The sequence below is a fragment of the Colias croceus genome, chromosome 15, assembly GCF_905220415.1.
Source record: "Colias croceus chromosome 15, ilColCroc2.1".
NCBI lineage: Eukaryota > Metazoa > Arthropoda > Insecta > Lepidoptera > Pieridae > Colias > Colias croceus.
Window position 1 is genome coordinate 3,525,149 of NC_059551.1, and position 144,179 is coordinate 3,669,327.

The 144,179-nt window shown below is 31.6% G+C and overlaps 2 protein-coding genes and 1 long non-coding RNA gene across 3 annotated transcripts; all 3 read left to right on the plus strand.

The window, feature by feature from the left end:
• The first annotated feature begins 7,688 nt into the window (after nt 1-7,688).
• On the plus strand, nt 7,689-9,401 carry LOC123698266. The gene is made up of 2 exons (XR_006752391.1): nt 7,689-8,829; nt 8,918-9,401. It is a non-coding gene; the product is annotated as an uncharacterized LOC123698266 (long non-coding RNA).
• Nucleotides 9,402-19,788: 10,387 nt separating this feature from the next.
• LOC123697952 (neuropeptide CCHamide-2 receptor-like) lies at nt 19,789-76,723 on the plus strand. The gene is made up of 8 exons (XM_045644530.1): nt 19,789-20,586; nt 56,605-56,808; nt 59,468-59,687; nt 64,033-64,196; nt 65,202-65,395; nt 69,714-69,834; nt 74,135-74,317; nt 76,545-76,723. Exons 2-8 carry the CDS (start codon nt 56,609-56,611, stop codon nt 76,705-76,707), a joined length of 1,245 nt encoding a protein of 414 aa, XP_045500486.1. The 5' UTR covers nt 19,789-20,586; nt 56,605-56,608; the 3' UTR covers nt 76,708-76,723.
• A 15,798-nt stretch (nt 76,724-92,521) lies between these two features.
• Nucleotides 92,522-93,475, plus strand: LOC123697953. Its single transcript, XM_045644531.1, has 2 exons — nt 92,522-92,611; nt 93,008-93,475. Exon 2 carries the CDS (start codon nt 93,013-93,015, stop codon nt 93,322-93,324), a length of 312 nt encoding a protein of 103 aa, XP_045500487.1. The 5' UTR covers nt 92,522-92,611; nt 93,008-93,012; the 3' UTR covers nt 93,325-93,475.
• Nucleotides 93,476-144,179: the final 50,704 nt, after the last annotated feature.

Sequence of the window (144,179 nt, forward strand, 5' to 3'; positions counted from 1 at the left end):
ATCATACTCCAAATATAATATGGGAGAGAGGAAAAGTTTATCTGTAGTTTAGGTGGAGTGAATAAAATGCATTTTGAAGGATCTTATTTTCGACGGTAAATTAATCGAAAGTTGAATTTGATTTGCTAGAGATTGTGTTCAATTTGATATGCCATAGAAATAAATTTAACCAAATCTAAAATAACAATATTTTTAGGTTTATCTCTTTATTTTCATTTAATATTTAGATAATCTATATTCCATATTATAATACCATGTATTCTTATGTATTAGCACAGATAATACAATACTGTAGGTACTTAAACTTAGTATTAGGTAGGTACTATATACGAATTGGGAATCTACCGTTATTTTTTGGGAATGTATTTATTTTACGAGCTTATTAATTAACTAGCTTCCGCCCGCGACTCCATCCGCGCGGATGTCGGTCTTCGCGTGGATGGTTTATTTATCCATTTTGAGTACCTCTGACAATAACATCTTATAAATATCTATTGGACCCAATTCCCAAATACGGCTAGGCCTATAATAATACGCAACGTGTGTTCGCGGTTCTACGGAACAACGTCTATGGATAAAACTGAAAAATTAAGATTATTTTTTTTCTACGTATTTTTCCAGGATAAAAAGTATCCTATTTTACGCCCAGGATAATAAGGTATAATTATACCAAGTTTCATCGAAATCGAACCGCTAGTTTTCACGTGATGCCTTCACATACAGACAGACAGACAGACAGACAGACAGACAAAATTTTTTTTAATCACATATTTGGGTTTGGTATCGATCCAGTAACACCCCCTGCTATTTATTTTTTCAATATTTTCAATGTACAGAATTGACCCTTCTACAGATTTATTATATGTACCTATAGATAGTAATGTAAAATTTTTTGCATATAAAGTAAAAAATACATCTACTCGCACTTGACCATCGTATTAAGGAGGCTTATAGACGAAACCCATATTTTATTGAAAAAGTAAGTTAATTATTTAAAATCTTATTTAATCCATAATAATCTTTTGTGTAACAAAAGGCACATCATATCTCGGAAATTCCTGAAAGTTCGTTACTTCTCTTTATCTTTATCGTTGCTTTTAAAGCGGCTGTAAATTATACAACTCATACGGGTCCTACATTCACCATTTTGTTTGATCTATAAACAACATTCAACAATTTAAACATAAATAATATTATTAAAATAATATACAAAACATAAATAATATTATTTAAATAATATACAAAATGATTATAATAATACTAATACTGTGGTCTACGATTTGACCTCTATTTCTCTGGTCTATAGCCTTCCCCAAATCTTAATAGACTATCTAACAGTAAAATAATTGTTCAAATCGGACCCTGTAATACCTGGGATTAGCGCCTTCAACAAACAAACCCTTCAGCTTTATAATATTAGTATAGATTAGATTTATTAAATAATTTTGCTTACATTTAAACTCATACGACCACGCATCGGATTTAGAACTTCTATTTATATAACAACAAGAAATACTTAATCACATATTCATAATAATCTAGCTACATCCTTAATAATTAAAGCATAACACAGAGTATGTACCATGCAAATTGCAGAGGCGTTATTGATTACAGCCAAGACATGTTCTTATCTTGTTCTCATATTGTATTTAGTATCTATCTACGTAGAAGCTTGTGTATCTTAGTACTAGGTCTTTCTTGACGAAAAAAATATTGTTATAAAGGTTCCATAGTTTCAATTCTAATAATATAATTTAATTCTAACAAGATAATATCATACTATACTATATCATGTACTGGCTAGTACACTGCTTACATTAAAGTCCTGAAAACTCAATTGATCGCAGGTCAAAAACAATGAAACAGCACATAATCGATTCAAGTCGTTATGCCAAGTGAAAAGGCATGTTTATTGCAAAATCTGTGATCAAGTGCTTTGTCCATACTCGCGATTCTCTCTGCTTTGGTTTCAAAGAATAAATACGTCGATGTAAGGAATTATACATTTAGCATTAGGTAAGAGAGTCTGAACCTTTTATAATTGTTACCTTTACGATTTGGGACAAGAATTAGGTCAATGGATCGAGCAATTAGTAAAAAGTCAATAACACTCAAAAATGCTTTGTAGGAAAAGTATTAGCCGACAGATAATATAATTTCAAAATTGAGAATTTCGCAATTACGGAAAACCTTATGAAATATATTTCAAATAAAGTTCATGATGTTATGATATAACTAAAAACTTGTTAGAACGTTTTTTTATACTACGCAATGTGCAATTTTTTTTAGCACCGTAGGTACTTCTCAAATGTGATTTCAGATCTTATTAAACGTAATTATTTTCCTAGATTGTTAACCCAAAATAAATAAATGAGCGATCAACAATCCCAGCATCTATGCATTTCCAGGCAGCTAAAGAAAATGAATCAATACGCAATACCAAGGTAAGCGATTGTTACGAAGGGTCTACACAATCTGGTCATCGTTTTACGATCGCAAAGCGCATTGTACAACTTGTCACGAAACTAATGGTTCAGAATGCTATTTATATTTTATAGCCGAGAAATTACTCAGGACGAGGATTCCTTTTTAAAATATTCAGTCGACCTCCTTCGTTTCGCAATTTTTCATTTTACGTGCCGATGATGTTTGAGTGGTTCTTGTAATGAAGTTAGTCGTGACCAAGTATGTAATAATTATGTAATAATTATTAACTAGCAAATTTTGTTTTTAAGTAATTACATACATTTAATAAAATTTGTTTCTATAGCTTATATTGCATAATAATTAAAACGTATTTCGAGGGCTTTTTAGCTTAAAATTTTTAAAAATCCTATAAGTATAATAAATATCTAATTGGTCGAATAATTTTTATTCTATAATAAAATCACAACATTCAGAACAAAGCAACCAACAAATATATAATTGAAAACTAGTTAAATTTGTGAAGTGAGCTTTAATAATAGTTTTGTTTGGATTACTTCCAATTAGCAGAAATAATATCTGTTTTGTTGTGATGTTTATTAAACAAATTAGCTTTACCAAACACAATACTCTTAATGTTTACAAATTGACTGTGTACTTGACAAATAATTAATTAAAATAAATATTATTGTAACTGTTGTCTGCGAGAGAAAATGTCATCAAATAGGAAAATGTTACTATAAAAAGAACACAATAGGATTAAGAAAACCATAGGTTACTTTATTTATAGAATAATTTTTAAGACGCATTACAATATTTTTAATATAAACAGACAAGGAGAGAAAAGAGCCTTGTTGTCGAATTATAGTGGCATGTTAGTCTAAAGTTTAGAGATTACATTATAATAGAATTCCCCAAGCTATAACTGTTTATTATGCAAATGTCTGATACTTCATACACGAGTAAATCTATGTACCTATTCGCTGTATATCGATTCTGGGATAGAACTTCCTGTAGATAAGAGTATGGTGACAATGGTTGAACTGGAGTTGCCGCATCCTACTATTTCCTGCTAATCAGAATACTAACACTGAGTATAATACGTAATTGATAGTTTCATAGAAATATATTTCCTAATAAATACGTTTATTTTTTATTTATTTTTTTATATTTGATTTTACGCGAGTATACCTTGATAGGCTTGAGTCTCCCCGCAACCACGCACGCTGTAAAGTATGCGAAACTTCGAGTTAATTATGACGAAAGTCTTTAATTTCTAAATATTTGTTTTGTAAAATTACAAAGAATACTGGAATAATTGTACTTCTTTAAAATAAATATAGATATTTAATCCAGGGGCGAAGGTTGATATATTTTATTGGAAACATTCGAAGGCGTGTTGCTAGTCGAAAATTTAAAGGAATATTGAAAGAAAATTATTTCGTTAGCTCTTTTGCTAATTGTGTAGTTTAATTATTTGAACTAAGAAATACCGTTTCTTATAAGGACTGTTATATTGTCGCCTATTAATTTTAAAAGTTAATAAAGTAAATAATATTTTAAATGTTACGAACGTAATTTAAAGGACGTGTCCATTATTTGAGACGTAAGGTACTTTATAAGAAAATGAACGATAGGCGAGTTGCTAAAGTTCTGATTGATGACTGTAGTATAAGGAAAGTTCTAACAATTGCACTTTGGCCTTCAGAACCACGAGGAAAGAACTGGTTGAATACAGTTTTCTTAGCTTTCCCAACTTAGAGGAACGGAAGAATAATGTGATTTGTTATGGCGCTAAGTGATTTTTTATATAATATAATCAATCTATCTTTGGTTTTTTATTATTAATACCGTAGCACTCATAATTGTTAGTACGTTGCAAATATGTAGTAGTCAATGTTATAATGTTTTGGAAGCAAGGAAGGGTAATGGAAGTGACGTGGAATATTTACGATATTTTCAATTGTCTTATTTTAGAAGACCGCTTTAGTCATACGAAGCAAAAGCGGGAAATTTATTTCTCTCTCTCTCTTTCAACCTGTGTTCGTCCACTGTTGGACGTAGGTCTCACCCATGGCACGCCACTTAGCCCTATGGTTAGTTTCCTGCCGCCAGTTTTTGCCTGCTATCCTACGTAAGTCATCGCTCCATCGTGTCATGGGGCGTCCTACACTACGTTTGCCGGAAATTTATTTAAAAAGCCTAAATAGTTTTGTAAGAAGCAGGTAGGTAATAATAAAACAAGCGAAGTCCTAATAAAATTCAATTCACATCTACTACCTCTACAATTACTACGCTAAAGTTACTAGTTGGTTCTATAAATAACTACGGACTAGATAAGCGTTTTCGGACACGAACAAGTTTTACTAACAGTTTTTCTTAGCAGTTTTTGAACCCAATTCTCCCTAATAAGAAGTAACGTATTAGGACAGCCTCAATTCGATTGTCCAACTTTTTATGTCTAAGCTGAGTGCCTCTTAACAAAGATTGAATTGGCGAATGTTGTACTTGTGTATATTTATCTTATGTTAGCGATTGCTTATCGTGTATCTATAGTGCGTTTGTTCTGTTTTTCAATTGTTTTCTTAATATTACGTAGCCTTTTGCAAACGAAGAGCACTGAAGATGTTATTTTGTTATTTTCTGCTTATACAAGTAAGTAGTATAGATGTAGAAAGGAAAATATTTGCGGATATTTTCACTTTATATTTACGGATTTAAAAATTTTAGAAATTAAAGACTTTTTAACGGATTTTAAACGCGATTTAATCATTATATTATTTTCCCGCGCTTTTATCATTATATTATAGTCTCCCTGTGACCACGCTCGCTGTAAAGTGTTCGAAACGTCGGGAAAATAATATAATGATTAAATCGCGTTTAAAATCCGTTAAAAAGTCTTTTATTTCTAAATGTATAATACTCGCGTAAAATCAAACCCTAGAAAATACTACACGATTTATTTATTCAATTTTGAGAATCGCACGACACGACACGTCATGAGTGATGACAAAAGTTTTGTTTGTGAATCTAATGCACTATAGTTAAATGACGAAATTATAAGTGGTTGATTAATTTCAATTACTATGAAAACACAAAAATTAATTCACGAGACTGAAGTTACGTGCAAACAGCTAATTATTAAATATGATTTACTTCACTATTATATTTTGTCATATTCAACATCCATACAAAAATCCTATTGTGATTATTGGTACCTAAATTTCAATAGAATCACGATTCACGTTCCGCCGTCTTAAATAAATTGACCTAGTCAATGTGACCCTCTGCGGATTAGTCGCCTTAAAATAGTTCAACATGTTTTATACGAAATACATCGAAAATGTATTGAATTAAATCATTTTTAATAGTTTGTTAAAGGCGGAAAAATTTTTGGCCTTGCTATAGAGTGAGACATATTCGTCGTCAGACATATTTGGAAAACTTTCCGCTTTATTTTTTAGACCGACAATGTCAAGTGATATCAGTATCTTTCATCATCATCATCATCATCAGCCCATATACGTTCCCACTGCTGGGACACGGGCCTCCTATGAGGGTACAGGCCATAATCCACCACGCTGGCCAAGTGCGTGTTGGCGGATGACACATGTCGTCGAACTTTTTTAATTCTTTGACATGTCGGTTTCCTCATGATGTTTTCCTTCACCGTTCGAGCAGTGGTGATGTAACACCATGCGCAGATAAATTGAAAAATCAATTTATTTCCTGCACGCTCGCCTGGTCTCGAACCCCGGACTTATCAATTCGAAGTCCGAGGTCTCACCACTGAGCCACCACTGCTTTATCAGTATCTTTATAATATAATAATTAACAAAAAACAAAGCTAAGATAACCTACCTTTTGTCTAATCCCGCGACAATCACAAAGAGTATCAACGCCTTCACATATTTTCTGGTCTTTAATAATTAGTATGCTAAATCTTTAGCAAGTAGTAATTTGGCAACATATTTAGTCATTAGCTTGTCACTTCGTCATGTGGCTAACAAGAACAGAAGTGATTTATGGCTGTAGTTAAATAGGACGTGACGGGGTGTGGTTTCTTTACTAACACAGAGGGTTGAGGAGTTTAGTAATTTTATTATGTTCAGCGATAATGTTCTCTTCCGTACGTGTTTTGTGTTGAAATTTTAAATAGGAGCGTTGAGTTTGTTATAGTAAATTAAGTTTATTCAATTTAAGATTAACGGTATTAGAATTTTGAATATAGGATGTTTAACGGCTTGTGCCGATTATTTTACTACGCGTAAGAATGGACAATGGTGTGAAAGGACGAATAAAGTTCTTTGTGTGATTTCTTAAAATACCAATGAAAAATCACGTTTGTGAAGACCTACAGAAGAAAATTTATTAGATCTATCTGGCTCAAATCAATCAGCTTTTCCGAGTCTTTGAAGTTGGACATTTATTTTTTCAATTCTGTTCAATAAAATGATACTTATTGTTACCAAAAGTTAACACTGAAAATAAATTGAGTCCTATTTTTTTCAGCTTCAATGTGACAGTAGATGAATGCAGCCCAAGTGAGCCATTTGTGTCCAAATATATGGCGTAATCCATTATTCGGATCTTTTATGCTCTATCATGCCCGTTTTATAAGTTTTCATGAATTTCTTTATTTAATGGAATTGATTGGAACTATGAGATATTGGTATTACCTTAAGTTCAAAGTGAATGCTTGCGATAAAAGACAATTCTTGTTGCTTATCGCTCAGATGCAGTAAATAAGTAATTACCTATACCTAGGTTTATAAATTATCTTCATATTCAAAAACCATCAACCGCTACCTTATTTTAATATACTATCTGTACCAATATTTAAAAAAAAATTCAACCTCAACATCAACTACAATTTTTTAACAAGCATAATAATTCAAAGGTACAATTTAAAACAAGCAAGGAAAGAAAGTCGCGCTCAAAGTTCTGACAATTGCACAGACAAAGGTTAATTGTAAACAGCGTGGTGTAACGAAAGGAGACAACTTTCTAGATGTTTCCCTTATTAGTTTAGAGTACGGAGAGGTGAAAATTAAATAAAAATGTTTATTGTAGAAAAATTTTCTTGATGTTTCTTAGAGAAAAATGTAACGATTTTACGAATTGTTGTATCTACGTTATACTTGAATTTTTAATAAATGTTTTTAATTTTAATTACGAATTGTTCTTAATGTTATATGTAAGTATCATGAAAAAAAAAAAACACTTTTATGTAAATACCCAATTTCGGAAGAGGATCCGTCGTAGTCATGTTTTTGGTAGGGCATAACTTATGGGTTTTGCGTCACCGATATGACGAGTTGTGTCGCTGTGGCTGAAATTATAATAATATGGTATTCATATTAACGAAATAGAAAGCAAAAAAACAAAGACTGATAACCACCATAAAAATTTGTTTGTAAGAGCCGTCTTTTGTTGTTGTCACTTTTAACATTCACATAAATTAAACACCTAAAAGAAAATAAGTCTCGCCGTTATAAGCGATTTCCAAATGTCTAATGAGTCAATTATAATGGAGAAAACGTCCTATTCACTTAGTATGATCATTAAAGAACAAAATATTATTTGTAAGGAAACATTCTTCCTACGAACTCCTTTTTACAATCGAGTTCAACATTATATTTATGTTTTGTATCTATTTACAACAGGGAAAAAAATAAAAGAAATCCCGTAGGACTCATTTGCGCAAAATATTTCAAATGTTTACTTCAATAAGCTTCAAGCATTATTATGATAAATATTCATAATGACAGTCCAAATATCTATTCACTTAATAGGGCTGTCGTAAAAGTGGCATAATTTGGTAGGCGGAGTTGAGTAATGAGGTAATTTCCACGACGAAACGCCGACTTGTGAGAAATGACACGACAGCTGAGAAAATATCCAAGATTCTATTGTCTCCCGCCCACCTTACCAAAACAATAGCTGTAGGAAAGTAACCGCTTTCATAACTTTGTGTTCAACTATGGTACGCTATTTGACGAAATTATTTAGGCGGTGAAAGGACATTGTTATTTTTGAAAATTATGACTAGTTACTTAGTTAGTATTGAGGAATAAAATATGATGTCGAATGGCAAAGAATATTTGGATTAATAGCATTAGAATCTTCATGAATAGTTGGAATGTTATTGCTTATAAGGCTATGTGAAGTTATTAATTGTCATTGTACCCTTAGAATACTGGATGTAAGTATAGATATTATATAAACTGTTAAGCGACAATGAGCTTCAGAAGGCTACTCGTGTATAACTTTCTAAAGAAACTAGCTGGGATGGAAACCCAAGGCTTCGTCCGCGAAGTCAAAGAAAAAGAAGGAACGAGATATTTCACCTTCAGAAGTATTAACACGGAAATGCTTTTTCTTAAAACGACATATTTTAATTAGGTTTATTGTTTCGTTGTTCAATTGTTTAGGTTTATATTCATCTTTTTTAATTTAATCAATACTTCAATATATATAATATTTTAATTAGGTTTATTGTTTCGTTGTTCAATTGTTTAGGTTTATATTCATCTTTTTTAATTTAATCAATACTTCAATATATATAACACATGGTAAATTCAAAGTTTAAACTACGTCAAGTTTATTAATGGGGTACTAGCTCAGGTTTAAGGAACTACGAATTATACGAAGTTATGTCATACGTTGCAAATTCTTCATTTGTAAAGCTTCGCATGAATCTATCATTGCACGTAATATTCGCATGCAATTAGTTTGAATGTGGCTTAGTTGTGAAGTTATAAATAGAATATATGAGATTCTATGATACTTCACTTCTGGAACGTTCTAGAAAATAATACTCTACTAACACGTGAATACAACTCGATTCAAGGTCGCATTGTCTTCAGTTTGAATTACTTGGAAGATCTCAGAAGTACTTTCAACCAGGAAGCTATTAATCCTAAAATAGTTTCACTACAATACTATCGTCAGAGAAATAAAACTTTTCCACTACAGTTCGGTTTTCATTATGGATTAATCATAAGTTTGCTTGAAATTCCATGTTATTAATGCATTTAATATGATTTTTATAAATTATTTAACAATATTAGAAACACTATCTTATTCATTGTTTGCGTATGGAGTTCAATACGGTCGATATCTGTATGAAAATGCTACATTCATGTAGATTTTTTATGAGAATAATAACGATATTTGGCGGCAAAAATCAAGTCCATTGAAGGGTCGAGTTCTCTGACAAAAGCAGTATTTGAAGACCTCCTTTGTCAGTGACAAAAATAGCTGCGTCATTTTCAGTCAATCAGTCAAAGTAAAGATGTGAACATTTTGATTATAATAATATGCTTATAATCTCTTATACTATGTTTATTTTTAAACTAGCTGTTGCCCGCGACTTCGTCCGCGATTAGGTCGTTTTTCGTCATTCGTCGTTTAAAAAAAATACGTGACACTTTATTTTAAAATGTTCTTAATTATTGTCTCTTATAAAATTTAACTATATTAAAATTGAACACTCTGATAAGAAAATCTTAAAATCTGAAGAAAACATGAATGAATGTGATTTAAATTCTACATTACTTAGTATCAAATAATAATCTAAATTAAATGTAGATTAACAGTTTGAGCACAACATTATAGAATATGTACCTAAGTATTAAATTACGTTAGTTTACAATATAGTAACTTTACTAAAAACACGATTTCTATGACTATCTTTCGCGCTTGGTACCACAAACTAAGCATGTTTGTGGTAATACTGTGGCCTGGGCGTTATAACACGTCCAGGGAGTTCCTGAGTGCCGATATCACCATCTTGAGGAAAAGCTTCTAATGTCGATTTAAAACTGCATACATACGAATTAACCTGTTCTAAAATTGTGAAATGAGTTCAGTTTTAATAATATAATAAAATTTGAGAAATATTGATTTCTTGTATTCCACTATTCGTTGTAGTCGAATACAAAATATATTTAAACAAACTTAGGTTGGCCTTCAGGCAAAAGGGATCCTATCAAATGGTAAACTTGACCTTGTATCTTAAAAGTAAGCATGAACGGACCTTCTGATAATTATTGAGCACCAAAGGATCATTTGAAACGCACTACTATAAGAGCGAATATTGTCTAATAACAGTTTACATTGCACAGTATGTTCCTCTAAAAGTAGTGATTTCAAAGGTTCCGGTGTATCTTCAAACGAAAGCCGACTCTTTACTACACTTAAAGCATTACTTAAAAGAACATACTACGTTAATATCGCCTATACAGAAGATGATCTGTAATCAATTGTGAGGTTATAAGCAAACCCACTTTTATATTTGTCAGACCACACCACCAAATTCGTAGATTGTTTACCTCAAGTCATTAAGACTATGACAAAATCTGTCTGCAGTAAGACGGGCCTCTCGCTATTCGTACGTTTCCAGAGACCGAATAGTTTCAATTCTTAATCTTTCATTAAACAAACTTATTAATCGTTCTTGTCTCATATAATTGTAATATTCGCGTCCCTACTCTAGTCATTGCTTATGCTCATGTTCATCTTCAAGAGATCGAATAATATTATGATGCACCCTATCATTTGTCAAACGGTCTTAAGTTTCAGATTCTCGAGATAAAATATGACTGTCGTGATCAGTAGTGAGACGTAATTCCCTCTCAGTGAGGGTTTCGGTCTCACGGGATAGTACAATATGCCGTTTGCGATCAGCTGTGAGACGTCATACCCTCTCAGTGAAGGTTTCGGTCTCACGGGATAGTAGGGGAGACCGGGTTTGGTTGTCTCACGGGTTGGTTGTCACAGCGGTCTTAATACAAAACTGAACTATCGAATAAGTCTGTTGACCAGCGCGCGTGGCAAGAGCGATACAGTGACAACGCTGTCACCACTTCGCGTCATACCGTCCCGATCTGCCGTGAGGGCCTCACACGTGTTTATTGTTTTCGCACAGATTTTTTATGATATGAGGACCCAATATGCTCCTCATAACATCACTTTTTGTGAACGAAACGACAGCGCGGTTTAATTCAATGCCAACACCATCATAAAAAAGGATTATTTTTAATTGTGAAAAAATATATTATGATTTACACTATTAACACTATTTTAACATAAAATATAAGTCTGTGAGTGTGTAAAAATAAATCCAGCTAATTACACATCAAACTTATGTTTATAATTTGGTATACGACATGAAAATATATTAATTGTCAAGCAATAATAATACAGATAAATACTGAACATAAACATAATAGATATTAAGAAGTATTAGTTAAAATATACTTTGACTACATTGACTGTTAGTCAAAGTTTATTTTTACTAACAACATGTAAATGAAGAAGAAATAATAATTACCAACGAACTAACCTTTTCTATAATACTTAACACGGCACATTTTTCAAATTATCTTGCTCGACTCTACTCAAAAATTTTAGGGTTTTGTTGGAACTTTAATATGTAAAAACTATGATATATCTAAACTACGATACAACTTGCATACGGAAATGCTCATTACAATTGTGAATCTAAAGAATAACTAACAACATACTATTCAATTTTATTGAGCTGATGAATATCTTTTGCCTGGAAGAAATCACCGTCGCCTAATAAATATAATGTGTTTTCTTATAAAACCGTATATACCATTATATAACCGTATATAATATATATTATGTAAAATGATTAAAAATAAATAAATGAAGCAACTACGATTCAAAGAAAACAACTTTTTCAGTGTGAGAATGCTCTTAGCAATCCTGGATGATGAACTGTATGATACTGTACATGATACTCTGATCCCAGTACGGTCAGTACCTCGATAGCCATAACGATAAATATTATAATCAGATAACCGCAAAGTCAAAATAAAAACATTAGGTACTTGTAAAGTTGTGAGTGCAAAATTTACGTTTCATTTGGCAATAACATTTTTTTCGGTACTAAAACGTAGTAGTTTGATATGTGGTTGGCTGCCCCTCCTCTCCTTCCTGAAAAATATCCTCCAAAATTTCCCGAGACACTTCCAATGATTGAATCATGGGACGTTGGACATTAACTTCAGTCAAAAATTGACCAAGCGGATGATTACTAATTTCCACTTAATCCTCGCTGCTATTTATCATCTAATCATCAATTTTCAAGTGGTGTAGTAAAAATATTAGCATAAATCGTCCTTCAAAGGCGATATAATTTTATCAGCATTGAATCTGTTAAAAAAAAAACAAAAGTTAACTGTAAATCTATAAAAAAGCTACTTACAAATAAAATTTTATCAAAAACTACTGTTCCCAATGCACCTCAAAATAATAAAAGAATTCATTTTATTATTTCATTCTAAAAGTCTAATATAATAGTTACCAACAAAAAACATGAATTGCTATCATTATAAAAAATAAATACCTATAAGTAACAACTTACCTTTTGTGGGAACGCATGATGGTGAAAATTCACAAAACACGAAGATTGCATTTGATATTTTTGGTTTTATGGCATTCAATTGCTTTATAAATATCACTACATAGTATAAAAAAGTTGCTTTCTCTGTCCCTATGTCCCTATGTCCCTTTGTATGCTTAAATCTTTAAAACTTCGCAACAGATTTTAATGCGGTTTTTTTAATAGATAGACTGTTTCAAAAGGAAGGTTATATATAATTTATTAGGTTTTAGACAAAGCGGACGAAGCCGCGGGCGGTAAGCTAGTAAATTTATAAAACACGAAGATTTTTAAAATTGTAACTAATGAACACAATCATTAGATTAACTGTAGATAATGGTGTCTAGTTTTAGTTAAAATAATAAACATCTACCCTCACTTTAAAAAAAATGTAGTATATTTATTATTTACACGAAATATATCTTATAGGGAACGGAAGATATGGGTTAAAGAGTTAAATAAATAAATAACATAATTATATTTAAATTATTAATTTTTAACATTGTGTTCAGTGTGTTAACATGTAAATTGATTTGATTTTTACGAAATCTCATAGATGGCGCTGTTACAAAATTAATATTATACAACTTTCTTTTTAAAACTATGTTTCTCTTCCCAAGTTACTTAAATGGCATAATGTTTATAGTGTCAATCTGGATATTGTCAAACAATATTTATATATGCGTCATTTGATTATTAATTTCCAATAGTTAACGTGTGTTTGATTTTTATAACATTTCATAGATGGCGCTGTTACAAATTTGTCGTAATACTACTAAGATTCATTTAACTGTTTCTCTGCCAAAATTACGTAAATGACGTAGTTTTTATAGTGAAAAGCTAGATAATAGCGTGGCTTACTCAAAAACAACATTTAAACATGAGTCTTTAGATTGTACGCTGTCGTAATACACGGAATACGTAAGAAAAATAAAGGTTCACAGCTCCTCCCCCGTAGGTGATAGCTTAATAATATGTAGCCTATAGCCTCACCCGTCCTGTTAGTAATATTCATGCAAAATTTGAAGTAAATCTATGCAGTACTTTTCGAGATTAGCTCGGACAAACATACAGACAAACAGACAAACAGACAAACAGACAAACAGACAAAAATTCTAAAAACTATGTTTTTGGCTTCTATATCGATTATAGATCACGGCCCAAGTATTCTTTTAAAAAAATATTCAATGTACAGTTTTGACTTTCCTACGATTTTATTATATGTATAGATTATTGATTTTACGTGTGCAATTTTTCAACTTTAGCGTTTTCTTAATAATATGCAAATTAAGTAAGTACGTACGTACGTAATAATTCTAAAGCACACAAAAAAATCCTCATAAATCCGTATAAAAATGTATTAGATCATTAAAAGGAATAAATACTTCCTAACTACTTCCTCAAAATGCCATCGGAGTAACGCTCGAAAAACATTACTATCCTTCTCACACTTGGATAAAGACATTATAATTTTTCTCTGTACTGCATCATTACCCATAACCCCTCATCTATACATATAATAAAATCGTAGGAAAGTCAAAACTGTACATTGAATATTTTTTTAAAAGAATACATAATCCATGATCTATAATCGATATAGAAGCCAAAAACATAGTTTTTAGAATTTTTGTCTGTTTGTCTGTTTGTCTGTTTGTCTGTTTGTCTGTTTGTCTGTATGTATTTCCTTGCTAATCTCAGAAAGTACTGAATAGATTTACTTCAAATTTTGCATGAATATTCCTTAGAGGTCGGGTGAGGATAGTTTATACATATTATCATGATATCACCTTCGGGGGAGGAGCAGTGAACCTTTATTTTTCTTACATATTCCGTGTACTACGACAGCGTACAATCTAAATACTCATGTTTCAATGTTGGTTTCGAGTAAGCCATGCTATTATCTAGCTTTACAAAATAAAAACTATGTCATTTACGTAATTTGGGCAGAGAAACAGTTTAATGAATTTAGTAGTATAAAGACAAATTTGAAACAGCGCCATCTATGAGATTTCGTAAAAATCAAATCAATTTACATGTTAACACTACTGAACATACTGTTGAAAATTAATAATTTAAATATAATCATGTTATTTATTTAACTCTTTAACCCATATCTTCCCTTCCCTATAAGGTGCGCTTATATTTCGTGTGAATATACTACATTTTTAAAAGTGAGCGTAGGTAGATGTTTATTATTTTAAGTCAAACTAGACACCATTACAATTAATCTAACATTGATTGCGTTCATTGGTTACATTTTTAAAATCTTCGAGTTTTATAAATTTATAAAGAATAGAAAAAATTCGATCACGAGGCGGGACTCGAACCCGCATAATTTCGTGATCGAATGTTTCTATTCTTTATAAATTGAATGTCATAAAACCAAAAATATCAAATTCAATCTTCGTGTTTTGTGAATTTTCACCATACAAAAGGTAAGTTATTACTTTTATAGGTATTTATTTTTTATAATATAGCAATTCGTGTATTTTATTGGTTTTATAAAGTATTTTATTACACTTTTAGAATGAAATAATAGAATGATGAATTCTTTTTGACTTTTACAAGATTTTGAGGTGCGTTGGGAACAGTAGTTTGTTGATAAAACTTTATTTGTAAGTAGCTTTTTTTATAGATTTACAATTAACTTTTGATTTTTTTATTTACAGATTCAATATTCATAAAATTATATCGCCTTTGGAAGACTATTTCTGCTGACAATTTTACAACACCACTTGAAAATTGATGATTTGATGATGAAGATAGTGGCAGCGAGGATTAAGTGGAAATTAGTAATCATCCGCTTCGTCAATTTTTGACTGAAGTTAATGTCCAACGTATGGTTCAATCATTGGAAGTATCTCGGGTAATTTTGGAGGATATTTTTCAGGAAGGAGAGAAGGGGCGGCCAACCATATATCAAACTACATACTACGTTTTAGTACCGAAAAAATGTTATTGTCAAATGAAACATAAATTTTGCACTCACAACTGTACAAGTTATGATTTTTATTCTGACTTTGCTGTTATCTGATTATAATATTTATCGTTATGGCTATCGAGGCACCGACCGTACTGGGATGAGAGTACATGACTCATCATCCAGGATTGCTTAGAGCATTTTCACACTGAAAAAGATGTTTTCTTTGAATCGTAGTTGCTTCATTTATTTATTTTTAATCATTTTACACAATATGTTTTATATTTGTCCATTTTCATTATATTTTATAAATAAAATGGAACCAACATAACTTTGTTGTGTATCATTTCTCTATTAATAACCCGTAGGCATATTTTACGAGGCCCCATTTAAGGTGCGGTCCTGAAATTATAAAAAGTTAATGTATACTTTTGCCTAATATAAGCTCAAGCTCATTTTTAGATAAAAAGAATTTAGTTATAAATTTATTAAAATTTAGTAGATAAAAGAAATTAAGTATGTTACGATTTTATAAGAAAACACAGTATATTTATTAGGCGGCGGCCTGGCGGCGGTGATCTCTTCCAGGCAAAAGATATTAATCAGCTCAATAAAATTGAATAGTATGTTGTTAGTTATTCTTTAAATTTACTGATTGTAATGAGCATTTCCGCATGCAAGTTGTATCGTAGTTTAGATATATCATAGTTTTGACACATTAAAGTTCCAACAAAACCCTCAAATTTTTGAGCAGAGTTGAGCAAGATAATTTAAAAAATGTGCTGTGTTAAGTATTATAGAAAAGGTTAGTTCGTTGATAATTATTATTTCTTCATCATTGACATGTTGTTAAATGTTATTACTAAAATAAACTTTGACTGTTAATCATCTCAATTCTTCAATTCTTCAGTATTTACCTGTATGATTATTGCTTGGTAGTTAATATGTATATTTTCATGTCGTATAGCTAATTATAAACATAAGTGTGATGTGAAACTAGCTGGATTTATTTTTACACACTCACAGCCATATATTTTATACTAGCTTCCGCCCGCGACTCCATCCGCGCGGAAAAAATTAAGATTTAGTTTTTTTTCTACGTATTTTTCCGGGATAAAAAGTATCCTATTTTATGCCCAGGATAATAAGGTATAATTATACCAAGTTTCATCGAAATCGAACCGTTAGTTTTCACGTGATGCCTTCACATACAGACAGACAGACAGACAAAAATTTTTTTAATCACATAATATTTGGGTTTGGTATCGATCCAGTAACACCCCCTGCTATTTATTTTTTCAATATTTTCAATGTACAGAATTAACCCTTCAACAGATTTATTATATGTAATATAATATAGATTAAAATAGTGTTAATAGTGTAAATCATAATATTTTTTCACAATTAAAAATATTTCCTTTTTTCTTACGGTGTTGGCATCGAATTAAACCGCGCTGTCGTTTCGTTCACTAAAAGTGATGTTATGAGGACCGAATATGTAACCGCCTCAACTTACCTACGGAAACGAGAGTAACCTGCGTTGTCTGTTAGTTATTGTATAGTCGAATTTAACGTTAGGTACATGGAAATTGGAATCTAAATATACCTATTATGTATACTTATATTAAATCTGTACATGAAATATATTTCCTAAATAACTATCACGGGGTGATTAGGGATCGACACTGATGCTAAAGAAGCAAACAGTAAAATTTTTGTCCGTCTGTCTGTCCGTATAACCGTTACAGAAACAAAAACTACTCGACGGATTTAAACGAAACTTGGTACAATTATTTTTCATACTCCTGAGCAGAGCAGTAACTCCATTTTTAAGCTTTCGTCGCGTGTGCAACCTTTATGGTACACAGAATAAAGCTACACAGAAATCATGTATGAAAGAAATGTTCTCCTTATTATATAAAAAATATCTCCCGACATCATAAATGTCTATCTTTTATGGTTGACTCACAATAACACGGTAACTTCCGATAGCTTAGGAGTTCGAAGCTTTCTGATTATATTTGTCTATAACACTCTGAATCTGAAACTTTTACTCAATATGAAGACCGTTTGACAAATGATAGGGTGCATAGATGTCTATCGGTACTCAGGAACTCCCTGGGCGTGTTATAACGCCTAGGCCACAGTATTACAATTTTTCCTACAGCAGGGCGACGAATGTATTTTCGCATAGCAACGGAGGGGAACTCGCGGGGGGTCAAGTGACGCGGGCCACGTACCATTAACATGCTTAGTTTGTGGTACCGAGCGCGAAAGAAAGTCATCGTGTTTTTGTTTTGTTACTATGTAAACTAACGTAATTTAATACTTAGCTACATATTCTATATCGGTGCGCTCAAACTGTTAATCTACATTTAATTTAGATTATTATATTTTGAAATACTAAGTAATGTAGAATTTAAATCACATTCATTCATGTTTTCCTCAGATTTTCGATTTTCTCCTATTTTAAGATTTTCTTCAATTTTAATGTAGTTAAATTTTAAAAGAGACAATTAAGAACATTTGAAAATAAAGTGTCACGTATTTTTTTTAAACGACGAATGACCTAAAACGACGTAATCGCGGACGAAGTCGCGGGCAACAGCTAGTTATTAATATTATGTCAAGAAGGTTGAATTCGTTATTTGAATAATCTTTAATTTCTAAACTGTACACGAGTATTGTGTAAGCCAAACGAATACACAATTATATTTTAATGAACGATCCTAAGTCACGCCAAATAAAACTGCCTCCGTTATTTTTATTAACATTGTTTGAAAGTTTAAAATATTGTGAAGAGCTCATAAATATAATAATTTAAATTAATTATTTCATATCGTAATTATTATGTCTAGAAATAGGAGGCTAAGGCTCCGTGCAGAGAGAGAGCGTTCTGCGTTCCGCGTTCTGCGTTCTGCGTTCTGCGTTCCGCGTTCTTTGTGATGCGAAGGATCTATAGCGCCGGCGCACACAGAACGCAGTCAGACCGCGGCGCTTCGCTATAGCACAAAGAACGCGGAACGCAGAACGCAGAACGCAGAACGCAGAACGCAGAACGCGGAACGCAGAACGCAGAACGCGGAACGCAGAACGCAGAACGCGGAACGCAGAACGCTCTCTGTCTGCACGGAGCCTAAAGAGTGACATAGGCTACTCGTTAGAGCGGTGAAACATCTCGTTCCCATGGGAATTTCCCTCGTCTGCACGGGTACGTCTGAGTAGTTATGGACGAAAAGCCTTACATGAAATAATATTAAAGATGTTTCTAAAAATATCATAACGAAATTATTCAACAAATAAATGATACAGTAATCGAAATATTACCTGCATTGGCACGATACGCCGATATTGTATGTAGACATAACAGACGAAGTTTCCAATCGCTGTACAAGCAATCTTACTTTGTATTGTTTTATAGACTTTGCAAATCATGAAACCAAACTATCGGCTTACAACTCGTGCAAAATGGCAATAAAGATATAAACTGTTTCACATCGTATTTTCCCTTAATTATACTATGGCTTTGTTTAGAAGCTTTATTTGTTGAAATTACGATTGTGTGCTGAAATCGTGTCGACACAATTTTAGTGAACTAAAATTTGATTTACGTTCTTAGATTAGGATTTTAAAAAGCTGTTGTTTTAGTTCTTTGTTCAAAACCTTACTCAAATCACAGTCTTAAATAATTACATGAAATGAAAAAAGAAAACTTACCACTGTTGTGCCATTGGTGAATGTATGATTATAAAAATTTGTGCAAAAAATACATTGAGATAGGTATACATATGGAGACGACAACGCATACATCACTTATGTTCCGCTCACCATAAGCCATATGGCTTAACGCTCATTTTTTACTTGTTTTAAAGTGAAACGCATCAAATATGCCTTCGTGTGTGTTACGATATTGCACAAATAATACAAATAATACGGAAAAGTGCAAAGGAATAACTTTCATAGGTAAGTACCTAACTGGATAATAATTTTTAAAACTCAGTTAGAGAGATTTTGTTCGTGGTGTCTCCTCCATAATAACTAATATTATCTCAATGAAAAAATACTAAACTGTATTTTTTCAGTAGGTAGCCATAGAGTATAAAATATTTTACTTTTTACTTATACAAAATTATGTTGTCTATGAATTGACATTAAAAACATATATTAATTAATGAAATAAATAATAATTAATTTGCTATATACATATTACGATAAAAATATAAAAGAATAAAATGACATCACAATATTATAATCATCATAGTCATAAAATGTCTGATGGGAAAAGAAAAATACTGGCTGAAATTTATTCAGTTCCGGTTTAAAAAAAAAGAAAAAAAAAAATAACAATAAATAAGAACTGCATTCATAATTCAAACTCACACGTGTTGGTGTCATCTTATTTCCGAACTGTGCGCAGAGATCGCCCTTACTTCGTTCGGGAATCGTGTTCGCCTCCAGTCTATTTTGCGGGATACCATCGCGTGGTCGACTCAGAGCACGCGTCAAAATGCTTCCAACTTTAAACGCAGCGTTCCTAAACGAAGTTTCGCGCCAATTCAATGAGCCGTTTTAAATGACCATTCCTTTTGATATTTGAAATGTTGTATTTGCCAGATTAATGGAACACATAATTATAAAATTAAAAGTGCATATTATTATATTGTAAGATTGTTTAAATAGTAGGTATATGAAGATAATAATTCCTTGACGTTGATACGACGATTGTTGCGTGTGAAAAAAGTAGTTTGAAATTGAAGTTTACTAGTGAATTGTGTAAAACGATTCTACGGAAAAAACTTACACATACCGGTTTAACTTAAAAAACGTGAGTAATATGTTTAATATTTATTATAATAAATATTTACTTATTTTTATTTATTAATCGGTTTAAATGATTATATTTATGTCTATTTATTAGATTAATGCGATCAGTTTATAATACTTATATATTTAAATTACCAAAAACACTTTAAAAATACAACTTCATTACATAATTGTAAATAAAATTAGGTAAGTAATTAAAATAAAAGGTCATAAATAATGTTTAGAGTCACTTAAAATATATTACGCTCATTTGTTTAGATATTAAGTATATAAAAGTAAAATGAAAATTTAATTTTAGAATTTTTGGCAACCAATCGTATATTTTAGATAAAAAATGATTATATGCGTACATTTAATTTTAGTGTGAGTTTAGTTAATAGTCATCATGGGACACATTTAAACTAAAAATGTTTATTGTATTTAAACTAGCTTGCCGCCCGTGATTTCACCCGCTTTGTCTAAAACTTAGTAAATAATATTATATTAAGACCTTCCTCGAGAATCAGTCTACTGAGTATTTACTAAATAAAAATCGCATCAAAATCCGTTGCGTAGTTGTAAATATCTAAAAAAGCAGACAGACACAAGTGACTTTGTTTTAAACTACCTATGTAGTATACTATGCCTCCAGTGATAGTTAATGAGAATTATTAACGAATAACTTATATTAAAAAATTATTCAAGAATCGCGTCAATTAGTAAATTCGAGTCTGTTACATTTTTCCATTGGTGTTAATACTTCGCAATTTAACATTTAAATAAACATATTATTTTACATTTTGATATGAATATGAATCAGAATTGTACACAGGTATTAGTAAAAATTATTGTTGTTTTATAATTTACACATAATGATAAATTATTTTCATAATCGCTCGGACAATTCCCAGTGGAAATGTTAGGTACAATAAACAATTTTTGAGGAATCTTAAGTTTACTTTTATCGGTTTTTAACCGACTTCAAAAAAAGGAGGAGGTTATCAATTCGGCCGGTATATAATTTCTTTTTATAAGTTGTTTTACCTAAAATATCAAGAATTGTACCTAGTTGATTTACGCAATAAAAATTATATAGTTAACTATTGTATAAATTAAAATGAATAACATAGAACTGCTTCATTTTAAGTAGACGTTTCAGGAATTCGGATTTTTTTAAAATAACGGTGATGTATAAATTGTGCTCGATAAAAAGACAGCTGGACCAAATTGTTTCTTCCCTCAATTTATTCAAACCATAAATACCTCCAATATCATTTAGATTCAAAAATTTAATCTACAGAGCATTGGCTCTAATATTCTTTAAGCAATTTTGTGGGACCACGTTTTTATTTCTTTCATAACGGTATTTTATAGCTCAACTCCGATTTTTGTATTAAAAATTATATTGTTTAAAGTTCAATAAAATTAATATCGTTTTAGAAGCCGGGTCATAAACATGAAATTATCCAAGCACCATCTGATATGGCTTTAAATTAGGTTTAAAAGTTGTTTTTTTTGTATTAGCTCCTTTTCTAGCCTGTGAGGAATGAATAATTATAGTGTATGATCCTATGCGTAGTTTAATCGTCGTTGTAAACTGTTTAAGTCGAATATAAAATAATTTGAATATTATGTTTTATTTATTTTGAATATTGCGCATGTATTTGGATGGAAAAGCGTGTATGTGTATCGATAAATTATTTATCTAGCACCCACTAGCAGCTAGCTACTAGTTATTATTCTATGCTATTAGGGGAATATAAACTGATTAATATTTATAGAAACATTATTATGTGGCGATAAAAGATCTACGTAGTACGTAGGTAGAGAAAGCTTTGATATTAAACATATTATGTAAAAGTTGAAGTGATAAACAAAAGCACTCGAATGAATGTGATTGATTATACTATTATTTTAATAAAGAGCCACCTAATAAATATGTACCTATAGTAATTTTAAGAAACTAAGTATTACAACTAAACGTTAACAAAGACACACAAAGACATGGATATAAAAAAAGACGGGTTGCACTCCGGGAGTGCCGGCAGAAGTGAAAACTCGTTCAGCATGTTTGATATTTTGGAATGGTATCCGTCTTACGCATGGAATATAAGGGCTAAAAAAAAAAAACATTTGTCTTACGCTTTTTCGATCAGGCCACGTGTCCTGACGCGAGTTTAAGATTTTATACCCAACGCCGCTAAAGAAGTTTTCATTTCAAACAATACACAGAAATAACTTTATAACAGGTCTACAAATAATGTTTATCCACGAAGCAAACAGTGAAAGCAGCTCGATTTTTGCACGAAACAACTTTTAATGTGTTCAGGATTAATAAAACAACATTTCATAAATCTGTCTGCCTTATATTTATTGCGTGTTGCAGTTAAACAAAACCATTGCGATAAAAATAAACGTTTGCAAAAATACATGTTTACATGGTTTACCTTTACTTCTTTGTACGCGTACATCGAACTCAGATTATTTTTTCTATATTCTATCTATCTCTATCTCTTCTCTATACAATGTCGATGGGCCCTGGAGGGTACTTACTTGAAATACGGGAGATAAAAAATTTTGCTAAAAGAAACAATTCATTTATTTTTAAATAGATATAACTGCATTCAAAGATTTTCCACCCGAAAATCTTTGAATCAACATCTATTTTTCATACCCCGTGACAAGATTAGGTATGGCACAACAACGTTTCCCGGGGCAGCTATTCTTTCTATAACATCTATTTCCACAACACCTCCTTCTAATGCAGAATATTCACCTGTATAGTCTCCCTCAAGATTTGAAATTCACAGATAGTTTTAGCACTTAGTCCTTTGAGCATCGAAGACTGATATTGACCGTTAGGAAATAGTTGAAGAAGAATCCATACAATATAGAGTGATAGACTATCCCTTTATAGCTCTGTATGGTTTTATTAAACTTAGCTTTTATCTAAGACTCAAACTTGTCATTACGTAGGTTGAAGTGACGTAATAGCAATCAGACGTAGGTGATAATATGGGGATAACGATGGCTGTTTTCCAATTACAGAGCATAATGCGACTCAGTGGCGCACAATGCCGAATTATGCTGATGCTTAATTGGAACGTGAAACGCACTAGCAGGTTGCGCTAAGTTCAGTGTTGAAAAAAAAATCATAGAGTTAGCAATAACCTCATTAATGTGTAAATAAAGTGGTATACATAATAATTGGTTGAAAACTATTTACGGTTATTTTAAGTAATTTGGATTTTGATTACCTATTTCATAAACATTTTTTTCAATGTTTGTACCTTCATACATACTTATATTTATTTTTTTAACACAATTTGAATTAACTTTGATTATTTCGAAAAAACTACAATGAAACGAAAGCTTTAATTTTTTTTTCCAACAATTAATAATTACTAACGATAAATCGATTGCTCGCATCAATTCACGCGCATTACTTTGAAGAGTGCTCGATTGTGCGAAGCGTTGCTGTAGTTGGAACATTCAACGTTAAGCATTATGCCGCATAATGCGCTCTAGTGCTGTAATTGGAAAACACGGATAGATAGACACACTATAGATAAAATAAAGTAGGAATTACGAAATTGGTAATGTAAATGTCAAAGTTAGAATTATAATGTATTAGCTACTCGCCCTGGTTCCACCCGTACTCCGTAGGTTTATTTGTTTTTGTAGTTTTGTAATTTTTTAATATTTATCATCTATATTTTAAGCGGACATAAATAAAATTCAACCAATTTTTTGTTTTAGTTAGTACAATGCACCTGTTTTATCCTTGGTCGAAAGCTTGTATAGCTTATTGTGTTATTCTGGTATAAGCTACATCATTGCCAGGTATCATCATAATTTGATGAGTGGTTTTCACGTGAAAGAGGAACAAACATACATACATGCATCCATCATCAACTTTCACGTTTATAATATAAGTAAGATAAGATAAATATAATAAATTTGTACACGTTGTTAAAAAAGTTATTTCATCCAGATTATCAAAGGACAGAACATTCCCTGTATTTATTTTGTTTGATTCACCAAATTTGTAGCTTTTTGCATCAACAAAATATATTCAAACATATATATAAGGACAAAAAGCAATTTTAGAACGAGTAGAGCTAGTACGAAGCGTTGTAAACAGTGTGCCTCGCATTTGATTGGAATTTTTAAATAAATGAATCTAGAAATCACCAGGTATATTCCAGAATAAAAAAGTTTACTTTTTCATAAGGACCTTGACTATATGGTTGAAGAATAACTTCATGAACATATTCAAGTAGCGAAACTAATTGGGAATTCTTGATTCAAACTTCATTGTATAATGCTCTATTTCATTTAGCTCTATGAAATTCAGCCAAAAAAAAAATAAGGTTCATAAACTTCCTGAGCAATTTGCTAACCAAGTAAACAATTCAGAAGTTATCAATACCTGAGCGTGAAACTTAGTTCCTGGATAATTGCATCGTTGCTTGGACTAAGTGAGTGGTTACATTGCTTCTTTAATATTACTATTTTCATCACTACTCACTACAGAGTATAAAGCAAAGCCGCTTCTCGTGCCTGTCCTAGTGTTTGTATACATATATGCTTAGATCTTTAAAACTACACAACGGATTTTGATGCAGTTTTTATAGATAGTAATTCAAGAGGAGGGATTTAGTATATGATTAATTAGGTTTAAAACAAAGCGGGAAAAGCCGTGGGCGGAAAGCTAGTGTACATTATAAGGCAATCAGAACATGATAGATTATATCATATTTAAACCTTTTAGCGGCCACAATAACTAAAATAAATCGTTATTTTGATGAGAAATTACCTTGAAAATGCTCCGAGATAAAATGTAATTGCTTTCAGACCATTAATAATTATGGCAGACGATTGATGGCCGCTTTAAAAAGCGAAGAATACGTCCTTTGCAATACGAGATTAACCCTAACAATAGATTTTATTACAAGCTAATGTAATAGAAATGAATATTACCCAAGGCGTATTCGTATTATCTGTATAAAAAGAATAGGATTTACAAAAGAGGGGATCTAAATACTCCTTTTATGGGTTATACAATATTTTTGGAAATCTTTTGTATTTTAGAAATATTCATGTAGGTATTAACAAATGAAACGCATCAATTATATTAAACACTAGAGGTCCGCCCCGGCTTCACCCGTGGTACATATTTCGCAATAAAAGGTATGTAGCCACCTAGCCTATGTCCTTTCTAGTTTATCAAAATATCTCCATACCAAATTTCATGCAAATTGGTTCAGTAGTTTAGGCGTGATTGTGTAACAGACAGACAGACAGAGTTACTTTCGCATTTATAATATTAGTATGGATTTTTCAGGAAACATATTTTTACATCATTTAAACCACGAGCGCTCTCCATTAAAATTTTCCGGTCTTTTTCTTTTTGCACCTTTAGCATTGCTTCTAATATTTTTTTCCATTTGAATATACTTTTAAAGTTGTAGTAAATTACAAATACTGGGAAAAAGGATTATACTTGTAAGCTGGATGTAAGCTGTATTTTATGGAATAAAATAACTTTTAATTGGAAAACAGTGACACACGAGAAGTGAAATGTTTTGGACAAATCCTGTATTAAAAAGCGAATCGATTTGCATGTTGTTTTACGTCCTGGCTCTGTTTGGTGTTACGCCAAATGGGTTTCTAATCTATAAACAATTGTTTATAGATAGGGAGGCGAGGTAGCTAAATGACGTAATTCAACGGCGTCGTCGAGACTTATCAAAATCGAAAGAGAAAATAATTTCGAAAAGAAAAGCTTCTATGGTAAAAACCATTTTAGCGGTGGGTTTGGCGTGTACGGATTTTCAAAAATGTAAAAAAAAAACAGTTACTTGGGCATTCTCGAGCGCGTCAGATATTCATACTACGTATGCCCCAAGTCCCTCTGATAACAACGGTATACTAATCTGCCGGTTTGCGTGGTGGGGCTAGGCATATAAATTCGTCAAAAATGCACAAAAAAAAAATTTACTCGAGCGCGTCAGATTTTCGGAAGGGGTGTTAAGTAGGCCCCAAGGAAGCTCCCCTTAAAAAAACTGACGATTACGACATGACGATAAGTTATGATGAATTTTTGAAAATGCAGAAAAAAAGAGTCCTTTTGAAATACTCGAGCGCGTCAGATTTTCATAGGGGAGGTTTATCTCGGTATCCTGAAAGAATATTTTCTTAATCTGACAAAAATGTTGGTGGGTTCTCTTAATCTGACCGAAAAAGGTTTGTGGGTTTCTTTTTTTTAATCATCGTTATTTCATATCAATTTTTCTTAACTCCCTCAGTTTTCGAGATATACACAAAAAACCGGGAGTTTGACTTTTTACGACGCTTCAAGTAAAAAAAGTTTTAACTTTGGACAAAAATGAAAAGAGACCTTTTTTTGTAAAATAAAATTACCTTTTTTGTTTATTTAAACTTTTTTTTTGGAAAAAGTAAAGTTCGCGACTTATATGCTGCAACGCGTTTTTCGGAAGATGAAATGGCTCCTCCAGACTTCCGGTCATGCGGAAACCGGCAGATTTTGTATTTTTAGTAAGTTTTAGATTATATTCTTCAAAATAAAAATAAAATCAATCGCGCTCGAGAATGCCGGATTAACGTTTTTTTTTTACAAGTTCGCGACCCTATAACTCGGCGGCGTCAAGGACTTATGGTCAGATTAGTTAAATTTAGTCTTAAAACACTAAAATCAACCCCCAATATCTTAATCTGACGCGCTCGAGTATTTCAGACTATCGATTTTTTTTTACTAATCTGATCGTCTATCCTTGGCGCGCGTCACTACATATAGAGCTAAATAGTTAACAAGGTTGTTCTATTAGGTCTTAGGTATCTCTCATATCTTAAACTGCCACGCTCGAGTATTACAGAAAATTCCCCTCTTCGCCTCCCTATCTATTAAGCTCCTATAGAAATGTCGCTCGACTGTGTTGGTTTAGTTTCTATTGGTAACTAATTGAATAGCTATGAATTTTTTAAAACATTTTAATTTGATTTAACATTGAAATTATTTTGTGTAACAGATTGATTTCCGAGATAGTTATTACGTTGCGTTGTTATCTACTTATATTGAAAAAAATAATAGTGAAAATATTAGGTTTTCTTGGAAATAGATAGATCCGCAATTGTCATGACATAAAGATTACATATAAATTACACAAATAGGTAATAGAAGAAGGCAAAATAGAGGAATAATAATAGATATAAATAAGCAATGGTTTTAAGAGGTAGTAAAATTTACTAATGTATTAATTTTAATTTGAATGGAAAAATAAGGTATAATATAACTGTAATAATGATAAAAAAGAACTTATTAAATACTATTCGTTTTTCAGTAGATAAGTTTCTCCGTAACCTTACTTTTAACTCTCAATGCTCTTTGAGCAATTTTACCCGTTTCCATCTCCGCGGTTTGTCCGTGCTGCTGAATCACCGATAAATTTATCTTTATTGAAAAGTGATCAATCTTGCGCCTTCACTGAGACACTTTCAATCCCTGCAGGAAATAAATCTTAGATGGTTTTATAATTGGCGCATTCCACGTAAGCATTGCTTGTCCACTATTGGACAAAAAGTTTATGGTTGTCAAAAATAACGTTTATGTTACAAGGTATTGGCAATATTGATTGCTGCACTGTTTCCGCGCATTAATAAAATTCTCTATTTTGTAGTATGGTGTAAACAAAAAACTGTAAGGTACTGTAATTTATTATTAGGCTTAAAATTAATCCTTTCGTTATAAATTATAATCATGTGTGATGAGAAATTAAATTGTTTGTTTATGTTATCTCCACGATTGCTCCATAATTGGTTTCGTTACTAGTGGAAATTAGAGGCTTAGCCTCAATGTTCTAAGCAAGCCTACAACGTATGTTGACTAACTGTATAATAATCATATATATTATCTTTTTCATGCATGTCAGTATGATGATAAAAATAAACGTTGGTACATATATGTTTGAATACATTGCAACTACAAAAGATTTGAGAAAGAATTAAAAAAAATATATTCATTTCCACAAAAGCTCTTGGGTACATGTTTAACATTATTTTGTTTCATAAAAATGAGTTTCACAGGTCCGCGCTTTATTATTAAAACGGTAAGAAAATCGTGTTGTTTTAAAAGCAATTTCGGGAGGTGGAATTTGTTGTATACAAGAGCGTTGTTTGTCTTATTGACAGATATATGAAAGGGAAAGTATTTCAGTTCGTTTTTCTAGGTGTTGTTTATTTGTGAGCCGTGTAACTATATCTACATTCTCACTTTGGCCTTGCCGTATAAAACGCGTAAAGTCATTATTTAGAGAAGCACCAGGGACATGATGTTTTAATATCACATAAAAGGTTATGAAGTTTTAATTACAAACTTTCATCTAGTTTTGTTGTGATGAAGGTTACTTTTCCTACCTTCATTTTTTGTTCTACAAAACAAAACACTATTAAATAGAAGCTACCAAATTCGATTAGGTATAGTTATAACTATTAATAATATATGTATCTTAATATATCTTAATAAATTTTAGTTGTCATTTATAAATATTTTTATAACGACAGTAAGTACAATAAAATATTTTAATATCTTCATATTTGGCAGAAAGGTTAGGAAAGGAACAGTCATAAGTTTGACTTAAATTATGAACATTAGAAATCGAGTTTCATGGTTCTTGTTAACATCATTCTCACCTTACATAATCAAACCACGTTTATTTGGTCCGCTTTTAGCTCAGATGGTGCAATTCAAGTGAAGAGGGGTCGTAAGTACATCCCTCTTAGTTCGTTAGCGAACTGACATCATGAACAACTTCTTATTAGTGTCTCATCCATAATACTGGAAAATGAGTACAAGAATTTCACTCGGGGTTTTTTGTACTGGGTAAAAATGTATAGTTTTTATGAATGCATTTTATAATATTGAAGGCTCGTGATCCGGATCCATACAACCTATATAATATAAAAGTAATACATAAAGGTATGAATCAGAAAAGTGTTTGTTAAGTTTGAATATGATATCCATACTATAATATTATAAATGCGAAAGTAACTCTGTCTGTCTGTCTGTTACTCAATTACGCCTAAACAACTGAACTAATTTGCATGAAATTTGGTATGGAGATATTTTGATACCCGAGAAAGGTAAGGAAAGCTACCTTTTATTGCGAAATATGTACAACGGGCGAAGCCGGGGCGGACCACTAGTATTAAATAATCTGCTTAGACCACCCAATATCTAGTGCTTACATAAGAATAGCGGCTTGAATTCGTTTGGAACTAGATGTCGTCTTAAATATGGCAGAGTCCAGATTAGATACTTTGTATAATATTTTGCAATGTAAAACATTGATAAAATATAGTATTTTTTTAACCGACTTCAAAAAAAAGGAGGAGGTTATCAATTCGGCCGGTATATTTTTTTTTTTTTTTTTTTTTTTTTTATGTATGTACACCGATTACTCCGAGGTTTCTGAACCGATTTACGTGATTCTTTTTTTGTTCGATGCGGGATGGTGTCGAATTGGTCCCATAAAAATTTTATTCCGCTAGGCCTAGTAGTTTTTATTTTATGAGCATTTTTGTCTGTACTCGATGACTTAATTTCAATGTAGCAAGTAACTTTGATTCACTTCCCGGTAACCGATTGAGCTGAAATTTTGTATACGAATGTAAATTGGATAGCGATGAAACATTATCATGACATGGAGCTGATCTGATTATGGAATCGGAAGGTGGCCATAGGAACTCAGTAATATATTGACTCAACTTTATCGAGTCTGGGCTCGTTTGATTCGTGTTGAAAAATACACTAAAAAGTATTAAATAAAAATAACTGCGTTAAAAACAACCGACTTCAAAAACGGAAAAGTAAGAAATAAAAAAGATTTGATATTATTAATTACTACATATTATTTTTATGTGCTATTTATTAAATAGGTTTGAAGTCGGTGCCAAACACTAAGCACTTAGTATTAAGCCCATGCACCGACATCAAACCTTTTTAGTAAATAGCACATAAAAATAATATGTAGTAATTAATAATATCAAATCTTTTTTATTTCTTACTTTTCCGTTTTTGAAGTCGGTTGTTTTTAACGCAGTTATTTTTATTTAAATTCTACTAATGCATCTCCCATTCTCATACATTATAATTTATAACACTATGAATGTGTACACTATATTACCTACAGTGTAAATAATAAATACATTTTCCAACCCATTGGTCACCGCAATTAGACATAGAGACATAGAGTTGATTAATGTATAGCCTAGTATAGTATTATATTATTCATGGTATATCTTTTTAGTGCATTGCTAGTTCCTCGTTGAATAATTTTGTACAAATAAATGCTTAGCTTTACGAATGATGAATGTGAAGATCAATTAAAAGCGCCGATATGTTTACAATTATTATTCAATGTTAATCAAAGGTGATGTGAATTTTTGCGAGGCATTTATTTATTTATATTTATTTATTTTTCTTTAAATAAATAAATAAATAAAATATTTTATTTCCAGAGGTATATCCTTGTTCGTCTGTTCTCAGTTTAAATATTGAAACTTCATGTAATTTCGTTGAGCAAAGATTGCAATCGCAATAAAATCTCGATGGGAAATCAATCATTATTTTTCCAATCTATTGCAACGAAGTGGCTATTAGATTCTATTTCTGTAACTAGAACAATTAGTCATAAAGAAAAATCGGTCATGGTATTGCATCAGTTAACAAGTACACAATTAATGTATGACTTTCCTTATAAAATAAGGTGTATTTTCCAATTCAATATATTATTAATAACAGATAAAAAGTCTTATAAAAGTAGTTAATTTACATTACGCAATATTGTCTCGCAGATATTCGTTTATTTTGAATTTCCACCAACGATAGAAGGAAAAATAGAAAGTAATTTCGTGGAATTCCGTATTTGTTTATGAATAAAAATAATGGCTTTTATATTTACCAATAACAATAATAAGACAATTTATTGGTTTTCCAAATCAAAATAGATGTCGAACAACGTAAATGTCACCTCCAGGCATCTTCTATTAATAGAGACAAAACACGAATATTTTGTAGGAATGAGATCTTTGAGATTGATTTGAAATGAATGGTTATGACAGCTGGACTATAGGGTGCCAAATACTAAGCGGAAATAAGCAGGCCATATAATATACTAGCTTTCCACCCGCCGCATCGCCCGCGCAGTCAAAGAAAAACCCACATAGTTCCCGTTCCCGTGGGATTTCCGGAATAAATCTATCCTATGTCCCGGGGTAAAAAGTAGCCTATGTCCTTTCTCGGGTATCAATATATCTCTATACCAAATTTCATGCAAATTGGTTGAGTAGTTAAGGCGTGATTGAGTAACAAACAGACAGAGTTACTTTCGCATTTATAATATTAGTATGGATTACGTTTTCATATTCAAATAAAACTCTACACATTTTTTACTAAGCAATGGGTCTCAACAGAGCGAGCAGCCTCGCGAAGCAGCTCGAAGCATATGTCGAAGCATATGACGGATGCCGTCACTTTTGAGCCATGTCCAAATAAACCCAGCTGCTTCGCCTAGAAATTGTTCGATCTGTTGGAGACCCACCTAATAAAAGAATTGAAAGTAATGAAGAGCTTTCTTTGATTATGACAACAGTTATATATGTGGTATACTCTAATATAAATGTAAAATAATCATTTGTAAATTATATGTTTAATTTGGATGCAGTCCAGGTGAATAGTCACTTTTAACCGAACAATATCATTTCCTCTTTATTTTTATCAGTGGAATTTAAGATCGCTTACATCATTACAGAAAGTAATTTATTCAAAGTTGTAGGTGTATTTTAAGTTTATCTAGTTCTTGTTTATAAAGAGATACTTACGAGTATACTTACGAGTGTATCGGTGAAAACACGCGGCTAAATATTTGTACGATGTTTAAATTGTTGGCTTCATTTAAATAGAAAATAATAATATAAAATGCGATATGCGTTCTCTCTTTCACATTCTCCATTGATTGTTATATACAAGGAGGGCTTATTCAAAACATTGGAGTTACAAATATTCATAATATTATGTACTAGCTTTAATTTATTCGTGAAATAATTAAGCAATTCTCGGCTATTACCTACTTTGAATCAACAGTCCCAAATGGATGGAAAATTATATGCGTATTTAATTAATCATTTCTAAACAACATTCAAAATCTGCGGTATCTATTATAGGGTTAATTTATCCCAAAAAAATATAATAATACCTATCTCAAAATATACAGAATGTTATCAAAATCGAAAGCCTCCTTATTAATTTGCCAACTTGACAAACGGTTGCTTCCCTAATTCCTGCCTTACGATGAAATCATTCCACCATTAATCAAAAATATAAATTAATCATCAAGCGTTTCTCCTTTTTAACAAAATTTAATTATAAGCTAATACACATACAGTATGATTTATTTATCTCGTTAGATACGATGCGTTAACTCTCTATTATCATATGTACTAGGTTCCCGCCCGCGGCTTCGCCCGCGCAGTCAAAGAAAAACCCGCATAGTTCCCGTTCCCTTGGGATTTCCGGGATTGCGTCATTTTCCCGGGATAAAAAGTAGCCTATGTCCTTTCTCGGCTATCAAAATATCTCCATACCAAATTTCATGAAAATAGTAGTTTAGGCGTGATTGAGTAACGGACAGAGAGACAGAGTTACTTTCGCATTTATAATATTAGTATGGATTAACAATTATAATTGACATATATTTATCAACAGGATGTGCACATCATTTGCAATTATTATAATGCAAATATTATCTACAGGATGTGATATTGTATTGAAAACATTAGACTGAGTATGAATATCGAAGAGGGGAGATTAGGCAGCCTCGACTGAAGTGCCAGTGTAATCCATTATTGAAAGTCCACGTTTCCCTAATTATTACTACTATACTATACACTATACAAGGTGTAATCGTTAAGTATGCACAGGCGGAATAGTTTAGTATGCACAGGCGATTATTCAGTAACTATTGTAGATATCAAAAAAATTTCATCAACTGACATTGAAAGTGTAATGAGCAAAATAACGATAAAATTTTTAAAAATTCAACGAGAAATCAAAATTCACTCTAAAAATTGTTATTATCATTTTGCTCAGTTAGTTTCAATATTAGTCTTAAATTATCTGATATCTGTAATAGTTATGGAATAATAACATATATGCACACTTAACGATTACAGCCTGTATACTGTATATAAATAAATTTAACGGCGAATTAGGTCTAGTTTATTTTCGAGTGCGAGTAATAGAAGCATGACATGGGCCAATTTAAATTGGACCTCGAAAAGCTTTTGACAGTTATTGGGTTGCTCTTTGCTATATTTGTAGGCCGACGATCGGTGATTCAATGATACCATACATGTTATGTTATTTTAATAGATGAGAGTGCCGGATCTTTGAATTGGTTCACCTTTAACCCCACAAAAATAGAGCTTTTTATGCAATAAACTGTTTTATGGTAATATTGTGGAAGCTGTGTTATTATTATTCTTATGTTATGTATGCTTGTTTTTTCTTTTTTGTTAGCTTAAATAAATTTCCACTGAATGAAGTTTACTTCAAATTTTGGTAATTTTGATGTTTAAAACCTGTGGTATGCTATGAGAGTAACGTTGTTACAAGGAAGGGAACTTTAGCTATAGTTCAAAAAGCTAAGGCTCAGTAAGAAAGGATAACAGATTACAGAACTGCCAAACTTATAAATTTTGACCACACTGTATTCAAAAGAAAACAGTAAAGCTTAAAGCTTATATGTACAATTAACATTGCAAAATTACCAACATTTGTTACCAACAGCTACAGTATACTATGCTATATAAAAAACAATAAGATTTTTTAAACACACTAAATTCGTACCAAGATTCGTTAAAAATTTCCGGCCCTAAAAACAACAAAATCACTACTAAAATTGTTCATTGCATGTAATAGTGCAATAGTTTTAGAATTAAAGTGAAAAGAAAAAACAAGAAGTTAGTTGCACGGTTTCGTATAACGACATGTTAAAAGTTGGCAAGCCTTTGTCACTATTTTTTGGTTCAAAGTTGCCAGTTTCCAACTGTTATTAGATAAAGTTTTGCTCGATTTTGTTTGCTTTTATGGTTGGGTTTCCTATTTATTTTATACTTTGTTAACTAACGTCAATAAAACAACTACAAAGAACAAACTATTGAGTTTACAAAGGATTTAAAGTTGAACGTTAATGCAGGTGTTTAATCTATTGATGTAACAGAAACAGATACAAGTTAGAACTAAAGTGAAGCAGGATAACGCTATATCAAAAATATTGTGAAAAAATGTAAGAGAATATTGTAAGACGATATAAGACGAACAATATGTTACATGTTCGTCTTTTCTACTCTAACTTTTTACATCACTATATACCTAGGTATATTTTTAGTACATGCAAGGGCACTTAAAATATGAAATTATTTCATTATACTTACAGTTTTATTTAATAAATAGCTACACAATTACATTTCGTTATCGCAATACAGAATGTAGCCGACTATCAGTATTCAGTGTAAAATTTGATATGAAATAAACTAGTTTTCAATCATAGTAATGGATGACATGACCGATGAACTTCTAATTTCCCCATAGAATGAAATTAAAACCACAGCAAGCCAAAGCGTGAAAAACGGAAGAAGTTTTCATTTAGGTAAGTTACGCACAATATGCATACGTACACTCGGCAAAAAATATAAGATTATTGTGACCTCAAACTGCAAACTTGGTCATAAAGCATTATACATAACATTTTAACGCAATCATGTTTCCAGTACGAACTTTTTTTAGGAAAATTTTGCCCAAAAACGATACATTGGGTACCTATTTAAATATTACAAAGGGGGCAGATAAACAAAGTACGTGTGTCACGTGTCACAGATAAAATACCCGCATTTCATTGAGTTGTATAAATCAGGGATGTGGGAGCAGTGAGCACAAGTGGCTTGAAACACGATATTGAATAATGAAATAGAAATGTATCAGTATGGTAAATACTAAATAGAATGCGCGGGAAAGGTCTCATCTAATGGAATAAAACTGTCGAGTATAAGTAATCCCTCTCGACGAAGAGGGGACGATAATAATGAATGTGCGGTTTCCGTCATTTTGAATACGATTCTGTAGGCATCTATTGTTTGCATGAAAGGATTTTATAATTTAGCGGTTGGACTCACAGCCTTGTACGTGAAAGGCCTCATTTATGCATGTTTTGATATCACATACGAAATTTAAGCAATGCATGTATATAGAACTCCCTTTAACGATTATGCATAGTTTTCAGTGTATTAATTCAATATACTGTTTTATGTTTTGATTTGATTAGATAAAAATATGTAAATGGGAAATAGCAGAACAGTTTTTCTGGTAATTTTAAGCCGATAAATGAATTTAAATATTTTTACGTATTTGAAGATCCTGAAGATATCGATTAAAAATCAGTATTCCCTTTTCTAACGATATACCTACATGGTTGAACGAAACTATCCAATACATTTATGTTTTATACTCTATCTCTGTTCACTCGTAATTTTGTGGCACTACACACTAAAACCGCATATTTATTTCGTCAATACATTAAAGTTTTTACGTCTACACATAAAATAGAAGTACGTCAGAATAAATCGTTTGTCTGTGAAATATTGAGTATCGTAAAGAGGTATTGGTTAAGATTATTGAACTTAAGTTATGAAATGTTACATGTTTGTAAATGTTACATGTTTGTAAAAAAAAATTCATGTAGACTTTTGGTTAACGATAATTTTGGTTAATAACGTTTTAAGTAAAGGACATCCAGAAAGATATTTTGGTACGCTAAATAAATGTATAGGCATAATTATATATAATATTGCAGATAAGCATGATATAGATACACAGTAACACACACACATCTTAAATTAACATTAATTAAAAAATGAATACATTATTTCGGACCACAAAATTAAGCGTGAAACAAGCAGTGCTTTTATTCGGTAAGATATTACCTATACGTATATCAAAATACTTTTTCACAATAAAAAATGGTATCTACAGATGTTATGTTAGTTTAGGTTCGCAATCACTCATGGGATTTTGCATCTACTATCATAAGCTAACTAAAATTGTATTCAAATGTCTTCCGTGTACTTTAGGGAAATAGCTCTACATTCTTATCTGAAATTGCATGTCTGTGCTTACTTGAAAAGGGTACTTATATTGTTTATTTAATACCCACGCGTAGGACGTTATACTTGTATATATATTATATTGAAATATTTAATGAATTGAAATAATAAAAAAACTAATAAAAATTTATAATAATAATCGATCATTGATAGTACTTATACAAAGTTCCAATTAAAGCTGTCCGTTTAAACTATTTCAAAATCGACTCTAAAGGAATCGTCGGATACATAAAGATGAAGCTAACACAATATTATAAGCCTGTTAAAAATAACGAGAAATTAAAAAAAATTAACGGAGGAAGTTATTAACCTAATAGGTCTGGCAACCCAATTAATCAGGAAATTAATTATAGCCATGGTGGCGCTTCATAAATTATAATAAAAGTTAACTAGGTACTTGTTTAAAATAAACAATACTTAATAGTTAATATGTATTATGTACCCAATGTCAACCTAGTAACGAGTAATTAAGATGGCCTACGAATATTATTAGGATAATTATAATTATAATTTTAATTTAATTTCAAATGTATAGCATACAAGAACTTTATAAATTGTGCTTATTTATGCATAAAAAATTACACTTTACAGTGAATTAGAATTTAAAAAATCCTCTTTTTTGTGTGTAAGGAAATAATCTTTTAATGGTTTGGTAAATCTATGTAAATAACAAAATAATGTCAGTCAGGATAAACATTTAAGATTCAAGTACAGGCGATGAAACAGTGAATTTGTGGCCCTTACCGTCTCGAACTTGGAAAGTATTTACATATCTTAAGAAATTCAAGCTGATAAAAGGTTATATTATTTTGAACCATTTACTGAGTATTCAAAAATAACAACGACGTTAAACTTGCTTAGCTAACATATCTATATACATATAATAAATCTGTAGAAGGGTCAATTCTGTACATTGAAAATATTGAAAAAATAAATACCAGGGGGTGTTACTGGATCGATACCAAACCCAAATATGTGATTAAAAAAATTTTTGTCTGTCTGTCTGTCTGTCTGTCTGTCTGTATGTGAAGGCATCACGTGAAAACTAGCGGTTCGATTTCGATGAAACTTGGTATAATTATACCTTATTGTCCTGGGCGTAAAATAGGATACTTTTTATCCTGGAAAAATACGTAGAAAAAAATTAATCTTAATTTTTCAGTTTTATCCATAGACGTTGTTCCGTAGAACCGCGAACACACGTTGCGTATTATTACAGGCCTAGCCGTATTTGGGAATTGGGTCCAATAGATATTTATAAGATGTTATTGTCAGAGGTAGGTACCTACTCTAAATGGAGAAATAAACCATCCACGCGAAGACCGACATCCGCGCGGACGGAGTCGCGGGCGGAAGCTAGTCTGCAATATAACTATTATTGTGCAATTCTGCTATATTCTAAAAAATAACTGCATAGGTACGTATTCTAAGTATGGGTAAAAAGTAAGATCCCAGACCGATAGAACTGCAGAAAATATTATTATCTATATACCTATTATATCTATTTTATCCGAATGCCATTAGAAAAAGCATCAGCGACTGTAAATACATATAATTATAAGATATAATATAGAATAAGTTGGTAAAGTAGCTGCGTACTTAAAGAAGAACAATTTATCATGAAAAGTAGACACAATCTAAATTGCTTGCGCTTTTGGGATCGCTGAAAAATATCGTTAATTAATTCTTGTTCACGTAATTGAATCTCAAGTCCCATAGCTATTGACATGTCGGAATTCGATTAACAAGAATTTAATTCTTCCTTAATTTTCAGTAATAGACGCAAAATGATTAAGTTGTAAGATAATTTTAATGAATTTTTGAGTTGACAATAACTTAATTACGTATTGACATTACGGATTTTTTTTTATATTTAAAAATTGACAGAAATAACGTTTTCTTAGTGAAAGTAGTAACTATAAGGACTCGTTTCCCACAAATCAAGTTTAATAAAAAACCGATTATATTGGCCGATTAAGAACTAGATTATAATTACACCAATTATTTAATGTCCATACTCGACAAATTCCTACAATATTTCATTGTTGTTTAAATTCGTTAATGTTAATAATTCTAGGGTCCATTTAATGTAAGCTAAATCCAAAATACCTCACCTCGCATTTAATTGAAACAGTCGTCATTTTTTGAAGATGAGTCACATGAAAATGAAATTGTTCACTTCCGTGAAAATATTAATAAATTTTCCGCCATCACATTGCTCTCAAAATAGACAGTTATATTTATTTTCGGGTAAACAAAGCGATTTTGATGTATTCTTTAGAACAGTCTGTTGCCAAGGACCAACGCATTAAGCGCGTCACACACGGTGAAGATACTATAATATTTTATGTTAAGATTCTCTAATATAAAACGTTATAGTATCTTAAGGTATCCGGTATCAGCGTTCTGACCATCATTTTTCTTTTTGTCATTGCGTACTAAGACCCCTGTAGAACCGCCATCCTGTTACAAATGACCCACAAAATTTCGGGTCATTTAATATCTTCTAATCTTTTAGAATCTTCACCGTGTGTGACGCGCTTTATTGTATTGTAATTTATGGTGCAGATGATTCTGTAATATGAATATTAATTTCTTTTTGAAATAGATATTTAGGTGAGTTGCACCCGAATAGCATCCTAAAAAATTCATAAAATGCAATAGATTTATTCGCTTAATCCCGTGTCTAATTGAAATTTCTATTTAAGTAAAAAGTTATAAAATAATAATATAATTATTATGTAATTATAAAAAATTAACGAGAAAAAACAATTCACTATACTTTTTCGTTGAAAGACACTTCATGGAATACGAGAGTAATTTTCAGTTCAATGTTGTTTATCGTCTTTCATGTATAACATTTATGATCGATAAGGATTCTCGTATGATATTCAACATTTAACACCATAATGTTGCATGGACTAATTTCTATTTAGATAAGTAGATGCACTCTTCTTACTTTTGCTCACACGTTTTTGTTATTGCATTATTATCTGGATACAAGAAAGATTTTTTTTAACTAAGGTTTTCTTTTATCCAGGTGACTACTTATTGTGGATTATCTCGACTCAGGCAGGTTAGATTTTGATTAAAAAATAAATGGAGTTTTATCTAGAGGTATGTCACCCTACGTGAAACGTGATGTTTGCTGAAAACATAGTAGTTTTATAAAGAAAGGTGCAAGCTTAATTCTTTACTTAACCTCTCTTCTCAACAAGGAAAAAGCCTTTTTGGTTACGTATTATTTCACACACACACACTCATTAATTGGTTTTAGTTTTAATAAAAAACTGTAGTTCGAAATATTATGCTCTAGCCGCTAGCCTCTATGGAAACTTTGGCACATATCGTTTAAATAAGAAGTCAGACGTAAGAAATACATTACGTTCATTTCGTTAATCGAACCCACATATTGCAATTTGCAGCGGTAAAAATCAGTAACCGCTGCACTACTTTATTGGCTTTCAGTAAAAACTGCAGATTTTTCATGATACAATATGACATGTTAGCAGTGCCCCGCGTTTTTACCCGCATTGCTCCGCTCCTATTGGTCTGCGTGATGATATATTATATAGCCAGCTAAATAAATAAATTGCCAGATAAATTGACAATCTACCAGTAAAATGATTCAAATCGAATCCGTCTCATCAGAGATTAGCATGTTCAAGCAAACAGACAAACAAACTCTTAAGATTTATAAGATTAGTATAGATAGGATGTATTTCCCAAAAATCTTCGTACTACGTAAGTAGTTCTAATATTTAATTCGTAAAAGCGCTGCCTTAACTGAGCTGTCCAAACAAACTACGAAGTAATATTTCAGGAAATAAATCTTTCTTATGACCCAAAAAAGTTTTAGGTACTTTTTTCTTATTAAAAAAGTAAGTAGAATGACATTACAAAAATTGAAAAAGATGTATCTATTTGAAACTTTATCAAAGTTTTTTGATTCACGATTTCCATAAATTTTTAACTTTTAACATAGTATTGATAGTTTTGCCATACTAAATAATCTAATTTAAAGAGTATTCAAAAACATTTTTTTAAACGAAATAAACTATATGTTATTTATTTGTATACAAGCAATAGAATTCAGTTATTATCTGTAGAAATTATTGTGTATTTTATTTAGATAGAATTATGAATGTGAATGAAAGCTATCAAATTTGAGATAAAACTAAATTGCTCGTAAGTACACTAAAATTTTGTTATTTTATGGAGCAAATTGTCTCTTTTAAGTATTTAATTTACACTCAAGTGTGCGACGAGGGACGCGTTATTACCATTTTATTTTCTTTTATTGTATCAATGCAATTTTAATTTAAAATTGCTTTTCGGATTTTGTGAAGTTAATTACATTAAAAATATCAGTGCTTTGGGATCTGTTGCCAGTCTTTTAAACAATTCTGGTATTATTGCCCTTCTTGTATTGTATTTTATTAAAAAGCTCGTTAAAAACAAATGAAACAAACATACAATACAACAAACATAAATTCTGTTTTACATTGGTTAGATAAAAATGTGCTGACCTTAAATGTCAAAAAGACAAAATTAGTAAATTTTGCAATACGCAATGACAAATCTGATATTAATCACCTCCAAATTTTAGTTCCTTCTATCATGAATCCATCGAGTCCAGCTGTTATCGAAAGAGTATCATCTATCAAATATCTCGGCATCATTGTTGACTCTTCGCTAGCTTTTAAGGAGCATATAGAAACTGTTGGTAATAGGATACGAAAACTTATGTACATTTTTAAGCAACTACGCTCATCAGCTGACATTTCAATTATGAAAATGGTATATATAGCGCTGTGCCAGTCTGTTATATTGTATGGAATTGAATCTTGGGGTGGTACATATAAATCTTATCTAATTCAGCTTGAACGTGCCCAAAGGGCAGCTTTAAAGGTTTGCTTTCATAAGCCTCGATTATATCCAACAGCAGAATTATACAAACTATCTCAAGTACTAACAGTTCGCCAATTATTTATTCTTAAAATCGCGTTAAAACAACACAGTTCTACTCCTTACAATCCCCTTACTGAGCGTCGCAATTATTTATTAGCTCCGACAATTAGACTAAATACTTCTTTCAGTCACAGATTCTTTTTATTTCTTGGCCCTTACATTTATAATAAACTCCAAAATATTCTATCTGTACATTCTTTAAACTATCACAAACTGAAAATGTTACTTGATAACTGGCTACAGGGACTTTCATACGCTGAGACTGAGACCTTTTTAGACTCATTTATCTAATTCGTTCAAATTAAGATTTCAGATGTTTACCACACGCATTCAAACTCACTCACACTTACTCACACTACACACTCACTCACTCGTCACAATCACTCACACTTCATCCGGGTAGACTTTTGCATGTTTAATTTAATTATTATTATTTTTTTTTTTTTGTATTATTTTTTTTTTATATTTTTTTTGCTAATGTAACTAAAGTAATTTAATTTTTAAGCTACATAGTTTCTTTCTTTGGCTTAATTATAATGTTCTGTTCATCCGAGTGGTGGAGACCTGGTGACCTGTATTACAGGTTTTACACCTACCACAGGCACCAGCTTTCTACACCTTGTATATGTTGTCTGTATGTATAATATGTATTGTAAAAGGAAGAAATAAATAAAGATTATTATATTATTATTATTATTATACAAAATATATTAATTCGATATGTAATGTATATCGTTGACTGAAACCCCGAAACGCGATATCCTTTCGTTCTTTGAAATGAATATTTTAGTAACTTGTTTATAATCATTATTTAACCTCAATTACAATTAAACCTATATTGTGTGGCGAAGTAATAGTTTGTGGTGAACAATGCAAATATTCGCGACATATTCATTCTGTTATTTTTTGATAATAGAATGGATTTGTCGCTGACCGCTGACATCAAGCTTGACAATAAAAAAGCTTTAACAGGACCACAAAAACTCTTAAACCCAACAATATAATTATCAGATGTGAAATTTATTTACTACTACATGTTATTGTTTATGCTTACTATTATTTTTATAACAGTGTATATAAATGTAAGGTCATTATAAAAAGTTCCGTGCTTCTGAATTCATATAAAAATCTCTAAATGTCGTCACGAGCTAAACAAAGAATACGCAGTTCTATTTATTATTATATTACAAACGTGTAAGATTTCTTTAGCATAGGGAACGAATGAGGCGTATAGCAATTTGCATCCAATTTAAAATGTCTTTGGAGCGTGTACTCTGATACAAAATTGGCTTCACAAAGCCGTAAGTGTGTTAAGTAGGTATTGACAAACTACAATTTCAATTATGAGATGGTGTCTCGCTTTGATATAAAAAAGCGAAAGTCTGTGAATTAAAAACAATTTCATAAAGTCAGTTAAAAAACTCTATGATTGTTATTAAATTAAGATTCCTCCTCCTCCTCTATTATATTATAACTAGTTGTCCGCCCCGGCTTCGCCCTTGGTACATATTTACGTTTTCTTTACATAAGAACCATCCTCGCGTAGGTACTTCAAGGAATACAGGACAATATTAATTTATGTACAATCTCAATTAGCCGCAGGCATACTAAGATACAGTCTGTCTAAATGAAAAATTTTCAATTGTAGAGAAACAGTAAATATTCTTCTCATGCCCGTAGTAAATGCTTTTCAAAGGTATTAAATCCAATTCAACATAATGTAACACAAGAGAAGACACAGGTTTTGAATTACAGAATTCATCCCTTAAATTTCCAGGCACGAAGCATTGTTTGTTTAGGATCTAAGTGTTTTGTAAAGTTTTCAAGTCAAATAGTTGGATTTTTGGCAAAAGTTTTATAAAGCTGATGTTTTCCAGTTTCCACACTTCTTTGCTTTTAGCCTTGAGACATTTTATGACACGTATGCCTACGAACAATTAATTAAAATTAAAATTGTTAAACTTACTACAACTATAAAACAATTAGTTCTTTAGTTGTGTTGTTAAAATTGTTTATACATTCTTATAAAATTAATTTCAGTGGTTGACGTAAATGCGTAACTGATATAAGAGCCATACATAGCCCATAAATAATGTTTGGACGATATAAACCATATAAAACTTATTATGCTTAGTGCTTACGTACTATCAAGATAATCTAATCTAAATGACAAATTTCAAGCGAAAGAGCCATTGCTACGTTATAAATAACGTAGTTAATAAATTAATTCCTACCTTCTTTACAATTGAGTTAGTTTGAATGCTTTGAACTTGGATCAGCAACTACTACAGCTGGGATAATTTGCTTGGCCTCTTAAAGAGGAGGTCAACGGAAGCAATTTGTTATTTAGTTTCTCTTAAGCATTGACCCAATGGACCAGGTAGTTTATAACCTGTTTAAAATAATATCATTTAGGACACGTAACTAGTCAGAACCATTCCATAGTTTGTTAACCTTTTTAACAAAGTAAACCTTTAATTTCACCATTCCCTGTAACACCAACGTATTTTATCCGAAATTGCTGAAAGAGGAGGAAATTCCGAAACACGTGTAAAGGGAAATTGGTAACAATTTTTCTTTGTGATTATTGGATACATTTAGAATGGAGGGTGTTATAAAAAATTCCTGGTATCGCAAGATTCATTTTTTGTATGTAACACACACATAAAAAGCATAGTAGGTACACCATAATCTCAAATATAGTAATTCATTTTATGTCCAACTATTGACAGTTTTATCACAGAAAAAAAAAACAAGCATATATTCATACCATATTCATACCCTAAAAATAAATTACAACTTCCCAAAAATATATATTGCAAGCCTGTATTATTGGCATTTTAAGCTTTCATTTATTTTACTTATTGCTCAATAAAAAACATATATCGTCAGCGGGGTGGTGTTTGTTTAAATTGCGAAGCCATTAATTTTATATTATTAACACACAATCATGAATTTTAATGCCTAAATACAATCCAAATAGGTTTCGTGTTCTTCTCGATCATCCATCAACGTCATACTTTATTAACTGTAATGCATTCAAAACCTCAAATCTTAAATGAACCTCTATTTAGACGGTTGACTTGTTGATACTCATTCACTTTTCACTATCATCGGACCCTTGTCATAAAGGTTATTTGACATAACAAAACAAAATAAATAAGCTCAGAGATTGGAATAGGTAGAAAGGTTGGTAAGAAGTCTCTAGAGGGATCCGACATTCTGCTGTCTCTAACATAAGCTCTCCTAATACTAATAAACAACGTATCAGGAGGGAAGTAAATTAGACTTAATGTTAACGGAATTTATTTGATTAGTAGTATAGACTGCAGTATATGTTTCCTGCAACCGACGTTGTTTTGGACATAATAATTATTTATTATTAGAATATGAGCCTTTCTCATTTTTCCATTATAAAGTTCTCTTTGTATACATAGTATAGTAAATAAAAGAGCCACCAGAAGAAAGGCAAGTTATAACTGAAAAGGAAGCACCGCAACATTTTTAATTTCAACACGCTTGAAAGTCAATACATTGATTAAATTGAAACCTGGAAATATAATCAAGTTCTAAAGCGATGAAGAATATTGCAAGAACAATGAATTGGAAGAAATTAATTTACCTCGCTTTTGAAAGTTTGCAGTATATTGTCTGTGGGTAAAGACAGTTGGTTGTTTTAATAATTTTGAAAAAACATTTTTCAGTGACATACTTTGCACCAGCTTCTATAGATACAAAGAACTTTGTATCTACAGAAGCCCGTGCAAAGTATTGGTTCAATTATAGCTAATTGAGAAAAGGAAAAGATTGCCAAGTTCCAGCAAAATTTTAATGAAATTTACAGTTACTACCTTTTTACTGTTTTTTACCGTTTTAAGTGAAAAACAGGGTAACGCTGAAAATGCTTGGCATTAATCCAATTATCTTTTCAACTGGAAATAGGAAATACAATTAACATAGCAGGAAACTGTAATAATACATATTAAGAGATACTTGTTTTCTAAAAGTGTGTTTTTATAAATGTGTAAATTTTGTTACTGCCCCTACTACTGCTCATACTGTTAATTGTAACATATTTTTACTTAATTGCTTTTTTTTTCAAGTAAAATGACTTAAATATAGAATTTTGAAAGTACCAATTCACCAGACCACTAAGTCCAGAATATTCCCGCTTTCAAAACGTCCACAACAGCTTCAGCAAACGATTGCGAATTTCAATATATGCTAAACCATAGGTATTTCATTTGAAAACATTTCATCTTCTCTAGCGCATTGCACTCTATAAATAAACTACAAAACAGTCCCAGTATACCCTCGTGGGTTTACCTTTGCCCGAAGGTTTCCTTTCAGGTTTGATCCAAATGTGACGGATAACAGTATTGTTTTATCATCTTGAATATATCGCACTTTTACATTTCAAAGGACAGCTTCACTTTGTTACCGCATGATACATTTTGTTGTCAAATATATTCACATCTGAAAACAATGATATGAATTGATGTTATTATCTTTTTGATACACTACTTTTATAGACTGATGGGGGTGTCGAATAAATTATGGCACAAGACTAGTATATTGAGAAATATGGGTAAGAAGTTGGTTAGAAAGTGAAGCTATCAATCTATAGGCATAATGAAAAAGGTTTTGCTTTTGTATTGATGAATTGCGTCACCCGATTCTATCTTCAAACGTCAATTAAAAATGAAACTGCAGAGATAGAGATTGCATGCAAAGTGTTGACGTAAATTGGTTTCTAGTTGTCACACATTCTAACATCTCGTTCAAACGTGTGGTGTATAAAATCCAATTGATATCATTTATAAAGATAAAAAACATCTTGGCACGTTACACATTTATGTAATGATGCCTTCGCTACGTAAAACGAAACAGCCGCGTTTTTCTCGCGTTTGCTATCTTTATCAAAGCGACTGAGCGGTATCACATTTTCGTTATATTATAGGTTACCGTTAAATCTTTCAGATGAACACGTAATCTCGAGAAATGCCAGTCATATTAAAGCGTAAAATAAACTTTATTGCATTTTGACGAGCGAGCTTCCACCGGATCTAAATCCATCAACCGCTGACTGCTTATTACGCCAGAAATATAATAAATAAAGTTTTGCTAACTTTTATCTTTCGATTATGTAAATTTGCCGATAAAAGAAAAAGCATTGACTGGAAGAGTTGAAGTCTTCAAGAAAATCTCATAGAGCATAAAATTAACACTTTTATACATTTAATAATATATTGTTAAACATTTTATATACAACTAGCTGTGCCCGCGACTTCGTCCGCGTGGAATAGCGACTGCATAGTAGTTACTACTTTACATACAATTATTTAGTAAACACGTACTACCATAAACAATTCATAGAATTGTTAATAGAATTTATTACTAATCTAAGCTAAAAAAACTTACGTACTTTAGAAATACCCGGAAAATATCCGGAAAATGCGTGAAAATGTTCGGGAAAAGCGTGGAAAATGCCTGGAAAATCTCCGGAAAATGCCAGGGAAATGTCTGGAAAATATCCGGGAAAAGCGTGGAAAATGCCTGGAAAATCCCCGGAAAATGCCTGAGAGATGCCCAGAAAATGCCCGGAAAATATTCAAAAAATGCGTGAAAATGTCCGGAAAAGGCGTGGAAAATGCCTGGAAAATTCCCGGAAAATGTCAGGAAAATGCCTGGAAAATCTCCGGAAAATGTCAGGGAAATGTCAGGGAAATGTTCAGAAAATGCCTGGAAAATATCTACAAAATATCCGGAAAATGCGTGAAAATGTCCGGAAAAAGCGTGGAAAATGCCTGGATAATCTCCGGAAAATGTCAGGGAAATGTCAGGAAAATGCCTGGGAAATGCCTGGAAAATATCTGGAAAATATCCGGAAAATGCGTGAAATGGTCCGGAAAAGGCGTGAAATGGTCCGGAAAAGGCGTGGAAAATGCCTGGAAAATCCCCGGAAAATGCGTGAGGAATTGCCCGGAAAATGCCCGGAAAATATCCGGAAAATGCGTGAAAATGTCCGGAAAAAGCGTGGAAAATGCCACTTTAAATTTGCGAAGTAATTAAAGCAGACAACCAAAATAAGAAAAAGAAAGCTAAAATCTTTCATATTAAATGTATACGGGATATTCATATTTCATATTATGTACTTGTATGGGAGGGTTTAAAGATATTTTTTTTGATATTTCTCGATTTATTTAAAAAAAATGATTACGGCCATTATTAGGTTAAGTACTTTCGATATCAGTTTAAAGTTTTTTGTTATGTGTAATACTTACAAAAAAAAATCGCCTGTGCACACTGAACAATTACACCTTGTACATGAATGCCTTAGCAAATGTTCGCCGTGATTATTTAAATGATCATAATTTTTTTTATTAATGAACCAATTGACATGAATTAAACACTAAATGACAAAAAAAAATTAACTACAGTTTTGGGTTCGGGATCAATTTAATAATTACACCTGCTAATATTTTTTTACATATTTTCATTGTATAAAATCGTAACATAATTTCCTTTTAAATGTTTTGTCTAATAATACATAGATAATATCTTCCCAAGGTACTAAATTTTAATAAAAAAGTTGTTTTTGTTATTTATATCTAAAAAAGAGTATTTATATTAGACAGAAATAAACATAAAATTTTTATAAGTTTTATGGAAGCTGAATGTAATGCAAATGGGCAAATATAAAAGTAAAATTAGGTATTTAAAATAAATAAATGAAACAACTACCAATTATAGAAAAACTTCTTTTTCGGTTGAAAATTGCTGGATCATGAGTATAATTCTTTATCACTTACCTTGGGCAGTCTGGAAGAGATCGCTAGTAAGCGATAAGACCGCCTTATGTACATACCGTGTTAATGCATTTGGTATGATTGTAAATATTTTACTTGGTGTGGTACGTATATTACCACACCAATTGATAAATAATATGTACTCTGATCCCAGTACGATCTGTACCGCGATAGCCATAACGATAATAAAACAATCAGATGACAGTAAAGCAGGATTAAAAATCATACTTGTACAGTAGTTGTGAGTGCAATATTTACGTTTCAAAATAACATTTTTTTTGGAACTAAAACGTAGGTAGATTCTCACGCACGCACGCTGATACGTGGTTGGCTGCCCCTTTTCTCATTCCCGAAAAATATCCTCTAAAATTACCCAAGATTCTTCCAATGATTGTACCATACGTTGGAAATTAACTTTAGTCAACAATTGACCACGCGCCAGGATACTTATTTCTACTACATCCTCATGCAAATCGTTAATTTTTATGAACATTGAATCTGTAAATAAAAAAAAAATGAAAACATTACTTTACCTAATTTTATTAAAAAGCTACTAACAAATAAAATTCTATCAAGAACAAAAGTGACATTCTTTGGGCGTTTAATATAGTCTTGTAAAAGTTATATGTACATAAAAATAAAATTTCATCATATTCTTATTTTGTCGTAACTTCAATTCTAATTAAAAACATGAGTCTAACTATATAATTAATTAATAAAGAATAAATATAAAAGCTACAACTTACCTTTTGTGGGAACGCAAGAAGGATTTTTTAAAATGTCACAATTAACTGTTAATAGTGTCTTGTTTGACATGAAATAATAAACATCTACCCTCACTTGTAAAATTTTATTTAGTATATTCACATAAAATATAAGCACCTGAAGTGGACTCTGGGAAGACATGGGTTAAAAAGTTAAATAAATAAGTACAATTAAAAACCCCACCAACATCATATTATTTAATTTTTAATTATAAATTTGCAAGAAGCGTTAAACATGTAAATTGATTTGATTTTAATGAAGTCTCATAGATGGCGCTGTTTCAAATTTGTCTTTATACTACTAAGATTCATTAAACTGTTTCTCTGCCAAAATTACGTAAATGACGTAGTTTTTATTTTATAGTGTAAAGCTAGATAATAGCGTGGCTTACCCAAAAACAACATTTAAACATGAGTCTTTAGATTGTACGCTGTGTAATACACGGAATACGTTAGAAAAATAAAGGTTCACAGCTCCTCCCCCGGAGGTGATAGCATAATAATGTATATATAAAAGCCTCACCCGACCTGTTAGTAATATCCATGCAAAATTTGAAGTCAATCTATGCGGTACTTTTCGAGATTAGCTCGGACAAATATACAGACAAACAGACAAACAGACAAACCGACAAACAGACAAACAGACAAAAATTCTAAAAACTATGTTTTTGGCTTCTATATCGATTATAGATCATGGATTATGTATTCTTTTAAAAAAATATTCAATGTACAGTTTTGACTTTCCTACGATTTTATTATATGTATAGATAGGTACTAAACAGTATTGAAAATAGAAAGATGTTGATGTTCCTTAATTGAGATTATCAATGTGTATTATATAAGTAGTTAATATAATTCTATACTTCGACATTTGATTCAAAATAAAGGCGAAAATGTTACGAAGACTACCGTCTGGGTATAATATATTCAGTGTGATTTCAATAATCAAAACAAACACTGAATGCAAATTAAAGTTATATCTGTCCTCTGAAGATAAACCCCGAATAACTACGGTCAAGGACATTTTGTAAATTATTCATCACACTAATGTTTTATTTAAATTTCGTAGGGTTTTATTTTTATAACAGTACATTAAATTACATTGTTTTTATTGTATTGATCTGAGTGTGAGAAAATAGAGTTGTTAGCTTTTTGGAGGCATTTTTAAGTCGTAAGCATAAGTGTTCGCTCGTGAAAGGTCATTACAAAGTTTTATAAAGCTTTCACTCAACAAAGAATGAATACGATTTCTTATTTTATTCTTCATCTTTTTAAACAAGATGTGCTGAAAGTTATATCTACCTTTAAAATCAGTTAATGGATTTCTGGTATATTAACGCTTATCCATAATGGGAAATGAATGAGGTAAGCATAATTTTATTAATATTATACATGCGAAAATTTGTGAGTATGTATATGTATGGATGTTTGCTACTTTTTATCCCGGAAATGCCACAAGAACGATAACTATGTGGGTTTTCCTTTGAAAACGTGGACGAAGCCGCGGGCGGAAAGCTAGTGATTAATATAGTTAGCTCATGATACTCTTTTAGAGAATGCAAATTAATCTAAATTGAAATTATATTTATTCACGAAGCAAATAAGCAATACACAATGAAATTTATCTCTATTCATGAAGCGAGCTGTGTGAATTAACATAAAACATGTCCATAGAACTAATGCTCTCATTTATTTTGAAAATACGTGACTGCACTTTAAAGGATTTCTAGTTGTGCATATAAACCTAAATTTGGATAATAAAAATTAAATGTTGTAAAGTCAAAATATTACGTTGTTACTCTGAAATGAAAAATCATCATGATCAATGTATATTACAATTATTTGCAAGCTTTTAATGTTCACAACTAGTTCATTATAGCGATGTAACTAATGGAATCGAGTAAAACATTGAAGACTATATGGAGATATAAGTTCAAAATTATAAAATACTGAAGTAGAAGAACGAACTGAAACGACTATGATTACCTATCTAATAATTTAATGACAGTACAGGTTACATAAAAAAAAACGACGTGTGGCACTCGGGGACTGCCGCGGTAAAGCTATTGCATGCTATGCCTTCAAGCCACTCCGCCCGTCGGAGTGGGGAGCGTAAGGTTTTTCGTTACGGAATCGATTCGGTCCCCGCGCTCAAGGCCCGCGATAGAAGATATGCAATAGCTTAACAAGAAATAAAACAGGTTTAAAAATCGTTTATGGATAATAAAGATAGGTTCCCTTTTAAATAATAACAATATTACATATTATTATAAACCATTTTAAATGCTGTCTTTCAACGTAGCAGTCTATAAAATAATTGTTCATTTTCGAAGAAATTGATCAATATCGTCAAGTAATAAACTATATTTCTGTTATGAAATTGAATCCTGAAATGATGAATGAGTGAAAATTTAAAATCAAAATATTTAATAGTAGCGTTTCAATTTATTATTTATAAATGTTAACAGAGAGCACTAACATTTATCATTGACGTCGAAACAACATTCTGTGGATTCAAGAGCTTGGAACGGACCCAGAAATTGTAAAAAAGCGCAATATTTTTACTATATTCGAAGCTATTTATTGATTTTATATCGTGTACTAAAAGTTACCGATAGTCTTAATGACTTTTTGATTTAACTTTCCATACTCGGGAAATTTTTATATTATTATCACATAGTATAAAACAAAGTCGCTTTCTCTGTCCCTATGTCTGTCCCTATTTCCCTATGTATGCTTAAATCTTTAAAACTACGCCATAGATTTTGATGCGGTTTTTTAAATAGATAGAGTGATTCAAGAGGAAGGTTTTAGTAAATAATCTATTAGGTTTTAGACAAAGCGGGCGAAGCCGCGGACGGAAAGCTAGTTAAATAAAATGGTCTGAAAATATTTTTTAAGCAATAGTATTTTTTACCTTCGTCTATAAATACGCTCGATTTTGAAACTTCGACTTTCACTTTTTAGGTACAATTACGTGTTTCTTTGAACAATTAAGGAAGTTTGTGACATTTTTTCTCGTTGAATTTTATTCAAACAAGAACAAACGAAACAAATATAATAATAGAAGAAAAGAAAAATATAAAGTACTTATGTCTTATGTCTTATTTGTATAAGAAACTCTAAGATAAAAAACTGTGCAATACCTACTAAAGTTAGATTTCTAATTTTATCTAAGCCAAGATTAGCTATATTGGGTAACTCTTATCAGTACAAAGTCACTGCTACGTATTTTGAAAAAAAGTTCGCAACGCTATTCGTGTTTCTTTTAGATCTTTTACCTATGTATGACGTATGTGTCTACATTTAGTACTATTCCTATGTATTTAAAGTACTTGTAGTATACCTACTACTTCTGTTTTCATATAAGGTAGTAAGTCTACCTAATAAAGAAGTAAACATAAAATTGGTTTCTTTATACTGTTTATAAATGCATCAGATTGACCTACAATATTCATGTTACAAAAATACCAATGTGGTTTATTAATATGTGACTTCTTTAATAATTTTTTAAAACAGCTTTCCTTTTTGGCCTTCTCATTTAATATTTCCAACTATACATGGTCTATACTCACATCATCATGCAGGTAGCTATAGTCAAAAAGAGAGTTTGACAGCTGCGTATATTTATCTGACCGAGTAGTACATAAATGTTTTTGTAACAAAGTCCACTAGGTATTTACTTAATCTGATCGAGGTGGCATAGCGTTAAAATACTCGGATTAGTTATTTATGGAAACGTAATTACATTGGGGCTTAGTGCCAAAATCCAATTAATGGAAACCTAGATTGTCTTCACGTAGAGACTATTGAGACATTATTGTGTACATGACTTGCTTTTTAACATGCTTTTATTAACTTCGCCTATATACGTTTGTTTGTATGAATTCTTTAGACTCGATTTTGACCCACTTTAAACGGACAGATTTAATTCAAACTTTGTATACTTATAAAGGATCGATAACAATACAATAATTTCATTTGCTATATGCGCATTATTAAACTGATTTTTTAAGCTGTTATTTCGATATTCTCAAGTAGTTTTCTTTCAAATAAAGTCCGATGTTAAGTGTAGTTCATAATACATTTACTTTTACCTGATATGATTTTATGCATACAATATTTCTACTCGTATTAAAAGTTGTGGGAAAAGCAAACTTACGGATAGTTTGATAGTTTTATGAGTGCGGATGGGTAGTTGAACGGAGGAAGCATTAGAAAACAGAGAACTTGTTAGCCTTCGCATAATGCCTATGCTTAAACAACTACATGTTTAAGCATACATTAATCATCATTACCTAATAACAGGTCTAGTGTAATTGCTTAGAAGTTAAAGAGTAAAGCTCAAGGTATCGGGTATTTGATGAATTTCAATCTGAAATCGCCCAGATGGTCTTTAGTAATTTGTACGAAAGTTTTCCTCTTTGGGAAAGGCTAAAGCAGCAAAATCGTTTTCCTCTTTCCTTTTGAGACAAGCTAATCAAAATTTATTTAATATAAAGATTTTCAATTTAGTAAATTAAAGGTTATAAACCAGTTTCAGGAAGGAAACACTATTTTTTTTTAATAAATATAATAGGTACATATTATAGGCAAAATTATTTATTTATTTATTTTATAGGCATAATATTTTTTTTAGTAAGAAGTTAACTAGATGATAAAAACCTAAAGGATCAAATAATTGTAATCAATCGTTCAAGTACATAAGATTCAAACATTAATGTCGGTAATTATTCAATGGAGAAAACCCTTTTAAAATTATTCAAATGTAAAACATTTTGTTAGGACTGCCAATTGATTACTCAACCCTCATTCGTAACTTGATTATTTGTAACACAAATGGTATAATGTTTTTCACAAATTAATTACAAACATAGAATACGATTAATTTTAAAGAAAGAAAAATGTTTTCTTTTAGTCTTAATTTATCTTAAAAACGATGATTTCAAATAATTTCAATGTAAATGAATATAGGTATCTGTTTCAGCGTATAATACATACTATTCGTGAGACAGAAATATTCATTTTTTCCACAACATTATTTATTCTTTCCCCATTATTACACATAATGTTCATATTCTTCTCCAAAATCAACCCAAACTTCGCTCTATCTTTTCTTTACCTGGCATTGTAACGAGAGAACGAAATGACTAGGTATATTCGGAAATGTGAACCATATAACTTTTGAGATATAACCAAATAATTCGGATACACCGAAATAGCAGTTAGCATTGACACAATTGTTAAATTCAAAAGCCTCTTATCTTGAATCTAGAACTTGTCTATAATAGTTTCGAATTCATGAACTATTTTAACGGCTCCGAGCGTTCTCATAGCATAAATATTATATCTTCCAGGCGATTTGCTATTGATAAATAGCATTTTTAATTGAATGCTTCAGTTTATATGAAAAACTTTTAGAGAAATGATAGAATGAAGCTGCAATTCTGAAAATTCTATTTATTCAATATTGTGAAGAATCTCTACTTTTTAGGGTTCCGTACCCAAGTCCGACTTGTCCGGTTTTTATCAATCAATATATCTAAGTACTGGAGATATTGAATATAAGTGAAAGTTGCCAATATTATCATCGAATTTGACTAATTACTTGTGACTTAAGGAGGCTTTTAGGTCATACATGTTTGAAGGTAATCATTATTTCTTAACAACCTAGCTCTATGACATAAAATGAGTAGTCGACACTCGTCAATTTCCACGCATTTTTATGGCTCCTTCAAATAAAATCTAGATATATATAAAATGGCGTCCAGCGGTTGCTTTAATTTTAAATTGAAAGACTTTCAAGTGGTTTCCCAAACTTTTAGTGGTCATTTGGCTTTAGTAATTAATTGAAGAATCAACAAGAATTTTACGTTATAATGAATATTGTAGATTCATTGTAAATATTAGACTTGATATATAATGTCGAACACTTGTTTTTCTATCTATTTCTATCTAATGTAAATCCTACTAATATTATAAATGCGAAAGTTTGTATGGATGTATGGATGTTTGTTACTCTTTCACGTAAAAACTACTGAACCGATTACAATAAAATTTAGCACACATATAGAGGGTAACTTGGATTAACACATAGGATAGTTTTTATCCCGGAAATCCCACTGGAACTGGAACTATGCGGGTTTTCCTTTGCAAACGCGGGCGAAGCCGCGGGCGGAAATGTAGTAAATGGATAATTTTTTTACATCAATTTACATAATACAATTTACAATACACAAGTATTTTTCACTCTACTCCGCTTAAAGCAAATTAAAAACTACGTGAAATTTATACAGCTTCAAACCAGTTAGTTTATTCAACATACAGATTATAAAACACGAGGGATTTAGTATATTTTTGGAGTTCTGCCACACTGATTACATAAATATGTGCGATGAGTGGTTTAAAGTTCATAATAATGTAAGCTTCATATCAGAAGGTAACACTTGAGTTATGTTTTCGACAGCTCCATTCGTCCGTCCCTTAATGAATACGTATTATTTACGCATTGTGCCTCTCGACATTATTAAATGAGTATTTATGGACTGAATTGAGAGATTATATTATTATTTGCATCGAGAACATAAGTAACTAATGTTATGTTTTATTTAATTATTGGGTTATTTGTATTAGGTATACCATATACCTAATCGACCTTTGTCCTATAAGTACCTATGCATAATTAATTATCTTTCCACTCACGGCTTCGCCCGCGTAGTCAAAGAAAAATCCACCAAGTTTCTGTTCCCGTGGGTTCTTCGGGAAAAAACCTATCCCGAAAAACTCACGAAATTAAAAATTTGCTTCAGTAGTTGAGGCAAAGAAGAGACAAACAGACACAGTTGGTTTCGTATTTATTATATTAATTAGGATAAGAAATGTAAAATACTAAATAGTATTTGAAATAATTATATAGGTAATGAAAAGGTTTTTAGTAAGAGATTTTCATAGTTTACGATTAAATTCAGTTTGCGTACAAAAGCTTGCAATCTCAGCCTTTATAATAGATATTTACTCTATGAAACTTATAAAAGTCACAAGTATACCCGAGACAACTAATCCACCCTTCCAAATGCGGTTTGTAATATTAGTAATAGGAGCGCATCGCCAACAAACTGCTCTACAGTTTGGCGAAAATTTGTAAAAGCAAAGATTTTTATATATATCAATAAATAAATTAAAAAAAAAAAAAAAATCAGCCACTCGGAACGACGTATCAAATCCAATAAATATAATAGTAGAATATATTTGTTTCAGAGCCATGTACACTCCGTCAGCTACCAACATAACATTCCTGGAAAGCAACTTGACTGACAGCGAATACACGCCCTACAAAGATCGAGTCGAGACGTATTTGGTTCCAGTAATATTCGCTATAATATTCATAGTGGGTGTATTGGGAAATGGCACCCTTGTTATAGTATACGTACGACACAGGGGAATGAGGAATGCACCGAATACGTAAGTTTTTGTGTATGCTTTATTTCATTGTTATGGTTTATGACATAGTATAGGGTGTATAGAATACACGCCCTACAAGGATCGTGTTGAGACGTATTTGGTTCCCGTGATATTCGCTATAATATTCATAGTGGGTGTATTGGGAAATGGCACCCTTGTTATAGTATACGTGCGACACAGAGGAATGAGGAATGCACCGAATACGTAAGTTTTTGTGTAGTGTATAGATAAGCGTTTATATTTTCAAGAAGACAGTTACAGTTTTGCTAGTTAATTGTTAGGGTGCATGATTATGATCTATAAAGAATATACGCATGGAAATGGTACATATTTTATTATACTAATAAAAAGAAATTGTATTTTTGAATAGTGAAACCTATCTAGGCAATTTGCTGGGAGTTCAATTTAATTAGAATTTCAATATTTGTGTAGCTGATTTTATTATAGCCGTAGGCTGGCCTACAATTATTTTTCATAATTGTAATTGTTATAAAATCATACTGCGTTCATTTAAAAGGTACCATACACAAAAGATATGTTAACCCTAGTAGTATAAAACACAATCTAAAATATAAAACACTATCTAATATAGCCCTGTAATTGATTTGTAAGCGCTCAACCAATCCATTGTTCAGCTGTCTTTCAAATAACTAGTATTGCACGAAACGAATACCTCCAGAGAGATATGTAATTACAGAATCGTTTTAGTTTCCTAGATCAATGTACAACATAATACCTCGCTTTCTAAGACTTATCATTTCGCTTTGTCGAGCGTATTAATGAGTTATTTTTGTGAGAACTCGTATCCTGTTGAGAGAATTTTATACCAAGTATATGGAACGGATAAGAAAGGAAATGTAGAACGTGTCGATACAGATTGTGTTATTAAATTTAACTTTTCTATATTATTAAAAGTGAATGTCTGTATTCTGTATGACCTTTACAAAATTGTAAATATGCATTTGATCATGTCATTGTGATTTGTGATGATCTTAAGTAAAGTGTTGTGTATTAGCTTGCTTAGGTTTCTGGTACGACTAATCTTCAACAGTATACCACAGGCAGAGCCGGTGCATAGTTATTAAATTATAAAATTGACTTTAAAGTTTATATTCAACGTGAACAATGATATGTTCAACGTACTCAACAAATACACGTCCACGACTTCTTCTATCTCGACTAGCTAATGTTAATAAAAAAAAAATACTGATATGCTGAAATTATGAAAATTAAAGATATTTTATTACATTACAGAAGCGTTACATTTAGCACGACATTAATTTGCAAATTTCAATTACAAAGCTTAGATACGTTTGTACTCAAGTTCAATACACACTAGTTAATACTATATACATGATTTTATATGGTAAATTAATTTATTTTTAATTAAGCCACTTAAGTGTACAAGCATCATAAAGCAGTTTTGTGAGAGGCTCCTGTCAACGTAGTTAATCGGCTTATGGATAAAATTAATACCAATTAATATTATCAATTAGATCGCTGTCTAGCTCGAAATATCTTTTTCTATTTCTTATGTGATTGTATCAGTATGTCTGAGATATGTTTAGATTTGGCTCATTATAGAAATAATTAAAACTAATTAATGGAATTTTAGTAAGTAATTAAGGGAATTTTAACATTAATGAAACACTGTCTGAGGTTAAAAAGTATTTTACCCGTGGATATATTATTATAACTAAATATGATGATAGCGTTATTTTCAACAGAAATATTATACTAGTGCCACTTCCTGAGAACTAAGTTGTGCATTACTTATACATAATAGGACATACCTCTACTCTTGATGTACAGTATGTTAATGTATTTTGAGAATATATTCCTTTAAATACGCTTAGCGCTGAACTTTATTACAAAAGTTGGGTCATTTGTTAGATATTAAAAGTCAATATTAACACTGAAGCGTCCAACCCATTCATCATTCATTAAAAGAGTTTTAACACTGTTTGAATTTCTGTAATATTTCAACGGGTTACGCTTTTGTTTTTTTTTTTTTACTTCACAAAGCCATTAATTTTCATAGCATTCCTTGTTACAAATATTTTATAATCCATACTAATATTATAAATGCGAAAGTAACTCTGTCTGTCTGTCTGTTACGCTTTCCCGCTTAAACCTCTCTATCGATTTTGATGAAATTTGGCACAGAGACTCTTAGTCCCTGAGAAAGAACATAGACATACCTTTTACTGTGAAATAAGTACCACGGGCGAAGCCGGGGCGGACCGCTAGTTATCAATATATTATGAAAGGCAGGTGAATGACGTAAGGTAGGAAATAATAACGAAACCTTTAAGTCAAATAACAGTTTATTTTTTTTCAGCTTACTTTCTAAACATTATTTGTTATCAATCCTCAATTATATCATCACTAGCTTTCCGCCCGCGGCGTCGCCCGCTTTGTCTAAAACTTAAATTATATACTAAAACCTTAGTCGATAACCACTCTTCCTATTAAAAAAATACCATCAAAATCTGTTACGTAATTTTCAAGATCTAAGCATATAGACACACAGACTATGGAAAGCGACTTTGTTTTATACTTTGTAACAAATTTGTAGTGTTTTATTTATAAAATTTGTCACAATGCAATGTTATCAAAACATTTATGTACATTCGCTCTATATTACACATTTTTACAGGTACATATTCTCTCTAGCCCTTGCCGATCTGCTGGTGATCCTCATCTGTGTGCCCTTCGTATCCACGATATACACCCTGGAGTCGTGGCCGTGGGGTGAAGTGATTTGTCGACTATCAGAAACGGGCAAGGACATCAGTATTGGTGTATCCGTTTTCACGTTAACGGCATTGTCGGCGGAGCGGTATTGCGCTATTGTGAATCCGTTTCGGAAGCTGCAAGTAAGTAATTTAGTATGAAATTGTATAGTTATGGTACTTATATAGTGATATAATAGGTTATGATTAGTAATATTGCTTAGAAGTGCGACCAAATAATAATTTATTATCTCTTTTTTTTCTAATAATAATTTATTATTCGAATTTTCTTTATTATCTCTTAGTTATAGTCTTTGTTCACATACGTATATTATTTCACTATCTATTAGTGTACCTTTTTACCCGACTACGGCAAAGCAAAAGGAGGGTTATGATTTTGACAGGCTATGTATGTATGTATGTATGTATGTATGTATGTATGTATGTATGTTCATCTGTTCCCTCGTAACGTCTAAACTACTTATCAGAATTTGACAAATGACATATCATTAGAAGCGTCTTAATTGTCCGCTGGTTATAGGCTATATGGGGTTTCACAAAATCGAATGTGGCGTCCTCTATTGGACAAAACATACAAAGTAAAAAAATAAAGTTAAGATAAATATCCCGTGTTTAGTATCATTTGAAAGCGCTTTCCTTGTACATTTTGAATATATATATATTACTAGCATTTGCTCGTGACTTTACCTGTATTCATGGGCTGATTGCATATAATTCACATCTTTTCGTCCATAGCTTCTTTATTAGTTCATCAGTTTAACTTTTGTTGATATTATGCCCCCAAATACACTTTAACACCAAAATAGTACAAATAATATACAGTGAAAAAACTAAAACCCAACTACGACAATAACCGGCGCTGAAAAAGTATAAAACAAGATTTCAGAATACTGAACTGAACAAAGTTGCTAATGTAGTTGCAAGTAAATGGACACAGTAGACTCTACCAAGATGCCTTCGTTGTAAATTGACAATAATGTCATACAATACTATTCTGAAGTATGCAATATTCCACTATGTAAAGATAAATTTTCATGTTTGGAAAGGCGTAGTCACACGTTGTTGAAGTGCTACGGTAGATAGGTATATTATGTAACGTGTGACTACGCCTTTCCAAACATGAAAATTTATCTTTACATAGTGGAATATTGCATACTTCAGAATAGTATTGTATGACATTATTGTCAATTTACAACGAAGGCATCTTGGTAGAGTCTACTGTGTCCATTTACTTGCAACTACATTAGCAACTTTGTTCAGTTCAGTATTCTGAAATCTTGTTTTATACTTTTTCAGCGCCGGTTATTGTCGTAGTTGGGTTTTAGTTTTTTCACTGTATATTATAATTGACGTAGTATTCATTAATTTCGAAAATTGCATCACTAACTGAAAGATACCTTATTATAAATAGATAAATAAATAATATTAAATTAGTTTATTAACTAAAAACTAAAACTGTAGCAGCAAATAATGTAATACAACATTCTAATATATTACGACTATTCTTTCTGCTTGGCTAATTAAACTAAACAAAAAATACATATTCCAATAATTGCACGTATAATAAAATGGTTCTTTTTATCTTACTGTGTAAATGTACCAAAAAACTTCTTGCAAACATTTTATCACTATTCGCAGGACCATTTATGAGGTAAAATAACTTTTCCAGAACGATTTTCTGGATTTATGTTTCAGCACTTTTATTTTTAGATTCTAGAAAAATTTTCAAGCCGATTAGGTTGTCTAGTTCTATCTGTAGAAGTACCTACTATTAGGCGAATTGAAGTGACATACTAGTTTTAAAGTCGAAAGTTAGATCTCGAATCACTTCGGTAAAGTTGTAAGATGTTTGACGTTCACATCTTTACTTCGAGAACAAAATTCTGAGTCTTTATTTCGCTTTGAATGCAAAGAAATTTTGATAAAATTGTAAAAGCGTAGAGGTATTTTGTGTTATATGGGAATGTTCATTGATTTTCGAGTGTTTAATTTATAATCCACATTTAAACCTGAAAAATAATTTACAAATTCAAAATAAAACAGTGCGTGTTCGTTTCAGTAAATCACGACAACTTGTTTTGGATTTCAAAATACAAACATTTTATGAGGATTTAAATAAATCCAATTAAACATAAGTAGGTAATCAAATATTCCTCGATTGATTCGTACCTATATTCGTTTGGACATTTAAAACAAAGCGTGGGTTGTTCACAACTCTAATGCTTAATAAGAAACCATATAATCTTTGATAGAGTCTTTATAAAGGCGTATAATAGTTCAATAATGAGAACAGCTTGCATGTTGCGATATCATTAGACCAGTAATAGTCCTCATTTTCCCAAATTCTATTACGGGAATAATTTCTCTATGTCAGAGAAAATGTGTTCGAAGCATCTATTTATTGTAATTGTTGGGAAAGTCGTTGCCATTGTCTTCTTTTGGGAGCAAAAAAACCACTAAACTAATGATGGTAATGTGTGGAATATAACACACTGTTGATGTAAGATTAGAATTTAACTTGATCGAAGAATCGTAGAATCTTGTTTTTTTGTACGCGCTAATCTGTGGAACTACTGGTCCGATTTGAAAAATTCTTTCGGTGTTAGATGAAAAACAACGCGAACAAAAATATTATTGTTAAAGCAGTACACGTTCCGTTTCCGTTCGTTATTTTCATTCCTTTCAATTGAAAAATCTTTCTTATAAATGACTTTAAATGCAATAACTTTGTCTAAATAAAATTATCAAGTTTGTTAGTAAAATATGATAAATTTTAAAGAAGTTGCTAGTAAAGTAAAGAAGTTACAACCTCCAGGGGATACATCTTTGTCCTGTTATATGAAATACTATTTGTGTTTCATTTTATTCGTTTCTTGTTGTAACAAGGTTTAGTATTCGGTACTATAGGGAACTTATCTAAGAATAATAAAACCGTCGGATAAAAATCTTTGAATATAAACGAAATAAATACAGAACCTTATGGCAGTCTGAACCAATTTATTTTAATTCAATATACTTATTATTTCACTAAAATTAATATTTCACAATATTCAGCAATAACTCTGTCCGTATTTTGTTTTAAGAACCCTTATAATATTAGGATAGAAGGATATCTCAAAATAATATGTATTATGATTTTTTAAATTATATCTTTAATATATATAAATCTCGTGTCACAATGTTTGTCCTCAATGGACTCCTAAACCACTTAACCGATTATAATAAAATTCGCACACCATGTGCAGTTCGATCCAACTTGAGAGATAGGATAGTTTAAACATGCCAACCAACCACGCCAACCACGGGCGAAGCCGGGGCGGACCACTAGTTATAATATAGAATAACATGAATTAAATACAGTAAAGTACTTTGTTTACTAGATAAAATAAATCACATATTTACGCCTTAATGTTGTTATGGTCAGTCACACTTTGTCCTTTACTATTATATATGCTGTGTCCTAGTTTTTGTTTGTTTTCACAAAAAAAAACCTTGTTATTATGTAGCTGTTCACAAATTGCGTTGCTTAGTTTAGAATCCCACAAGAAAATTACAAATTGTGTAGGATTTATTATTTCAAGTTTAGTTTCAGGAGTTGTGGAATACTAAATAGTGTAGAATCTAATTGCTTAAATATGTTAGTGTTCGGCTACTGGAGTAATTTCAATTTTCATTAATATGCATAATGTTTTGTATTACTACCCACTATATCAATTAATTTACTCAGTTTAGATCATAGAGGAGAGTAATAGGTTATGGGTTAGATGTAGTAAGTATATTAAGTAGTACAAATGAAACATATTTCATTCCTCATGCTCGAATGATATAAAATTCATTTCGGTTACTTGAACGGTCTCTAATAAAGAGCTTGGCTGCGAAAAAGTCATCATATTGGTACTTTGTCATATTTATTAAGAAAGCCTTTTGTCAGCACGTTGCATATCTACAATATTAAGCTTAAATAAAAATAAAACCACAAATTTAAATATACTTTTAATTCATCACAGTTCATTCTTTAACTCGAAAAAGAAATGAAACGTTTTTAAAAACTGTTTTCTCACTGAAAACTGGTTTGAACCGTCGCGTCGTGACTCGTGATAAACAATCTTGAATGAAAGTCGCTGGATGTTATCAAATATTCAAGCTTCATCTTTCACTCTTCAGTTTTTTTCATTCAAATCGTTGCAGTGGTTTAGACAAGACTTAGTGAAGACGAGACAGACAAACAAGCAAAGTTATTTTCGTATTTATTAGTTATTTAGAATTTATAATAATATAGTAGAGATATATCAAATAACAACACAGATTTCTTGCTTGTACATTTGGATTTGTTATTACGTTTAAACTGTACTAAATTATTTGACCACGTTTGAAAAATATATCGAGCTACATATTTTATTTTTGTTTTATGTCTATATCTTTGTCACGAAAAGCGACTACTAGGTACTAATTCATACATTTGTTACAGTTAAGAAAACTTCCATTAGTCTGCGCAACATTTATCTGGGGTGCTGCTCTTATATTCGCGGCCCCTGCTGCCATGTTCTCCAACACAATAACAGCACAAATACATAATAATGTGACCATTTTGTACTGTTCCCCGTATCCATTGGAATGGAAAAATTATCCCAAGTAAGTGATATGTCCCAGATATGTTACGGTTACAGTTTATTTTTATATTTTTATTCGCGTAGATTGTATTTACATGCGTTGTGTAGTTTGTTATGTTGTTTGTGTTGAGATTATATAATATAACGTTAGGAATAACTATGATAATTAAAGCCGTAACTCAATGACAAATCTCTTGAATTATAGCAGTTTTCTCAAATAGACCAATTATTCTCTTTATTAATGGTATACAATATTTATTTATTCATGAAAGTTCACTGTTAGCGGATTTCAAGTTCAGTCTAGTTTTCCGGCGCGGAAACTCCATGAATGTAATTTTATTAGAATCTATCCATAAACAATATGATGGAGCAGTAAATGTAGGTATATAAATTAATAGTGTTCTCATGTTGGTTCATTATGCTTATAGCATCTTGCTTCGTTTTATGTTACTACATCCAAAATGGTAATATTCTAAAGAAAGTGTAGTAGATACTACTTAACTATAATAAAACATTAAGGTTTTATTTATTTTGATAAATAAATTTAATTTCTACGACTTTATTACAAACATATGTAAAACAAAATAGAGATAACTGAAGACTTACGCCATTAAAAATAACATATTCACAAAATTACGACCGCTTCTTAAAATTTAACGCCTACTCTAAGTATCGCGCACATATTCCCATAAACAATTATACTATCGAGCAGACGCTAATACTTAAAAATGATAAAAAAATGATTTTATTTATATGAACCAATCACAATTTATTTTGTGATTGCTAGATATGCAACTGTCCTAAAATTGTATACCTACTTTTAAATCTTTGTAAATATAATATGAAACTTATTAAAATCAGAGCTGTGTTATATAGACATAGCAGTTCCCATTTTCGCCAGAGAGAGAACTCTCGCATTTGGTGTATTCTCCATGCTTATTTAATTCACCTTAAATATTATGCTTTTGGCAAAATATATCCTAACAAAAATTCTTGTTTTTTTCTCTACCACTACACATCTTTCCAGATGGATGACACTCGCAAAAGCGATAATATACTACGCGCTACCGCTGCTTGTGATATCGTTTTTCTATTCGCTGATGGCCCGCCGGTTACTCGCGAGCACGCGGGAGATGCCCGGCGCGTTGCATGCGGGACAGGGCGAAGCGCAGGCGAAGGCGAGGAAGTCTGTAGCGTGTATGGTGCTTATATTTGTTATTGGTGAGTTAATTGTATAATAGGTTTATCATTGTGAGTTCCTATATTCGTTAAAAGCTCGCCGGTAACTTGTGAGAACGCGGGAGATGCCCGGCGCGTTACACGCGGGACAGGGCGAAGCGCAGGCGAAGGCGAGGAAGTCTGTAGCGTGTATGGTGCTTATTTTTGTTATTGGTGAGTTAATTGTATAATAGCTTAAGGGGAGGCTCGCTATCATATATTTCTGGCACTGAGAGACCGGTTAGACCGCTACGCGGTGCTAGACGCTAACACAGCTGTAATAATCGCGTGCGTTCTTTGATGGCGTTCGAGCTCGAAAGTAAATATAATATCGAAACTAAACTAATCCCAAGATATTTTTTCTATATACTAAGTATAGAAAAAATATCTTGGGATTGGACAGTAAACTATATTTTCTTACTGTAAACATTTATTTTAGACATAAAGTCCAAGTAAATATTTAAAAAATGTAATAATGCTTAAAAAAGGCATAATTTTTCTATTCTGTAAAGGCTCGTAGGTTACTCGCGAGCACGCGGTAGATGATAATTTTATGTTTATATTTTTTTCTAATAACATGTGCTTGTGAGAATGTACGTAGCATTAACAGTTTGGTAGATTTCATTTATTCTCTTATTCAGTTCTCACCACATTGAATGGATAATAATCTTCATAAATTACAAATATCAATCCTCATAGTATATGAATAACAACTGTCACAGAAGCAATATTCCCTGTTCGTTGATGATAAGAACATGTTAAAGTACTTTGAAATTTTGAGCCCAAATGTTCACTGAAACTCACTCGTCTAAATAATTAATTGTGACTAAAATAATTAAAGTGTGATTTGACAACTATTAATAGTAATATTTATAAGTAATGTTTATTTTGAAGATACAAATTAAACAAGTGAAAAAATTGGAACTTGCGTCTTCTGTATGAATGTTATAAAACTAAACTATCAAATATTTTGTACATATTTAAAGTTCCTATTTTAATTTCCTATTTCTTAAAACACCAAATATCAAAACATCAAACTTAAAATTATTATCTTACGAAATTAGGTTCGGAATAAATAATCTCTCGCGACTAAATGTAGCTTAAGGCCGTGTACGCGGTCCGTGCGCTGTTTGGCTCAAATATGTGATTTTTCAAACAAGATTGTCCATCAACCACTTATCTTACAAACATATGAATTACTAATAATTTTAGGAAATTTTATTGTCTATATAGTTAATTAAGAGTTTTTTTCAATTAATACAGTATTTGTGAATACCATCAAGATAACTGAGCCGATGATTACTTGATTTCGCTTTTAGTGTCAATTTCGAAGCTAAAAATATCTGAAATCGCTGACAGATCTAACACACAATTTTTTTTAACTAACTGCAAAAATCCTTATTAAAATAGTTAGTTAAAAGATTTTTTTATTTTGGACTCCTAACTTACGAAATTAAAATCCGAACAATGTGAATTTTTTTAGAAATTATAGTCGACAAAATGATTATTTTCACCAAGATATTTGACTTAGTTTAATATAATTTTTACATATTGCAATAAAAGAACGTCTTACTTATAAGATAAAATTTAAAAAATCAACTAAGGTACCTCTATTATTTTTCTACAATTTTTTTTAAAGTACTATAAAACACTGCGCGCGACCCGATTAAAATCAGTCGGCAGCGAGCCTTTCCAGAGAGAGGACATGTTGCTCGGCGCTCTCCTGTGGACCTATGCTGTTCATAGTAAAAGGATAGCGCAAGCCGCGATCTATCGTAATAGATCGCGGAGATTTTGACTTGCGTTAAATTGAATAAGCCCTCTTAATAATCAATCAAGTTCAGGCTTTCTGTCATCTTAAAATTATGAACCTAATAAATTGAATAAACATAACATTTACACAATTTTGTAATATATCTGTAATTTTATAAGTATATATACTTAATTAAACTTTTATGAATAGGATCCATACTGATTTATTTTCAGTTTTTTTACGGATTGTATAGAGATTAATATCACGTAAAAGTCATCTAGAAAAAGGATATCCAGTTATTAGAACTTTTACAATAAAGAAATAAAAAAAAAACTTGATTTCTACGAAGTGTTTGTAAGGTTTGACGACCACGCACATTTTCACAGACTAATTGAATATTTATAGAAAAAATAGTTCAAAACTCCTAAAAGGTTTTCAATATCCCTTCAAACATAGGATTATCGCAAAAACTATTTGGTGCGATGTAAATAAATATTTCTTTTTACTCACATAATTATTTAATCTTCCCGCGGCTTTATTACTATGAAAAACCAATTATGATCATACAATAGGTAGTGTTTAATCCATTGTAGGTATTAGGTATTCCGTAGACAAAGGGAACCTAGCTCAAACCACTATTCTCCATAGATTGGTAGTTTTAACAATAGGCCAGGGTTTTTGGGATTATATGGAAGTTCGATTAACCTTTTTGTATATAAAAATTAAAAGATATATGGTACATAATCGAGTAGGTGTTGTCGTGATTTAGTAGATTAGTTCTGTTCCTACTTTGAATTTAATTATTTGGGAAAACTCTACATCATACAAACATCTATTCAAACCTAATATTTTTAATTTGTTTAAGTATACATTTTCTATATTATATTTAGTAGTATTATACTATTATTATTATATTATAAAAGTAGAGTAAGTAACTCTTTACTCTACCAAAAAAAAAACTGAATAATATGTTATCGGATGACGTATCTGATCGAAATTAAAATTATCCTTGAGTTACTACTAATATAATATTACATGATAAGCTTTGCCCGCGACTTCGCGTAGGAGTCGATAAAACGCGGAAATTCCCGCGTAATTTTCAACATTTCATCTATGCTCCACTTCTATTGAACGAAGCGTAAAGTTATATAGCTAAAGCCTGTGGCTAAAGCCTTCCTCGATAAATGGGCTATTCAGTACTTCAATAATTTTATATTTCATACCGGCAGTTGTAAACTGCTTCGGCCAAAGAAATAAAAATCTTTTCAGTTTCGAACAACATATTTTTTACATTTCTTCAAATTACATTAATCATTTGAAGCATCGTGCATTGAGATTGAGATTATCGAAAATAAACTTTCCATGTCGTGGAATCGAAGTAGCCAAAAATAATCACTATTGATTTTTCATTCTTCCAATACAATCAAAACAAATCTTTATAAGCAGTTCGATTTTTTTAAAATAAATAAAGGAATGTTTCTTGGCTGCCAAATTTGCAATCTCCAGTATCTAAAGTACTTTTTTTCCCGTACATTTCCAACATACATACAATATGTATACATGACGTATGTATGTATGTAGGTTTGTGCTGTTTGTGCACGTTGCACTAATGTCCCCAAGCCTTTGCCCTGCCCTTTAAGGAAACATTAATCAATATCTCATCGCCGCTAAGTAAACATAATCACTCAATGTTGTTTAAACATAAGTAACACTGCACTCAAAGTGAATTGAAAGAAATTAGCAGCTTGACTGTATATGGGTAAAACATATTGAACTTTTATAATTTACAGTTACCTTTTAGCAGACCTTGTAATTTTCCTGGATTCGCATTTGTCACCTTATTATGAAAAATGTGAAAGTTTTTGAAAGTGGGATGGCTATATAAAATGTTTGGTGCTCTTACGTTTTACGTCTAAAATTAAAAATAGTAGATCAGATCTGAAATAAATTTGGCCCAGAAAAAGATTACTGTATTGAATAAAGGCTTTTTATCAGGATACTATAGATGGAAAGACTATCAGTTGTGTGATTATTCCAGTACAACAAAGCGTTTGTAATGAAAAGAGAGATGTAGTCATGTAGATTCACATATATTATATCCATTAAGTTATTATTATACCGCCAAAGTTAAACCAATCATAATATTACATTAAATTTGATAAACTGAAAATTGAAAATACTAATAATTTTCGATTCAAGCATTTTTCATTAAAACTACAATAATAGATAACAATTTGAGTTGAAAACCAAATTAAATGTTATCATTATTTAAGAAAATTAAATCCGAAAGCTCCGGAAACGCCCACGAATCCAAGAATTTTTTTGAATGCTCCTTATTATTCGCTGTTTGACATATTAAATTGAACAAATTGAATTTTTAATTTAACTTGATTTTATTTCATTACGTGTTTTGAATAGATTAAAAATAGCAATAATAACAATATTTTAACAATGCTGTGTATCGACACTTACTAAATGTTACTTGTAAATTCGATACTAGAATGTCTTACAGTACCATACCATACGTAGTATATTTTAAGAATAATTAATTATTTTTTCTTGTTTCAGTATTTTTCATATGCTTCCTACCCTACCATGCTCTGGAGATGTGGTTCTATCTCTCACCAACCGCTCAAACTGACTACAACGATTGGATCCACGCTCTCAGAATAATGGGATTCTGTTTAAGGTAACGTTCGAAAAACTGAGAAAGTTTATATTAGTATGATGAAGGATATTTCCTAAGTAATTTACATTTTAACTCGACTCAAAAGTTTGATGCTCTTTTGGAAAAGTTGGAACGCTCATTATGAGAGCTTATTTTGTAGAGCCCCTTGATTTAATGTGGAGAATGTTTATAATATCCTAACTATAACAATGTGTATTTGTATGAATTTTGATATTAGTAATAGCTTTGTTAAATAACCAGAATGATTAAAATATGGAAAAAAATCTGTCGATATATTTTCTGCTGCGTAAAACACTATTTTTTTATTTTTTATTAACAAATTATACTAAATCTAACATTCTTTAAACTAAAGCATTAATGGCTGCTGTACACGGGTAAAGTAAACGGTATAATGAAATAGCATACTACTCTACCAGTTTTCAGTACTCAGTTTTAGTAGAAATTTTAGTACTCTAACAATAGTGTCTACATTAGTATAATATAGGATAGTTGGTACTCTACCGCTCTACTGTACCGTTTACTCTACCCGTGTACAGCGGCCATAAGACTGATTGCGAAAGTATTTAATTACATTCACGGGTGAATCTGTATGCGGAAATGATAAAGCCCAAACAAAACAAATTTAACAGAAAGTTTTCCCCATAAAATTAAAGGAGATCTCAGAGGTCTCACCACGGAAAGTTGAAATAATTTTCACGGTTAAACTCCTCCTGTTATCCTTAACACTTTGTTCGTCATATTTGACGGAGAATAAAATTATAATTAAAATTTATTTCGAAGCTTTACCCAAAATAAACCCATGAACATATTAACGATAAACGCAGTCCTATTTTATTTAACATTATGTTTATTCCTAATGCTTACGCAAATGACAATGACGCACTTGTATTTCAAGTAGTTCAGCTGAATTTAGTCCATTCTAATTCACAATGCTAATTACTTTAATATTATAAGTGCGAAAATCTGTCTAATATGCTTTTAAAACTAAATAGAACATATAAATACCGGTTATCAATATTATTAGAGTTTGCGATTCTTTTTAATGTAGGTAAACTGAACAAATTTTTATTTCATTTTATTCTTTTGTTTTATCGTATGTTAACTTTGATTTTTAACCGACTCCAAAAAAGAGGAATCTCAATTCGGTCGGTATATTTTTTTATCTTTGGTAATAATTAATGTCTGCAATATTTTTAATTGGCAAAAAAAAAACTTTAAGCAAAGTTTAGCAAAGTTAGTGAGGAAAAATTATTGCAACGTTATGGCTCAGTCAATTATTTGTGTGTGGTTAGATTGAACCAATATGCGGAATCCGATCGGGGTTTGGTTAAATGGGAGATAAAAGTAAATTGAATAGCGCCTGTTTGAACAACCTGCTGCTATTACTTAACCGGAATGTTCAATAAAACCTTTTAGTTTTAGTTCAATATCTATTGCAAAAATAGTTATCAATTTTATAGTCTGAAAAATTAAAGTAATTTTAAATAACTTTGAGATAGATAGGCGATATTTTTTTATGTATTTTGTTTTAAAATGTGTTTAAGTATTTTTTATAAGTAACAGAAAAATAATTTCATACGATACCATTGATGTTAATTTCACGTTTTATATTCTTTTACATGAATAATTATCGATTGATTTGATAATATAACTGTGAAGGTATTTTTAAATAATGGCGTCGCAAGTTAGACAAAATACACATCTTTTCATTACCCGGTGACATGAAAAGAAAAATATATAAATCACAGTTCACGTAAAATGTCCGAATAGAATCTAACGAGCCAGAAAAATTTAATCTTATTGTATATAGACTTTACAATCTTTCGACGACGAAATCAATTCTTGGTATCGAAGTTATTCCGTTATTCTTACTGGAGTTAAATTAAATTTAGATTCCAACACTTTTTCATTTTCATCACTAAGAAGCCTCGTTCTAGGTAAGATGGGTTAAGTAGGATATTGACTAACAAAGATCAAACCTTCAAAGACATTGCATTGAAAATTTGCGAAGATTCAACTAAGATATTTGTGTATTATTGAAATGTAGACAGTAACTAGCTTTCCGCCGGGATAAAACCTATCCTATGTGTTAATCGAAGTTACCCTATATATGTGTGCTTAATTTCATTGTAATCGGTTCAGTAGTATTTGCGTGAAAGAGTAACAAACACACACACACATCCTCACAAACTTTCGCATTTATATAATATTAGTAGGATGCGTTATTATTTTAAAGAGGCTCATCAATTATTCTTATAGGTCATGTTATTCTAAAAAATATCTAGGACATTACCACAACTGTGGTTAAACCCTATTACGAATATAGATAAAATTAGAACTAATAACGCATGTTATAAAAACGACAAGATAAGTTCGAACCAATGATATTTTATGTATAGATACGTTATATACTCACAATCTTACTCACAATATATCCAAAAAAAATGCTTCATATGCAGTGTCAGGCACACACAAATACAAGTTTCATTTTACTTAATTTATTACATTGACAGACTGTATAAGAGAGATGGCTTTATTAAAATGATATAAACAAAAAAGACAAAGATAGTTTGTCACTTCCGCGCAGGTGTAAGCAAAAGTCATAAGAATTCACCAATTAAATATAAATAAACAAATAGTTGCCATGGCAATTGGCATAGACTAACGACACAGAAGGTTCAATGTTATAGATGTTTCGTTTCCTGCACACGTAAACAAATGTGACAATTTCATTTACTATTTAATTATTATTATGAAGTTTTATTAAAATGAAAAATACTTTTTTGGAGATATAACTGTATTAAGCATTTATTACTAGCTGTGGTGTTCGTTTTCGGTCATCATCATTTCACCCGATAAACACCCACTGCTGAGCATAGTCCTCCTTATATAACTCCATACGGACCGATCTTACGCTATTCGTTTTAAGGCAGTTCCCGGAACCCGTACAAGGTCATCACTCCAACTTGTAGGATATAATAATAGTGGTGCCTAGATGAAAAAAAGTATGAAATAAAAGAAAGGATGAAGTATAAGCCTTTTTTATCTAAAACACAAATAAAATTTATGTTCAATAGCTAATTACAGAAAAGCAAATAGCATATTTCGTCAGTAGCGATAATCTTTTCTTTAATATATACGTATATTCAACATCATTTTTGCAAACAAACATTTTTGCCATCACGATTTCATTGTATATACTTAATAAATAGATATATTTGTTAATTACATGCACTGTGTGGATTTAAATATAAAAATAATCAAGTATTTACCCAAATCGAAATTAATAAAATAACCGTTCTATTTTCAATAATCGTATCTACATGATAATCTTTGAACACAGTGTGCGCTAGCTTTGTCACACTAGTGATTGAAACAGTGTTTTATCCCTTTCATTATTTCAATACAAGTGTCAAGCAAGTGTCATTCATTAATAATTGCAAATTGTTATTTTTGCTCTAAAATTATAATATTTTAATACATTTACCTGTGATATGATATCCCTCTATCTTTCTATATTTTATTATCGTAATTTGTGCACTTTCTGAACACACAAGAAGGCATTATTGATAATTTTAACGTTTATATCAGCATGTACGTTCGCTGTCACAAGTCACAATCTGACTGATTCCACTGGTCCCAATTAGGACCAATTCACGGTTTACGTTTTGGTGCGTTGGTAACGTATCTTAAGGTATCTACCTCTTGTTTCTATATATAATATCATTGGTTCGAACACTAATAATTAATTGACCTAAATATTTATCAATTTCCTCATCAACGATACTATTTTGAGAAAAAAATAAAAACAATATTTTTTACGTTGTCTGCAAAATTATGTAATACAGGTTTCAGTTATCTACATATACCCAGAGGGTACGTGTAAAAGCCTACAATTTCCACAGCTGCTGACGCCCTTGAAAATTGTATGTTTTACCATATATTATACACATTTGAAAACGGCTCTGTAAGCATTCTCCATATTGCTGGTATTTCCCTTACTTACATAAACATTAATTTCCATGCATATAGTGTATACTGATATAATAATATGTTAGTTATACTCAAATCTGACTAACAACCATTTAACTTGCCTTCGTGGCCTATGGGCCAGCTGCCTAGTAAGTATGCCCAGCGATTTTAAAATACAATTTCAAACCTTCCTATTCATATAAACATTTATAAACAGTCACTTTTTGAAACTATCCGATTTGCACCTTCTAATTCTAAAATAATGAAGGTGAATAAATCATTTTCATTTTTTACACCAACCGTTCCAAAAACATAGGATTTCTTCCAGCTTCCTCAACTCCTGCGTGAATCCAGTCGCATTGTACTGCGTTAGTGGCGTCTTCAGACAGCACTTTAATCGGTACCTCTGCTGCCAACGCACAGCATTACACCCCACTTGTAGTTCCCGGTTGTCGAGGACTGCGGTGTGTGAAACGTCCTTTAGGAGTACGCAGCGGTTGCGGTGTAATAGGTAAGATAGAGGGCAATGTAAAAGAGTAGTATGTAGTAATGTATACTGAGTATAGACTCAGAGTGGAGAATTAGTAATGTAGTAGGAATGTAGCATATGAGATATAGTAAAGGGTTATTTAATGTTTAGTAGCTACTAAATGTGGCTGCCCCACATTCTCTTGATTTATTTCGGACTAAAATCGCTTGGTACTAAAATTTTGCATTATGTAGGTATATGAAAATAGAGTGGTCATATTTTTTAATACGTAAACGATCGAGAAGAATTTATAGGTGGCAACAAAATCCACTAGTTTATTACAGTATATACTATTTTCACTCTTGATTTTCTGTATTTTTTGTGTCCTGCATTTAAGAATTAAAAAGAATGCTAGACCCCATAGTGAATAACTCGATCATAATTTAATGTAGGCACAGTTTGTAATAGAGGCTAATACATACCTTGTAATAATTCTAAAGAAAAATAACAAACTTGAAACATGCGAAACTTTTATAAAGTAAGTAAAGTATGTAAATGCATGCAAAATCATGTTCCCGCAATCCGTTGAGTTAACACGTCCGTAAAAATGAGGTAAAATCCTTGCTTATTCACAACTATTGTTGGCTTAGCACGAATATTACTAATTTATGCTATGTCTTAATACCTAAGTGCGATCTTTAGAAGATTGTCTTATTAAATGCAAGGAAATGCAAGGTTTAATACTTTTGTTGTTTATTTTCTTCACTAGATAGGTTTTAATAAATCAAATATTATATTTTATTATACTTCTGGATTTTATGAAGCTGCAATTATTTCCTTTTGCAATAGAGTTCTGAAAATATGATCAAGAAGTTCTGAAATCAATAAAATTTTAAATAGAATTATTGACTTATCATAATGTTTACTGACTAATATTAAAATAATGTTTAAGCAACCGCCAAATAAAGACAAAGTATAATAAATCGCATGTCAACTTTACTTTTACACAAATCCTGCTAGAGTAAGATTGCGATATCAAATAAACTTCGGGAGATAAATATTAAAGTTTCCAGGATTAAAGCTGGAAGTTACTAAGTGGGCTCAATTCTGCCTTTGTGCTCTATCTAATAAATTATTACTATAATACGGGTTGCCTTCATAGATGCAAGTTAAACAGTCGTAATCTTAGTATTTTCTAGTGTTTGATTTTACGCGAGTATTATACATTTACGGCCTTGCTAATAAAAAGTTAAACAATTTCTACCATTTTCTACCATAGCTGTGTCCTGCTCTTGCTCACATGAAATATCAATCAAAACAAGACAGGTTATTGCAATAACTAATCCATTGCAAAGCGAATGGGTAACATTTGATTAGTAAGACCGTGGTCTTACTAATAAAATTTTACCGTTAGAAATTTAAGATTGTCAAAGAAAGTCTCCCCGTTACCACGCTCGTTGCAAAGTGTGCGAAACGTCGGGAAAATAATATAATGAATAAATTGCGTTGATATAATCCCTTGAAATCTTTAATATTTATATGATATATTAAAAATAATTCTGTCGACGAACAAGTAATTATTATGGGAAAGTAATTAAAACTATTGAATCTGATTAGTCAATACCTTGCTTCATGCATAATTTCAATAGAGCAATAGATGAAGATTTAAATAATAAATAATATGATTTCAATTATTTCTTATTTTCTTGTTTGTGTTTTGAAATACATAATGTGTTGTAGAAGCGTTGGACGAGCAGAGGCAATCACGATAGTGTAGATGGCCTAAATGTCTGTGATCAGCCGTTATTGTAGATGCTTTTTCATAATCGCCATAATTGCGGCAAACATCGACGATTATTTGTTGGGCCAACGTTGCCCATTGTGTAGAGGTAAATCCAATTGAGAAGAATCATCATCATCATCATCATCATCATCAGCCCATTTTATACGTTCCCACTGCTGGGACACGGGCCTCCTATGAGGGTACAGGCCATAATCCACCACGCTGGCCAAGTGCGTGTTGGCGGATGACACATGTCGTCGAACTTTTTAATTCTTCGACATGTCGGTTTCCTCACGATGTTTTCCTTCACCGTTCGAGCAGTGGTGATGTTACAACATGCGCAGATAAATTGAAAAATCAATTTATTTCCTGCGCGCTCGTCTGGTCTCGAACCCCGGACTTATCGATTCGAAGTCCGAGATCTCACCACTGAGCCACCACTGCTCATTGAGAAGAATGTTTTCATAAAATCCGATTTTATTACAGGAATCCCACAGAGAGCGTCGTAATTTCAAACTACGATTACGGAAGCAAAAAGAAAAACAATATCATAATATCCAGGAACAGTGGGGACGGTGTCACCATCATGACCGTCAGAGATTCCAACGTTTTCCTCACTGATGTCGATGAGAAATGTATTACAAGATAAAAGTTTAAAGAAAAGACATATATATTATTAGAAGTTATTACAGTATTTTTAATTTTTATGATTTCCCCACGGTTGCTTGGAAAAATGGCTCATAGCCTACAATTGTATATATTTTATTTTTATTTTTTTCATATATATTTCTTACTGTGTATACAATGAAGAATAAATAAATAATTTAAATATATAGATTAAGAACGAACCAAAGATGTAAATAGTCTATTGTGATTATCGTCTAGTCGGATGTGATGATTAATATATTGTAATGCTAATTATAATGTAAATTATATTATTGTTCTGACTGTGTTTACGATAATAATATTCGCTATGTTGGTATAATTTGCCGTCTTTATTAGTAAGATAATTATTATGTTTCCAAAAATTAGTAAGTTGTCGTATAGAGATGAGATAAGAACTATTGTGAATAGGTTTAAACTGGGATAAATTGTATGTAAGTATATGTGACTTGTAAAATATAATTATTCGCTGTTTAAATGTTAAGAAATTTTATTTTTAAGGTTTCAATAACATTATATGCAATGAGTAGGTAAGTAATAAGTTGTTTAGTTACGATTATATTTCATATCATATTTTTATAAGTATTTATTTAAGGACGCATATACAAATTGACGCGCATCAATAATTTTAGGTTTTGAGTCTTACTACTACACGTGCACGACTCACACACACAGCGAAATGCGAGAAACGACGAAATTATGACTAAACTGACACGACTTGATATTTGAACTTATTTTTATTGCCATGTTTTTTTTTTTTAACTTTACTTTGATTTATTTGTAACGTTGAATGGCCACAAAAGTAGATGATACCATTTACCTAATTTCATTGGACAGTGATTGACTGGTAAACAAGTACTTGCCAAAGTGTACTTCGAAGACTGCTTCTGGAACTATTATACGAGTAGAACTAGGTGTGCCGAATTTAGGCTCGTTTTGTTAGTTATGTTGAGATCTTACCGCCGGACTTGATGGAGTGACCTGCAGGTGTACTTCGAAGACTGCTACTGGAACTAATAGACGAGTAGAGCTAGGTGTGCCGAGTTTGGGCTCGTTTTGTTAATTATGTTGAGACCTTACCTCCGGACTAGATGGAGTGACCTGAAGGTGTACTTCGAAGACTGCTACTGGAACTACTAGACGATTTGAGCTAGGTGTGCCGAGTTTGGGCTCATTTTGTTAGTTATATTGAGACCTTACCTCGGGACTTGATAAAGTGACCTGCAGGTGTACTTCGAAGACTTCAACTGGAACTAACAGACGAGTAGAGCTAGGTGTGCCGAGTTTGGGCTCGTTTTGTTAGTTATGTCGAGACCTTACCTCCAGACTTGATGGAGTGACCTGAAGGTGTATTTCGAAGACTGCTACTGGAACTAATAGACTATTAGAGCTTGGTGTGCCGAGTTTGGGCTCGTTTTGTTAGTTATGCCGAGACCTTACCTCCGGACTTGATGGAGTGACCTGCAGGTATACTTCGAAGACTGCTACTGGAACTAATAGACGAGTAGAGCTAGGTGTGCTGAGTTTGGGCTCGTTTTGTTAGTTATCAAGTCCGGAGGTAAGGTCTCATCATAACTAACAAAATGAGCCCAAACTTGGTACACGTAGCTCTAATCGTCTATAAGTTCAAGTAGCCGTCTTCGAAGTACACCTGCAGGTCACTCCATCAAGTCCGGTGGTAAGGTCTCAACATAACTAACAAAACGAGCCCAAACTCAGCACACCTAGCTCTACTCGTCTATTAGTTCCAGTAGCAGTCTTCGAAGTACACCTTCAGGACACTCCATCAAGTCCGGAGGTAAGGTCTCAACATAACTAACAAAATGAGCCCAAACTCGATACACCTAGCTCTAATCGTTTATTAGTTCCAGTAGCAGTCTTCGAAGTTCACCTGCAGGTCACTCCATCAAGTCCGGAGGTAAGGTCTCAACATAACTAACAAAATGAGCCCAAACTTGGCACACCTAGCTCTAATCGTCTATTAGTTCCAGTAGCAGTCTTCGAAGTACACCTTCAGGTCACTCCGTCAAGTCCAGAGGTATGGTCTCAACGTAACTAACAAAACGAGCCCAAACTCGGCATACCTAGCTCTACTCGTCTATTAGTTCCAGTAGCCGTCTTCGAAGTACACCTGCAGGTCACTCCATCAAGTCTGGAGGTAAGGTCTCAACATAACTAACAAAATGAGCCCAAACTCGGCACACCTAGCTCTAACCGTCTATTAGTTCCAGTAGCAGTCTTCGAAGTACACCTGCAGGTCACACCATCAAGTCCGGTGGTAAGGTCTCAACATAACTAACAAAACGAGCCCAAACTCGGCACACCTAGCTCTACTCGTCTATTAGTTCCAGTAGCAGTCTTCGAAGTACACCTTCAGGACACTCCATCAAGTCCGGAGGTAAGGTCTCAATATAACTAACAAAATGAGCCCAAACTCGACACACCTAGCTCTAACCGTCTATTAGTTCCAGTAGCAGTCTTCGAAGTACACCTGCAGGTCACTCCATCAAGTCCGGTGGTAAGGTCTCAACATAACTAACAAAACGAGCCCAAACTCGGCACACCTAGCTCTACTCGTCTATTAGTTCCAGTAGCAGTCTTCGAAGTACACCTGCAGGTCACTCCATTAAGTCCGGTGGTAAGGTCTCAACATAACTAACAAAACGAGCCCAAACTCGGCACACCCAGCTCTACTCGTCTATTAGTTCCAGTAGCAGTCTTCGAAGTACACTTTCAGGACACTCCATCAAATCCGGAGGTAAGGTCTCAACATAACTAACAAAATGAGCCCAAACTCGACACACCTAGCTCTAATCGTTTATTAGTTCCAGTAGCAGTCTTCGAAGTACACCTTCAGGTCACTCCATCAAGTCCGGAGGTATGGTCTCAACGTAACTAACAAAACGAGCCCAAACTCGGCATACCTAACTCTACCCGTCTATTAGTTCCAGTAGCCGTCTTCGAAGTACACCTGCAGGTCACTCCATCAAGTCTGGAGGTAAGGTCTCAACATAACTAACAAAATGAGCCCAAACTCGGCACACCTAGCTCTAATCGTTTATTAGTTCCAGTAGCAGTCTTTGAAGTACACCTTCAGGTCACTCCATCAAGTCAGAAACTAAATATGAAATTTATAATCCCATAAGTATAAAATCTATAAATAAAATGAATGCGTGAAGGATCAAGTTTATTAGGTCAAATATTTTGTATTCGTACAGTGATCTTTTCGTGAACGAGGAGCTGCTTACAAGCGTCACAGTGTCCACTCACAACGGTGGCCGAGCGCAGACTAAAATATTTCATTACAAATTTTTGTGCAATAAATCAAGATGAGCCAGTAAAATAACCCTTATTTCAATCCAATAAGTATCACGCGTTATAACTAAATATGTGAAAAAATAAGGTTTGATTTTAATTTTTTTCTCAGCCTATTTGTAACATTTTGATAGTTTTCTTTGCTACCTTTTTGAGTTGGACATGTCTGCTTACTTAAAATATTTTTAAATCAATAAATTTATTTTATTAAATACAAGAAAAATGTTCCTTTATTCAGCACGATATTGTCAATTTTGTGTGAAAGGGCAACGGAAAATATTTTTTATAATATTATAAACCAAAATTTTCGACTAAAAAATTGCTACCATTTAAAGATTAAGGATTAATCTATCTATAGTAATTATTAGTTAAATTTGGTTTTGTATTATTTTGTCGCAAAATGTACCGAAAAACTGCTTCAAATACGAAGTAAATTTTAATAAAATCAACGTAAATATTTATATAAGTTACCTATTAATAAATGTTGATAAGCTCTGTAAAATTAATTATATAAGACTAATATAATTATTATTTAATAAGTTAAGAATAATTTGTAAATATATATTAAAACTGTGTATATAGCTGCATTTTTTTGTAAAATACCACCGCAATCTTAATGTTTTATCTCATTATATTTGTATTGCATGTGTCAGTCCATAAATTCGAAAATAAATAAATGTGAACATTATAATGTATTTTATTTACTTCATGTACCTAATAAGGAAGTATTGTATCATCTCGGTTTGGATAAACGGAATTAAATAAATTATTAGTCATTAATAATATATTTACCCAATGCAACGATATAAATATTTAATTAGACCATGGGTTTTCCCCATAATAACTATAATGTTTAATTAACATTAGTATTTTTGGAACTAAATATATTTGCTATGACCATGGTTAAAGTTTTTTTAAATATATATAGGAAGCTCAAACTCAAACATTTATTTATTCAATGAAACTTCTTCTAGAAGCACTTTTGAATCATCATAACTCATAAGTCATAACATATTTTTGACCAATTACCACCGATTCAGAAAGCAGTATCTATGGAGAAGAACCGGCAAGAAACTTCTTAGTTGTTCTTTAGAAAATGCTCTATATCGTAAAAAGTAGATTGCATAATAAATAATCTATAGATAATAATAACAAATAATAATTATCTGGTACTTCAGTCGGGGCTTTTCATTCAAAAACACACAATGATGAGATATATTTATGGAGTTTCTTGCCGATTCTTCTCCATAGATACTGCTTTCCGAATCGGTGGTAAATGTTAAAAATACTTACCTATGTAATGACGATTCGAAAGTGCTACTAAATACATAGTAGTCTAATTGAATAAATGAATGTTTGAGTTTGAGTTTGAGTTTATAATATAATGAATTTATCGCAATTATTAATTATAGATTCTGTAGTCGTAAATTGTCTCACCTTATTTCACTTTCGGTAATTTTTCAATATACGTATATACCATATTAATCTTCATAATTTCTGATTTTAAATTATGTTTTTTTTGATATTTTAATGAGTTTTGACCCCAAAAACAAACCCCAAAATCCTAAATTATCAACTATCTTATTTTGTCAAAATTGAATGGGATGACGTCATTGGTAACTTGATATACAGGAAACACTCATATTATGAAATTACTCTAAGTAGGATACAATACCAATACGTATGTTAGTCATCAATTCATATACAGAAATGATAAATTCTTTCCTTATTGTTACCAGTAAGCGTACAATGAACTTTTGCCTTGTGTTTTTTTTATATAATTTGGTCGTTTTTATGCGATTCTAAAGAAAATAAATTATTAAAAACCTAGATCAGTATTTCAAATTTTAATATCACATAATAATATGTAATACCGAATCATATTTTAAATTGTTCAAATGAAATTTCAAACTCATAATCAATAATTATTACATGATAGTTTGAAACCTAAGGCAGGGTAGAGGATCCCTGAATTTTAAACAGACTACGAATTTCTACGAAACGCTCTTAAATAAGCGAGAAAATGAACGAAAGGGAAAATTAAATAAAAAAATCCTTATAATACGAAAGAACGATGCCGATTTTCCGTATAATTACCGCGTATATTGAATCATACTGTGGTATACGATATTCATGCAAAGAAGCAGTAATGTATATTGTGCAGAAAATCTGGCAAGAAAAGCACATTATCGGAACTATTTTTCCTACTATTATTACATATTTTGTAACCGGAGAGCGCATTCTTTGCGATTTATGATAACACTCATTTTATATTCTCCTCGTAAACTATCACGCATGTCATTACCGAGTCATGTTGTTCTACTATTTTTATAAGAATATTGAGATACTGGAATGTAATAAGATAAAACGGTATTGAACTAGCTTGGACGCCGCTTCACTCGAATTTTCCCGGATATGATTGGGCTTTTGTGCTAAATAAGTACATATTAATATTATGTTGTCAGTCAGTTTAACTGTTGTCTTAAGTAAAATAAAATAAAATAAAATAATATTTTACATATTCAGTTCACAATTTTGCTCTGCCTTCTGAACTAGGTTATTACCTGTGTCTCAGAAAACAGTGCCTTCCCTTATGAGTTCATACAAGTATTATTAAATACGTAAACATAATATTACAGTTACAGATTAATTACAATTAAAGAATAAAAATTACTAGTTAATTATAAATATAATATATATATATGACTAGCTAATTATAAATGGGTAGTATTGCTATTCCCTTAGGCCTTATCTTCCCTTGGATATCTTCCCTTCTTTCTCTAACACAAATACTTCAAAACTCTAATGGCGCATCTAGACGAAACGAACATAGAGCTAGAGCTAGAGCAAGAGCATAATTTTTTCGTGATATTTTAGTGTAAACAAATACTCGTTTTCAGTTTCTCTAGGCCTGTTTACACTAAAATAATTATACATGGTTGGGTTAGAACGAGCATTCGCTCGTTTGTTCTAATTGCACCGTAATGTGAATTTAAAATATGTAAGGCGGGTCTACAAGCTTCAATATAATAGCTAACTGCTGCATTTATGAACATGAAGAACGCCATTTATTCTATGCCATCCCCAGGTCCTCGCAGAGTCAACTTAACGACTGTAATTATTTAAAATTCAAGAACTCCAAACATTGTAATATAAAAGGACACAAGTTTAAGTTAGTGTCTTCTTGTTTTTTTATATCTCTTTCACAATAAATTATGTCACTTAAATAAATGAAACAAGTATTGATATTATCTAAGTTTCATGTGTACTGCTATTACATAAGTAAAAAAGGAGACTTATGAAATAAAAAATACATTTCTTTGTTAGTTTAGGTTTAGGTCTAGGTTTTGAAGAATCTGTCCGATCAGATTATTATTCGATTAATAAATTAATCTATACTAATATTTTAAAGCTGAAGAGTTTGTTTATTTGAACGAGCTAATCTCAGGAACTACTGGTCCGATTTGAAAATTCTATGGCTATGTATATCATCACGCTAAGACCAACAGGAGTGGAGCACTGCGGGTAAAACCGCGGGGCACAGCTAGTTACTTATAAAGCCAAACTACAAACCACACTCATTACATATAATATTATCTTTACTGAAATATCAGAAGAACTAAGATGCTCCTTGTTCCTTGTTGCTTGTTGTCTCCTTGATCAACTATTACAGGTAAGGAAAAAAGATCAAAGAGCACTCACTGGCCTCGAATTGTTTTTAATTATGAAGGAAATAACATTTGTATTCCTTTTTTTTCATTCCTTCTTTCCTTTGTCTACATACTTGTAGATATAGTGAGGAATGATTATTATCACTTAAGAAAAAATAGCTAGCAATAAAAAAATACCGCGCCTGCATTTTTACAAAGAACGCCTGTCGACTCATCATATTAAGTTCTTGAATATTATCTAGTTCATGGTTATTTCACCTTATAAGAAATACTGTTATTCTATTATCCTTAACAGAGTTCATTTTTTCTCAATAATTAGTTTAATGACAGTTAAAACTTATAATTATTATTTTTAGTTGGTTTGGCAATTTGAATTCTAATGTCAAGTTACAAAAATTGTTCTTAATTTGAGTGTCTATATTAATATTTTCAGCCCGCAGTTTCGCTGGTGCAGTCAAAGGCAATTCCCGTGGGAATACATGTTTTACCGCGGTAAAAACTAAACTATGTCACTCTCTCACCTCGTATCCATTTCCAGCCAAAAAAATCATACCGAAACCACAGAACTAACTTGCCAAATATCGTTACGTTGCGACGTGAAAGAAAACAAACAAACACACATTCGCAATTATATTATAAGTCAAGATTAATAATAATCATGCCAGTTACAATTTAAAGCTACTTAGGTACTGAAAATCAGCACAAATACTGTAAATTTGAATCAAACATGTTATTTCGTGTTGAAAATTAACAAACACTATATTGAACCTACGTCATAAGGATAAAATAGGATATAAGCTTAAAATACATAAAAGCATATTCATCGCTTTATACACATAAAATCGTAATGATCGTAAATTATCCTTTACAACTTACAGAAACTGTAATCATTATATTGATTTATGAATATGAATCAGTGCAAGGTATTAATCCTGTCTTCATTGAAAGTACATGAATTATTTGATGGTAAGAAACTCACTTCGCGCTCCTTTTCGCTGCCGTTACTCAAAATAAATTGTCGTAGGTACATGAATTGTAAAACATAAATGGTCAAATAAATTTATTTCATTTCTAACTTTGGTGGATAATATTTTGCGATAAGCACATTGAGACACTAATTACAATAAACAAAAGACAATCAAATAAAATTTCAAACCATAGTCTTTTTTACCTGTTAATATTATAATCTCAACTCTATTTAAAATATCCTACTAATCTGAAATAAGATTTGACCATTTAAAGAGGTTATTTCTGTTCAAAGTGGCTAACAAAGGTATTTAATATTCTCAGCATTTAAGAATAAAACGTGACTATTTTCTAAATTGGCACACCTCTGTAACTATTAGGACCTTTACACCTTTTTCATGAACATCTTTCTCAGATATTATTTTTTAATGGCACAACATAGTATTCATAAAAATTATCTTGTACAGAGGGTAGCTTTTGGCATTATAGCCAAAAGACTAGGTTCAATCTTTGGTAGAGTAAAGTATTAGTGAAGAGATTACGTTTGAGTAAGGAAAATCGATAAGTGAAACAGTATGAATAATGTATCTACTAACGAAAGCGGGACTTCATTTATCCCAATAATTGATAATGTAACACACGATAGAAAGAGTCTAATCCTATTCTCAGCTTTGCATTTTAAAGAAGAGGGATTTTATTGCACAATTGTATAACTCTATCATAATACTTTCTGGAATCTTTTAGAACTCTTACAGTAAGAATTCTTCACTGTCAGAACAAACGAAAGAAATACGACTTATAATATTTATACTCATTAAATTATTGTATTGTCACCGATCAACAATCTGTTTAATAATAATGCGAGTTTATAATTATTTGATAATATTGTAAAATACATTTATGATTTATGAAAACTGAAAATAAACTTCTTTTACTGCACGATTAGGTATTGTTGCACATTGAAGATGGTATATATTATAAATATAATGTATACGCACCACCGCATCATAATTTATTTGAAATATATGTATTTCTTATTCGTGTTAGCATATAGTTGGTTCTGTGGTCTAAATTACTCTCGGCAAAACCGCAAGCAATATCCGCTTCATAGTTCAGCATCTTGCGAATGTAACAAGGAGATTGTACAGTTGAATTGTATAAATAGTAATGTAATTATATTACAAATTTAAAAATTATTATTTTTTAACAAAAAACAACTGTTGCAGAGGATGAGAACTTGACCAATTCGAAGGATTTCAAATTAAAAAATAATCATCAAAATTGGTTCCCAAACAAGCCCCAAAAAAGAAAAATACAGTCGAGTTGAGAGCCTCTTCCTGTTTTTAAGTCGGTTGATAATTAATAATTATTAATAACGTTTATGTGATTATTGAATAATGAGACATTTAGACAGTTTGTACTGAATTTTGTTATCTTTGTGCGGAAATCGGATGTCTCACAGGCGTGATAAAATTGCGATACTCAATAGTTTACAGGAAATTAATTACGCATTAGTAAACATGACTCGTTTATTCTTAAAAAGTCATATATATCCTATTTAACAATATTTATAAGGTTACCAAGCCTATGTCGTTATTTTTACATTTCATTCCTCAGTGATTTTATTGACATTTGATACATCAAAAGGAAAATGTACTTAAAATGTATTTAGAAAAAGTTAGAAACAACTCGAAAACTCATACAAATGAATGAATCAAATATTTACATCTAACGTTTAGATTGTCGAAAACAACGGAACAACTTCCTCTCGTCTTTTTGTTCAACATGATTAAATTACTGCTAAATGGCGTGGAATTTGTTATGAAAATGTATTTATAACGTATCCACTTCAAATAATTCTAAATATAGATCTTTTATGAGTAAATTCACTGTGTGATAATGACTCTACTACAAAATAATTTGTAGATGTTATAAAAAAAGAACACCAAAAATATATATAGGTACGAAAACAAATGATCGTAGAAGAGATCCTTATTACGAAACAAAGCTTTGGATCCACTAAAAATGTCTGTTCGTAATAAAAATGACAACTACTTAAAAAGTCTAGAGCGATTGACATTAATCATGAGACAAATATTACTTTGTTTAACGGTACTCATAATATTATAACGTTTGGGTTATTGCCCGCATTTGTATAAATAACTTTTGACATCACAATGATAACACGGAAACTGTCTGGATTCCCGTAATATTTATCACAAGAATTTACGTAGTCTACAACATGCATTGTTATTATGACGAATTTCCCATACTATCAAACTGTTTTGTTTAGATTAAATTAATTAAACCTAAATAAAATTGTTTTGTTAAACTGAAATCTAAGTATTTTAGGTATAATATAATTATATTGTCCTATCTATCCTCGTAACGCCCAGGCTATTTTTACCAAACATTGGCTTGCAGCCCAAGTACCTTTTAAAAGGTTCACATGGTGCGGACCCAGAGGTGATGAAATCTAAAAAAAGTGCCTTATTATTTCCGTATGAGCGTGGGATTTTTTCTGCGTGTAAATGTATGTCAGTGGAAGGTTTTGAGACACTAAATAACCCCAAATTCGTTATTCTTTATTTAAGCATATGGGCTTTAATGTATTACAAAACGCGATTTCGCAAAATTCGTATTTTTGAAATTATTGATTAGCAGTAGACAATATACGGTTTATTTTATATTACAAAAAACAATGAACATAAATATTTGGATTAATACATGTCTTCCAAAATTTTAATGACCAAAAACATATCTCACACTTACAATCTGAGAAAAAAATATCAATTTTTGAACAATATGATCATTATTTTCTGTACTTATTATTTTTAAAGGCTAGTTTATCACGTGTTTTAGGATTTCTATCAGAAGAAATCCACTTCCAACAGATGACAGAAGCAAAAATTAACAAGTTTCTAAATTGGATCCAAAAACACTATATAATAGCAACCCATATACCTTTTAAAATCAGAATGATAGTAGGTAAATTGATATAATATTCCTATAGAACTTTTAAATACTTAATTTTGCAAATAAGAGTTGGTTTTTAATAAAAAAAAAACTATTATTTTCAGATTCTTCAGAACTGGAAGAGCTTTCTTGGTTTTGGTTTATGTTGTAATCCTCATCTCCAAATAGTTCATACTTTTCTATATCTGACTGATTTTAAGCTTCATCTATTTGCTCATCTCTCATTGGGTTACCTGAAAAGGATAGGTACTAAAAGATTCTGTAACAGACTAAATAATTTACTTTATATTATGAAGGAGAAAACGGTCTAAATCATAAGTTGCAAAGGCAAATCAAATTGATTAGTGGTTTATTCCCTTATACCTTTTAAAATCCAATAATATGTTAATACTCTTATACCTTCTAAAAGGTATCCAGATTTTACGAGGTTATTTTACACGCATATTCTTTATTTTCGCGTAAATCTAAATGTAATTATAATATTTACTTATTTGTCAACAAGCAGAGTAAGATACTCTCAGTTAAAAACCTAAGATTACATCAATAATCATGGATTGAACTTACCACGTCCTCTAGTCAGTCAAGATGGCCAGACTTTTCGCCGGAAATTACATATATTTTTATTTTTCTATTGGCACAAAAACATACTTTCCAGTAGCCGGATAAAAAACAGTAATTAGATTTGGCGCGTAGTTTAAAATGTTACGGCGTTTTAAAATCAGATACTGTCAGATACCTTTAAAAAGGTACCGTGGGCGTTTATGTCATAAAGTTGGATAACAGCTTGGGCCGGTACCACTATCGAGCTGCATGCCTTTTAATAGGTATCTGGGCGTTACGAGGCTATACATATAATAACTGTAGAAGGGTCAATTCTGTACATTGAAAATATGAAAAAAATAAATAGCAGGGGGTGTTACTGGATCGATACCAAACCCAAATATGTGATTAAAAAATTTTTTGTCTGTCTGTCTGTCTGTCTGTCTGTCTGTCTGTCTGTATGTGAAGACATCACGTGAAAACTACCGGTTCGATTTCGATGAAACTTGGTATAATTATACCTTATTATCCTGGGCGTAAAATAGGATACTTTTTATCCTGGAAAAATACGTAGAAAAAAAAAATAATCTTAATTTTTCAGTTTTATCCATAGACGTTGTTCTGTAGAACCGCGAACACACGTTGCGTATTATTATAGGCCTAGCCGTATTTGGGTCCAATAGATATTTATAAGATATCATTTTCAGAGTTACTCAAAATGGAGAAAATATAAACCATCCACGCGAAGACCGACATCCGCGCGGACGGAGTCGCGGGCGGAAGCTAGTTATAAAATATACTCAGTTTTTATAAGCACTAAGTTTATGATTGTTTTAATTGTCTCTTGAACAGTGTATGTTAAAGATGTCGTATCAATTTTTAAATGCATAATCAATAACTGCCTTTACATAACTAGACAAATATTAACCCTGGTGGAGAATGGCCTTATTATAAAATTTGCTCTTCTTTCTATAATGCTTAATAGAAAAGTTAATAACAATTCAGTTCCACAAATGAATTTTAATACCCGTTTTTATCTATAGTACAGCTTAAATTCAACATTATACCTTCCTAAGAGAAAAAAGAATTGAGATCTATTTAATAAATCGGAACCATTATTTCACTTATCAGAACATTAAATCAAGCGAACTTTTTTCAAAATTGTGTAACGCCATTAGAAGCAAGACTGTAAAAATATAATATGTGGTATAAATAATCGACTATACTGTATTTTTCCTTTCTAAGATTTAGAACGCTAGTAATGCGTGTAGAACATGTTCCACTTTGTATAGGATATACTATACTAGTATTTAGTATATAGGTGTTATAAAGTTCTGTTGGTATTTCAATTGAAGCATGTTATATAGAATACTAGCGGTTCGCCCCGGCTTCGCCCGTGGTACCTACATGTTTACGTTTTTTTTTTCATAAAAACTATCCTATCTCTCAAGTTGGATCGAACTGCACATGGTGTGCGAATTTTATTATAATCGGTTAAATGGTTTAGGAGTCCATTGAGGACAAACATTGTCACACGAGATTTATATATATTAAGACTAGCGGTTCGCCCCGGCTTCGCCCGTGGTACCTACATGTTTACGTTTTTTTTTTTTCATAAAAACTATCCTATCTCTCAAGTTGGATCGAACTGCACATGGTGTGCGAATTTTATTATAATCGGTTAAATGGTTTAGGAGTCCATTGAGGACAAACATTGTGACACGAGATTTATATATATTATGAATAACAATATGGAAGATTACAATAGGCACCTGAGACTGTGGTTTAAATACGATCAATATTTCCTTTAATACTAAACAATTAAAGGTCAGATAGGAATCTTATAAAGAATCGTGATCCGAGGTTTTATATCGTGCGAATTATAAAACAATAACGTCACAAACTGAATCATTTTTCTAATTAAATACTCTTTTAAATAACTCTGAACTGGAGAAATATTTTTGTATCATTTTTCTGATTTTAATTATACAAAGGGGAATAGCAGAATGTTTCAGTATATATGTCCTTTTAGTACTAGCATAATCACTACATAGTATAAAACAAAGTCGCTTTCTCTGTCCCTATGTCCCTTTGTATGCCTTAATCTTTAAAACTTCGCAACGGATTTTGATGCGGTTTTTTTTAATATATAGAGTGATTCAAGAGAAAGGTTATTAATTAGGTTTTAGACAAAGCGGGCGAAGCCGCGGGCGGTAAGCTAGTATTATACATATATAGCCAGGATAGCTGTGAAATAATTTTAAGAAGTATTTTTGTAAGTGTTTGATTTCCATAAATAATGAATTGTTATTTTCCAGGATAATTGATTTATTATTCCTTTAAATGTCAAAGTTATTGATGAAAGATAAATTACCAATTAGAATGTTTTGTTTGATACTTATTTTGTAAGTGAAAATTATGATATTCTCTATGAAAATACTGTAATTTAGTATTTTTCCGTTGTTGATATTTTATAAAACGTTTTTGATTGATTATGAATTATTACCAATTACCAAGAGGTCAAAAGGTTTGTTTGTAATTATTAGGATTTTTATACGATTCATTATAATTATAGTTAATGTAAAATATATTAATTTGATATTTCAAAGGTATACCTATATTCGCGGGAAATCCTGTGATATGTTTTGATCTACGGACGCTTGTAAAATACAATAAAATCAACTAATGAGCAAAATAAAATATTGTTAAATCCTTAACTGTTAGTTAGAAGTTCCTTCAACTGTCTTCCGGTTCCCTGATCACATCATTTCCGGCTATATCAATATCTTCAGATGTAGTTTCATCGGATACTATAATTATTATTATATGAATTATATAATACTTATCTTTCCCCAAGAGGTATTAAATAAATTTTTCTACAATTAATTATTATTAAATCAATACATATATTTTTTATAGCTAAAAGGAGCATAGATATATTTTTTATGATAAACAAAACGATTTCGGTCATGCAATCTGCAATATACTGATATACCTACCTAATATTTAAATTGGTCACTGTATGCCATTATTCGTAAGAAAGATTACTCATTTTTATTAGGGTTTTTAAGTCAATACATATATTACGAAGTATTTTATATACCTATACAGGATGGAACTTTTAAAAGTATAAATATGCATTTTTATTTAAAGGAAACATTTATTTATTTCGTCTTGTATACATATTTTGGACAGAAATCCTTTATGCTCAGTAAAGCTGGTATTTCTTTATCTTATGTTGCATGAGCTACAATACTGCCTATAGTTTTATTTAAAATACGTTCAGTAGTTTTGATATGATTTAGTAACAAGCATTCAACGTTCTTTTAATTATATAATTATATTTAATATTTCATAGCTTTATTTTATTAATAAAATACAAAATATTATACAACTTTTTATAGACCCTTCTCATGTGGGACAGCTAATATGGGACAACCTTAGCCGGTTTCATTTTAATCAATACCTACACAAAGCCTTTTGTCAAAAGTTTATTATGCAGTAAAAATGAAAGATACATGCAGAAAGCGACATAAAAAGCCCGCCTAATTTGTCTGCGAATACAAAGCTGGTTTTTAATACAATAAGCTCGCGTGCGCTTTCCGCGATGATTCAGTAAAAACGCCCAATTTAAAATGAACTAATAGGACATAGAATCATCAAACAGTGGGAGGTCAAGCTAAAATGGACGTTGTTACAGTATCATGTCGTGGATTTTGTGACGTCACGGTCCGGAAAGATGAGTATACCCGCGTGACGTGTGAAAGTGGGTTTTACGTTGCCTTTATAACGCTTAGAATAGACCCATATTGAATAATTATTTATTAATGTAGGTCATGGTTTTATATTTATGGAAAGAATGCGAGTTAATGTTATGCTTTCTTGGTAATTTACGATGAAGAAAGATAATATGTAATATTGGAAAATTATGTAATATGTGGTTTTAGTAGTGGCATATTTTAAAGTAAATTCTATTTATAAGATTCTTATTTCGTAGTAATCAAATACATAATTATTATTTAATAAAATTGATTTCAATAAGTTGACATAGAGCTTATTATATTGTAAAAATAATTCGATTTATTTTTATTGTAATTAGGGAGGATAAATATTGTGTTTGTGCACTAAAATAAGATTCATTTAAAAAACTAACATAAATACACTTAGATAAAATCATATTAATTACATTATATTACCAATACACTAAATTCCATCTATTTCCACTTAACGGTTTAAGTTTAATACTAAGTATGTGCCAGGTCGTGAGATTCGAAGGTCTATGGCACGTGACGTATAGATAAGGTGTGTATTCGTTGATATTTATACGAGTTCTCTTACAATTGCATTCATAACGAGCTTGGACATCAGAAACAGCACGTGCCCTGAAACAGGATTATTACCGCAATTTAATACCAATAAAAGGTAAACAATACATTTATTTTGCGTTTATAATTTTAGTTTTAGCTTCTGATGGTTAAATTATTTAATTTTTTTTATTAATGTTATATTAGTTTGGATATATTACAGTATTTCATAAAATATTATTTTAATGATAGGTATGAATAAAAATAAATTTAAAATACTTTCCTAAATATTTATTTGAAATTCCTTATTAATAATTGTAAAATGTACATTTAATATTAGGTTACCTACCTATATAAAAAATAAAAATATCTACTTCTATATATTATTTGATAAATAACTCCATAAATTAAAAATACTCTTCAAAATACCATCAATGAAAATCTTTATTTTAGAAATTCCCTATAAAAATTATAAAATGTACAACATCACTAATAATTATTTTATCCTTTACAGAAACAATGGCTGCCCACAAGATCATAATTGCCCTAGCGCTCATCATTGCCTTATCAGGAGCGCAGAGACCATTCTACGCTGGTCTTCGTCCCATCGGATACCCAGAAGTAGAATCAAACAGTCTTAACAACCGTTTTGGAGAGGACTCCGGGGCTCCAATAGAAGCTAGAGGAGATGGTAATCTAATCAACAGACTGAACCAACTGCCTGAAGACCGCAGACCCTTCTGGTTCTTAAACTCAAAGCAATACGACGATCTAAGGAAGAACCCTCAAACATACCCTGTAAGGCCAAGCGGGTTTGTTAGCGGTCGTTGATTGAAGAAGAATTTTCAGAAGTTGGCTGTGATAGTGTGTTCCAGTATTGTTAGGTTAAGTTCTAGTGCCATATTGTTAATGTGTACTTCATTATTGAGTTTGCAAGTTGTTGTAATTGTATTTTGAAATAAATGTTATATTGTTAAATGCATATCCGTCCATTTTATTATATTTCTAGCTTACCGTCCGCGGCTTCGTCCGCTTTGTCCAAAACATGATAAATTATATAATTATTATAACCTAAATAATTACTAAAACCTTCCTCTTGAATTACTCTATCTATTAAAAAAAAACCGCATCAAAATCCGTTGCGTAGTTTTAAATATTTAAGCATACAAAGAGACATTGGGACAGAGAAAGCGACTTTGTTTATACTATGTAGTGATGATGATACTGATTCTATCAGACACGAGTATAAGTAATAACATTAGTTCGTTGACATTATGTAGTTAGAGTTGAAAATAGGAACTATTTACAATAGTAGGTTAACAATTAAAGAGAAAATTATTAAACGCAATTATTGAATTTTTTAAGAGTAGCAAAGAGATTTTATAAAAATTTTCAAACAAAATTTTACTACACTTAACCATTATGGTAATTACGTTCAGCATGTTTAAATAAACAATTTTATACAAAGAAAACGTTCACAGGTTACACTTAGTGCTTGCAATTTATCTTGATTAACACTGAATTCCAGCTATTCAATTAGGAATTTAATTTAAAATTTTATAACGATGCCGTTCTTTTGTATTTTACAGGCTTCTGTAATTATTTTTGTAGAAAACATAAAAGGATTAGCTACTTGCGAGAAGTCTTTCTAAATCTGTATATTATTTTTAAATCAGTTTTTAATATTAAACATAAAAATAATAATGCAATTTTCATACATTTCCAAACAATTTCCCGGAGTACTTACATAAATAAATAAATAATTTACTGATTCTTATATAATGTTTTTTAATATATCACAAATAAGTATGAAATAAACAAAACAATATGAATCACTATTTTTTTAAGTAAAAATTAAAGTTTTATACCGATAGATAACTTCGATACATAACTAGAGTTTTAGAAATCAAATTCCCTTTAGACCTTAGTTGAAATTGCAAAAGGATATCCTGGATAATGGATTCAGGCTAGTGTGTAAGTAAGCTGCTAGGTAGAAGATCTAGTAAATATTCTAATTTCTAGGAAGGAAATAAATACAGTTTATTACAAATAGAGAGGAATAGTGCGCTAATGAAGTAAGTTTAACATATTATTGGGTCACTGGGTGCAATCGGGCAGTCGGTCAGTCCATAGATGGAGTTGCAAAATAAAAAAATGAAATTTAACCTCGTAAAAAATTTTTCCTTATTAATCATCAAGTTAAAGCTTTATTTAAAAACCTTGTTTTGTCCTCAAACAAGGTTGTTAATGGAAAACATAGCCCTCATTATTGACTAAATACATAAACTTTGCTGTCTCTGGTCACGTCAATTATGGTGGAAAGTATCTTCAAAAGAAATGCTATTTTCTTCACTTTATTTCTTAATGTGTCATAATACCCACTTAAAATATACAATACGATTTCACAGGGATAGTGAATCTATAAAATGTTTCATATTTTACCTAAATATAGCTTGGTTCCTAAGGATAGTAAACCGGTAAAATTTTCAGAACACTTCAATCGAGGTTATTTTAGTTAAAGGTTTCTTTACGCATCTTTATTCATATCTATCAAATATCTACGATTTAACAACCTGAATTTATTCATGACCATTAGTCACATTATGTTTCAGGCGAAATTATATTTGGGTCTGATGTTGGGTTTCGGAATATTTATATTTAAATTATGTAATATTGTGTTAGTTTATGTTCGTGTTTGATGTTTTGTGATGGCATCTTGAAAAAATTAAAGTACCTAAATAAACTTTTAGAGAAATTTTATTTGTACACGACTGAAAAGCTTTAATCTATAATATAAAAATGAATCCCAAAATGTGTTGGTAAGCGCATAACTTGAGAACGGCTGAACCGATTTCGTTAATTCTTTTTTTATAATATTCCTTGGAGTATGAAGATGGTTCTTATATAGAGAAAACGTAAATATGTACCACGGGTGAAGCCGGGGCGGACCGCTAGTCTATAATATAAAAATGAATCCCAAAATGTGTTGGTAAGCGCATAACTTTGGAACAGCTGAACCGATTTCTTTAATTCTTTTTTTATTATATTCCTTGAAGTACGAGGATGGTTCTTATGTAGAGAAAACGTGAATATGTGCCACGGGCAAAGCAGGGGCGGACCGCTAGTAATTTATAAATATGCCTAATAGAGCTTCGCACTTTTTATAATTTAAAAATAGATATAAACTCAAACTCAAACATTTATTTTGTTCAATTAGACTTTTTATAGAAGCACTTTTGAATCGTCATTACATAAATTATTTTTTACATTTACCACCGATTCAGAAAGCAGTATCTACGTAGAAGTACCGACAAGAAACTCCATAGTTGTTTTTATTTGTGTTGTAATTATTGCAGCGTATTAATGCGCTTCATCAGATTTAATATTTCAGATTTAATTTAATTTATTCATATTTTGTACATATTAAGAATATTTCTTCCTTATAATATTTACAAATTTTGCTTCCTCAGAATTATTGTTTTAAATTCCTGATTAGTCGAGGAAAGATTCACCAGTTTCTACTTTCTTCTGATGACAAGCTATTTCAGACTATTGTATTTTAACACTAAAACAAACAACATCTTCATTTGTACGAAATAATATGACCCAAGAGTAAAATACTCCGTTACATTATTATACTTTTTGTAAATAAGTAAAAAGTGTATGTCAAATTGATAAACAGTTACTTAAACCGCAACGATTGCCTGCATGGACCGTGTGGCCTCATTTTATTCGATAACAAATTTATAGCATTTTACACCAATATAATTTCTATGTATAAAGGTAAAAGGATTGTTTTCTGATACCAGTTCACGTACCATAATGTCTTAATTGTCGCATTTTTCCACTATGGAAATAATACCACAACATACAGATACAACCAGTAGGGAAACTTCATACAAGCGTGTTTACGAGAATCGTTAAGGGTATTCTTATATCTGTAAATTGTCATAATAAACACGCTTGCTTGTGTGCGTGAGCCATTTTGAACGTTTGTATGACGTTTCCACTTTCCCTACTGATTTCATCTGAATATTGTGATAATACCTACTTTATTTCGAATTTCGATAGTGGAAAAATGCAGGTCGTATAGCACTACCAATTTTCCAGACTGGAAATAAGAGAGCTATAAGACCTCCCAGGTTATAAAAATGATTATAAAAGGAGTCCTTCTATGTTAAAAGCTATGCATTTACCTATTCAATACTGCTTGAAAGAAGAACGAACTATAGTCCAAATATTATATAATTGTAAAATAGTCGTCAGTTCTACGCAATATTTCTTCATCTCTCTTGTGTAATTGAATTTCATCTATTGAGACGTGACCGCGAAGCAAATGTACAACTCTTTATAAACTAAACTGTGAAATTAGCTACATAATATTTTAAATAAACGTCAACTACATTAACTGTGAGCATCACTATCTTTACGTGTATGATACTGAGATAACCATTTCAAATTGAAGGTTAAGTTCTACAGAATTGGCAAGAATAATTTGACCTAGATGGATGTTTTGTGTTTTGGCGTATTCTATACGTTATGTTATTGAGTTTAAAAAGCGTGTATAATATAAACATTAGATAGAAATTAACCATCAAATAGATTTCTTATTGAATAGGTACCTAATTAACATAATATTTAATGAAGATATAAAAAGTGGGTAAGGGATTCATGTTTTTTTTGAAGCCCCGTTTTTTTTCATACAATGTATCGTTGATTAATCAATTACGTGTTATTCACTCGATGACGCTACATTGAACATAATATCGTAGGCCGCATTATTGTAAGCAGTAATTTCAAATAACGGGCTTAACTATACCAATAATAAAATTGGAGTGTTTGCAATATTAAAATAACCATCTGTACACGGTACGTAATAATTAGTAAATAACAACGATTATGCGGTAATTACAAGTCAAGCGGATCTCATTCGCAAAGTTACCTTTTATATCGTGTATGCAAAATGACTTCCATATTAAGTACACCACGTTGCATTAAAAATCTATTCCAGAAATAAATCTAATAAAAAGTGACATAGACGCATTATCCATGAAGTAAATAATCTATCAAATAAACCAGTTATTAATAATGGCACGAGTTAGATAATTATAACGTTTATTGTGGCTTGCGGTTGGGTTTTGCCCATTTTATTCGCGATCAGCTTTCGATGACTTGCACGTAGTAATTTGTTGTGTATTCGTATTTTTATCAATATTTGTAAATATGCGAGTGATTCACGTTGGTTATGAAGTATGAGTAGGATTTGGTTTACTTAATGATGTCATTTACGCTGACAATTTACTAGTTAGTATTTGCATTGGATTTTACGATAGACGTGTAGTAAACTTGAGAACGGTAAAACTAGCTATTTCCCATACATATTGGTGGTTGTAGTCAATGAAGTCGTTATGCAAAAAAAGTACAAAAATTCTTAAAATTACTATTTTTTCCTAGATTATCTATTTAATTACCTATATCTAACATTTCAAGGAAATAATTTTTTATAATTTACCAGCTGTAAATTAATAAATATATATCATATTACTTATAGTAAAAAGGAGATAGTAGAGGTCGACCATGTCAAATTTTGGCAAATACTATCTACTCTATGGATTCGTAGAATCAAAGATATAGAAGAAGTAGTGAAGTAAGGAAAGTTAAACAATTAGTTAGCAGGTAAATGAAAACTGGTTTGCGTCCTTCACTTGCTACATCTAATACATAATACTAGGAAGTAGTAAAAACTATTAATGCACTAATCCTATAGCATATTTTCCTTTTAACCTACTGGGTATTTCAAAACCTTAATACGATTTCAGTTCTATTTATAATTCATGGTGCGTTCTGTGACCGAGGTTTTGCAAGTTCAAAGGATATCCTGACTCATGGGTTACTTTAACTGTTTACCTTTGGTTCAGATAAACAAGCAAGGTTTATATTGACTCCATAATGCAATAAAGTATGGTTGGCCGTTGTCCAAGCCGAAACCCGTAGAAAGATAAATCACGTTTGGATAATCATTGATTACGGAATAACCCAGGATTTTGTGAATTAAACTCATCGGTTTTAAATTGACCTGTATGCGGTAAAAATCACCGAAATATTTCTGTGTACAAAAAGTAATAAGCACTTTTGAAATGATATTATATTTAGATAACCTTTGTGGTTTTGGCAATTTGATGTTTTGGTGAGATTAAAAATCATCAAATTATTGATTTCAGTTAAAAATATAATAATAGGTACGATATATTATATAAGGTACCCCACATATTGAGGATACGTTTAAAAAGAGGCCATGTGTTTGAGCAACTATTATTGTGATTTATTACAACGCGATGATTAATGACATTTATGCATGGGTATTCAATAATAATATTATGCTTTCTAAGCAGTTTCGTTACAATTCAAATTTTTGTCATTTTAATTATTAATACAACGTTACCTAATGGAGTCACATATTTTAATTACAATATTAAGTGAGACAGGCAATATAAAAATTAAAAATTAACAGAGAGAAAAAAAGAACAGTAAGCTCCTGGTTGCATCACATATATTTTCGATTTTAATAGTAATTCGTATGGTGTTTTGCTCGATTTTTCAGAATCAACGTAAGAGCGGTAGATGCCTGATTTCCCCGAAAAGATTTAATTTCTTAATTGGTATTTGAAAATAGGTTTACAAGTTACAACATTTTTAAATATAAATTCTAAATAATATAAAGATGAAATGATTCCTTTCAACCTTTAAAATTAAACTGCATTGAGTAATATAAATTAATGATTTAAATGATTTAAATTAATGTAATGTAAGTATGTTTGCCATTAAATAAATGGGAACATTTTTAAATTGTTTGTGTTGACTTTAGATTTAGAGGGGTTGTTTTCATTATTGAAGCCCAATAATCGGTTACTTTGTTGATAGGCCTGTAAGTATTCGAAAATCTTTCCTCTCAAAAAGTTTTACATTATTTGTTGACGTTCATTAAAACAAGAATAACATTATAACTTTATTCAAATTGTTTGAAGAAGACTTCATCATTTTTGAATAAACGCATAAATAATCTATTAACTTTATATACAAAAACGTTGAAAAAATTTAGATACGATTTTAATCTGGGTACAATATTTAAACAAAAAAGTCTAATCTTATAAAATTTATCTTCTAAAAGAAGAGCGTAAACGACATTGTTCAACATCGAGTGTCATCGCTCCTTATCTGTCTGTTATATTTATTTTAATACAAGAGTTATGATACTATTAAGATTAAATGCCATTTAAAAGTTTGAGAGTTTAAGAATTTACTTATGGAATCTTTTTAAAAGAGAGTCTTTTAAAGGTTAACCCTTTTCAGCTTAATTTGTGAAAAGCGCATTCAAAGCTTAAAGATATTTTAATAGATGAACTACTTCTATCAAATTAAAATTGTATAGCTAAACTTATCCTAGGTATATGTATTATGTATACCTAAGTTTAAAAAGTATGAACGTTTTTATGAGAAGCGCTGTAGTTACCGTTTATGTTACCTTAACCACTAACTACGTTATTGTAACTAGCAATTTAAAAATCATTCGCTTTTTCGGTGGCAATTTCATGATTTTCAACTTACATAATTCCGTTTTTTATACCTTCTATTAAGGGTAAGTTTTTCTTGCAAATGTTTGAATTTTTGTAAGACAAAAATGTAAATCTAAAGATTGAAAGATTTTTAATAATTTCGCCATATTTTTTATGAATGAGGCAAATACGTCTGATAGGTATTGAAACTATTTCTCTATTTACCTTGCTGCATAATAAATTAGCTGATTATCTGCAATTTTCCTGTTGCTTCTTTAAGATAAACTGACTTAGATTTATAGATAAATGAAGGTAATAAATTAAAACCTAGGTTTATAGACCGAGTGACTTATTATTTTTATTGTCGACTATTGCCTTGAATTTTTAATTAGTTCGTTGTTATTCTATTTAATAGATTTTTTGCTTCTCTGAGATCTACACTGCTTGTTATTTTATTATATTAATGCCTATTTAGGGCTGATTTTTCAATCCTTTGTTAAAACTTATTCATCGAGTAACGTATTATACTCCCATTTCAAAAATATATTATATTTGTCCGTATTTGACAGTAGATAATACACAGGTGACATTTTAAAATGTACGTGTAATACTTTATTGGACGGATAAATTTTAACCAACGATTGAAAAATCGGCCCTTAATGATATATTTTCGTTATAAATAAAAAATCTGTCTGTCCTTTGTATATTTTGAATGACCTATTTTTATGAAAAAATCTAACCCCGGTAGGACCTCGTAAAATACGCGGGCAGACTGAAAATCAGCGCTGTTCGGGTGTTAGCCCACAGCATGGCTGAGTCTGTTCCGATTGCCTAATATGTGTTTACTTTTAAGATAGGATAGTCTAAGTTTTTGTTGGCAATAAAGCTTTTTTTCTTTCTTTCTTTCTTTCTTTCTAACGAATCGTTAAGTAAAATTGCATGATTTGCAAGTATTCGAGTCAATATTATGACCGTAGTCACCGTAGAACGTAGTATCTCTCTTTTTTCTATGGTACCATATTTTTATTACGTTGATATTATTTAGTTCACCCTATACAAAATAGCAAATCCCTTAATGAGCAATTATTACCGTTTTATAACCTACATGCGGTCATTACGAGGGTTAGGACACATTTAATATTATGTTTGACCAACCATTAAAAGAGACCACACATTTCTTATGATATCTATTGATTACGATGGTATAAATATTAATGTTTCACCCAATGTAAATATTATAATGTGTAGGATAGAATTATATCATCAAAAGTAATATTATACAATAACTTAGTTAATATCATTTAATATTATGTTAGAATAAAGTTGAAAGATGCTAAGAACTACATTACTTTCTTGCATCCCTGTGCGAAAGTAACTCTGTCTGTCTGTTACGCTTTCGCGCTTAAACCTCTCAACCGATTTTGATGAAATTTGGCACAGACAATCTTTAGACCCTGAGTGAATAGGCTACCTTTTATTGCGAAATATGTACCACGGGCGAAGCCGTGGCGTACCGCTAGTTATGATCAAGAACTACTTACAAAATTGAGTTGTAAAAATTTAATCAAATAAATTTGTTTTCGAACTATAACCATCATCCTACGACTTTTAGATTTACTTGAAAAGGTCACAAAACTAAAGCGTAGGTTTAAAATAAAAGTTATCAAGTTTGAATATGAAATAATTTAACGGCAATATACATTGCAATTTACCAGAGTTAATGTTGCAAGTAGCGTGGAATTGAAACACGTATAAGATATTATACAAAGTTATACGATTTTATTTCTCTAAACTTTACCGTTAAAAGCCAGTATCTTATAATCGGGGAAGAGTGGAATGGTCTATTTTCTAAAGACCTAATGTATAATACGTACCTACTATAAAACAATATGAAATATGTAGGTATATAAATTTTTAAACAATAGGTAATAAACTTGATCTTTCGAATTTCCGGATTGTTTTATTGTTTGTAAGTAAGTAAGCTCTGAAACTACAGAATCGATTTTAAATTAAAATTTCAGCATAAAATTACATTATTTCTATTATACCTACGAACTAACCCTTGCCAGGAGGAAATATCTACAAATAATTTTTAAATTATGGTTTTTAAAGAATTCAATAACTGCGTAGACGTATTTGCTAAGCGATTAGTGGCAGGTGAAATAAAAATCTTTTATACCAGTTTAAAGCCGTAATAAAATTCAGCTTTAATCTATTTATAACCTCATTTTAACATGAAATACTATTATTTGGCTATTAAACCATTTTATTTTCGTTAGAAAATTACATTTTTTCAAATAAATATCTCATGAATTTAAGATCTTAGCAAAAGACCCTGAGTTAACATGCGAATATCTTCAATTGCTATAGAAATATTCTAGATTTATCTACTATGATGAAGTATTAATTACATTATTTGGTACAAAATATATTTAACATCGTCCTTACTTTATTTTGCGCCTATTCATGATTGTGATTAACAGTTTAATAGAACGTACCTACTTTGAATTCTTGTAGAAATCGTATCGAAGATAATTGTATATGTGTATAAAGGGATATACATAATTAAAAATTCAAGAAGACATTCGTACATAATCCAAATTCATAATCTACTATGAATATAGTACTCGAGGAGGCCTAGTGTAAGCAGCACCTTAGTCTATTGTTGTAGAATGTCCCCTTGAATATGTAACAGTTATCTCGGAGAGTGGTTCAGCTTTATGTCCAATTTTCAACGGTAAAGGCTAATCTTCCGGTTAACATACCTAATGGCTTATTGAATATGGAAACGCTTGCTGGATGTGGAAGCACATTGCACCTACGTAGCATTTTTAGCTTATACGGTGCAAAGTTTTATAAAAACAGCCAGAAGGGTGCATGTTAATTTCGGATATGGATTATTAGTAACTAATTAAATAAAATAAACTATTAAATTACTCATAAACTACACGAAAAATAAATATAGAGCCTCAGCTTAGTATTTAAAATACGTTTTTGAACCTCTCATCAACGAAGCATTATTGTTGTAATTGTTTTAAATTATCAAATAAAATAAGCCAGTTATAAAATTGCATTTTATTAAAATACAATACAGGTGAGAATAATATACTATATCAATCGAATAAGACAGGTTTATGAATCACAGCCGGTCACAGGTCATATTCAAATATTCAGAAGGAATTTGCTCCTAATTCCCAATATCTGACATACATATTGTTACCTTATTTCAGTTAAAATATTATTCTTATTATAATGTTTTACTGGATACCAATGCTTCAGTTACGTACCTATAGTTTAAGTGGTCCCCTTAATAAGTTTTATTGGTAAAGTTCGACCACTAGAATTTGGAACAGCTGCGAATTTCTAATAAGAAGTTCAATTTATTTTTATTGAATTCTATTGAAGTCTAATGAAGTCTCTTCGTGTTTTTCACATAAATTCTATACGGAATAATTTTAATGATGGAATGCAATCCATACATATAATAAATCTGTAGAAGGGTCAATTCTGTACTTACATTGAAAATATTGAAAAAATAAATAGCAGAGGGTGTTACTGGATCGATACAAAACCCAAATATGTGATTAAAAAAATTTTTGTCTGTCTGTCTGTCTGTCTGTCTGTCTGTCTGTATGTTCAGGCATTACGTGAAAACTAACGGTTCGATTTCGATGAAACTTGGTATAATTATACCTTATTATCCTGGCCATAAATAGGATACTTTTTATCCCGGAAAAATACGTAAAAAAAAAATCTTAATTTTTTCCGCGCGGACGGAGTCGCGGGCGGAAGCTAGTGTACAATAATTACTTTTAAGTGAGTCTAGAATAGTTATATAGGATTAAATGATTTAAAAGCTTTAAAAGTGTAAAGTTGTGTTACACAAGATTTGTACAGAACTTAAATTAACTAGATTCAACAGCTAACAAAATTATCTACACTAATAGGTATTATAAATTTATAAAGAGGAAAACTTTGTTTGTTTGATTGATTGTAATGAATAGGCTCATAAACTACTGGACCGATTTTAAAAATTCTTTCACCATTCGAAAGCTACAATATCCACGAGTATCATAGGCTAGGTTTTATCCCGGAAATCCCACGGGAACGGGAACTATGCGGGATTTTCTTTGAAAACGCGGGCGAAGCCGCAGGCGGAAAGCTAGTAAATTATATGAAGGAATGTGGGTTGTAGTTTTAGTTTATGAAATACTAGCTTACCACCCGCGGCTTCGCCCGCTTTGTCTAAAACTTAATAAATTATATACCAAAACCTATTAATCACTCTATCTATTAAAAAAAACCGCATCAAAATCCGTTGCGTAGTTTTAAAAATTTAAGCATACAAAGGGACATAGGGAGAGAGTAAGCGACTTTGTTTTATACTATGTAGTGAAGTGAACACAAAGAATATTTTTTAATAAATTGTCTTGGTACATATGTAATAGTATTTTTTCAAGTGCAATAATTTGCGATTGGATATTTTACGTGTATTTGTTCGTTTGACAGTCTATATGTGGTCTAATCTTGGATAAAGAGCAATGATAGTTTGATTTTGTATTGCTCGCCTTTTTTCATCTCCTTTACTACATCAAATATTATTAACTATTGTGTTGTAATCTAAGCTACTGTGTTTGTAATATAATTAGTGTATATGTAATCTCTTTTTTCCCATGTCTAGACCATTTGCCCCACTTACAACGTCGTTACTCACACATTCATATCACTCAGACTCAGTGTTATTAATTTGATGTTTCTTATTTAGGCCATTAGGACGTAAATGTTTAGCAAAGACCTATAAGCCTCTTATGTTTTACTAGCTGTGCGGAGCGGTTTTATCCGCATTGCTCCGCTCCTATTCGTCTGAGCGTGATAATATAGTCTATAAGCCTTCCTCGATAAATGGACTGTATAACAGTGAAATATTTTTTAAGCTTTATTGCATTTTATTGCATAGCTTCTATCGCGGGCCTTGAGCGCGGGGACCGAATCGGGAAATTCCGTAACGAAAAACCTCACGCTCCCCACTCCGACGGGCGGAGGTGTGGCTTGAAGGCATAGCATGCAATAGCTTTACCGCGGCAGGCCCCCAGTGCCACACGTCGTTTTTTTTTTAATTGGAGCCGTGGTTAGTGCGTTTAAGTAAACAAACAAACTATTCAACATTATGATATAAATATACCTATTAATTCTATAGATTAAATCTCATAGTAGCTATGACACAGAAAATATTGTATAGTTCTTCTCCTTACTTTTGCTATAATGCTTTCATATCCATTAACATTATACCAGATATAAATATTGGAATCCTGTGTAATACGAGTATGATTATCTACATGAATATGGAAAATATTCGTTGAAAAACAACGCTGCTCTTCATATTATGAACCCAGATTCATCTTATCTAAATTCGTTCGCCAAACTCGTACAAATATTTGTAGCAGTCCTGTTGTTTGTGCTTGGTTCGGCTCAAACACGTCTTAATAAAGCAAAATGTGTGGTTTGCGTTAAGAGAGCTCTCTCTCGTTATGATACTATCTTTCAATTTGGAATATATTTTGTGTTCTAGGAAAATGTAGGAATTTGGAGTCTAATAAAGCTGGTATATTGATTAATTAGGTGTAATAAATACTTGTTTGTTCGGTTTTGTTTTAACGGTTAAAGATAGAGTTTTTAATGTACCTATAACTTTAGTTGACTCTTGCTAAAAAATACTATTAAATACTTTTAAAATAACACGTGAAAGGTGTCTATAATGTTTTATTTGGACTATAAAATAAATTCCTCTTGACATGGGTCTGACTCACATCAGGTTAAACTAATAGCCCCAGTGCAATAAGACATCGACGAAGTTTTATGGAACTTATAAACATTTCATCATTTGAAATTGATATTTAAAGAGACTACAATATTCAAGGTAGGTTGAAACAATGTATATATACAGTGCCCCATTTATTAAAGCGTAGTGTACATTAAGTGCAGACATGTCCCCATAAAACCAACAGTTTAAGTCTTTTGCTACGTCCCTTAACGAGATTTTTATGCCGCGATAAAAAGGGATAACCTCTAGTAGGGTCCAAGTATTTAGATACTTGAGTATGAAACTATTTTAAGGCTGAATTCATTATCAAATTTTGAATATAATTATCTAGAAAATGCCTTGTTAATTCCCTTTTAGTTAAATCACCTGCTTTAAAATAATATGTAAAAGGAATATAATGTTTCAATAGAGCACATTTAAATTGTTCTTACTTAATTTATTTGCATAACACCTTTTTTTTAAAGCCCCATGAAGTGTGTATTGAAGAAGATACCTACAAAACATATGAAGTCATGGATTGCTAAAAATGTTCGGAAAAATATTGTTCGTAGATCAGCCGGGTACTTCGTAAGCAGATGAGATTAGTTAGGATTGTGTAAAGTCATTGTACCTCAAATTTAGGATGATGAACAAGACTTTAATTTTTTTTTTTGGTTTATACTATTTAGTATCTTCCTTTAATTCCGACTCTTTATAATTTAAATTGTCTTTCCTATAAAAACGTTATTTATTTAACACTACAGTAGTCGCGTGGTCTACACGTGTAATCTAGTGATAGGTACATATCACCCAGTGTTATATTAATTTGATGTCTCTTATTTAAAAAAAAAATAAGTAAAATAATATAGAAAGTACTATGGCTTTTACATGGTAGATAATATGTAAATTCCCTTGATCTTTTTCCTGGTTTCTGACAGCTATTAAATTTCTTCTGAAATTCCTTGACATTCTTGTCGCTGTAAGGACACTGCTTAGGTTAATTAATATATTTTAGATTGGTTTTGATTTGCTTTTCAATTCTAGAGCTATTTATTTATAACTCAATACTATGACACTCCATATATTTTCAGCTGCAACAAAAGCTCTTTAATTTAAATAAACCTCTTGACTACAAAGTCTGCATAATTCATTACACCTGACTAACAAAGCCAGCCAATAAATTCAGTCTGTAATTGAGGGAATTCATAATAACTTTGTAACATTATATCACGAAGTATGAGATCTATAGTTGTGGTGGGAGTATGAGGTGCTAATTGAATCACACAGCCTCTTAAGATGTAAAGGAACTTTCCTATACAGGGTGTCCCGCCGTTAACGGAACATAATAAAGTTTGCACACGCTTATTACGTAAAAAAGAGCGTGTGTTCCGAGCACACGTATCAGAAGTGAAACTTCTTTGGCAAGATTCAAAGATACCAAAATTGTCGCCTCACTCCATAGCGTGACGGTATTGCCATGACGCGACCATGTTTACTCTCAAAGCATCTAAAGAAGTTTCACTTCAAGAATTAAACAAGATAATTACGAAAAATATTTCATCATTTTTTTTACTTTATGTTTGAAATAAGCATAGAGTTTAAGGCGACTACACCACCGAAACTAGCGCCCCCCCAACATTTTATTTTTTTACTCCTAAACCAGATCAAATTTAAAAAATCTAGCTCGGTACTTTGCTAGTGTATTACTTGTAGTATTTTTGGTATTACTTTTCATTATTTTGCATTCGGTAAATTAGGAGAACTTTTGATTACCGCCAAAAGTGGCCACTTTTGGCGGTAATCAAAAGTTCTCTAGAATAGTGAACAGTTAGAATAGTGAAAAGTAATACCAAAAATACTACAAGTAATATACTAGCAAAGTACCGAGCTAGATTTTTTAAATTTGATCTGGTTAAGGAGTAAAAAAATAAAATGTTCGGTGGCGCTAGTTTCGGTGGTGTAGGCCTCTTAAGAAGTTAGCTTCGCGCAGCCGCGGCTGGCATATTATACGTTTTTATTATAACGTATATGTAACACCCTATATTTTAGAGAGTTTCCGTAGATAAGTGTGGGCGAAGAAGTTATTTTGAAGGTCTCTCTTTTGATTTTCACGTAGATAACTAGATACCTATAATAGGAATTCCTTTTTATTGGCATGATTGTTCTTTTATATTTATAAAGAAAGGTTGTAATGGATAAAAATCGTTTATAAATAAATATATAAATATGGATCGAATCAGGTAGAAACCTTAAAAAAAACACAAACACAATCTTCCTAAATTGTTTTGAAAATTTTATAGTAGAACAAATTTGAGATTTAAATATACTTATTTTATAGACTGTTTACTCCCAACGTCAGATGCGATATGGGAAAAACTGAAAATCAGTGCTGCGGCTATTAAGCCACAGATTTCCTGAGTGGTATCCCTGTCCAGCACACATACTATAGTCAACCACATAATATAATACCTATGTTTTTTTTTTCTTTTTTTCTTTTTACTTGTACAAACGAGACCATACATACCTACTTCTTTTATAAATTGTAATTTTTATTTAATTGTTTTTGTTCATTGCAAGTTACTGTGTTGTTTTTGCTTTGTATTTTTGTGTGTTGGATTAAATGTATTTTCTTTCTTTCTTTCTTTCTTTCTTTCTTTCAAAGTTAAGGGTATAAAGGTATATTGATGTAAACAAACAGCAAGTAACTACGAAAAGATAGCTACAAAATAGAAAAGAGGCGCATTATGCCCTCGTTTACGCATTTCTGCATGTCATGGTACCTTCATCATTTAGTATTTACTGTACGAACTAGTTAACAATGGAAGCAACTCTTTTGTGGGCTTTTCCCTGAAAATATTTTGTTAATATCGTCTTTCCTCTTGCTCAACATAAACATTTATTATCTATACTAATATAATAAAGCTGAAGAGATTGTTTTGATTGATCGTTTGTTTGTTTGAACGCGCTAATCTCAGAAACTACTGTCCCGATTTGAAAAATTCTTTCGGTGTTAGATAGCCCATTAGTGGGGCAGGGTGGGTCGCGTGCCCCACCCAGGCTTTGACCTGGAAGGTACCTTTTTTTTATAGTGGGGAAATCTTCCAAAGATGCCCACGGCGATCTGGAAGGTACCTCTAAAAATTGAATTATCCAAGTACTAACTACTAAGCTTAATATCCGTAAGAAAATTCACACTCGTTTAATTTCTCATTTAATTTGAATAAATAAATAAATAAACTCGATTCTCGAAAGTCGACAGGCGACACAGAAAATGAGATCTAAACATTAGTATTATTTACTGACTAACAAATAATTGTCATACGCCCAGCGACCAAACGGCTGAAGATAGGGACATATTTTGGATCTATTTTATGATGTGGTAGGTGAACAATAAGGTGTTTTGAATAAGAATAATTCGAATAACGAATTGCACACCAAAAAAGAAAATAGCTGAGGCTTCTATGTTACATGAACTGTAAGAAAAATGAGTGTAGTAACTAGTACAGTTAGTTACCCCACTATCTTATCCAATTTCACTTTTGTTTTATAGAACGCGTCACGTGAATTAAAACTCAAAGAAAATCGCAAATGCCATCGCAAACGCCTTCGCAAATGCCTTCGCAAACGCCTTCGCAAATGCCTTCGCAAATGCCATCGCAAACGCCATCGCAAATGCCATCGCAAATGCCTTCGCAAATGCCATCGCAAACGCCATCGCAAATGCCTTCGCAAATGCCTTCGCAAATGCCTTCGCAAATGCCTTCGCAAATGCCTTCGCAAATGCCTTCGCAAATGCCATCGCAAACGCCATCGCAAACGCCATCGCAAATGCCATCGCAAATGCCATCGCAAATACATTCGCAAATGCATTCGCAAATGCCTTCGCAAATGCCTTCGCAAATGCCTTCGCAAATGCCTTCGCAAATGCCTTCGCAAATACCTTCGCAAATGCCTTCGCAAATGCCTTCGCAAATGCCTTCGCAAATGCCTTCGCAAATGCCTTCGCAAATGCCTTCGCAAATGCCTTCGCAAATGCCTTCGCAAATGCCTTCGCAAATGCCTTCGCAAATGCCTTCGCAAATTCCTTCGCAAATGCCTTCGCAAATGCCTTCACAAATGCCTTCGCAAGTGCGACCGGCATTTGAGGTTCGAAGACCTGAATATGACTTTGGGTACATACAGTTGCTAGTTACATATTATTTTTTTATTGTTGCCCCACCTTGAGCCCATGGCTAGCTACGCCCATGCCCATTCATCGAGGAAGGCTATAGGCATCACGCTAATACTAACTGGAGCAGCTAGTAATCTTATAAAATGTTTATCCTTACCTCATTGTATTATAAATAGTGCCCATCTTTTTGTTCAAACGCCAACTTTTAATTAAAACTCTTTCGATTTTTGAAATCCCTCCACACAATGAATTCGCCAAATATTCTTACTATATCTTGACTTCATTAAAGAGATTGTGCGTAAATTCGAAAATTCAATATCTAGGTTTTAAACTTTAACTAGTGAAAGAAAATATTGTGAGGAAACTGGAATGTCCAATAACCAAAAGTTTCTTCAAGTAGAGTTGAATTGCGTTGCATTGCGAACAACAATATAAGCTGATGATGATGATGACGATCCTGTATAAAAAGTAATAATTATGAAACACTTGCAAAAAGTACTGAGTCAATAATAGTAAGATATATAATAATAGTAGGTAAATAATAATATACTACTGTTAGTTGCTATTACAATAACATAAGAATCCCTACAAATTATACTCCCCGAGAACTATCAATATTTTCCAACACTCTGTTGTTATAAATGGCTTAATTACAATCAGCTTATTATATTTTCTATTTAAGAACCTGCATTTATTATAGAAGATAAATAGGTAAGTGCATCTAATCTTTTAAAATATAATCAAAGAACTTCTTATCTAATACAATTGGTTCATTTTACTTATATTAATTAGACTGATTGATGAGTGATGATTTGAGTGTTTTAGATGAACCGAATCTATTTCTTTTTAATAAGTTACAGAAAATATTAATTATTATCTGATCGAAAATACAAACACGAGATAAATTATTTCAAACATTTTGCTATTTTAATTTTTAAAGGAAGAATTATATCAAGAATTATTTTTCAATAATAAAATTCTGAGAAAAAATTATATTTAGACGACAAGTAACGTAAGCATTATAACCGTGTAACCTTTGATTACACGAATCGTAAAATTAAATATTCTTTTAAAAAATTATTTTCTTGGAATTGGAAATTTTCTTGCACAATGATTTGTACTTTTACATTGATATTTGCATGTAAGTATTATTTATTTTCTTTGAAAGTGTTTGTTTGTTTGTTTGAAAGCGCTAATCTCAGGAACTACTGGCCCGATTTTAAAAATTCTTTCGGTGTTACATAGCCCACTCCCATTCATCGTGGAAGGCTATAGACTATATAATATATATATCATCACGCTAAAACTAACTGGAGCGGAGCCACGCCGGTGAAACCGAGGAGCGCAGCTAGTCATCTTATAAAATGTTTATCGACCTCATTGTATTATAAATAGTGCCCATCTTTTTGTTCAAACGCGCCAACAGCTTTTAGTTAAAACTCTTTCGATTTTTGAAATCCCACACAATGAATTCGCCAAATATTCTTACTACCTATGTATATCTTGACTCCATTAACCCACCATTGGTGACGTGAATTTGACTTACACCGTTGGTGACCCCGGTCTCACGCACCGGGATTTTTGACTACGAGTTTTTCTGTAATATACGGTTCATGCTACTTTTCATTGGGATAGATATAAAATTTGATCTTTTATTGTCAATAAAACATAGGTTCATAGATTTATGAAATACCTATGTTTTATTATGTACCAGATCATATAAATATTGGAAATCGATTTTATCTGCTAGTAGATTTCCGCCCGTGGCTTCGCCCGCGTTTTGAATGAAAAACGAAAAGAAAAACTCGCATAGTTCTCGTTCCTGTGGGATTTCCGGGATAGAAAGTAGCCGTAGTAGTCTTTCTTAATCTGGGTCGTCAGGGACAAGTTATATATTATAATGTAATTGGGCAAGATGGAGCATATTTTTTAATTAAGCACAGTTTTATTTATTTTTTTGGTATTCTTATCTAATTGTGCCATGTGGTTCCACACGTGAACGTACCCGCACGCTTAAAATACAAACATACATCCATACATTCTTATAATTAACTTTAACATTAGAAGGACTAGTAGGATATATTATGTAGTTTCATTAAATCGGCACACAGACGTTACTTGCATTGAAGCAAGGAAACTGATTAAATTGTACAATGAAATTAAAAAGTGCTTCTAAGGAAACAAGCTTTCCACCTACGACTTTTGCGCACGCTTTAATATCGCGCGACAGCTGTAAAAATCTCGATACAAATTTTCTACTTTTTAATCCACTTCAAGTTTTATTTCGCATATTTTGTTAAGTTTTAACGAAATTCTTTTTTATTGCTCATTCATCTGTTCAGGCGTGATAATGTACTAGACAAAGTTATAAATAACTAGCTAGATCCTGCTTCAGCTGAGTGGACTTTGCTTTTGTCTGTTTTTTTTTTGACGTGACAACGTCTTATAATTCGATAGAGCCGGCTGCACGCCCGAAAAAACATGACTCATACGGCGTTACCTCGCTCTGAGGCGTTCCAGTGCAAGCGAGAGCGCGGAATGAGCGACAAAGAAGGAAAATCGTTGTCACGTTCAACTATCGTCAGTAAACCAACTTTACAGACAACCAATTTTTTTTAAGTTATTATCTTGATCCAATATTTGTAGATAACTAACCTGACTTTCTTAATTTAAATGTGTATATTGTAAACGATACCTATTACCACAGATAATATAAAACTGTATTAGTACCCTGTACCTTGCCTACATGCATCTAGTGCTTATTTTTCCGTGAGCGGGTTTTCTATTAGCAAGGAAAACTAGTATAGAAAACTAATATCTCTGATGGATAAGCTAGGTATACCGGCTCATAATGTAATTTAATATCAGCATTCATTTTATCTTATAATTAATTGAACCCCGGGGAAGAAATATTTGCAATTTTCGTAATTGTTTTGTATTATTATTGAAAACTTGAAATTTTTTTTATCAGCTTTGCACTCTGGTAAAATTTGGTTAAGGTAAAATAACGTGGTTATTTATTATCTATATCTCGAATTCGTACATAAAATTTAACTTGAGTTGAGTCCAGGAAATATTCATAAGAATGGAGTTGTCCTTGACCGAAGATATCGCGCAAGAATTCTGGTACCTAACAAAAATGACAAAAATAGGTCGTTTCATCAGAAGAATGAAATTTAAAAAATATTTTTGCATTACGGATTCCATAAATTTGCGCTGCTTTTCATAATAAAATTGATCAGATTTACATTCCTTTATTTTTATTAAATAATTTTAATTTTCATAATTAATAAATTAATAATTTGTTGCTCGAGTTTTATAAAGCCTGTGCTTCTACTGTAAAATGCTGAATGGCAATCCTTTTAAATGTAGTTTGTTAATCTTCATTCTTTTTCAGTTATTTATATCACAGAGGCTAAAAAATGTGCAATAATATGTCCTAACGAAGGGGAAATGTTATGCGCTTTCGATATACAGAATAATACGTATAAGATGTTTCCAAGTAGTTGTGCTATGACTGGATATGCGCAGTGCCATCAAACTGGTAAGTGACATGTAATATTGCACGCCTCATAAGCGAAGCGTTGAGGTGGGTACTACTGTCACTTCGCGCAAAACATCTGATTTTTCAAACTTAAAAATAATGTCTTTATGTATCATACATTGCACTTGTAAGATAATACATACACACACATATTAAGAAAAAACACTATTTTTAACATTCATGATATTTTTGATGTCATTTTTGTTATTTAAACTAGTTAAAAAACAGTTTAAAAAAGTTCTGTCTTGGACGTCCGTGTGTCTGTATGTGCGGAGGATTTTCTTGTTAACACGATAGCGACCGAAATACTTTACTAATCGAGTCTTTTTTTTTCTCTTACGCTTGAGTATGCTAAGGAATAGAACCCTTTCATTTTTCAGGGTCTGATTCGATGTGGTTTAATTGTTATTAAATAAACAAAAAAAAATATCGACTGTTCTCCATAATTTTAGTATATCTATATATACATATATTCTTTATTTTATTTTTTTTTTATATTTATAGTGTACTCAAAATTCACCATTATAAACTCGATTCTTTATACTATAAGCCAAGGTTTAAAAAAATAAGTTGGTAGTCAGTCCCTTAAACCTGCGCAGTTTCACATCTAGGTGCTAGGCGCTTTCTTTACTTTTCCAACTGTTTTATTTTATTTCTTTTTTATATTTATAGTGTACTCTTTATAAATAATCAATTTTATTGTAAAGGATGAGATTATGAGGCGTGCACTTTTGGATTTTCCAAACTATTTGTTTCTACTGTCATTAATATTTTTCCCGAAAAAGTTGAAGTAACTACTTTTTTCCCTCCTTTTTCAATTTCTACACAATGCCATACTGTGTGTGTACACATTTTATTAAAAAAATAGAAGAAAGTCATTTTTATTCGAGATTGCCCAATGCCAAGATTCTGTAGAAATACTATAATTAATAATATGCAAGCGTTCTATCTTCTTCTTACATGTTCAAAATAAATAATATAGTTTGAACGAATAAAAACATTTATTTATATTTAGTTCATATCATGTCTAGCATCTTAAGTTTAATTCTTGTAAAACGTTTCTTTGTAAAGCGAAAATATTATTCAGGTTATAGAAATAATTATCGTCCAAAATTACTTATACCCCAGACATAGATCTCTAAGAGATGGGCATATTTAAGAATATTTTTTTAAACTCGATATTAATTTCGAAGCTGGATAATAATTTATAGATACCCACGTTTTCCTCAATTATCGTTATATTAAATCATGGCAGCAAACACGGCGATATTAAAATCCTGCTTGTCAGTGATTGATACATCTGCCAACCAAAATAATACGAACAAAGTAAAACTGATTGAAATGTATTCACTGCTACATTTTAAGCTATTGCATAGCTTCCTTCTACCGCGGGCCTTGAGCGCGGGGAAATCGAGAAATTCCGTAACGAAAAAACCCCACGCTCCCCACTCCGACGGGCTCGGAGGTATGGTTTGAAGGCATGCTATGCAATAGCTTTACCACGGCAGTCCCCGAGTGCCACATGTATTTTTTTAATTTATTTAGCGTCGCTTTTTTATTAATCTGTAATCCCTTTGTAAAAATCAATAAATTGTAAAAGAACTGCAATAATTGTGTATCAGTTTAGAGTAGGATTAACTGTAAATGTTTTGAAAAAGCTTTTGTATGAATGCAATCAATCGGATCTTTCAACACAATAATATGTTTTAGTGATGTTTGATTTTATTTTTTAAAAGGGATTTTACACGCAGATGAATGTGAACGGGTTAAATTATTTATCCTATCTCCATTTGTTATTATTTATTCACATGAGTTTATTTACTCGGATCCATATTATGTTTGTGTTTGATATTTTTATGCTGTTATCAATTCATATAAAATATAGTTTTAGCCCATAACTTTCCATATAATTTCTTAGAGTTAAATTTATAAAATACATTTCTATAACAATAATGAAAATATTTTCAGAGTTAGTCAAAACACCAATAACATTTTGTATCAAAGACCATTTCCAAGGACACAGAAGAATGTATGGAGAGTCTTGTCCCGTATTTTGTCCGAGCCACTACAGTCCTGTTTGTGGAGCTTCGAAGTATAGGAGTTATATATATAGAACTTTTAATAATGGATGTTATCTTGATATGATTAATTGTAGAGGAGATGACGATTTTACTGGTAATATTAAATTACATTTGAAAGAATGTAGTTATTAAATATAGATGTTATGATTATGATATTATGTGGCTACTACATTAAACCCATTGATTGGGTGTGCAATTACCTATTAACAAAAAAATTACCTACTTTATATTATTTGTAAAAATATTTAAGTTGTTTATAGAGTTTTTTTTTTAGTTTATAAAGGAGATTTAAATGGTCTGACAGGTTTACCTAACAATTAATGAATATATATAATTATATATTTATAATAAGAAAGGTATACTCGTAAACAAGTCATCTTTTTTTCAAATTGAGAGAATTTATAAAACTTTCTTCTAGCTTTAGAGTTCAATAGGCTAACGTGTAACGTGTAAGACTAGGCTATTCAGCGTCCCTTACACAAATCTAATACTGATATCTTTTAAGGTTATGTGGAAGTTCCTTTGAGCTTCTGCCAACGTCACCTCATGAAGAATATCTTCAAAGAAAAGCTCATCATCTCCAATGTATATGATTATAAGGATTACGATTAGGTAGCACAATTTTTAGTAAACTTCTTGGATAAAATTTATTGGGTTTTATTTTGCTTATTATCTAGACTTTTTGATATATAGCTAATAGTCATAAGCCAAACAATAGAACCTGAACATCATAGGAAAAGTTTGTGTTAAGCCATTTTTATCGCGATGAGTCTCATTATACCCACAATAAATTGTCAAAACTTCATGAAAATGTTGTTATAATTTCCATTAAACAATCTTGATACTTTTGAATTTGTCATTGTTCAATTTACAGGAGTGTTAAAATTTATATCATCCCTTTCCGCATGACTGAGTGATAATAATTAAACTGAAAACAATATTCCTCATTATTACCCTCATTTTGAAGTTTTATCCACGTGTACTGTGGATTATGATTAAACTCGTAATAATTGAATTTCATTGAGGCGTAGAGATTTTAATGCGTTTCTGACATTTTGGTTTGTAAATAAAAATTGATTGTGTTGGTTGGTATGCGTTTTGGGGATTCAAGCATCGATCAATTTAGGTACTTTATTAATTCTTTGATCGGCGTCGCCCATAGACCATAACAGAGGTTATGGTTGTTGCAAACCAGAGAGATATTGGAAAGATTAAGGGATTTGGAAGGAATTAGGGAGAAAGGGGCGAGGATGGGAGGGATTAAGGATAGGGAAGGAGAGGATGGGATGTGGGCCTCCGGACCCCTCACTCACCGTACGGAACGCGAACGTGTTTGAGTGATTCGAATAATTGAGATTTTTTTTTTCTTAGAATTGGTGTCACCTTTGCACCTGAACGTGATATTCTAAGAATGTCTACATCTACTTATATGTAGGTATAGCTTAGGGCTTAGCTTAGCTTTTTCGACTTATCTTGCTTTTATCTCATTTTCCCTTACATCGCCCATTCCTATAAAAAACCAAATACCCATCCTTATTGATCCGATCGGAATAATTTGCTTCATTGACTTCTATGAATACGAGACCACAGGGCATGGACTATTAGCAATTATTGACAGAGGTTTCTCGCTTCGTCGGAGAGTTTCTATTATACAGTACCTAATGTGTGTTATAATGTGCTATACGATTTTGTATATGTAATTGGTTAATCTTTTGTTTGATATTCATAATATACTAGCTGTGCCCTGCGGTTTTACCCGCATTGCTCCGCTCCTGTTGGTCTTAGCGTGATGATATATAGCCTATAGCCTTCCTCGATAAATGGGCTATCTAATACCGAAATAATTTTTCAAATCGGACCAGTGGTTCCCGAAATTAGCGCGTTCAAACAAACAAACATACTCTTCAGCTTTATAATATTAGTATAGATGAGATGATTGTCCGTAAATCATTATATAAGGTGACCCAATGTCAAGTTAGTTCAAGCGAATATTGTTTAATCACCCGGATCATAATCAAAGTCTGATAAATGGCCTGAAAATTAATTACTATTATATTGGTAGGCTGTTCGTATAGAATTATCACAGAACATATTTTAAACTTTCAGTTACGAATACTTCCATGTAACTTTACGTCTCACTTATAAACTTATAAATTTTGTTCACAATTTCAACCAAATTGCTAAGAGAATGGTTCAAAGCGTTGTCAGTATCTACCCGATTATCGCTGAATTTTCAATACGTTGAATGAGGTCTTAAGTTTTAAGGAGCAATCTCGATGGGCATCTAAATCTTGGCACGTCGTTATATTTTCTTTTTAGAAGGTCGGTTTTGGCACGTACCCTCTTGAGTTGAGAAATAGGTTTAGAGATTATGATTATATATTTAGAAATAGGTTTATAGGTTTTAAGTATCGGGTTCCCTTTCAAAATTTTTGCTTTGATATAAAAATCGTAAGTCACATATTTTTTAAACAAAGTACCAATGTTAGTTCCCAAGAAGATACAAAATTTAGTTCATAGACTATCCAATCACTACTTTTTAGCGCTTATTTTGGTTAATTTATTGTTTTTCTGATAATGTTTATAAACGTGATATTCGTATTAAAATTTAAAACATGGGATATCAATTGATATGCTGAAAATACCTTCTTCCTTCCTATACCTTCAGTTTTTCTCAGTTTGCTAGATTTTGCTGAGCTTGTTGGTCGATATCTAATATTATTATTTATTACCATAATAAAAATAACTGCGTTAAAAACAACCGACTTCAAAAACGGAAAAGTAAGAAATAAAAAAGATTTGATATTATTAATTACTACATAATATTATTTTTATGTGCTATTTACTAAAAAGGTTTGATGTCGGTGCATGGGCTTAATACTAAGTGCTTAGTGTTTGGCACCGACTTCAAACCTATTTAATAAATAGCACATAAAAATAATATGTAGTAATTAATAATATCAAATCTTTTTTATTTCTTACTTTTCCGTTTTTGAAGTCGGTTGTTTTTAACGCAGTTATTTTTATTTAATACTTTTTAGTGTATTTTTCAACACGAATCAAACGAGCCCAAACTCGATAAAGTTGAGTCAATATATTACTGAGTTCCTATGGCCACCTTCCGATTCCATCATCAGATCAGCTCCATGTCATGATAATGTTTCATCGCTATCCAATTTACATTCGTATACAAAATTTCAGCTCAATCGGTTACCGGGAAGTGAATCAAAGTTACTTGCTACATTGAAATTAAGTCATCGAGTACAGACAAAAATGCTCATAAAATAAAAACTACTAGGCCTAGCCGAATAAAATTTTTATGGGACCAATTCGACACCATCCCGCATCGAACAAAAAAAGAATCACGTAAATCGGTTCAGAAACCTCGGAGTAATCGGTGTACATACATAAAAAAAAAAAAAAAAAAAAAATATACCTCCTCCTTTTTTTTGAAGTCGGTTAAAAAAGGAAAATCTGTTAGTTCCGGTCCATTTTGATAATAGGTAATAATTAATCATACTCGAGCTTGGAAAGTAACTTGCGTTAATGTAAAAATTTTGAATGTAAGTACATAGTGGTATTAGGCTCCTTACTCAGCGAAGAGAAGACATGTTACTTTGCGTCAAGTTTAATTGAGTTTATGTGTATCGACATTTCGAAATTAGCTGGAATTAGTAGTTGAAAAAGTTTGCTTGAAGATGTTTATGCATTTTAGACTTACATTTTAAATCTTTTTCATGAGCTGAGTTAGAAATAACTTTAATAACGTTTTTCCTGAGATGAGTAAGTAATTATTATATATGTCTCCCTCCATAATACACGGGTACCACCAGAAGGAAGATACCCGGTCCTTTGGAAGGCTTACGTGGGGACACAGATCCAACACGCAGAGGCCCTTTAGAGAATTTTAATGTGTTGTGGGTCACCAGCCGCCTTATATATTATTATAAAAACGAAAATATTTAATGGAAATATAATAGTTTTTACCTTAAGACTACGCGGACGAAAAGCCAGTAGGTAAGTATACCATAAATCTAGCTATCTTTTATCAAATGCTTTTCTCGTCACTTGCTGACAAATGACTCGTGTCACAAAATATGTACAAGGAATACTTTGTACTTCCTAGTTGTTATTCGGGTGAAAATAACACATGTTGCGTTTTAAAATTAAAATTAAAATTAATGATTGTTGAGTGGCTCTATCTTGCATTCTGATATTAAATTTGCGAAAGTATGAACTGATGTTGAAAATAAAGATCTTGGAGAGAACAATAAGACGTCTTTTAGAGCGTGATTTAGTGTCTGAAATGTCTTTAATTTTTTACATTTCTTTAAATAATTCTAAGAAACATGATGCAACACTTATAACAGTTCTAAAAAGTCACACAAATATTCTCGAAACTAGAGGTATCAACGTATCTCGAAACTTACTACTCTCCCGATGCGATAAATCCAATTTGATTCTCATAATAATTGGTGAAAGTAACATTAAAGTTATGTTTTAGTTGAGAGTAAAACTCGTCTCAAGGATAAGTGGTTATGTGAACATTGTTTGACACGATTTAGTTTTGTTAGTAATTTAAGTAATGTTATGTTCTAGCAGCGTGTATGGAATTTTAATGAAATGGGATTACATTTTGCATGTGGCTTTAAAGGAAATTTATATTTAGTGAGCTTCACCGCATTTGCGTGTGACTTCGAGTGTGCTATTGAATACTAATTACTGTTACATCTAATTAAACAGCGTTCTTAGTGATAATTGAAGTGTTTGAAATTAATTTTGTTATTCATTTAGATACGAATTAAGTCAAATGCGTAGGAAAATAATTTACATTTAAATATTCTTACCCAAAACAAAGAGTTTTAAAATCAGCACCATTTACATGAAGTAACAAATAGAAGAAATCCAGTCAATGAAAAATATTTAAAGAGTAAAAAAGCTTCGCTTTTGCCGTTTCCTGGTCACAAAAGATGCGGGTTTGAATTCTGCTCTACCTATGACCGAATTTTTTGAAATCTGCAAATATATAAAGCACTAGTGGTCCGCCCCGGCTTCGCCCGTGGTACCTACATGTTTAAACTATCCTATCTCTCAAGTTGGATCGAACTGCACATGGTGTGCGAATTTTATTATAATCGGTTAAGTGGTTTAGGAGTCCATTGAGGACAAACATTGTGACACGAGATTTATATATATTAAGATTTTAAAAATAGGTATTAATCTAAAACTTTGGAAAAATATTAAATAGAATGAAAAACAAAGAACACAACCACAAAATATAAAGACAATCTCCCGGAAAGGCAATATCCCAAAGCCATATTTGGCTGCTCTGGGCTCTTAAAGGTTTCCCATTATACTGGCCATCCGCCATAGGCATAGGCGCATAGCTTTATGTTATTTCAAAGACATGTTGGTGAAGTGTCTTGGCGAATTGCCAATCATAAGCCGTAGGATTTTCGTCTTTGCATACTGACAATCTGACATTAATTTAAAGAAAATCCCGTAGGCACCACGGGATTTTGACTTGCGGAATGACTTTGGAATCAATTAAATCGGGATTATGCCTTACGTCTGAATTGATGTTCACATTCATGTTATGATCTGTATATTAATATGAATTTTGTCATTCCGGTTTGTCGGCCTCTAAGTACATAAAATTGTGCACAGCGTTCGTTCCCAGGTAAAGGCATTAAAAAAACCTTCAGTCAGAAAACAGATCGAATTGTTTCACCTAGTTGTTCCTACAGGCTACAATATTATATCTAATAAATACGAATCTCCAAATACAATAAAAAACAGGTCCCCCCTTCTTACACTTGATTTTAAATGTAAGTATATTTGGCTAAATAAAACATGGAAGCGTGTAACATCAACTGCTTTATCTTACCCAATTTCAAGGATTATCACCAAGCTTATTAAAAATCATCTCAGAACTTCATATCATCAGCGTTGTTTATATTTGATATAGCTACGTAATCACGTTCACTGAAACGACGTGTCAGAGACAACGCGGGAAAAAGTTTAATAAAATCTTCCGCAGAAAACTTTATATGACTTTACATGGAGGGATTAACGAGAAATGTTTTATGTGGGAAGAAGAAATAATTAGGATATGTATATATAGTAACTATACTAAAAATTATATCAGACTGTATTTTTTTAATATCAAATTAACTTATTTTACATAAACAAAGTAAAAACCTTAACAACCAAGATTTGCTTGCATATAAAAGTTTTTTTTTATCTTTGACTCCCAGTTTTATTTTTCCATTTTAATAAGTAATAAGTTAAATTTTAATAAGTTCAACTGATGGCTTAAAGGAAAATACTTAGAGTAACAGGATAAATCTTTTAATTAAAGATCTTTTATTAAATTTATAATGTAACAAATTATAATGCAAAATTAATTTGAAAGCTAAAAGTTTACAATATTTTAAACTTTTCGATTTAACTGTGGCGAACTGAAAAATCACTGCTGCTTGCAGTAAAACATTAAGGAGTGCTGTGAAAGCAGTTTATTTTATGTTAAAAATAAAGATTTTAATTTCCCAAGTATCAATGTAGATCATGATGAAGTCAGGAAATTAAGAACAAATTATGATTTGATATACTTATATAAATATGTAGGTATGTAACTACAAAGGTCATATTTTAATGTCTTAAATCTTTATTATCTTCAATAAAATTAACTACACACCTACTTACACCAAAATTTCGCGTTATTGAGGTATTTTCAATTACACAACTTCATCTTATTTGTCAGTCAAAATTAACCGTTCCTACTTAGGCGAAATTATTCGGAATGTACCTATTGGCAAAGTACAAATATTACAAATATGATAAATATTATGATGATACGTTTAGATAAATTATTATATTTATATTAGCTTAATGAATCTTAAGGCTACTTTGAATAAAAATCAGATCGAACAATGTTACATTATAAGAATTGCAAAGACTTCTAGTTATAAGTAGAAAAGTATGCTAACTTTATTGAAATAATCATTTAACTTGTTGAATTCAAGAATCAAAACGTTATTTTGTAATGTAATGTCATGTTGTTTGTTAAGAAGTACCTTTGCTTGGGCGACACTTTCTCCGAATCGATTCCTATAGCCAATCCAAATAAATGACAATCTTTACTTAGACCAACATCCGACAATATCACTCGGCCGAAATTGGTAAAATAGCTTTGTTCGGCTAAACACATTTGTCTGTCAATATTGTTACATATTGAACTAGTGATAGAATGTCTTCTGGCGTTTGTGTATTTGTCACAGTAAACAGCTATTAATATAAAATATATACTAGCTTTCCGCCCGCGGCTTCGCCCGCGTTTTCAAAGAAAAACCCGCATAGTTCCCGTTCCCGAGGGATTTCCGGGATAAAACCTATCCTATCTCTCAAGTTGGATCGAATTACACATGGTGTGCGAATTTGATTATAATCGGTTAAGTGGTTTAGGAGTCCATTGAGGACAAACATTGTGACACGAGATTTATATATATTAAGAAGATAAAAACAAGGAACCGGATAGTTAAGTGGTTAAAACCGATCAACAATCGGAGGTAAGTGACTAGACGAGCTTGCAAAAATTAAATGGCACATTACTCACTGTTTTATTATCACTAAATTGAAGCAAAAATAGGGAAAGGTTTTTATACTTACATCAAGAGTAAAATATACAATATACAATAAAAAAATTGAAAAAAATTGCAAAAATATGCGACAGGCCGCACTTTGGCCTGCTAACTTGAGGAAGGCCGAAAGACCTGTGTACATTTAATAATAGATTTTTTAAGGTTTTCTAAATTAACAAATAAATGTGTACACAAGCCAAGACTCCAAAAGTTCATACATAATATGATAAGATCAACATGTATGCACTGTACGCAGGACATGATCAGTTAGTATACGGCAAACATTGAGTGACCAAAATACATAAACAATCACAAAATTACTATTATACGTACATATAATATGTCTTTTGAACATATCTAAATAAAAAAAATTCCATTAGTATGATTTTTACAAGCAATCTCACCCTTTTTTCTGTATATACTCCAAATAATATACTTAGGTACCACTTGGTACTCCGTAATAATAGATTTTTCATAGTTATGCAGACTAGTCTAGACTGAACGCTGCATATTCGTGTTACATAATTTATAAATTGTAATTTAGCGAAATCGTGAAGTCGAGAATTTTTGTTACAAGCGAATGTATAAACGTACCTATCTTGAAATTAAAACCTTATATAAATTATGTTAACCATATTGTTAAGAAATCATATCGTATTGTTTTAAGTTTAAACACTAAGCGCGTCACACACAGCGAAGATACTATAATATTTTATGTTAAGATTCTCTAATATAAAACGTTATAGTATCTTAAGATATATACCCGAAATTGTGTGGGTCATTTGTAACAGGATGGCAGTTCTACAGGGGTCTTAGTACGCAATGACAAAAAGAAAAATGATGGTCAGAACGCTGATACCGGATACCTTAAGATACTATAACGTTTTATATAAGAGGATCTTAACATAAAATATTATAGTATCTTCACCGTGTGTGACGCGCTTTAAATTTAAATAAGCCAAAATCTATGTTTACGGGATTCTGTATTTTTATATTAGATATGATAATACTATGATTTTTATTTTATTGTAATAACTAGGCTTCTAGATATATCATATCAATAATAATTGTAGGTAAGTATTTTTGCGACGCCCAATCATGAGATACGATAATTATTACAAATGAAAATTCGTCCCATACAGGTACTTACAATAAAATAAAGAATATAGAGAATACAGATACTCCATATACAATATACAGAGCATCAAAAAGTGACCTTAAGTTTCTATCTAAAAAAAACTCTGAGTCATTCTTTTAAATGAACAATTTCAGTAATGAAAGTTGAAGTTTTGCGTAAGTTCGGGAGATGTATTAAAACTGACGCAATAACATTTCCCTGTATTCAAACAAGTTTTATTACATTGTTTGCTTATTAATATTTTGATCGTTTTTTTTTTCATTCATTAGAACGCAATGCCAGTTTTCGTTTTACAAATTTACATAATGATTGGCCAATTTTCCTTCTTAAAACTCGTTTGCGTCCCCTTTGGGAAATCCCCAAAATGACAATGAGCTTTTTATTTAATTGTTATTTTCCTATAACTCCAAGGGATAATGAGTTTTTTGTTTTAATGTTTTTTAAGTTTGTTGATTGATGCGAGTTTTGGCTTTAACAAGAGCAATGTGACTCTTCTTAGAACGTAGCGTAGCGTTTATTATTGTTTGTGTTTGTGTCGTTCACGGTATGTTTTCAAGTATTTGATTTGATAAACATATATTTACACTTACAAATATTTCCAAAAAAATATATGGCAGCGAAAGTAAGTATATGTTTTAAAAAGGTAATTCTCAGATCTTCAGCATTTCTCGGAAAGAAGACTAGCAGAAAAAATTCGTCGAGTTTTCGTTTAAGTTGGAATTATATTATTTTTCATTAATTTCTAGATGTTTTCATTTCTTCAACCAATTTTTAACGTAAGTAATAAAAAGCAAACAATATCATGTTTCTATTTACATTACAAATATATTATAAAGCCGTTTCTATTTCCAATTTTCATATTGAAAAATAATAGCTAATCTTCATGCATTATTCGAAAAATCTAATCTCATCGTGCATCTTAAAATTCTGACGAGAACAAGCTACCCTTATTACATTGCAATTCAAATAAGACACGTAGTTGAGGCAGTATATTATAGAATTTTTGCCATTACTTCCAAATACTAAAGGCGGTACATTAACCGTGGAATTCTGCTTTAGAATTATTGAGTTGTTACTATTTTGTTTCCAGGTTCGTTAAGAAAACTCCTAGTAAGTCTTGTTCGGTAAGATATTTACAACTTGTAATCCCATAATTGGAAGATATCAGTGATAATATATTAAACTAGCTGTGGTCCGTGGTTTCACCTGCATTGCTCCGTTCCTGTGGGTCTTAGCATGATGATATTCTTCCTCGATAAATGGGCTATCTAACACCGAAATAATTTTTCAAATCGGACCAGTAATTCCTGAGATTAGCGCGTTCAAACAAACAAACTCTTTAGCTTTAAAAATATTAGTAAAGATTATGGGCATAAAAGTACATATTCTTTAAGATTTTCCCCTAAGTAGGCTATATAATAATGTATCCCAGTAACATATTATGTTACGAATGAAAAGTTAAAGGACGTATCTCTTCAGTGCATACAATGGAAAGGTTCGGAGGATCACCTTTGTACGGACCCTTCCGCGAGTCGTATATCTATTGGCATTTTATCCTGTTATCTTCACAAAGCTTTCTCAAGTCGCCAGCCTTTGACTGAAGTGCGGAATAAATTGTCTTCTCCCCGATTTCACCGAGAACAAATACGTTACTGAAAATGTTATCCACTATTAGTGAATGCTTCTAAATTGTTGTTGTTTCTGGTTATTTGTCTGTGGAATTAGTTTAATGTAAATTGTGTATATTGCACATAAATTCTGACCGAAAGGTGATGCTTGGAATCCACTTCAACAAATACAAGAAATAAAACTCAGTGATCTTGACATAAATATGTATTTTTTTAGGTTAAACCGCCGTATTTATAAGTATCATACCTTTTTAAGTCTTAGTTTCATTTATGTTTTTATTAGACATCATAATCAATTAACTTACTTACTTACTAACCTACTTGTTGGATATTTCCCGTAGATTGGAACTTTATGAAGCTTTTTCATGCATTCGATACAAAAATCAAGTTATAAACAACTATAACTAATGCCAAATTAAAGTGCCCTGTCTTTGAGCTATGTTTTTTTTTATTAAAGCAAAAGTTGACACGATCAGATTCAGAAAATTATTCCTGAACATTCAATTATTTATTTACTATAGTAGATATATTATATACCTACTTAGGTGTATTTCGATATAGTAGAAGGCGTTCTATAATATTTTGAACGTTAAAGTTTGTGAGGATGCATGAAATTAGATATAGAGATAGCTTGTAGTCTGGATCAGCACATAGGTTTAATTTTATCTCCATACAACAGTACTGAAGTCGCATATTCGACTAGTGGATATTAGTCTCGTATCGTACATATTTTATTGAAATTTTTATATCCCCGTGTGTATTTGTTCTTGTTGAATAATAATGTTAAAATTCACTATACGTACGCCTTGATCTATGAATGTAGATTATTTATTATTTGTTACACTATGTTATACGTGTCATATCCCAAAGCCTATTTTGAAGACAGCCTCTCTGGCGCAGTCGGGTAAAACTTTTCAAATACTATCACGTAATGTTATCAAAAATAGATAATTACATCTTGTATACTTTCGAAATATCTATTGGGAAAACGTCACGGATATTTTTTAATAATTTCTTTTTTGTGAAGACTTTATACTTACTTAAATTTTCATTCATTCATAATGAATTGCTGTTTTTAACAAATTTTAAACGTTTGTATATTGCAAGTTATAATCTGCAAGTTATAGTTAAACAGTTTAAAATCTGTCCATTGAACTACCTCTATTCAAGGAATTGTTAATTATTATTAAATTACCTTTTTCAACGTTTTTATTGCTATAATATTCAAGTAAAATGTGTGAGAATAATTATTTCTATACGTGATATTTAAGCAACTCACCTCTGCGAAATTCTGCCAAGAATTTGTTATCTAGACTCTTCAGAGACTTTGATGTGTGAATATGAATATAATAAGTAAGCTTATTAAATAAATACTAGCATAATACGATTGCGTCGACATTCTGATGTTTCGAATTATAATATAATTTTGCCATTATTTCCGCATAGAAGATTGAAATATTTGCATTGCACCTACCAAGCAACTCGTGTGCTTTGTACCGAACAACAACCTTTATTAAAAAATATGCGCGTTTCCTTATAAAGAAAAAGAAAAATACATAAATGTGGGAATAGGATAAAATATTAAGATGTATTTCATGATTACTAGTTTTATTTTTAGTCTGTGTTTTTCTATTATTTAATCTGTGAATATGTTATCTGTAGACTGTAGATTTTTGGTTGACTATGACTTGATTGTGTGTTTTTTGGTACGATGTAATGGAGGACGATTGAAATGTATTTTTGATATTATGTAACCGGTGTGTTGGGCGATTTTGGCTTTTTATTTACACCATCCCCACATAAATATTTATTGAAAAGACTGACATGTGAAAACTCTAAGAATTTGAAATTCAAATAACTCATCACTGATATTTAAATTGCAAATTTTCATTCAATCCATATTTAAATGAGAGCACACAAAATTGTTAAGAAAATTACCTAAAACATAGCATGCATAGACGTTAGCGTCTTGTCGACAGTCGACCTACAAACGTCGGTGCCAAAATTTTGTAAACATATCTCCACTCTTGTCTTACAGTTTATAGTAAAACTTGTTTAAAATGCATAAACGCAAACTCTTACAGTAATATAAACTTCTCATGCAAAGAAAATAGGTATATTATAGATTAAAATCATCTATGATTAAAATCTAACCGGTTTTGCAGAACCGCACGTCAGTTATTTGCCGCCAAATAATAATAATTTTTATGTCTTCCGAGTAATAATTGTGGTTCGAATTACTTATATAAGTAACATTACTAGAGGGTAGTTTATTATTAAGTATTAACGTAACGTATCTTCGCCAGCGTGGTCGAAGGAAATTCCTAAGGAAGTTAGGATGTTTTGCCGCGTTGATACTAAGACCAACAAAAACTAAAGGTAGCAATTATCATTTTTTAGATTTTTCTTTGTTTGTGTTCTGTCAATTAATTTTTTAATATAACTACGACATATAAAATATAGCTATAAGCCTTTTTAAATTTACGGATTTACTTACGGACCACTAACCTATGTAAATAAAAATTAAAATACATTTCTCCATAAAAATTGTAAGCTCTTTTTATTGAGCAATTGTTTAATTACATTCTATTTTCGGTCCAAGTCCTTAATGACGTAACATTCCCCTTGAGCTATTTATAAAGAATAAATCAAAGTTGAGCGTTGGCGGGGAAACTCTAAACAAATAAATTAAATCTATACTAATATTATAAAGCTGAAGAGTTTGTTTGTTTGTTTGAACGCGCTAATCTCGGGAACTACTGGTGTGATTTGAAAAATACTTTCGGTTTAGATAGCCCATTTATCGAGGAAGGCTAAGGCTATACATATTATATCAATAATTATCATCACGCTAACACCAACAGAAGCGGAGCCACGCGGGTAAAACCGCGCGGCACAGCTAGTACGTTGAAAGAGTAAATATTATCAACAACAAATAGAAACAACAACCCAAACATGACGCTAAAAGCAACAGGTTTGTTGATATTTCCCGATATTTCTGGAAAATCATAGAACAACGAACTACCCACATTTTAGTAAAAAAATATACCTTTAAGTGTATTTTCATGTGATTTAATACAGAGATATTATAATATCATGCATACTCTTCGTTTTTGCAGTATTATAGATATTATAATGTTAGTAACTACCATGAATTACAATTTTTCGTTATATTATTATCAGGAAAGTTTTCTTGAAGCTCTAAATTTTAAATGAATGTTATAGGTACCATATAATTGTAGACAGACAAATCTGCGTCATCCATGTTTGTTATTGACAAACCGATCAAGTTTCAGTGACGTCATTCTCATGAATTTGTTTCAAAAGGTTTCAATTCTTTAGTATTTAGTATTTAGTTCTTTAGTTTAGTATTTCTTTTAATATTTATCGCACATTTATCGAGAGAATTTATTTATTTCATAGTTCGGAATTTTATAAAAATTATTTAGATTAATTTTAAAAGCATCGATGAGTGTTTTAATTACATTTTTGAACAGTGTCATGTAAGTATAATAGGAAATTGTTATTATGGAAAGTACTTATAATAATTTTAACGTATAATTTTGATGACTTTAATGAATGAATTGAATACAAATTACAAACTATACACATAGAAAGTCTAATGAAGAGATTATGTTAACATTTACATACAGTACCCTAAAAAGTAAATGAAAAATTTTTCACGCAATGGTAATCAATCATTGCCATTTGTTAAAGGGTTTTATGTTGAAAGAATGACCTTTAATATTTACCTGAGTTTATTTTTAAACTCTTCGGTGTTTCAGGATTATAAAGCTATTTTTAAAACTAAATTTCATAATTCAGCTTTTCTATTACAAGTAGGTTCAAATTTAAAGAAGTAAGTACACTTAATAATACTGTAAGACTGTTACGATTACATGACACGACATGTTATATTTGTTTGGTGATCGATATCTACAATCTACATGACTACTTTAGAAAAAGTTTAAACTTAGTTTAAACGTAGTAGTACACACCTAAAATTCCATTAAATCAAAAAAGAAAGAAGCAACTACCCTGCATAGCACGCATAGTTCAAAAAACTATTTCCAGCGATGTTTTCACAACGATTAAAACAAAAGGTAGTATGAAAACTCTCAACTGTATTAAAGATGCGGCAACTGTTTGCATCCATGAATAAAAGATGACTAAACTTCCAGTGTGGTTTAATATCTTATATTATTAAGTTAATAACCAAGTCATGTGATTAAATAGATTGGATTTTATTTATTTTCACGAGTTTATAAAATTCATACTAATTATTATTATAAATGCGAAAATAACTCTGTCTGTCTGTCTGTTACTCAATCACGCCTAAACTACTGAACTAATTTTTATGAAATTTGGTATGGAGATATTTTGATACCCGAGGAAGGACATAGGGATTACGTTTTATCCCGGGGATACGTTTTATCCCGGGAAAATGACGCAATCCCGGAAATCCCATGGGAACGGGAACTATGCGGATTTTTCTTTGAATGCGCAGGCGAAGCCGCGGGCGGAAACCTAGTAACCTATAAGGGAAATAATATTGCATTAGAAATAAACACTAGGAAATATTATTACGTATTCATAATCAATACTTTTTTCCTCAGAAAACTATACAGTATGCACTTTACACACTTCAAATTAGCTACTTTACGCACATCGACATACTAGAATAGATGTTTCTACAAATGACAATTTTATACATTACATGCAAATTTAGACCAAAATCAATTTTCCGGGAAATATTACCTGATAGCTGCAAAACCTATTTGTCAAGCGTTTGTTAATAGCATTCAACAGACTTTCATAGAACTTGGTAAATTTCAAAGGAGCCTTATTGTGAATTAATTATTGTATTTAAGATAACTTTATGACAGCAAAGTTTTAAGGTATTGAGGGAACAAGAACCTGAAGTTTCGTTGACTATAATAATTCTTGTACTTTGTATTTAGAGGAGTTACAATTGAGCTTTATTTTAAATCAATTTTATTGATATGAGATTATTTCAGTATAATTGTGTGAAATAAATTGTAGTATTGCAAAATTTATGTTCATAGTTTCCGTGTTATAAATTCGTAGATATTTATTACGAGCCACCACAGTAAGAATTTCAACTAGAACCAATCGTTCAGGCTCAGTAGGTACTGTGACAAATTACACGGAGAAGAATCTATACTAATATTATAATCTATATTAATATTATAAAGCTGAAGAGTTTGTTTGTTTGAACGCGCTAATCTCAGGGGTCCGATTTGAAAAATACTTTCGGTGTTAGATAAGCCCATTTATCGAGGAAGACTTATAGGCTATAACCACAGAACATAAATATCTGTGGGCTATAAAATATACATATCATGCTAAGACCAACAGGAGCCACGCGAGCGAAACCGCGGACGGCAGCTAGTTATAAAAATAAAGACAGCATCCTGTATACTAGTATATAACACAAATCAAAAAATACATTTTTAACCCTACAACACTAACAGATTGCCACACTAATATGATGTAAATCATTGCATAGTGTTACCAGCCGTTAATCATTTTATTTGTGGGAGTTAAATGGGGAAATAAATCGCACCTGCATGTTCAAACGATGTGAACGTGAGCAGAGTACTGTGTATATAAAATACCTCACAAATTTGCGAAAATAAAGGATTTTCCTTATCGAGGTGTAATGGAAAGGAATGTCAACAAACACAGATTCATTCGATTTAGTAAATTATGAAACCCGTTGTTCGTTTGCCTTTTAATGAAATTTGTATATACATATATCTAATATATAAAAATCAATGCCACTTTTCGTTGTAATTCCATAACTCGAGAACGGCTGAACCGATTTCGATAATTCTTTTTTTATTATATTCCTTGAAGTACGAGGATGGTTTTTATGTAGAGAAAACGTAAACATGTACCACGGGCGAAGCCGGGGCGGACCGCTAGTTATGTATGTAATAGAAGTGGAAAAAAGTTAATACATAGAGCGTCCTTAATAACGTAATGATTTGTGTGTTTGCAAAGATTTTTAGCTAGTATAATATGTGTTTTATGTTTGTTTGTTTTTTTTTTGTTACCTATGTGTTCTTGTTTAACTTCAAAGTTTTTCGTCATAATTTAAGAAAGTTAACATTCGCAATGGATATTATTTTTCCAATAATTAACCCTTAAATTGATTTCGTCCGTTTTAAAGGACATAGTATTTACACACATGCTGGCTCTGTTATGGCAGACCTAAGCTTCGCTAATTGGTATATTGGGAAGGGACTAGCTATGTCCTTCGCGTACATGCAGGTTTTTTTACCAAAACCATGTACAGTCGCGAATGGTGACCATTTGAAAATTGCAAAAAACGGATCTCTTGACTCTTCTGATAAAATTGATAATAACTGTAAGTATTTTGGCTATTTTGCTTATAATGTTATATTATTAGTTAGAATACGATTGTAAGTATAGTATTTTGACATAATTTTTACATATTTTACAATATTTGGTATACAAATATTAGTTTATATACGATGTCCCATAAAACGGACGTTGACAACTTGGAGTATATACTAGGGTATTCTTCACATGTCCTATGTAACGGACGTTGCCAATAAGGCCCTCCATTTTCAACGGAATCATTTTGATATTATATTTTTCTCTATTTTTAGTATATTTTACACGAGCATGACTTGGCAATCAATAAAAAATTCCCTAACTACATCTGGCGGAAGCTGAAGAGTCTGGCGTTGAGTTGAGATGTCGATTTCGAAGGAAATGTAGACCTACAGGAGTGATTTCACTATGATAATAGTGTCAATCATTTACCCCTAGCACCATACCTTCGGAATTATACGACATATTGATTTGAGACACAATGAAGACCCAAAAAGTCAGAATTTTTACCACCAACAAAATATTATTGCTGCAGAATTACAGCCATTACATGAGGTGCGAGATGAATCTTCCCTACTTCTCAGTAGTTCTTCAGTCACAGCATCATGTTACTTACCAGAAATACCACCCAATGTTTGAAAATTTAAATAATAATACCTTACAAATTAAAAAACTGGCAGAAAATGGATATAATATATGCCAAAGAATCCAAAAAAAGCGATTTAAATTTCCTGTTCGTTTTGGTACTTCAGGCATGGTATACCACTTCTTTGCATACGATGAAGCAAACACATTTCAATCTGTACAATATAAGAAATGGGAAGAGGGCTATCTTGGTGTATTAGATGAGTTCTCAGGCTATGTGATACTATTTCTATTCTAATTCTTAGCATATTCTTAGGCTGTGATTTTTGGTAGTGTCGTTTTTTAAAATCCATTATTTTTAACCATATCGTTAAAGTTTTAACCAACATTTTAAGACAGATGTTTCAAAAGCTTATTCTAGATCGTCCATAATTATAATTTGATAATAATTTTGAATTACAGAGTTGAAAATATCCATTGTATTCATGTACCACGGTTGCAGGAATAATGTGCAATGTCCGTTATATGTGACGGTTCGAACATGTACATATAATTGGCAATGTCCGTTTTATGTGACATAGCGAAAACAATAGAAAAAATTAAAATTTTTAATTTTTTTTTCATTTTCCTCTTTTCTATCCTAATTCCAATACATCCTCCAAATTTGGACATTATAAACACAAGTTATCTAGGGGTGACAATTTAAGGGTTAATGACGTCGTTAATTGTATCATTAAAACCATCAGGAATTCCCACCCCAGGAATAAAAATGGAACACAGACAAAGGAATTAAAACTCTAATCTAGGTTAAGAACTTTAACATCTGCTCATTCTAACCTAAGTTGAGGAATACTAGAATTAAAGTTGCCAACTGATAAAACTTCTATAAAACTACCATTTTTCTATCAAGATATATTTATGGTTATAGATAAAATTGAGAGGTGAAATATAAGAGCAATTAATTAAATTTAGAATTATTTATTAAGATGTGTTTTTGATTCTTGACTAATTAACCAAAAAAAAAATATTCCTAATCGTCCGTTAAATATGAACAATCCATCAATCATCGTCATTATTGAATATTCAATGCGAACAATACTTCTAAATTTGATATCTTTAACAAATTTAACAAAAACGTTATATAAATAAACACAGGCTACAAAGGTTTCTTATAATCTTTAGACATAACAATTTGATATTCAGCGGCAGTTCTTAGAAAATAATAACGATACCTATTAATTTATGAATTAGTGATATATTTTCTTAACAATGACGGTTTGTGCGTAGGTTTTAAGTGTTTCTTTTGTAAATCAAACGTTTAATTGTGAGCTTTATTTGTGTGATTACGATTTATCCTAAGCGGAACTGATAAATAAATATACACTTGATTGAAGTCCATTAATCAAACAATAGAAAGGTCACCGGACATTATTGCATTTTTTAAAGCGGACTGTCATAAAAAGAGATGGTTTAAAATCTCTACAGCTATTTGAATCTAGTACTAACATTAACCTAATGATATACTACCTACTGGTTATTCGCCGAAATTAGGCAGTAGATATTTGGTCTTAATAATTGTACTTTTACCACAGAATACATAATAGTAGCTAAACGCTACAGAACGGACACTCTCCGCCTCCCGCCAAAATTAAACACTTACCTCACCCCGCACGATCAGCCATGTTATGGTACCCATTTCCCGCAAGGACGATACCAACGACGTCTTAGACGAAACGCAACGAAGATTGACAACATTAATCAAATTGACTTAAAGTAATTTTATTATTTTGGATTTGTGATCATCGTTTTTCGTAGAAAATGGTTAAATATTGTGCTGTTTACGGATGTATTTCATCAGAAAAACGCGAATTTTTTTTTACGCTAGTCACAAATGTGCCAACCATAAAGCGTTAACACACACATTTGCAGTCTCTACAGTGTGACTGTCAAAACGATAATTTTGTATGGAGTGTCCGGGGTGTGCTTTTACCGTTAAGTTAGATATTATATTCAACTAGCGGTCCGCCCCGGCTACGCCCGTGGTACATGTTTACGTTTTCTCTACATAAGAACCATCCTCGTACTTCAAGGAATATAATAAAAAAAGAATTATCGAAATCGGTTCAGCCGTTCTCGAGTTATGCGCTTACCAACACATTTTGCGATTCATTTTTATATAATATAGCGGTCCGCCCCGGCTTCGCCCGTGGTACATATTAACGTTTTCTCTACATAAGAACCATCCTCGTACTTCAAGGAATATAATAAAAAAAGAATTATCGAAATCGGTTCAGCCGTTCTCGAGTTATGGAATTACAACGAAAAGTGGCATTGATTTTTATATATTAGATAAGAATAAAATGTTATATACACACCGGCACAATTAGCGGAACAAAAAAAAAAGTGAGACTATGAGATCATAACGCATATATTTGACGAAAATGTAATTAGATACAAAATAACAAGTTGATTAACATCTTTTAACAACGACTTTGAAAAGTCTTCGTTAGTTTTTATTGAAAAATTAAGAAATTTGAAATAAGTGAAATTTTTAGATGATTATGAACCATCACAAAAAAATAAAAAAAGTAAGCATTAAATGATTTGACAATAAAATTAAAGCAAAATTAATAACGAGTGTTTCCCCCTCTTGCTCTGATTACGGTTTCCATTCGTCTGGGCTTGCTACAGATTATGTTATCGATGATTTCTTGAGGCAACCGCTCCCACTTCTCAAGTAATTCGTTACCAAGTTCATTCAGATTGTTGGGGGGTGGCATTCTGGATTTAACCCTTCTTTTTAGCAAGTCCCAGACATGCTTTATCGGATTCATGTCGGGGGAATTTGCTGGCCACTGCATCACCGGTATACCTACGTGGCTCAGATATGCCTGTACCGATTGTGCACTATGAGCACGAGCATTATCTTGCATTAGAATAAAGTAGTCACCAATAAATGGGGCAAATGGTACAACATGTTCTTCTTAAATGTCTCTGATGTATCTATCTGCTGTCATGGTCCCTCCTGTGACTATCAATAACTCCGTGCGAGCTCTTAAACATATCCCTCCCCAAGCCATTATCGAGCCGCCACCATAAGCCACTGTGTGTTCAAAATTAGACTATATTTGGCGTTCTCCTCTGTGTCTCCATATTCGCTGTCTCCCATTGATCTGTTTTAAAAGAACTCTGCACTCATCAGTAAAGAGAACCTGCTGCCATTCGTTCAAATCCCAGACGATGTTCTCGCGTTTAGGTTTCTGTTCCGCTAATTGTGCCGGTGTGTGTATTTTCAACTGCGATTTGTAATTGGCACATTGTTTTTACTCTGTATTCTTCATTAGGATTCCTTCATACTAACAAATTGAATAAACTTCCTGCGAAAGCACAATGGGGTTTATTAAATGCAATCGTAGTGATTCGTTTAACCATCAGGCGTATTGGAAAAATGTTTTTCTAGCTAATAGCTTTCCGCCCGCAACTTTAGTCCCGTGGAAGTAAATTCAAATGGCAATGAGATGTGAGACCGTTGATGGGCATTAATTTATACATTGAAATGTAAATCTTATCACGGTGAGATGAGATTTAAAATTGACAGTTGGGTGACATTTTGCGTTGATACTTATTTTACGAATAATAATGCAGTACAATTAACCTTTACAAATAAACGCGATATAAATAGAAATGGGCAAATAAAAATTTATATATATTGCCATAACATGGAGGCTTTAAAATTAACATAATAATATCACAGTTCTGAACAGGATGGTTTAGGTAGGTTGTAAAATGTAAAGAAGTTTAGTTTATTGAAGATTTTTATTGCTGCAATATTTTAAAAGATATAATTAATTAGTTATAGGTAGTCAAGTTTCCTCAATCTTTACTTTCGGGCTGAAAATCTGTTTGGTTGATGCTTCGTACTTCCAAGGTCACACAGCTCAAACTTCTGACGGTTCTGCAGCCGTCAGTCACCGCGCTCTATGATACGCATAAATCTTATTGTACTCACCCGGATTATAAATAATTGCCAAAAATTGTGTGGCTCAGGGAAGTCAGAGACCTTATGAATTAATTCTACTGCTGATTTTAAGAGCTACGGAATTTGACCACTTATTTTTTTAATACTTAAAAAAGTTAAACTCTAGTTCCTATAGAAAATACCACCACAAAAGTAGCGTATTTAAAGTTTGATAAAACAGTACGATTTTGTCACTATTATTCTATTAACATTTACGCACAGTAGGTAGCTATTGAACATAGTATAAATAAAATTGCGTTTACATAGATCGTTTTCCAGAAAAGTACCACTAAAAATAAACAGTAATTTACTTCAAACGGTGCCCTTTATCATTAATGGCTTTAACCACTGAATTAAATACTTATTTTTGTAACTAGTATTAACTCGCCGTTACAAGCCGAATTCTTGGATCTCGATTGCCATTAATAAGAGTTCTAACAGACGAACGGCAAGTTGTAAACGGCAGAGGCTACTTCAGCCGTGGCTACCTGTCAACGGCAGTCGTCGTACGTCGACTTATCGACTACTGCCGCCATGGGCGTAGCTAGCCATGGGCTCAAAGTGGGGCAACAATAAAAAATAATATGTAACTAGCAACTGTATGTACCAAGTATGTACCGCAGGTTATATCCAGGTCTTCAAATGCCGGCGGCTGTACCGCCGGCATTTCCGAAGGCATTCGCGAAGGCATTCGCGAAAGCATTTGCGAAGGCATTCGCGAAGGCATTCGAGAAGGCATTTGCGATGGCATTCGCGAAGGCATTGGCGAAGGCATTTGCGAAGGCATTGGCGAAGGCATTTGCGAAGGCATTTGCGAAGGCATTTGCGAAGGCATTCGCGAAAGCATTTGCGAAGGCATTCGCGAAGGCATTCGCGGAGGCACTCACGAAGGCATTCGCGATGGCATTCGCGAAGGCATTCGAGAAGGCATTTGCGATGGCATTCGCGAAGGCATTGGCGAAGGCATTTGCGAAGGCATTGGCGAAGGCATTTGCGAAGGCATTTGCGAAGGCATTTGCGAAGGCATTTGCGATGGCGAATAAGTGTAAAGTAAAAAGTATCAGTGAGTTGTAGAACGTGTAAAACAACAAAAGTGAAATTGGATAAGTTAGTGGGGTAACTAATTGGGGTACTATACTCATTTTTCTTACAGTTCATGTAACATAGAAACCTCAGCTATTTTCTTTTTTCGTGTGTAATTCGTTATTCGAATTATTCTTATTCAAAACACCTTATTGTTCACCTACCACACCACGAAATAGATTCAAAAATCCTTAGCCGTTTGGTCGCTGGGCGTATGACACTTGTTAGGAGTTAGTCGGTCAAAAGAGTAAGTAGGTACTTACTTCAATTTTTAGATTTGGTTAGGTATCTACCTACCTTCCAGGTTAAAGCTAGAGTGGGGCAAGTGCCCCACCCTGCCCCACCGTGGCTACGCCCATGACTGCCGCCGACACTTCGACGACTGCCGTCGACAGGTGGCGACGGCTGAAGTAGCATCTGCCGTTCACAAATTGCCGTTCGTCTGTAAGAACTCTAAGTTGACAGTTCTAAGATTCAACGAAGCGAGAATAAAGTAAACGAATAAAATTACCTATTCAATTTAATTAAGCGCCCCTCAATTACGGTCTTAGCTGTAATACGACACTCGATCTTTTGTATTGTTATCTTGTGCAGATGAAACGTTCTGTAGTTTCTACAAGCACAGTAATAACAGACATTGTAATGTTGTCTTTAATTCTTGTTGTTACCGTTTGTTGATTCTTTTTTTAATTAAGGGAAATTTAGTGCCTTTCTGGACGTCGAGTAGGTAGGTATAATGATGTGATTAAGTTCAATATATTTCTGAAATGTTTGAAAGATTCGAACTCAAATGATATTTTTGTAATAGAAAGTAAAAGAAAACACATTTATTTTAATGTCATGCCACACAGGAAAAAAATAAAAAAAAAGACGTGACGTGACGTGCCGCGGTAAAGCTATTGCGTAGCATGCCTTCAAGCCACACCTCCGAGCCCGTCGGAGTGGGGAGCGTGAGGTTTTTTCGTTACGGAATTTCTCGATTCGGTCCCCTCGCTCAAGGCCCGCGATAGAAGCTATGCAATAGCTTAATAATAAGGCTTTAATACAGTGCATTATATTAAATATCGATTGGCTAACAATAAACAACGTTATAGAGTGACCATTGTTATCGGACTCTCAAATTAAATCCGATACAAAGTGTCCATAGTCCATACAAACTGAAGCATCGCGATCGTCCCGTTTCAAATAAAACTCTCAAGCGGGTGTCTAAGTTCCTAACAATTCTCAAAGCGATGCAATGCGAACAAGGTCATTCAATAACATCGCATTATATTGCTTGTTGGATTCAAATAAATTGCTTCTGAGATCTATAACGACTTCAGTCTGATTAAAAACGTTTAACCGAGGGAAACGAATTACGTTCAACGCTTGGGTTATGTGAATATGTAACCTAACCAGAAATTAATTATATAGGTACTTACTAAGCCAGAAAGTAATTGTTTTATTGATGAAACTTTAATTTTGGTCGATTAGAAGAGAATCGAGCTTGTTATTACAATACTTTCGAGTAGTCTAAACTCCAAAGTATCAAGCTGTTGAAAGTTCGTAATTGTTGTTTGTTTTAAACTAATTTCAGATTTGTATTTACTTTATTTGGCCCTAATTTCCTGGTTGCTTTAAACTATATCGGAAAGATTACACAAATAAATTGGTGCGATCACATTTACGTTGGTTCACTGGTTAACAATATATTTTTAAAAATCCTTTTCTGTTATCAATTCGAGGTGAAATTCCACATGTTAGTCTAGTCACTAGTGACAATAATGAAGAAGCTATAGAAAATCCAGCTTTAGTTATCTCAGACCCCTGGCTCCCTTGAGATTAGCCTAGTTTTATTTGAAACTTATTTGGCTTGAATTGACCACTAATACAACGTATATCCTATTATATATTACAGAGATTTTAGTACATGTATTTATAAGAATTATTTGACCAACTAATGTCTGTTTAATTCCATTCCTATTAATAAAGGAGATATACTTATTTAAAATATTATCATAAGATTTTGTTATTCTAAATCCTATCACAATAATTAATACTAAACCAACATTAAATCACAAAAATTATATTCGCGTATGATATTTTTCATACATTAACATTGGCTTACATAATAAGAATATCCTCTCATCCGTGAGGTAAATAAAATAAATAATTATAAGGTATTATCATCAAAACAAAATACAATTCACATTTTCTCGTAGCCCTATTCTCGCTAACGACTGCTCCATAGTTTTAGTTCATTCTATATTTCCACCATAACAGGTGCGAACGGATTCATTAAGTTGAAAGTGACGTAATTTCCTGTATCGCACGTTTATCACGTATCTGCATTACCGTGCTCCTCTATAGACGACAGAAATCGGCGGATTTTCATTGTGAAAGGGGATCACGTAGAGGCAAGGCTCTGTACGAACTGGATAATGGAGTACCTATCAAGCTACGATAGTTAAACACGGTGGTACGTGTTCCACATGTATATTAGGAGCATCATTAGTTGTATTGAGTTATTCAGCCGCGATTAGTTGTGATTTTTCTCACTTAATACCCGGTCTTTAGAGACAAACTTGGGTACGACTTATCCCTTTTTTATTAATAACTCTGAACGTCAAATATTTTTATACGACAATGTTATGAGTTGACCGTAGTATAGAAACAGGATACTGGCCTATCAACCTATCAGGCTGCGATTATAGTTAAGCACGGTGGTACGTGTTCTACATGTGTATTAGGAGCATCATTAGTTGTATTGAGTTATTCAGCCGCCATTAGTTGTGATTTTTCTCACTTCATGTGAGGTAATTAGATTAGCAGATAGTAGGTACGATTTATCCTTTTTATTGAAACTTTGAACTTAAGGTTATGTTTGTATCGATATTGCGATGTTCTTATCCAGAATTTTTATTTGAAGACGGAAAATTTTTAGTGTGAATTATAACATGTGTTAAATAAAATAGCACTCTTAGATCTTTCTAGAAAATGATAAAACATTCTTTAATAACGTGGGCTATTGACCATACAGTAAAATTCTAACATTATGGCCCTGTATAAAACTCCAATCCTTTGCCAAGGTCGGGGGCCAATCCCCTTAATAGTAGCTATTTCATTATTATCAAACATAAGTATTAAGTATGCTTTTATTATATAATTGTAATATTTCGTGACGGTGCACATTTTTATTATATAATTTTATGTAATTAAATGGCTATTTCATATTTGATATTCTAAACATTTTCACTTGAAGTCGCGTGCAGATTTGACAACTATCGCGTGTTTATATATATTTAATTTTGACAGAATGTCTTGAAGTAAAACGTAAGGCTTACAATTTAAATTTATAATTGCACACGGTACGCTATGTTGTTAAACACGACTGAATTCACAGCTAAGCATATTTTTCAAATACCTACTGAAACATTATATTTTATAAAGTTCACGAATATTTTAACATCGTAAATAAGGGACATCTATACAGACAAACACGTAGAACAAACATTAATACCTGCTTATTTAAGAAAAAAAATTGGTCTCAATGTATGTAGAGCATATTAAAATAATTTATTATTTAAGTAAATCGCGGTAAGATTGATATGAACGTCAGCTTACAAATTAATTCATTTTTAAAGCTTCAAAAAGAATCCTTATAGGTTCGTTCTCAGATATTTTTTATCAGCAATTTTTACTGATGACACTTGGGACTGTATAAAGTGATTGAACTGCTAAATAATTTAGAAATTGACATTTCTAAATCTTTATGATAATAATTAATATTTTCCTTGGTGACTGGAAGTTTTGAGTTGTAGTTATTTCAAATATGTAAAAATTATTTAAAGTAGCGATGTTGAAATGAAATTATTAACCACCATAGTTTTAGTTTATAGGTGTTATAGTTAGTTTATAGGTGTTAAACTGCCTTAATTTTCTTCATCCATAGCCATCGCCATTCGGATTGACCCGGAACAATATAAAATATAATCAATCACTATAATATTGTAGCCTGTGATTGTAGCTCTCTGGTAATATATTCTTATATTTTTTTGTTTTTAGACAAAATTCAGTACTTAATAATACAACTGTAAGTATTTATAATAAAGACAAGATATCTACTCTGACTATAACTCTGACTCAGCTTAATTTGACTTGTGTTAAGGCGAATACATCTCCATTCTCAGTGAAATGTTAAAGCCATCAAATTAACAGATTAGACAAGTTTGCAAAGTCTGCCGTTATTTAGATTGGATAAACAAGGTTTGTCACCTCTTAACTTTGCCTCTTTATTGCATTAATCTTGTTTGGATTTCAGTACAATGACTTCATAGAAAAGTTCATTTTAAAATTTATGACTTTATAATAAAATCAGTGTGCAAACGTTTTGGTACTTACATACAGAGTTAATAAGAATGTTATTTAGTTTAAAAAACAGTGAAATTAACCACGTTATGGTAGAGTTATCTACCCCTAGGCCCTAAGAGAACGCAAAAGCAAAATAAAAAAGTTTAAAGCTACAAAATAATTTATATTGTTACTTATTTACACGCATTGACTAAATATACTTAAACGATGACACAGAAAATATTATTTCCCACTGAAACAGAAAACATTTCATACATTCTTACTTTGTAGATACATATAGATCACACATCAAAGTTAAAACTCAATATTAAATAACTTCGTATTTTTATAGAGATATTCAGTGCCAACCACCAGTATAGTTACCCGAATATTGTTTATTGTTATATAGACTTTTCATATTAACTCTACATTATTTAGTTTTCCCATTAATGATGTATTTCTTAGATCTTAATATATAATAATATATAATATATAATATATATATTATAAAGGCGAAAGTTTGTAAGTATGGATGTACGGATGTATGGATGTTTGTTACTCTTTCACGTAAAAACTACTAAACCGATTACAATGAAATTTAGCACACATATAGAGGGTAACTTGGATTAACACATAGGATAGTTTTTATCCCGGAAATCCCACGGGAACGGGAACTATGCGGGTTTTCCTTTGCAAACGCGGGCGAAGCCGCGGGCGGAAATCTAGTATAAGATAATACTTAAGTAATTATTCAGTGTCAATACACAGTCCTGTCAATACACAGGACTTCTTTGAGAGTTCAAGCCATCTACCACGCTGGCGAATTTTGATGCCTGTTTCCTTAGCATGTTTTCTTTTACTAAGCGTTATAATATGCATATTTTGCAATCCAGCAAGTACTAAGGTTTAAAGACATTTATTCCCATTAAGACATTAAGTCACTTACATGAGAAACTTAAATTTTAAACATAGGTATTTATAAAAAATATCATTCGTTAGTTAAAAATTTAGAGTAAGTTACATACTATAAACATAAGTTTAGGTTAGGTACTCATTCATTGCATTCAAAGTTTGAGCGTGTGGTCTTCCAGGATGTGTTTCGCTAATTGTTTTTTGAATACAATGAATGAGTTTACACTTTTTAATTTGCTTGGCAATCCGTTATAGAAACGTGCTCCCTCGTATGTTGCCGTTCGCCTTCCATAATTCGTTCGGATCTTCGGGAGGGCAAGATAGCTAGCTCGTCTATTAGGATAGTGGCGATTTGATGTTGAGAATATTATATTTGTATTTATGTTTTTATGTAGCGCTTTGTGGATGAACATACACGTATTATAAAAGTATAATTGTTTTAAATTCATTATTTTAGTATCGTCGTAGATTTTATTTGTAGAAGTTAAAAAAGGATATTTAAAAATGGTTTTAATAATTTTATTTTGTAAAATTTGTACTAGTGCTTGTAATTTTGTCGTTTATACTATTTAATTCTAATATTAACCGCTCGTTTAGTATAAACATCAACGTCAATTAACCAGCCGCAGTCTATCTTACTAATTAATAATCGCCTATTAAGTAATGATTAATTAGTCCTAATTATCGTTTATCATAACTTCGTAGTGGCTGCAGTCTGTACACAACCGAGCATTTAAACTATACTCAAATCAACACATGGTTAAATGGCACGGTTTCACTCACTTTTTGTTCATTAGCACTATTTACCTTACCTACTTGA

Coding starts and splice junctions, on each gene's coding strand:
- LOC123697952 (XM_045644530.1), top strand. CDS start 56,609: ATGTACACTCCGTCAGCTACCAACATAACATTCCTGGAAAGCAACTTG. Junction 64,197..65,201: donor GAATGGAAAAATTATCCCAA/GTAAGTGATATG, acceptor ACATCTTTCCAG/ATGGATGACACTCGCAAAAG. Junction 74,318..76,544: donor CAGCGGTTGCGGTGTAATAG/GTAAGATAGAGG, acceptor ATTTTATTACAG/GAATCCCACAGAGAGCGTCG.
- LOC123697953 (XM_045644531.1), top strand. CDS start 93,013: ATGGCTGCCCACAAGATCATAATTGCCCTAGCGCTCATCATTGCCTTA.